Below are 144,179 nucleotides of genomic sequence, written 5' to 3' on the forward strand. Positions count from 1 at the left end.
TGCACATCCGGAGTCTGTGCTCCACAACGGGAGAGGCCACAACAGTGAGAGGCCTGCGTACTGCAAAAAAAAAAAAAAACAAAAAAAATTCTTGTCCACACAAACACTTGCACATGAAGGTTCATAGCAGATTATTCAATAGCCTAACACTGGAAACAACCCAAACATCCATCAAATGATGACTTGATAAATAAATGGTGGCCTATCCATACAATGGAATATTATTTGTCCATAAAAAGGAATTGAATATTGATATATACTACAGTATAGATGAATCCTTGAAAACATTATATTAAGTGAAAGAAGCCAGTCACAATATACAACATATTATATGATTCCATTTATATAAAATGTCCAGAATAGGTAAAACTGTAGAGACAGAAGGTAGATTAGTGTATGCCTAGGGCTGGGGTGATAGCAGGATTGAAGACTGATAATGAATGGGCACAGGGTTTTTTTAGGGGCTGATGAAAATGTTCCAAAATTGGTCATGGAAGTGGTTGCATCACTCAGTGAATATACAAAAAAACCACTGGATTGTACATTTTAAATGCGTGAATTGTAAAATATGTGAATTATATCTCAATAAAGCTGTTAACCAAAAGAAAAAAGAAGTCTCTGCCACATGTGCTCACTCACTTCCTATCCCAGAACTATTGAGTGAGGTTCTATAAGGAGCAGACCCTGAGAATCAGGCATGTGTTGAAAACTTCCGATGTCATCCTGATGCAACTGGCCAGCTGTCCAGTGTTTGGGAATCTCCACCAACCCCATGGTTCTGTCCAAAACTCAGGCTGAGCCACAGACCTTTTTTTTTTTTTATTGAAGTATAGTTGATTTACAGTACTGTGTTAGTTTCAGGTGTACAGCAAAGTGATTCTGTTACGCATAATATATATATACCTTTCCAATTATTTTCCACTATAGGTTATTACAAGACATTGAATATATAACATAGTTCCCTATGTTCTACAGTAAATCCTTGTGTTTATTTTATATATAGTAGTGTATATCTGTTAATCCCATACTCCTCCCCCAGTCCTTTCCCCTTTGGTAACCATAAATTTGTTTTCTATGTCTGTGAGTCTGTTTCTGTTTTGTAACTATGTTCATTTGTATCACTTTTTAGATTCCATGTGTAAGTGATATCATACAATATTTGTCTTTGTCTGACTTCACTCAGTATGATAATCTCTGGGTCCATCCATGTTCCTGCAGATGGCAATATTTCATTCTTTTTTTATGGCTGAGTAATAATATTCCATAGTGTCTGTATATACCACATCTTGTTTATCCATTCACCTGTTGATGGACACTTAGGTTGTTTCCATGTCTTGGCTATTGTAACTAGTGCTGCTTTGAATATTGGGGTCCATGTATCTTTTTGAATGAGAATTTTCACTTTTTCCAGATCTATGCCTGGGAGTGGGATTGCAGGAGCATATGGTAACTATTTTTAGTTTAAAGAACCTCCATACTGTTCTCCATAGTGGCTGCACCAGTTTACATTCCCACCAGCAGGGTAGGAGGGTTCCCTTTTCTCTAACCCTCTCCAGTATTTATCATTTGTGGACTTTTTGATGATGGCCATTCTGACCAGTGTGAGGTGATGCCTCATTGTAGTTTTTGTTTTTGTTTTCTGTGGTGAAGGAAAGTGCGGCGTTTATTGCAGGGCACAAAGTGAGGAGTCCAGACAGCTAGTGCTCGAAACATTGGGAACTCCTCAATGGGTTTCAGCAAAGCATTTTTTAAATTAATTTTTATTGGAGTATAGTTGCTTTACAATGTTGTGTTAGTGTCTGCTGTACAGTAAAGTGAATCAGCTATACGTATACATATATCTCCTCTTTTTAAGATTTCCTTCCCATTTAGGCCACTATAGAGCACTGAGTAGAGTTCCCTGTGCTATACACTAGGTTCTCATTAGTTATCTATTTTATACATAGTAGTGTATATATGTCAATCCTAATCTCCCAATTCATCCCACCCCCCCTTCCTCCCCTGGTATCCATATATCCATTCTCTATGTCTATGTCTCTCTTTCTGCTTGTAAATAAGATCATCTGTATCATTTTTCTAGATTCCACATATAAGCGATATTATACAATATTTGTTTTTCTCTTTCTGACTTCACTATGTATAACAGTCTCTAGGTCCATCCACATCTCTGCAAATTGCACAATTTCATTTCTTTTTATGGCTGAGTAATATTCCATTGCATATATGTACCACATCTTCTTTATCCATTCTTCTGTTAATGGATATTTAAGTTGCTTCCATGCCCTGGCTATTGTAAATAGTGCTGGAATGAACACTGGGGTGTATGTATCTTTTTGAATTATGGTTTTTTGCAGATATATGTCCAGGAGAGGGATTGCTGGGTCATATGGTAGTTCTATGTTTAGTTCTTTAAGGAACTCCATACTGTTCTCCATAGTGGCTGTATCAATTTACATTCCCACCAACAGTGCAAGAGGGTTCCCTTTTCTCCACATCCTCTCCAGCATTTATTATTTGTAGATTTTTTGATGATGGCCATTCTGACTGGTGTGAGGTGATACCCCACTGTAGTTTTGATTTGCATTTCTCTAATAGTGATGATGAACATCTTATGTGCCTCTTGGCCATCTGTATGTCTTCTTTGGAGAAATATCTATTTAGCTCTTCTACCTATTTTTTTTATTGGGTTGTTGGGGTTTTTTTGATACTGAGTTGTATAGCTGTTTGTGTATTTTGGATATTAACCCCTTGTCAGTTGCACTGCATCATCTGCAAATATTTTCTCCCATTGCGTAGGTTGTCTTCGCATTTTGATGATGGTTTCCTTTGCTGTGCAAAAGTTTTTAAGTTTGATTAAGTCCCACTTGTTTATTTTTGCTTGCCTTTATTTATTTATTCATTTAGCCTTAGGAGAGTGATCTAAGAAAATATCGCTACAATTTATGTCAGAGAATGTTTTGCCTATGTTTCCTTCTAGGAGTATTATCATGTCATGTTACATTTAAGTTAAAGTATTTTTAGTTTATTTTTGTATATGGTGTTGAGAGAATATTCTAACTTCTTTGATTTACGTGAGGCTTTCCAGCTTTCCCAATACCACTTCCTGAAGAGACTGTCTTTTCTCCATTGTAGATTCTTGGCTCCTTTGTCGAATATTAATTGGCCGTAGGTGTGTGGGTTTATTTCTCTAGGCTCTCTAGTCCATTCCATTGATCTATACATCTGTTTTTGTGCCAATACCATGCTGTTTTGATTACTGTAGCTTTGTAGTATTGTCTGAAGCCTGGGATGGTTATGCCTCCAGTTTTGTTCTTTTTCCTCAAGATTGCTTTGGCAATTCTGGGTCTTTTGTGGCTCCATATTAATTTTAGGGTTATTTTAGCTCTGTGAAAAATGTCAATGGTAATTTGATTGGGATCACATTAAATCTGTAGATTGTTTTGAGTAGTATAACCATTTAAGCAATATTAATTTTTTCCAATTCCAGTTCTTTCCATTTCTTTGAATCATCTTCAGTTTCCTTTCTTAATGTTTTATAGTTCTCAGCATATAGGTCTTTCACCTCCTAGGTATTTTCTTTCTTTGACAGTTTTAAATAGGATTATTTCTTTACACTAACAATAAAATATAAGAGAAAGTAAAGAAATGCAACAAATTTCTATATATTAATCTTGTATCTTGCTACCTTGCTGAATTTATTAGTTCTAGTAGCTTTTTTGTGGAGTCCTTAGAGTTTTCTATATAGAGTATCATGTCATGAGTGGGCACCCTTATCTTGTCCCAGAATTTAGCGGGAAGTCTTTCAGCTTTTCACCGTTAAGTATTATATTGACCATGGGTTTGTCATAAATTGTTTTTTATTATGTTGAGTGTGTTCCCTCTATACCCACTTTGGTGAGAGTTTTTATCATGAATGGATGTCAAATTCTATCAAATGCTTTTTCTGCAGCTATGAAGATGATCATGTGATTTTTGTCTTTTCTTTTGTTGATGTGGTGTATCATATTGATTGATTTGTGTATGTTGAACCCTGGATTTGTGTATCCTTGCAACCCTGGAATGAATCCAACTTGATCATGGTGTATGATCCTTTTTATGTGTTGTTGGATTAGGTTTGCTAATATTTTGTTGAGAATTTTTGCATCTGTATTCATCAAAGATATTGGCCTATAATTTTCTTTTTTTTGTAGTGTCTTTGTCTGGTTTTTGTATAAGGGTGATGATGGCTTCATAGAATGACTTTGGGAGTGTTCCCTCCTCTTCAATTTTTTGGAAGAGTTTGAGAAGGATAGGCGAATGTTCTTCTTTGTATGTTTGGTGGAATTGCCCAGCGAAGCCATCAAGTTCTGGACTTTTGTTTGCAGGAAGGTTTTTTTGGGTTATTTATTTATTTATTTATTTTATTACAGACTCTATTTCACTTCTAGAGACTAGTCTGTTCAAACTATCTGTTTCTTCTTGACTCAGTCTTGGCAGCCTATATGTTTCTAGAAACTTGTCCATTTCTTCTAGGATGTCCAATTTGTTGGCATATAACTGTTCATAGTATTTTCTTATGTTTTTTTTTTGCATTTCTGTGGTATCATGGTATCAATTTCTCCTCTTTCCGTACTTACTTTATTTGGGTCCTCTCTCTTTTCTTCTTGGTGAGCCTGGCTAGAGGTTTGTTGATCTTGTTTATCCTTTCAAAAAACCAGCTCTTAGTTTTATTAATTTTTTTTTCTATTTTTTAAATCTCTACTTTATTTCCTCTCTGATTTTTATTTCCTTCCTGCTGCTTACTTTAGGTTTTGTTTGTTCTTCTTTTCTAATTCTTTTAGGTGGTGGTTTAGATTGTTTATTTGAGATTTTTCTTGTTTTTTTGAGAAGTCTGTATTGCTATGAACTTCTCTCTTAGAGCTGCTTTTGTATTGTGTTTTCATCATCATTTGTCTTGAGATATCTTCTGATTTCCTCTTTGATTTCATGATTGACATATTGGTATTTTTTAGTAGCATGTTGTTTAGTCTCCATGTAATCATTTTTTTCTCTCTGTTTTTTTTTAGGCTATACTTTAATTCTTGTTTTAATTGAAGAATAGTTAATTTACAATGTTGTGTTAGTTTCAGGTGTACAGCAAGGTGATTCAGTTATACATATATACTTTTTCATATTCTTTTCCATTATAGGTTATTGCAAGATATTAAGTATAGTTCCCTGTGCTACACAGTAGGTCCTTGTTGTTTATCTATTTTATATATAGTAGTGTGTATATGTTAACCCCAAACTCCTAATTTATCTCTCCCCTCCCCTCATTCCCTTTGGTAACCATAAGTTTGTCTTCTATGCCTGTGAGTCTATTTCTATTTTGTAAATAAATTCATTTGAACTTTCTTGTTTTTCTTTCTGTAGTCGATTTCTAGTTTCATACCATTGTGGTCAGAAAGGATGCTTGAAATAATTTCTATCTTCTAAAATTTGTTGAGGTTTATTTTGTGTCTTAGTATGTGGTCTATCCTAGAGAATGTTCCATGTGCACTTCCATTCTGGGTTTTTTTTTGTTTTTTTGGATGTAGTGTCCTGTAGATATCAATTAAGTTCAACTGTTCTATTGTGTCATTTAGGATCTTTGTCTTACTGATTTTTCTGTTTGGAAGATCTGTCCATTGATGTCAGTGAGGTGTTAAAGTCTCCTTCTATTATTGTATTTCCATCAATTTCTCCTTTTATGTCTGTTAGTTTTTGTTTTATATGTTTAGGTGCTCCTATACTGGGTGCATATATGTTAATGAGTGTAATATCTTCCTGTATTGATCCCTTTATCATTATATAGCATCCTTCTTTTTAGTTTTTTTATGGACTTTTTAAAAAGTCTATTGTGTCTGATATGAGTATTGCTACCTCCACTTTCTTATTTCCATTTGCATAAAATATCTTTTTCCATCCCCTCACTTTCAACCTATGTGTGTCTCTCACCCTAAAGTGGGTCTCTTGTAGGCAGCATATTGTAGGTTCTTGGGGTTTTTTGTTTGGTTGTTTTTTTGTTTGTTTGTCTTTAATTAGTAAAAGTATATTATGCACATATGAAAAGGATAGCTTGCAAACCAGGAGCACTCAAACCAAAACATGGAATGGGGCTCAGGGGTATACTGTTATAAAGCAGCTTATGTAGTGAAAAAACATTACCATTTATTCTTCACAGTGGTTGGTTACAGTATTAGAATTTTCAGTGGTTAGGTCATATCAACCTAGGGAAACAGTCCAAGTTTTGCCACAATTTCCAGAGATACATGTAAGAAATGACCTAGGTCACATTAGCCTCCAAAAATAGGTTAAATTAAGCTTTATTTCTTTGACTAAATTGGTTTTGTCTGATCAGGGAATTTTCAAGGCTGGTCTCCCTTTCTTTGTTTTTTTGAATTGAAGTATTGTTAATTTACAACATTGTGTTAGTTTCAAGTGTATGGCAAAATGATTCCATGTATATATATATATATATTCTTTTGCAGATTCTTTTCCATTATAGGTTATTACAAGATATTGAATATAGTTCCCTATGCTACACAGTAAATCCTTGTTGTTTATTTTTTTTAAATACAGTAGTATGTATGTTAATCCCAAACTCCTAATTTATCTCCCCCTGGCTATCCTCCCCATAAATTTGTTTTCTATATCGTTGAGTCTATTTCTGTTTTGTAAATAAGTTCATTTGTATCATGTTTTTAGACTCCACATATAAGTGATATCATATGATATTTGTCTTTCTCTGCCTGACTTCACTTAATGATAATCTCTAGGTCCATCCATGTTCCTGCAAATGACAATATTTCATTCTTCTATATGGCTGAGTAATATTCCTTTGCGTGTGTGTGTGTGTATATATATATATATACACCACATCTTCTTTATGGACATTTAGGTTGCTTCCATGTCTTGGCTATTGTAAATAGTGCTGCTATGAACATTGGGGTTCATTTATCTTTTTGATAAATTAGAGTTTTCATCTTTTCCAGATATATGTCCAAAAGCAGGATTACAGGATCATATGGTAAGTCTATTTTTAGTTTTTTAAGGAACCTCCATACTGCTCTCCATAGTGGCTGCACCACTTCACATTCCCTTCAGGATTCCCTTTTCTCTACACCCTCTTCATCATTTATTATTTACTGTAAGTTCTTGTTCTGTTATCCAGTGTGCCATTCTATGTCTTTTAATTGGCGAACTTAGTCTATTGACATTTAAAATAATTTTAAGTATATATTTATTGCCATTTTGATCCTTGTTTTCTAGTTGATTTTGTAGTTCTTTTTTCCTTTCTTCTTTTTGTTTTTCATTTTGTGGTTTGATGGTTTTCTTTTGTATTATGCTTGAGTTCCTTTCTTTTTGGTTTTTGCAAATCTATGACAGGTTTTTGATTTGTGGTTACCTTGGTTTTCAAGTATGTTAAGCCATAATTATATCTACTTGCTTTTAGACTGATAGTCATGTAAGTTCAAACACATTCTAAGTGATCTACATTTTCTTATTCCCTTCCCCTACATTTTGTGATTTTGATGTTATATTTTACATCTTCATGTTTATCCTTTTGCTGTTCATTGTAGTTATAATCGTTTTCAGAAAAATTGTTTTTTAATCTATATACTGGCTTAGGTAAAGTGATCTTCAATCCTTTTATATATTTGCCTTTCCTGTTGTGATTTTTCCCTTTCCTATAGATTCTTGTTTCTCTTCTAGAAGCCCTTTTAATATTTCTTTTAGTTTAAGTTTAATATTGCTGTATTCTTTTAGTTTTTGTTTATCTGAGAAATTCCTTGTATTCTAAATGATAATCTTGCTGGGTAGGGTATCCTAGGTTGCAGGTTTTTTCCTTTCAGGACTTTGAATATATCTTGTTACTTCCTTCTGGCTTACAGAGTTTCTGTAGAGAAATCAGCTGATAGCCTTATGGGGGTTCCCTTGTAACTGACTTTGTTTTTATCTTGCTGCCCTTAGAAGTATCTCTTCAACTTTTGCCATTTTACTTACGTTATGATTTTTGTTTTGTTTTGTTTTTTGAGGTACGTGGGCCTCTCACTGTTGTGGCCTCCCCCGTTGCGGAGCACAGGCTCTGGATGCGCAGGCTCAGCAACCGTGGCTTACAGGTCCAGCCACTCCGTGGCATGTGGGATCTTCCCAGACCAGGGCACGAACCTGTATCCGCTGCATTGGCAGGTGGACTCTCAACCACTGCGCCACCAGGGAAGCCCTTACGTTATGTTTTGATGTGGGTCTGTGTGGGCTCATCTTGTTTGGGGCCCTCTGTGTTTCCTCTACCTGGATATCTGTTTCCTTCTTTAAGTTTGGGAAGTCTACAGCCATAATGTCTTCAAATGCATTTTTGATCCCCTTTTCTCTTTCTTCTCCTTCTGGAATCCCTGTTATGTGTAGGTTGGCATGCTTTATATTATCCCAGAGATCTCACATGTTGCTTTGATTTTTTTTTCACTTGTCTTTCTATCTGCTGTTCTGATTGGGTGACTTGATTGGTTCCTCTTTATAGTTTCTAGTTCACTGTTACAGTGATCTGCCTTTCTATTGATAGTCTTTCTTAATTCCTTTAACATTTTTATAACCTGCTTTTCGAACTCAGAGTCTAGTAGACTGGTGAGGTCTATTTCATTGTTTGTTTTTTCAGGGGATTTCTCTTGTTCTTTTAATTGGGAGTAGTTCCTCTGTTTTCTCATTTAACTTAAATTTCTCTGGCTCTATGAATTTAGGAGAAACAGTTATCTACTGTTAGCCTCTGTGAGTCTAATATTTTTGGTGCAAGGGCTGTTTTTGGTATGAATCCCTGCCACATCTTTCCTCAGAGTATACTGGCCATTGTCCCCTTGATAGGGGGTGTGTTTGGTGTTGTAGTGACCAGAGCTTGCACTGGATATTGGGCAGGGCTTCCTCTGCTCTGTGGCTGACACAGCCCTGTCAGGGGCAGGGTCTGCTCCCCCATTGTTGGAGTAGAAGCCCCCAGATCCAGCTGCAGTGTGAGGTAGGCAGGACTGGAGCACTCCCACTGGGAAAGGAGCCACTGTGTGTCCCCCTCCAGGGGCTGTCCACCAGGAGGTGCGACTCTGTGGCAAAACCCACCACCAGGTGTGCACGCCTACAAAATTTGCTGCTGCTGGCGCTGCCCCCAGACCTGCCCCCCCCCCACAGGAGTGCTGGTACTCAGCTCAGATGTCAGTCCCACCTCTGAAATCCACTGACGCCCCACCTGCTGTGGGAGTGCCTATAATTGGCTCCCAGGTTGCTCCCCTTCCAGCACATGCCCACTCAAAAAGCCTGAGGTGGCCCAAACCAAGCCCTGCCATGAGCATGCTGACAATGAGTCTCTGTTAGAGACCTGCACCCCACTCTTTGTGCACTGATAATGGCGCTTCTTTGGTGGACCCATGCTCTGTCCTGCTCATACCCACAGTGGAGGCCCAGACCACACTCCAGGCCCTTCAGGCTGTCCAGCACAGCCAAACAGAGTCCTCTCCCCAGGTCTGTTAGCTGAAACCCGAGTTTCAGCACCTAGCCACTGCAAAGGAGGTTTCCAGGGCGAGGGAAACTTTCCTCTTTCACCACTCCCTCCCAGGGGCTCAGGTCCTGTCCTGATTTCTTTCCTTTCTTTTTCTCTTTCCCCTTTTCATCCTACTCAGCTACGTGGGGATCTTTCTTGCAGCTTTGGTTGTATAACAGATCTTCTGCCAGGTTTCAGTTGGTATTCTGTGAGAACTGTTCCACATGTTAGATGTATTTTTGATGTGTTTGTGAGGGGAGGTGAGCTCCATGTTCTTCTACTCTGCCATCTTGATCTCTCCCTAACCTTTTCTGTTTTAAAATATATATTTTTTAATTTATTTTTATTGTTTATAAATATATATATATACACACACACACATATAGAGAGGGAGAGATAATTGACATATCACATTATATTAGTTTCAGGTATGCAACATAATGATTCAGTATTTGTATATATTGTGAAATGATCATAAGTCTAGTTAACATTTGTCAACACACATAGCTACAAATTTTTTTCCTTATGAAGATAACTTTTAAGACCTACTCTCTTAGCAACTTTCAGATATACAATACAGTATTATTAACTATAGTCACCATGCTGTACATTACACCCCCAGGATTTATTTATCTTATAACTAGTAGTTTGTACTTTTTAAACCCGTTCACCCATCTTGCCCACTCCCTATCCCCCTACCTCTGGCAACTACCAATCTGCTCTCTGTACCCCTGAGCTCAATTTTTTGTTTGTTTAGTTTGGTTTGGTTTTTTAAGATTCCACAAAATCTAAGTTGTGATTATTCACTGGGAATCTGATTGTGACTGGAAACCTCACTGTGGTTTTGATTTGCATTTCCCTGATGGTTATTGATGTTGAGCACCTTTTCATATACCTGTTGGCCATCTGTATGTCTTCTTTGGAAAAATGTCTATTCAGATCCTCTGCCCATTTAAAAAAGCAGATTTTTTGGTTTTTTGCTATTGAATTGTATGAGTTCTTTATATATTTTAGATGTTAACCCCTTATCAGAAACATGATTTGCAAATATTTTCTCCCATTTTTCAGGTTGCCTTTTCATTTTGTTGATGGTTTCCTTTGCTGTGCAGAAGCTTTTTAGTTTAATGTAGTCCCACTTGTTTTTGCTTTTGTTGCCTTTGACCTTTTTTGGAAAAAAAATCAACCCTTCCCATCAGAAGAGGAGTATAAGTTAATAAAGACAAGAGATAAAAACAGAGTTGTCATTTGTTTGTGTGTAGGAGTTGTTTGTGATGTTCAGGTGTCTAGTGACGGAACAGAAAGTTCCATAAATTATGAATTGGCATGCAATGCCCCCCTGTGGACTATTGCAACAAGAAGTCTCAGTGTTTACATTGCTTTCAGATATTTTAACCATATAACTCAACCTTTCCTGTTGGTATCATCTTGTCAGTTCACCTGTCTTAGAATATTAGAGACAGCGCACATCTTAGTCCTTGGAAATACAAGAAGAGAGAACACACCTTAAAAGGTGACATTCACAGAACTGGTGGAATTTCAAGAACAGATTTCCTCAAGGTCAGAGACATCTGGTCACATCTCATTCTCTCCTGTTGCCATCACAAAAGGATCCAGCTCCTTCAGGTTTTCCTCATCCCTTCATTGGCCATTTTCAGTTGGTGATAACAAATGTTGGTGAGAATGTGGAGAAAAGGGAACCCTTATAACTTCACTAATGGAAATGCCAATTGGTAAAGCCATTATAGAAAAACTGTGTGAAGGTTCCCCCTAAAACTAGAACTACCATATGATCCAGTAATCTCACTCCTGGGCCTATATCCAGGGGAAATGAAATTAGTTGGTGAAGCAGTACTACGTGCTCATGTTACTACAGCATCTTAACTCCTCTATTGGCAGATGAACCTCCTCTCCTTTTGCTGTCTCCCTTCTTACTAGATGGACCATGGCCCCACATGCTTCCTAACCATTCAGACAGGCCTGGGCTCCAGTTCTGGCGTGCCTGAGCATGTTGGCAGGTGCTTTTCCTGTATTAACTTAATCAACTATCAAAACAATCCTATGAGAGGGATGCGGTTATTATTACGGTCTTCAGACAAGGACACTGAGCCACCAAGAGCTTAGTTCAATTATCTGAGGGAAATTGGGTGTGAAAAACACAGGCCACAGTGCCCGCGTGCAGCTGGGTCACATTATCCTTTGCCTTATTCTCCAAGTTCTAGTCTGTTCTTTGCTGATTTAGTTTGATTCATCCTTGTTAAGTGTTTATGTCTTCTACTGACTCATTGTGTTAGCACTTTCAAGTAACACATTTGCATTTTTACAGGGACCTTCTAGCGATCAAACCATAAACTCAAAACCTGAACCCCTAAAGCTGGGATTTCAAGTGCTCCGGCTGATGTGTGGAAGGATAATTTTGGACAGAGGCTCTTTCCAGGTGGCTCTCAAAGTACCGTCTGGACACATAACATTAACTCCAATTTGCTGAAAGCCTTTCTGCTTGGCACTTTATATATTCTCTCTGTTTTAATCCTCCTGATAACCGGCAAAGGTATTATTATCCCCATTAAGAGCAGAGGAAACGAAGTAAGGCTCCGTGTCAGTGAGCAGAAGAGGTAAAATCCACATCCAAGGCTGTCTGACGCTTACCAGCATGCTGCTGCCCTACCCATCATGCAGCCTGTCAGAAGTTAGCTATTTCCCTCAGACGGTATGGAAAGACCTGAACAAACTTTTTGGCCAGCCCAATACCTGACAGTAGTTCTGAGCACTTTCTATCCTGTCCACAACTGTGCCCCACCCCCTAACAAACCATACTGCAAGTCTCTCAAGGAGACTGGATCCTATCCATCTGTGTTCCCTATGGAAACTCTGGTACACATAGTAGGTACACAATACATGTGTGTTGCAAGAACGGATGGCTGGTTAGATTGGCTGCTGCTTGTTTGCTGCAGAAACGGACTCAGCCTTCAGATGAAATACGTGAACCGTGCCCCAAATGCCTGCTGGCAGGTTACAGCCAACTTCCCTATGGCCGATGGCCGTCAGCATTCATGCCATCTAACTGTAGCAGGCAAAATTTGGCTTATCAAATACAGTTTTAACTTGGCTTTAGGCTGATTGTTTGTTAAAGGCCTAACATGATGTCCCTCCAGTCCTAGCTCTCTTGGCTCATGTCACCAGGTTAACCGGCCTTAGCCAAGAATCTTTCTGTTGCAAGTCACAAAACCCCAACCAGATTGTGTAACCTGGGGTTTTACTGGCTCTCACAGCTGGGAATGACTTGGGGAGGTTTGGAGAACTGGGGGGAGAGCTCCAAGCTCAGGGTCTGGGATGGAACAAGGGACGCCACTCTGGCAGGACCTGTCTCCCCTCCACTTGCCAGGTTTCATCTTGTGGGCAGATAAGCACCATAAGGCAGGGAAGACGGTCATCTGCAACCCAGAGCCTGCCTCTTGGTAGCTCACAAGCCCAAGACAAGAGAGAGCAATTCTCCTTCACCTTTGACTTGGGAAATCTGGGGAAAGGCTCCAGTCAGCCCAGCCTGTGCCGGGTGCCCGCCACTTGGACCAATTCATTGTCAGTCATTCAACAAATATAATGAGCAAAATGACACCGTGGTCATGAACCTCATAATCAGTAGGGGGAGACAAATGTAAATCAGTGGCCACAAGTGCAAGATGGCACTGTGGCAGGTGCGTTAAGAAAGAGGTGGTGTTATGAGAGTGTACGTGAGGACTGGACCTTGGAGGTCAGGGAAAGCTTCCCTAAGTAAACGATGTTTGAGCTAAGATCCAAAGGATGAGTGACCTAGGTGCAAGAGTTAGGGTAGAGGTATTTAGGGTGGAAGGAACAGCATGTACAAAGCAACATGTTAATACCAAGGCCTGGGGCTGCAAGAAGGCCTGAGTAGCTGGAACGAAAGTACCCTATGGAGAGTAGTTCCCGTGAGACAGGAGAAACGGGGAGGTAGCAGTCCACGGAGTGCCATGTGGGTGACGTTAAAAAAAATTTGTCTTTATCCTAAGGCCATGGGAAGCCAGGATAGAAATGGGGAATGGATGGGGTGACACAATCATGTTTGTCCTTTGAAAGAAGGACTCCAGCTGCAGTAGACTGGATGGAGGTGGCCGTGATGGATGTGGGAACATCTGTTAGGAAGCTATACAGTTGTTTGGGAGAGATAGTAACAGCTGGGATTAGGGCAACAGGAGAGATGGACAGGAAAGAAATGTAGGTGGTGAAATTGGAAGGCCTTGACAGCTTGGATATGGCAGGTAAGGGGGCAGTTGGTGTCAAGGATGACATACAGCTTTCCAGCTTGCTCAGTAATGTCCAAAGGTAGGCAGGTCCAAGACTGGCCTGGTGGGGTCATAACCTACCCCTGTAGACAGGATCAAACACAATGGCTTGTCAAACCCACTAGAGTCACCTGGAGTTGGAGGGACATTTCCTGAAGGACAGGGGGTACTATTACCAGGAAAAGAGGAATGGGAAAGCCGGCCGAAGAGACCCCAGCTGTAGCTACTACAGCCCACGGCAGAGACAACATGGAGGGTCCAGTCTCTCTGGGCTCCTTTAGACACTGGCAATCAATGTCATGCTTATTTTCTCCATTAATCACTAGTTTGCACTTGCCATCAGGCCAGATACCAAGGGACACAATCCGGCTGCTTCAGGGAGCCCCTGGGAGAGGTTTCCGATGGTCAAGTTCATTGTCACAGACACACACCTGTAGGGGGTGGTGTTACTCTTCTCACTCACTTCTCTGGTTCCTGAGGTCTCCAGCCAGGTGTCATTTAGATCCCAGTTTAAATCACAGGTTAAAAGGGCAGAGAGATTACTTCCAACCGTTTCAGCCAAACTGGGAAGTGGCAGAAAGAGCTAAAGCAGAGTTGCCAGGGACATTTAGTTCTGGTTTTGCATAAACACTTGCTCACATGTTCACATACTTGTTGGCATTCTTCAGCTCTTTCCCCATCATGGTGACACAGACTTTGGAATTAAAAATGCTCTTTTTTTATCCTAGGAATTTCTTTCAGTGATACCTGGAAGCCATTGGCAAATATGTTAGAATTACAAACCCAAATGATAAGACAGTGAGGAGATTAAAATAACAAGAACTGGTCTTTCAAGGTCCCCTAAGATACTCAGCAAAACCAGATGTATTAATGAGAAAGTAAAAGAAACCAGATTGCCCAGGATGTTTGTCTAAGAAAATGATAGTGTCCTTTTTCGTGTATCCAGTGACGAATGTGGATTTGCTGGGGTTCGCTAAGTCCTTGTGAAGGGACAGTGGTGGCTGCAGGCTTTATCGTGGAAAAGATGAGTGTAAGGTCAAATGCTCTATCTAGTATGTTGGTTTTTCGTTTAAGTGTTGCTCAAAAAAAATGCTTTGGGAGCAGTTCAAGTAGTCAAGAAGGGAAACAAAACTCAAGGAAAGAAAAGATACTGTGCCATAAAATAACAACAAACAGGAAAGTCCTGGGGATTTGTCACAAAGGTGTTAAACAGTAAATGAACCCAGTTGCCTTCTTCTCTAAGATGGTGGGAATATTGAGTAAAAGTATTGAGTAAATCGATAGCACTTCCAAGTTGGCGGTTTCCATACATCCTGTGCGACGGGTCTCTGCGCCCAAGCCCACTGTCAGGGTAGGCGGCCTTCTCCAGGGAGGTCATGTCTTCGCCTGTGGTAGCTCTGCTCAGTAATAGTAGCTACTGTCTGTGGAGAATTCACATGGACCAAGTGCTCCAAAAGCTCAGCATGGGTGATTTCCGTTACATCTTCACAAGGACCTGTGAGGTAGGCCTACACTCATCCCCATTTTAAAACGAGGCCATTGAGGCCTGCTGAGGAGACATAACTTACTGAAAGCCCTACAGCTGGTAAGTGATGGTGCTGGGATGTGAACCTGGAGGTCTGCTTCTAGAGTCTTCCAGCCTAAGACACTGTGATAAACTAGGCCCCCCATTCTTTCAGTTCTACCCTGCTGCTCCTTGATTTCTCATCCTTGCTGGGCGGAAGGTTGGGTGGGCAGGCACGATGGTACCAGAGACCAAATGAAAGGCAGATTTTACCTCTGTGCTTCAGCTCTGGGTTGGCCCTGGTGACCTCCCTGCTGTCCACATATGAGTGATTGGCAGCTCTGCCCAGTGTCGGCTTGTGCTACCAACAATTTCCCTACATGCTGAGAGGACACAGAGGGATTACCAAATGAGGCCAGAGGGACAGATTCCTGTAACCTTCCCAATATGCATCCTTCCCTTTCACCCCTGGAAACAGATTGCTAATTTTACTCTGGGTGGCAATGGGCGCAGCTGGAAAATCTAGATTTTCCTGCCTCACTTGCATGCAGCCAGGTGAATAAGTTTGAAGCAATGAGCTGTGAGCAGGACTGTTGTGAGGGTTTTCTGGGATTAAAGGAAGGTGACGCAACAGGGAGGTGAGTCCTTCTGCCTCTTCTTCCTTCCCGATGCCTTCGATGCAGCTGTGACACCTGACACGCCAACAGCTGGCTAAGACATGGCAGTCTTTACTCTATAGGTGGGCCGTGTGTCTCAAACTTTAATGTGTGTGTGAATCACCCTGGGTTTTGTTAAAGATGTGTACTCTAATTCAGTAGGTCTTGCGTATATTCCCTAGCACTTTTCACTGAGACAGCTTAGGAACAGAGACCCTCTTAATATATACAAGCATATACATAATATATACACCCAGGTCTTGGTTTATAAATGCTATTTTCCACTAAAAGAAACCAGGGCTCCTTAGAGAAAATGGCTCATTTTAGGGCTTGAGCAGGAAAAAGATAAGAAAAGCCTGGAATGTCTTATGGCCCAAAACAAGAAAGTGCTCAAAGCATAATGGGAACATGTCAAAAGGACACATAAGCCAGCTTAGACGGACTGCTACTAGTCACCTCATGGACAGTTGGCATGCAGTAATTAATAATGAGAGTAACAGATTATAACCTATTGAATAAAGGTTATAAATAAAGGACCATGACTCCGTACAGATATAAATGAATCAATGAATAAATGGAATGTTTGAGGAGAAACTGGGTATATACATAGTTTCAAAATATTCCTTACAAAATAGTTATTAATTACAAAGGGAAAAATAGCTACTTTACAGGGTCAGATACCAACTTAATCAAGTGTTCAAAATAAACATCATCAGTCATGGGACAAATGGAAACTGTGGTCCACCTGACAGAATGTGATGAGAAGAAAGCACCAGTTCCGTGACATTCCCACCAAAAAGGTGTATACTCTCAATCTCATAATGAGGAGACATCAGATAAACCCAAACTGAAGGATATGCTACAGAATAACTGGTCCATCATGCCCCACAGTGTCCAGGTCAGGAAGTTGAGAATAGACTGAAGATTGCCCCAAATCGAAGAAGACAAAAAGGCATGACAACTAAATGTAACACTTGCTTTTAAACTAGACCCTTTTGCTATAAAGGACATCACTGAAACAATTAGAGAAACTTACATGGGGTTCGAGGATGGTGATATTATGGTTCTGCAGGAAACTGTCCTAAATTTTTAAGAAAACAGGCACTGAAGTATTTAGGGTAAGGGGCATCCGGTTGGCAACTAACTCTCAAATGGTTAAGAAAAAAAAATTCTTTGTACTACATTTCCAACTTTTCTATAACTGTGATTGTTTCAAAGTATAAAACATTTAAATTTGATTTAAAAAACAATATGCTCAGCAGTATAGCATACATTTCCTTCTAGCTACTCCATTGCAGGGCATATTTTGATTTGGAGGTTTGACATGGACATGAGTGTTTTGATTTGGCCATGTCAATCTCTTGCTCAAAAATGTTAGAACCAGGGCTTCCCTGGTGGCGCAGTGGTTGAGAGTCCGCCTGCTGATGCAGGGAACACGAGTTCGTGCCCCGGTCCGGGAAGATCCCACATGCCGCGGAGCGTCTGGGCCCGTGAGCCATGGCCGCTGAGCCTGCGCGTCCGGAGCCTGTGCTCCGCAACGGGAGAGGCCACAACAGTGAGAGGCCCGTACTGGGGAAAAAAAAAAAAAAAAAAAGTTAGAACCATTCTTTTAGGGTGTAAGAGACATTTTCGAAGTTTTCCTTCATAACTCCCCATCCCCAACACTCCTCCACCCCTCCTCCACCCAGTTATGAAAGGCTTTTACTTTCTGCTTTATTTTGAATAGTTTTTAAGAGGAGCTATTACTTTTAGAATAAGCAGAAGGACAAAATAATACAGACACTTTTTAAAACACATGCTATGGGCAAAATGAGTGAATAGGATCAAAAGGTATAAATTTCCAGTTATAAAATAAGTAATGGGGATGTAATGTACAGCATAGTGACTACAGTTAATAACAGTATATTGTATATTTGAAAGGTGCTAAGCGAGGAGATCTTAAAAGTTCTCTCCACAAGAAAAATTATAACTACCTGTGGTGATGGATGTTAGCTAGACTTATTGTGATCAATTCATAGTACATACAAATGTTGAATCGTTGTACACTTGAAACTAATATGTTAACTACATCTCAATTTTTTAAATGCCGTAACTTATTGTCTTAGCCTCTAAGGTTTTGCCGCTTAGTGTCCCTCATCACCCTGCTCCAACGATCATACAGGAATTTAACAATATTAAGTATAATACCTTTACTGAGTACTGAGAGAGGACTTAAATAGCATGAAGCACATAAGAAAAAATTGATATACTGAACTTTATAAAAATTAAAACCTCTGATCATCAAAAGATACCACTAAAAGAAAGAATAGGCAAATCACAGAATGGGAAAAAATAATTGAGAGACACACACACACACACACACACACACACACACACACAAAGGACCTGTACTTAGAACATATACGGAAACTTCTACATCTCAGTAATAAGGAGGAAAATAAGCCCAATTTTTAAAACTTGGGCAAAAGACTTGAACAGATATTTCACAAAACAAGATGTACATACAAGTGGCCAATAAGCAAGGAAAAAGTGCCTAGTATCACTAGTGGTCAGTAGGTAAGAACCTTTAAATCAAGAGAGGCTTAAGAGATGTGTCAGAGACAAGTCAACCAAGACCAATAAATTGAACTTATTTAAATCCTGATTCAAACAGACAACCTGTTGCCAAAAAAAAAAAAAACAAAACTGAAACAGTTGGATAAATATGAACACTGACTAGATATTTTATGTATTAAAGAAATATTGTTAATTTCTTTTAGCTAGAATGATGGCATTGTGGTTATTTTAAGAATTTTCTTTTATAGATACCCTCTGAAATAATTACAGATAAAGTGATATGCTGTTAGAAGTTTGCTTCAAAATAATCTGGGGGCATGTGGGTTCAGGGAAAGGTAGATGAAACAAAATTGACCAAGTGTTAATAATTGTTGAAAGTAGGTGATGGGGGCTTCCCTGGTGGTGCAGTGGTTGACAGTTCGCCTGCCGATGCAGGGGACACTGGTTCGTGCCCCGGTCCGGGAAGATCCCACGTGCCGCGGAGCGGCTGGGCCCGTGAGCCATGGCCACTGAGCCTGCGCGTCCGGAGCCTGTGCTCCGCAACGGGAGAGGCCACAACAGTGAGAGGCCCGTATACTGCAAAAAAAAAAAAAAAAAAAAAAAAAAAAGTAGGTGATGGGAACATTGGATTTATTATATTTTCTTTATTTTTGTATACATGTACAAATTTCCAAAGTAAAAATTTAAAAGGTCAAAATGACAAAAATAAAAATTTAGAGAAGGGAAAGAGAAAAAAGGAAAAGTAAAATAGGATAACTGACTGTAGGTTGTTAATACTTAGGAATCACAGGATAGCCTTAAAAATTCAATTAAGGTAATCCATTACATCAATAGGCCAAAGAAGAAAAATCACATGATCACATCATTAGATGCGGAAAAAGCATTTGACAAAATCCAACACATATTCTTGATACAAAGCAAACTAGGAATAAAGGGGAACTACTTCAACTTGATAAAGATTATTTACAAAAACCCTATGGTTAACATATACTTACTGGTGAGACTCTCAAAGCTTTCCCACCAGGTACAAGGCAAGGATGTCCCACCACTGCTTTTCAACATTATACTGGAATTCCTTGCTAACACAAGAAAGACAAGAAAAGGAAATAAAAGGTATACAGACTGAAAAGGAAGACATAAAACTGTCTTTGGTTGTAGACGACATGACTGCCTATGTAGAAAAGAAAATTGACAAACTCCTGTAACTAATAAATAATTATAGCAAAGTTAAAGATACAAAGTTAACATACAAAAACCAATTACTGGGACTTCCCTGGTGGCACGGAGGTTAAGAATCCACCTGCCAATGCAGGGGGCCCACGTTTGATCCCTGGTGCAGGAAGATCTCACGTGCTGTGGAGCAACGAAGCCCATGTGCCACAGCTACTGAGCCCATGCACCACAACTACTGAAGCTCATGCACCTTAGAGCCCATGCTCTGCAACAAGAGGAGCCACTGCAATGAGAAGCCTGCACCGCAACAGAGTAGCCCCTGCTCGCCGCAACTAGAGAAAGCCCGTGCGCAGCAACGAAGACCCAATGCAGCCAAAAAAGAAAAAAAACAATTACTTTGCTGTACATCAATAATTAACAAGTGGAGTTTGAAATTAAAAACAGTACCATTTACATTAGAACAAAAAACTTAGGTATAAATCTAACAAAATATGTACAAAATGTATATGAGGAAAACTATAAAACTCTGAATTAAATCAGAGAACTAAATAATGGAAATTTCATGTTTATGGAAGGATGATATTGTCAATATCGTCAAAGGTGTCTGTTCTTCTCAACTTGGTTTATAGACTCAATGCAATCCCAATCAAATTCCCAGTGAGTAATTTTGGGAATAACAACAAAATGATTGTGAAGATATTTGGAGAGACCAAAGACCCAAAATAGTGAACCCAATATTGAAGGAGAAATGCAAAGTTGGAGGACTGATGCTATCTGACTTTAAGACTATGAAACTACAGTAATCGAGATAGTGTGGCACTGGTCAAAAGACAAATAGATCAATGGAACAGAATAGAGTACCCAGAAATAGACTCCCAGAAATATGGTCAGCTGTTCTTTGACAAAGAAGCAAAGGCAATAAAATGGAGCAAAATAGTCTCTTCAACAAATGGTGCTGGAACAGCTGAATACTTTCATGCAAAAGACAAAACAAAACAAAGCAAAAAGAACCTAGACACACAACTTACACCCTTCACAAAAATTAACTAAAAATGGATCACAGTCCTAAATGTAAAATGCAAAGCTATAAAACTTCTAGGAGATAACATAGGAGAAAACCTAGATGACTTTGGATACGGTGGTGCCTTTAATTTTTTTTTTAGTTCTTTGTTTTTCTTCTTTGGGTTGCATTGCACAGCTTGTGGGATCTTTGTTCCCCAACCAGGGACTGAACATGGGCCCCTGGCAGTGGAAGCACTGAGTCCTAACCAATGGACTGCCAGGGAATTCCCTGGTGGTGCCTTTTGAGATACGACACCAAAGACACAATCCATGTAAAATAACTGGTAAGCTGGACTTCATGAAAATTTAAAAATCTGCTCTGTGAAAGACACTGTCCAAAGAATGCGAAGACAGCCCACACACTGGGAGAAAATATTTACAAAAGACATACCTGATAAAGGACTGTTACCAAAATGTACAAATAACTCTTTAAACTCAACAATAAGAAAACAAATAGTCTGATTTAAAAATGGGCAAAGATCTTAACAGACACTTCACCTGAGAAGATATACAGATGACAAGTGATTATATGAAAAGATGCTTCACATGATATATAATTGGGGAAATGCAAAGTCAAACAATGAGATACCACTACACACCTATTAGAATGGCCAAAATCCAGAACACTGACACCACCAAATGCTGACGGAGATGTGGAGCAACAGGAGCTCTCATATATTATTGGGGATGTAAAATAGTTCGGTCATTTTGGAAGAGTTTGGTCATTTCTTACAAAATTAAACATATTCTTACCATATGATTCAGCAATCATGCTCATTGGTATTTACCCAAATGAGTTGTAAACTTATGTCCACACAAAAACCTGCACACGGATGCTTATAGCAGCTTTATTCACAATTGCCAAAACTTGTAACCAAGGTGTCCCTCAGTAGGTGAATGGATGAGTGAATTGTGGTACATCCAGACAATGGAATATGATTCAGTGATAAAAAGAAATGAGCTATCAAGCTGTGAAAAGATATGGAGGAAAGTTACATGCATGTTACTAAGTGAAAGAAGTCAATGTGAGAAGGTTACATACTGTATGATTCCAACTGTGTGACATTCTAGAAAAGGCAAAATTATGGAGGCAGTAACAAGATTAATGGTTGCCAGGGATGTGTGTGGGGGGGGGAGGGATGAACAGGCAGAGCACAGTGGATTTTTAGGGCAGTGAAAATTCTCTGTATGACATTATAATGATGGATATATGTCATTGTGCATTTGTCCAAACCCATTGAATATAAACCCAAGAACGTACCATGTGAATCCTAAGGTAAACTGTGGACTTCAGGTGATTATAATGTGTCCATATAGGTTTATCCTTGATTAAAAAGTGTACAATTCTGATCAGCAATGTTGGTAACAAGGGAGGCTGTGCATGTGTGAGGCCACAGCAATTTTGTTATAAACCTAAAACTGCTCAAAAACAAAAAGTCTTTAAAAAACAAAAAAGTAAATGAGGTAAAATATTAAATTTCAGTGAATATGAGTATGTGAAAATTCTCAATACTCTTCTTGCAACTTCTCTGTAAGTTTGGGATTATTTCAATGAAAAGTAAAAACTAAAAGTACGCCATCCTTCAAGTAGTTAGTTTCTCATTTTAGAAAGTAATAACCTGAGAAGAAAGAGTATTTGATGTTTGAACCATTGATTCAGCAAGTATTTACTGAATACCCACTATGTGTCAGGCACTAAAGCTAGAGAGAACACTAGGTAAGGACCCTCCCCTTAAGTGCCCTAGCAGAGAGGGAAATCCAGCTCTATTATCTACTTTTATCTATTTTGCTGAAGTCACCTTCATCCAGGATCTTAGCAGTAGGGTTGGATTTCAATGCAAATCCCTGAATCGTCATCATTGCTTTTGTTATTATCATCGTTGTTGCAGTCCACTTCTTCAAAGAGCAAAAGCCCTTCCCAACAGTTGAGAAAAGGGGAATAAAGAGAAAGGAAATTATATGTAGGTTTGTTTGAAAGTCATAACAGTAAATATACACTTCAAGACATCTCATTTTATTAAGACACTAATAGTACACATTTTAAGATTTGCTTTGATTTTGCAGCACCTTGAAGACATTTTTCCCTTTGTTTTGGGGATCACCATGTAAACAATGATTATATTGCAATGAACAATGAATTTATATTGTCTCTGGAGTTTGGGGCTTGTTCTAGAGCACTAAATCAAGTTGTAGTTTGCTGGTGGCCTTAGCAGAGTAATTGTCACTACAGTATATGATATCCCACTTGTTGGGTTTTCTGTAGTTCAAAGGCCTGGTCACAAGCTTGTTTTTTCGTAACAGCCAAAGACTGAAAACCCAAGTTTCCATCAACAATGGGATGAATAAATTATGGCATATTCATACAGTGGAATACTATACAGCAAAGTAAGCAAACTACTGCTACACACAATATGGATAAATCTCACAGACATAATGTTGGACAAAAGAAGCCAAGCACAAGAGTCCATTTTTTGTGAATTCCTTTCTATGAAGTTCAAAAGCAGCTAACACAAATATATGGTGAGAGAGGTAGGAAAAGTGTTTACTTTTGGAAAGGGTGGGGGGGTGAATATTAACCGAGTGGGGTTGCAGGGGACCCTCCTAGGGTATTGAAAGTATTCTGTTTCCTGGTGTGGGTGGTGATTACACGGTGATTATAAACATTGGCTAAAAATCATAAAGCTGTACTCTTTAGATTTTTGCAGCCAAATGAATATAAATACCTCAGTATAAAAAAACAGAATTCATGTAAAAATGAAATCTGGTTGTAGTAAAAACAAACAACAAAAACCCTCAAGGCAGGGCATGGGGTAATGTTCCCAAATTGTCATGTATCAAAGATGTTATTAGAAGGAAATACACCAAGGATACCTCGTTTACAGTATGCTAAAAGTCTCCTGGCTACACTCACACATGATAAATACACCATCTCTCCATAAATCCGCTGGTTTGTTTCTTCATAGGGAGAGCTGGGATGAGATCTATGTTTACACTCAAATGTCACAAAACATATATATTGGTCATCTGTACGTTTTTAAATTGAAATTTATTTGGCATATAACATTGTGTAAATTTAAGGTATACAATGTGTTAATTTAATACATTTATATATTATGATTGCCATTGTGGTGATAATTAGCACCCCTATCATATTACATAATTACCATTTCTTTTTAGGGATTGGAAACATTAAGTTCTAGCCTCTTAGCAAGTTTTATGATTATAATACATTATTGTTGACTACGTTTGCTACCCTGTGCATTAGATCTCTAGGACTTACTTACCTCTAGTTGCAAGTTTTTACCCTTAAACAATATCCGTCCTATCCCCCCAACCCCCAATCCCTGGTAACCATACCATTGGTGGCTACATGAGATTGGCTTTTTAAGAATATTATTTAATTTCATATTGATGTATAATTGGCATGTAACATTATATTAGTTCCAGATGGAGAACATAATCACTTGATATTTGTATCTATTTTGAAGTGATCATAAGTCTAGATAATATCCATCACCGCATATAGTTAAACATTTTTTCTTGTGATGAGAAATTTTAAGATCTACTCTCAGCAGTGTTCAAACATGCAATATAGTATTACTAACAATAGTCACCATGCTGTATATTACATCCTCAGAACTTATTTCTTTTATAACTGGAAGTTTGTACCTTTTGATCCCCTTCATCCATTTCACCCACTCCACACCTGACTCTGGCACCTGCCACATGTTCTCAGAATCTGTGAGCTCAGGTTTTTTATTTGCTTTTGTTTTTTAGATTCCACATATAAGGTGAGATCCTATGGTATTTGTCTCTGTCTGACTTATTTCACTTGGCATAATGCCCTCAGGGTCCATCCACGTTGTTGCAAATGGCAGGATTTCCTTCTTTTTTATGGCTGAATAATTTCCCATTTTATGTATGTGGGAAATTATATATATATATGCATATATATATTGAATATATACACATACACACAGTCAGACCTCCATATCTGCAGATTCCACATGCGTGAATTCCACTGAGACAGAAAAGAAGTTTTTTTTTAATTCTAGAAGGTTTCAAAAAGCAAAACTTGAATTTTCTGCATGCTGGTTGCTATTTACAAAGCATTTACATTGTGTTAGGTATTGTAAGTAATCTAGAGGTGATTTAAAGAATATGGGAGGATGTGCATGGGTTATAAGCAAATACTATGCCATTTTATATAAGGGGCTTGAGCATTGGAGCTTTTGGTATCTGGGGGGGGGGTCCAGAAACCAATCCCCCTCAGGTAAGAGGGATGACTGTACTACATTTTCTTTATCCATTCATCCATATCTCAGCTACTGTAAATAATGCTGCAGCGAGCATGGGGGTACGTGTATCTATTCAAGTTAGCATTTTCATTTATTTTGGATAAATAACCAGAAGTGGAATTGCTGGATCATATGGTAGTTGTATTTTTAATCTTTCAAGGAACTTCCATACTGTTTTCTGTGGTGGGAATGTAAATTGGTGCAGCCATTAACAGTGCACAAGTTTTCCCTTTTCTCTACATCCTTGCCAACACTTGTCATTTCTTGTTTTTTTGATAGTAGCCATTCTAACAGGAGTGAGGTGATATCTCATTGTGGTTTTGACTAGCATTTCCCTCATAATTGGTACCTGTTGGCCATCTATATGTCTGCTTTGGGTCTTTAAGATCCTCTGCCCAATAATTAATAGAATTGTTTATGTTTTTACTACTAAGTTGTATGAGTTCTTTATATATTTTGTGTATTAACCCCTTATCAGATATATGATTTGCAAATATTATCTCTCATTTTATAGGTTGCCTTTTCATTTTGTTAATTGTTTCCTTTGATGTACAGAAGGAAGACTAAAGTCAAGGAGCTTACCACCTGTTTTCCTTTAGGAGTTTTATGATTTCGGTCTTACATTTAAGTCTTTAACTCATTTTGTGTTAATTTGGGGGGTATGCTGTAAGACAGTGGTCCAGTTTTATTCTTTTGCATGGAGCTGTCCAGTTTTCTCAACACTATTTATTGAAGAGACTGTCCTTTCCCCCACTATATATTCTTGACTCCATTGTCCTAAATTAATTGGTCATATATGCATGAGTTTATTTCTGGGCTTTCAGTTCTGTTCTGTTGATCTCTGGTTTTGGCATAAAGAGAGACACATACTGTTTTGATTATAGACTTTGTGATATAGTTTGAAATCAGAGCACATGATGCCTCTAGCTTTGTTCTTCTTTCTCAATATTGCTTTGGCTATTTGGGGGGTGTGTGTGTGTGTGTGTGTGTGTGTGTGTGTGTGTGTTCATACAAATTTTTGAATTCTTTTTTTCTATTTCTGTGAAAAATGCCTTTAAAATTTTTTATAGGGATTGTGTTGAATCTGTAGGTTACTTTGGGTAGTATAGATATCTTAATGAACGTGGAATATCTTTCCATTTATTTGTGTCTTCTTCAGTTTCTTTCCTCAATGTCCTATAGTCTTCAGTATACAGGTTTTTCACCTCTATAGTTAAATTTATTCCTAGTTATTTTATTATTTTTGATGCAGTCGTAAATGGGACTATTTTCTTAATTTCTCTTATAGTTCGTTATTAGCAAATAGAATCTTGTATTAGTTCCAACAGGTATTCTGTGGTGTCTTTAAGTTTTTCTATATATAATATCATGTCATCTGCAAATAGTGACACTTTAACTTCTTCCTTTCCAATTTGGATGTCTTTTATTTCTTTTTCTTGCCTAATTGCTGCGGCTAGAACTTCCAATACTACACTGAACAAAAGTGGGGATAGTGGCATTCTATATTGTCCCTGACCTTAGAAGAAAAGCTTTCAGGTTTTCTCTGTTGAATATGATGTTAGTTGTAGGCTTGTCATTTATGACCTTCATTATGTTGAGGTATTTTTCCTCTATGCCCACTTTGTTGAGAGTTTTTATCATAAATAGATGTTGAATTTTGTCAAATGTTTTTCTGTATCTATTGAAATGATCATATAATTTTTATCCTTCATATTGTAAATGTGATGTATTACATTGATTATATTATGTTGAGTCACCCTTGCATGCCTGGAATAAAACCCATTTCATCATGGTGTATGATCCTTGTAATGTATTGTTGAAGTTGGTTTACTGATATTTTGTTGAAGATTATTGCATCTTTGTTCATCAGGGATATTGGCCTGTAATTATTTTTTCTTCTTGTGTCCTTGTCTTGTTTTGGTATCAGGGTAATGCTGGCTTTGTAAATGAGTTTTGAAGTGTTTCTTCTTCTCGTTTTGGAAGAGCCTGAGAAGGATTGCTGTTAGTTTTTCTTTAAATGTTTGTTATAATTCATAAGTTAACTCATGTGGTCCTGGACTTTTGGTTTTTGAGAGGTTTTTGATTAGTGATTCAATCTCCTTACTGGTAAGCAGTCTGTTTAGATTTCCTGCTTCTTCATTTAGTCTTGCTAAGTCATATGTCTCTAGGAATCTATCAATTTATTCTAGGTTATTTAAGTTGTTATATATATAATTGTTCATAGCAGTTTCATGATCCTTTGTATTTCTGTGGTATCAGCTGTAACATGTCCTCTTTCACTTCTGATTTTGAGTCTTCACTCTTTTTAACTTAGTGAGTCTAGCTAAAGGTTGTGAATTTTTTCTTTTAAAAAAATCAGCTCTTAGTTTCATTAATTTTTTCTATTTCCTTTATCATCTCTATTTTATTTTTTTTCTACTTCCTTGAGATATAAAGTTAGGTTGTTTATTTGAGATCTTTCTTGTTTCTTGATGTGTAAGCATCTATTGCTGTGAACTTCCCTCTTAGAAATGCTTTTGCTGCATCCCATAAGTTTTAGTTTGTTGTATTTCCATTTTCATTCATCTCAAGGTGTTTTTTTTTTTTTTTTTTTTTGCGCTATACGGGCCTCTCACTGTTGTGGCCTCTCCCGTTGCAGAGCACAGGCTCTGGATGCGCAGGCTCAGCAGCCATGGCTCACGGGCCCAGCCGCTCCACGGCATGTGGAATCTTTCCAGACCGGGGCACGAACCCATGTCCCCTGCATAGGCAGGCAGACTCTCAACCACTGTGCCACCAGGGAAGCCCCTCAAGGTAGTTTTTGATCTCTTTTGATTTCTTCTTTGACCTATTAGTTGTTCAGTAGCATGTTGTTTAATCTTCACATATTAGTGAATTTTCCAGTCTTTTTCTTGTAATTGATTTCTAGTTTCATGCCACTGTGGCTGAAAAAGATGCTTGGTATGATTTCAGTCTTCTTACATTTATTAAGACTTGTTTTCTAACCTAACATATATCTAACCCAGAGAATGTTGCATGTGCACTTGAGAAGAATGTGTATTCTGTTGCTTGTGGATAGAATGAATTCTGTAACAGTTATATCTGTTAAGTCCATCTGCTTTAATATGTTGTTTAAGGCAATGTGGGGTTTTTTTGTTTGTTTTTTTGCTGTACGCGGGCCTCTCACTGCTGCACCCTCTCCTGTTGCGGCCTCTCCTGTTGCGGAGTACAAGCTCTGGACGTGCAGGCTCAGTGGCCATGGCTCACGGGCCCAAGCCGCTCCGTGGCATGTGGGATCTTCCCGGACCAGGGCACAAACCCATGTCCCCTGCATCAGGAGGTGGACTCTCAACCATTGCGCCACCAGGGAAGCCCCGTTTTTTTGGTTTTTTTCTTTCTATCTGGATGATCTATCCATTGATGAGAGCAAGTTATTAAAATCTCCTACTATTATTATTATTATATCTATTTCTCCCTTCATGTCTGTCAGTAAATATAAAATATATGCTCCTATGTTGAGTGCATAAATATTTACAAATGTTATATCCTCTTGTTGGATTGATCCCTTTATCATTATGTAATTCCTTTTTTGTCTTTTATTACAGTCTTTGTCTTAAACTTTATTTTGTCTGATATAACTACCCCAGTTCTTTTGGTTCCCATTGCATAAAATATCTTTCTTCATCCCATCACTTTCAGTCTGTGTGTGTTCTTACTTCTGAAATGAGTCTCTTGAAGGCAGCATATATTGAGTCTTGGGTTTTTTGTTTGTTTTGTTTTTGTCTTTTTGTCCATTCAGCCACTCTGTTTTATGATTGGAGAATTCAATCCATTTACATTTAATTATTGATAGGTATGTACTTATTTCCATTTTGTTAATTGTGTGTGGCTGTTTTGTAGTGTTTCTGTTCCTTTCTTCTCTTGATTTCTTTTGTGATTTGATGATTTTTCTGTGGTGGTATGCTTAGATTCTCTTTTCTATTTTGTGTATTTACTATAAGTTTTTGCTTTGTGGCTACCGTGATGCTTATAAATAACAACTTACAACAGTCTATTTTAAGTTGATAACAACTTACGTTTGAACACATTCTGGAGGTCTACATTCTTTTTCTATGCCCCTCCCCCCCATCATTTTATGTTTTGATGTCACATTTTACATTTTTTATCTTGTGTTTCCCTTTAAAAAGTATTGTAGTTATAGTAATTTTCACTACTTTTGTATTTTAACCTTCATTGTAGCTTTATTAGTAACTAATCTACCACCTTTACAACATTAGATTTTCTGAATATTGCTGTATATTTACCTATACCAGTGAAATTTATACTTTCGTAGATGTTCCTGTTGCTCATTATCACCATTTTGTTTCACCTTAATGAAGTCCCTTTAACATTACTCGTAAGGCCAGTCTAGTAATGATAAATTCCTTTAGCTTTTGCTTTTGTGGAGCTGAGTAGAGTATTACTGGTTGGCAGTTTTTTTTCTTTCATACCTGAATATATTGTGCTACTCTTTTCTGGCCTGCAGTTTCTATTAAAATCTACTGATGGTCTTACGGGGGTTCCCTTGAATATAACAAGTTGTTTTTTTCTTGCTGCTTTTAAGAGTCTATCTTTGTTTAACCTTGATACTTTAATTATACTGCATCTTGGTGTTGCTCTCTTGGGTTCATCTTTTTTGGAACTCTCTGGGCTTCCTAGATTTAGATTTCTGTTTCCTTTTCCAGGAGTGGGAAGTTTTCAGCCATTATTTCTTCAAATAAGTTTTCTTCCCCCTTTTCTCTCCCCTTCTTCTGGGACCCCTATAATGTAAATACTGGTCTGATTGATATTGTCCCATAAGTCCCTTAAGCTATCTTAACTTTTTTCTTTTCTGCTTTGCTTGGGTAAGTTCCACTTTCCTGTCTTTGAGTTTATTGATTCTTTCTTCTTCAACTAGTCTGCTGTTGAACCCCTCTACCTCTAGTGTATTTTTCAGTCCAGTTATTATATTCTTCAGCCCCATGATTTCTATTTGATACTATCATGTTTTATTTTAATGATTTTTTCTTCAGCTAAGATAGCAAAAGATTTGATTTATTGTACATGTGTTATATTCAGCCACAACTGAGAACAGAACTAGTCCAGAATGTCACAGGTCCAGGGCATAGGACCAAAAGGGACAATTTTGATGTGAGCAAGGTGGGTCTCTCAAAGGTGGGAGAGGTGACCAGACTGGCCATAGATGTTCTAGATCCATTGAGACAAGTTCTAGACGGTAGGCATGCAGTCCAACAATTTGTACCAGCATTCCTGGCCTCTGGTTGCCCTTGTTTCTGCTCCTGTGGCTTCCATGGGTGTACAAGTTTACTTGGCCCTCTGTCTCATCTTTCTTCTTTTGCGCTTCAGCCTGCGCATTTGCTTCTTCCTCCACTTCACCCTAATGGTGTGGAGGTTTCTCAGAAGATGGCGCTAGGGCCAAGAGCTATATTTTTTATCTCTGTTGACATTCTCACTGTGTTCATCCATTCTTCTCCAGAATTTGGTGAACACTTTTATGACCATTATTTTGAACTTTTTATAAGATAAATCACTTATTCTTATTTCATTAATGGATTTTTCTGAGATTTTATCTTGTTCTTTCTTTTGGAACATATTCCTGTTTCTTCATTTTCCTTGACACTCTGTGTTAGTTTCTATGTATTAGATAAAACAGCCACCTCTTGTCTTGAGGAAGCAGTCTTGTGTAGGAGATGAGCCTTATCATTCAACCTTGCCCTATCTTTTATTTGTCTCTCAAACTTCTGTGATTGTCCAAGGAGCCTATTTTATTTTTCGTGGCTCCCAGTAGTTGAGGGTATGTCAAGACCTGTCAGTACTCCAAAGGGAAAGATCTCATTCAGTACCTAGATTCAGGCTGATTGAAATCTAGACCCCCAGGGAGCAGTTTTTAAAGTATGCAGATTTATACAGACCTGTGGAACTGCAAGCATAAGTCCTGCTGGCCATCAGATCCAGGTGATCTTGAGATGTCCCCTGGGTGGGAGTCACAAAAATTGAGGCAAGAGGTGAGTATACTATTGGGTTGGCCAAAAAGTTCATTTGGATTTTTCTGTAACATCTGATGGAAAAACCCAAACGAACTTTTTGACCAACCCAATAGTTCCTTTCAGGAGACACTGGTGACCTGGAGCAAGGTAAAGAGAATGGAAAATGTTATCCACTGGCCTCCATCCCTGGAGCTGAGCAGGCTCCTAGATGTGTCAAACCAGAAGCCTGCCCATCAGGTTGCAGCTCCAGAATAAGCAAACCGGTCTGTCTCACAGAAAGTGTGTGTGTTGGGGGAGTGTTTCAGTCCACTTGTCTGAACAGTGCCCTGGGTATGGTAGCCAGCCATGATCTGTGTCTCCATTTGTTTCAATCCCATGGGACTCAGGAACACAAGCCCTGCTGGCCATCAGAGCTAGGCAATCAAGTGGCATCCCCTAGGCAACAGCCACAAAAACCAGGGCACCAGATATGAGTACAGGCTCCTCTCCAGGGATATGGGCACTCTGGAGCATAGCAGAGGGAGAGCATGAAGATAGTGCCCACACTTGGGGTCTCTGGAGAGGAGTACAGTGGATCCTCACATGTGTGTTTAATTAGAAGCCTGCCCTTTAGGCCACAGCTATGAAGATAAGCCAATAGGCTTCTTTCACAGTAGGACTGGGTGCCTTAGTCTGTTGCTTCTTGTGCTCTGGGGGTGTTAGCCAGTTAAGAACACTTTCTCCATTGGTTACATGCCTATGGGACCTGCCAGTGTAAGCCTGATTGGTCACCAAAGCCAGTCAATCTCAAAGGTATCCCTGGTGGCAGCCACAAAAATCAGGGTTAGAGGAGGGTACAAGCTCCTTTCCCAGATACCAGCAAGCTGACATGAGGCAGAGGGAGAGAGCAGAGATAGCACCCACAAGCGTCCATTTCCAGAGGGTACCCCAGCAGGTCCCTAGATGTGCATTAGATCAGGTGCCTGCCCCTTAAGTCAGTGCTTTAAGGTAAGCAAATAAACCTTTATCACAGAACGTCTCAGTGCCTCTCAATTGGCTCCCTCTGTGCTGGTCCCTGCGGTGGGTGAGTCTGAGCACACAAGCCCTTCAGGAGTCATTTCTCAGTTCACTGTATCCTTGTATTTATTATGGATATGAGCCCCATTGGTTTTTCAAAGCTAGATGTTTGGGGGGCTCGTCTATAAAGTGCAGGTCTTAAAAGTTGAGGTGTCTGATACAGGGTTCAAACCCTTCATTCTTCAAAAAGCAGCTCCAGATTTTGGGTTTCCTCCCAATTCAGGGTTCTCTGTGCCAGGGGTGGGGTTTATGGTAACATTGTGTCTCAACCTCTCCTACATGCTTCAGTATGGGTTTTTTTCTCATTTGCCTGATGTGTAGGAGTTGCTCAGCCTAGTTTTGGGTAATTTCCCAGAGGAAATTGTTCCATTTGTAGCTGTAGATTTGGTATATCCATGGGATAAGGTGAATTCAGGGTCTTCCTACATTGCCATCTTGAACTGGAACCCTATGAGTTTGGCTTTTGTAGATTCTACATATGAGATCATATAGTATTTGTCTTTCTCTGTCTGACTTACCTCACTTAGCATAATGTCCTCAAGGCCCATATATGTGGTTACAAATTGCACGGTTTCCTTTTTTAAAAAAGGCTGAATAATATTCCATTGTATATATGCCACATTTTCTTTATCCATTCATCTGTTGATGGACATTTAGGTTGTTTCCATATCTTGACTATTGTGAATAAGGCTGTAATAAACATGGGAGTGCATATATCTTTTCAATAACCTGTTTTCATTTCCTTTGGGTATATACTCAGAAGTGGAATTGCTGGGTCATAGGGTTTTTGTCTTGAAAGGATGCTGTATTTTGTCAAGTGTTCTTTCTGTATCTATTGGGATGAACATGTGATTTTTATCTTTCATTCTTTTAATATGATGTATTACTTATTGTTTTACCTATGTTGAACCATTCTTGCCTCTCAGTGATAAATCCTACTTGCTCATCTTGTGTAATCCTTTTAATATGTTCTTGAATTCAGTTTGCTAAGTATTTTGTTGAGAATTTTTGCATCTATATTTATCAGGGATATTGATCTAGAGTTTTCTTGTAGTGTCCTTATCTGGCTTTGGTGTCAGGGTAATGTTGGCCTTGTAGAATGAGTTTGGAAGTATTCCCTCCTCTTCAATGTTTTGGAAGAGTTTGAAAAAGATTGGCATTAATTCTTTAAATGTTTGGTGGAATTTGCCATTGAAGCTGTCTAGTTCTGGGGTTTTCTGTGTTGGGAGGTTTTGATTACTGATTCAATCTCTTCACTCATTATTGGTCTGTTCAGATTTTCTATTTCTTCCTGATTCAGTCTTGGTAGGTTGTGTGTTTATAGAAATTTATCCATTTCTTCTAGGTTGTCTAACTTGCTGGCATATAATTTTTCATAGTAGACTCTTATGATCCTGTGTATTTCTGTAGCAATCAGTTGTGATGTCTCCTCTTTCATTTCTAATTTTATTTGAGTCTGCTCTCATGTTCTTATTCTAGCTGAAGATTTGATTTTGTTTATCTTTCGGAAAAACCAGCACTTAGTTGTGTTGATCCTTTCTATTTTTATCTGGTCTCTATTTCACTTATTACCACTCTGATATTATTATTTCCTTCCTTTTGTTTATTTCAGGCTTAATTTGTTCTTCTTCTGAAGTTGTTCCTTGTCAAGTTAGGTTGTTTATTGGAGATCTTTCTAATGTATTAATATATGCATTTATTGCTTTAAACCTTCCTCTCAGAACTATTGCAGCACAGGATTTGATATGCTGTGTTTTCATTTAAGATAATTTTTTATTTCCCTTTTGATTTCTTCAACTCATTGGTTATTCAGAAATATGTTGTTTACTTTTCACAGGTTGATTTTCCAGCTTTCCTCTTGTTTTTAGTTTACTGTTGTGATCACAAAAGTTAGATGATTTCGATCTTCTCAAGTTTATAAAGACTTGTTTTGTGGCCTAATATATGATCTATCCTGGAGAATGTTCCGTGTGCACTTATAACAAAATGTATTCTGCTGCTGTTGGATGAAATGTTCTATATGTCTGTTAATCAATTTGGTTGAAAGTATGGTTCCAGTGTTTTCTTAACATTTGTGGGGATGATCTATCAATTGCTGATGGTGGGGTATTGAAGTCCCCTGCTATTACTGTATTGTTGTCTATTTCTCCCTTCAGATCTGTTAGTATTTGCTTAATATATATAAGGTGCTCCAATGTTGGGTGCATATAGTTTTATGATTATTATATCTTCTTGATGTATTGACCACTTTATCATCATATAATGACCATTTTTGTCTCATTACTGGTTTTGGCTTAGTCTATTTTGTCTGATATGATTGCCCTTGCTTTCTTTTGGTCTCCACTTACGTGGAATATCTTTTTCCATCCCTTCAACTTTGAGCCTATGTGTCTTTAGGGCTGAGATGAGTCTCCTTCAGGTAGTGCATATATTTGGGTCTTTTTTTTTTTTTAATCCATCCAGCCATGTGGTCTTTTGATTGGTGAATTCAATGCATTTACATTTAGAGTGATTATTGATATGTAAGGACCTACTACTGCCATCTTATTGTTAGACTTCTGGTTGTTTTGTATCTCCATTGTTTATTTTTCCCTCCCTTTCTGCCTACCTTTGTCAGTTTTCCATGGTGGTATGCTCTGCCTCCTCTCCCCTGCTTTTGTTTCCTGAATCTACTCTAGATTTTTTGCTTTGTGTTTACCATAAGGCTTACTTAAAACATCTCATAGATAAAACAGTCCTTATGCTGATAGCAACGTATCTTCATATGTCTTCATATATGTCTTTATATATAAGGCTCTACCCTTTTGTTCCTCCCCTTTTATATTTCTGATGTTCTAATTTACCTCTTTTATGCTGTGTATTCATTAACAAATGATAGTAGCTATTTTTTAATACTCTTTTCCTTTAACCTTTATACTATAGTTAAATGGTTAACACACCATTCTAATATTTTCTATTTTTCACCTTTCCCAGAGTATTGTATACTTTCATGTTTTCATGTCTCTAATTAGCATGTTAATTTCAACTTAAAAAACTCCTTTGAGCATTTCTTGCAAGGCAGGTCTAGTGTTGGTGAATTCCCTCAGCTTTTGTCTGAGAGTATTTTTCCTTCATATCTGAAGGATAACTTTGCCTGATGTATTCTTGGCTGGTATTTTTTTAATCTTTCCACACTTTGAATATGTCATTTCACTCGCTCCTGGCCTGTAGAGTTTTTGCTGAGAAATCCACTGCTTGCCTAATGGGGGTTCCTTTGTAGGTTATTTTTCTCCTCCTTGTCTGCCTTTAAGATTCTATATCATTGATTTTTAACAGTTTCATTATGTGTGTTGGAGAAGGTCTTTTTGCATTGAAGTAATAGGCTATTCTATTAGCTTTATGGTATGTATGTCCAGGTTCTGGGAAGTTCTCAGCTTTTCCTTAAATAATGTCTTCTTATCTCTCTCTTCTCTTTCTGGTACACCAATTAATCTTGTCTTTCATATTGAATTCAATTAACTCTCATAAGATTTTTTCACTCTTTTTAGATCTTAGTTCTTTCCTCTTCTAACTGAATTATTTCTATATTCTTATTCTCCAAGTCACTTTTTCTCTTTTCCATCTGGTCTGTCCTGTTACTGATGCTCTCTATTGCATTCATCTATTTATTTAATTCTTCAGCTCCAGAATTTGGTTCATTTTCATAATTTAAATCTTTGTTAAAGAATTCCTTCCATAACTGAACTACTTTGCTGTACATCTGAAACTAACACAACATTGTAGATCAACTATACCCCAATATAAAATAAAAATTAATTTTACAAAAACCTCCTTCTATTCATTCTATTCCCTAGTTCATTGAATTATCTTATTCTTGTAGCTCAGTGAACTTCTTCATCAAAGCTATTTTGAATTCTTTAACAGTTAGATTGCAATCTACCATGCCTTGTGTTCAGTTGGTAGAGAATTATTTTTCTTTTTGTGACACCATACTTTATTCATGTTTGTAGGTACGAACTCCTGCTTTCACATTTGAAGCAGCAGTCACCTTAACTAAGGTTTTATGTCCTCTTTGGTTCTTACAGTTCAACAGGCTGGCTACTGGAATCCTTTCTTTTGTATTTCAGACTGTGGTTCTAAAGCTCAAGTTTGTGGCTTTCTCCCTTGCACCCCGAGCTTGACCTGTTATCTGGGCATCCTCTGTGTCTACTGGAGCTAGCTCTTGGGATGCATTCAGGAGTGTGCACAAGGAATTGGCAGTACAGTGGGGTGGGAATGAGTCTGGCACTTGAGGCAATGGTGATGCCCACAGCCTGGTGGGAGGACCCTTGAGTGGAATACTCCCAGAGGTTTGTTGGTGGACTTTCTGTTAAAGTCCTGAAGCAGACACCAGGAAATGCTCCTTTAATGCCCTTTGATATCCTTACCTTTCTCTTTCCTCTCCAGTCATGGATGTCTGTTCTCAGAAAACTTGGTGCTGCTGGACAGAGATGGGTTTCTCGAGCCACTCTGCTCAACTGTGGTCGTCAGACATTCATTCACCACTCTTGCTCTCCACCTACCTTCTACCTTCTCCATGGGCGAGGTCCCCACTTTCCACTTCCCCTACCTTACAGGTTGCCACTGCTGCCACCAAAAGCCCAGCCCCTTGCAGTGCACTCTTGGGGAAGGCAGCTGCCTGTGTGAGTACTTCCCTCTTCTCTGCATCCAAACTCATCTCTGTGTCTATGCTGTTCTGATGGTGTGCTGTAGTCTCCCAAGGCAGGCTGGACTTCCACCAATTCTCTCTCACCTGTGAATATCTGCCCAGTTTTGCGCTCTCCAGGCTTTTTTCCCCCATCATGGCAAGTGGTGGTGGGTAGGGCAGGTTCACCAAACCCCATGGATCCACAGCCGTTACTACGGGCCTGTTATTTTTGCACAGGTGGGCTGGTGTGCCCCTTGGTGTAATGTGCAGAGGCACTTCTGTTCTATTATGGAGGTCTAGTTAGTTGTTATTATAAAAGGAGAGAGAAAAGAATGACTAAGACTGCCATGATTCTGACATCACTTCAGTGATCTCTGAGACCAGGTGAAAACTAAGTTTAAGTGATGACCAAAAAAAAAAAAAATCTATCTTTACAAGTTGTTATCCATTAAAACAATTGGTAAAGAAAATACAAAGAATTCCTGTCAAAGTTTTTTCACCTTAAAGGATTAGCAAGAGAAATAAAAACTAAACCAAAACAAAATGAAAGTTAATAGCACAGACTCGAGTCAGAAAGCCTGGAGTTCTAGATTTGGCTTTGCCACTCACTGGCAGTACGTTACTTAAATAAACATACCTAATTTGTTGGAAATTTCTTCTTTAGCAGCAGCCAGTGGCATTTTATCTATTTGCTAATAACTGCTGAGAAAAGGTTGACATCTTCCTAATTGGCACGGAAGTACAATACAGGGTCAGAAGTTTATTCCACAAATTTTATAAAAACTCAGGATAATTTAAAGGTTTTGGTTAAGTCCATTTACAATTCCAAGGAAACCTAGAATGAGAATATGAACAAGCTCAGAAAAATGATCACAGGGTTGATAAAGGAAATGTCTGCTATTCCCAGGCAGTCCAACATGCTCAGAAGGAAAATATTCTGATTTAGAATTTTAGGCTCAGCTTGGTCAAAGACCTCTTTTTTAACTTTCTAAATAATGACTCTTTCCCTGTTTTTTGACTGCCCTAAACTGTGAAAACAAAAAAGCACCTTTATGTTTTGGCTTACTCCCATGTGCTTTGATATACCTGTATCATCCCATCTACCACGCCCAGGCTGAAGGTAGCCCGAGCATCTGAGATTTTACGGAACTTTACTTTTTCGTAGTTCATAGGCAGTTTACAGAGAACCTGAGAGCACGAACTGTAGGTCTGGATTCTAATCCTAGCTTCACTACAACTTACTGTGTGACTCTGGGCAAGTCACAAAACTGGAAGCTTTAGTTTCGTCATCTGTAGAATATGATTGAATCAAACTTATAGGATGGTAATAAGAATTAGATATAGTGCATGTAAAGAGTTCACTTGATAAGTGAACATGTAGCACATGCTCAAAATTCAAAAGCAAGCTTTTCAGTGTTTAAAGAAATTCCGATTTTCAAACAATGACCCACCCATCTTAAGAATACCTGCTCAAAAAAAAAAAAAAAAAAAAGAATCCCTGCTCTACAGAGGTGTCCATAACCGCCGTCTCTTACTGCACATGATCTCCATTCCTCAGACACTTATTTCGCGATTTTTGTTGCTGCCCATAATTATGGTACCACCAAATTATCATTGTATCATAATTGGTATTGTAAATAATCACCAACATTTGCAAATGATTACTTACAAAAAATGAGATTTAACAAGTTTAAAAATTGAAAGGATGTTTTTAGTATACAATTTAGTATCTGAGTCATTTTTTTACATCACTGTAACTTTTTATGCTATTACAAGAAAATGGTCAAAATGTCTTCAGTAGTTTGGGAAATATTAACTTTTTGGATGTCAGTCTGGCACGTTTACTTAGCAATTTGAAAATCAAAATAAAATATTCCAAGTACCACATTTTACTTGGGGCTGGGGGTACACAGAAACAGAACCCCATCACCAATCACAAATCTGCTCGTGTTTACCTTATCAACTTATTACTTATTTTGTGGATCTAAAAGAGATTCTTGATTTCCAATGTAAAGAGCCTTTTCTCTACAGAGGGAATGTTAGTTTAGGCTAATGAATAACCTGTTTCACGTTTTCTGGGGAATATGTCAGTAACGTCAGTAAATAAACTGCATGTTTCTCTGCCTTTGCAGATAAGACAATTCCCCCCGCCCCGCCCACAAACTTGCAATTGTGGACAGATAAAAAGGTAAATAAGGTAACATGTAAAATTTGAAAGTTACCTTCTTATTCTGCCACGTTTACACATAGTACTTGCAACCAGGTGGCTGAGAAGACACAGCAACATCCAAGATGTATCAAACTAACTAAAAAACCCTTCAATTTAACTAGATTGTCTAATTGAAGATATGTTATATTCACAGAAGAGAGTCAATGTGAAGCCTAGAAAAAGGGAGGCCAGAACTCATCAGTGTAGTACTGCTCTCCAGCAAAGCTGCATGCGTCAGACCATCACGGCTGGTCAGAGGTGGCCAGCTCTACCCACTTTGCTTCCAACTTGAACCAAACTTCTGATTTTGTTTCCATGAGAACTGGTCTTACAGGGAGAATGCACTTATAAAGCACAACTATCCAGGTCCTCCTCTTCAGTCATTTACTCACTGCAAATGAATAGGGACCATAGTTTTACGTCAAGGGTAAGAAAATTTCAAAGTACTCTCCAAAACGTCACTCATTCACTTGTGATCCATTAGTCTGATAGGAGAGAAGTAGTAAGTATAATCAAAGGTAGCATTCTGTAAAGTCACATTACGTTAGCTTGTTTTATCCATGCAAGTCTTACTGTACATGAATTGGAGAAAAGGAGACTCTAGGCTAAAAAAGCAGTTTCCAAATAGCCATTATATATCTACTACCCACAGAAAAACGTAATCAATTTAGTTTATCTCAGACCTTCCAATAGAAGCAGCCGTACATATGCCTTACATACGGTATAGTGTCAGCTGCCGCCTTCTGCTTCACCTCAAATCCTGCATGAAGTTAGGTGGTTTAAAATAACTTCTGTCGATGATGAGCCATACATTTAACAGACACTAGTCCTCATTAATTGTGGAGATTGTTTTGTGAAGTCTTGTTAACACTGAAATTAGTTAATATTGAATCACTGCTCCTAGGGGAAATAACAGGGTTAGATACCTGTGAGCCTGTCACACTTTCATCAACTCATACATAGCTTTATGTGTCATTTAAAACACACACACACACACACACACACACACACACACACACACACGAATGACCTTGAAAAGGATACTTGTTTATGAGAGCTGAAACAACAAGGCAGACTTTTTTGACCTCAGCTGGGAACATGTGCATTTCAGGTGACTCAAAATTTGATGCCCTGTGCATGTCTGCAAATGACTGAAATCTACTGTTTGCACAAGTAGACTTTTGGGGTTACAAGTAACTTTTAGTGAATTTGCAAATACAAATCATCAAATAATGAAGACTTTTTTTGATGTCAATTCCTGCAAGTAGATCACAGACAACTACTTGAGTTTTGCGGCCTCCTCTAAGAAAATAGACATTTCAAAAATAGAAATGAGTTATCTTCCTATCACACAAGAAATACCGAATTCCAGCTATCCAGTGTATAAAGCAAACTACTGTCTGTGCAAACCCTATCTGTAACTCTAGATTTGGAATGGTTTCCAACTGTGAGAACTTTAGCTTGAGGCATCTTAGAAGTTGCTTTAAAACCTACAGGCTTGAACCATTTTGTAGTCAAATTTTGAGAAACATAGTATATATTCCTCTGCCTTCCTAAACACTGAGGAACGCTTTCATGGTGACTCAAAGATTGTTTTCATCTCAGCAAACTGTCAGAATAGGACAACGGCCAGGCAAAATACAAAATCATCACTGTAATGCCTACTAGGCGCACTGATTTAAGCCATGGGCTAGGAGGTGGGGTTTGGGTATATCCGGTTCCAAATGAAGCCAAGGTGAAAAGCATTCCAGGTACAGAAGCATCATAATGCTTCAACATGCAGGGAGGGAGGGCTGCCATTGTCACAGCCAAGGTTTTATTTGGATTTATTTATTTGCTCCCAAAGGTGAGAGAGCTTAGAGTTGAGATCATTCTAGCATGGTGATGAGATAACCAGATATGCAACTTAGAAAGCTAACTCTGGCAGCAATATGTAGAGAATGGAATAGAGTTAAAACTAGGCCATTCTCTAAAGTGCATTGAAATGGCCAGGAATATCTGGTCTAATGCATGTATCCTGGGCCCCATTCCTGATCTTCTACATCTGTTCTCTAGATGTAGAAGCCCTGTATCTTCATTATTCACAAGTACTTTGGATGATAAGGTATTACATTGAGATAAGTCACAATCATCAAATTAAAGGACTTCTAAAAAGGCTTAAAAAAACGAATCCTAAACTTTGTACACTTAATACGTCTAGTCTTCAGTGTAATTTTTCTGTTATCTATACCCTATCCAACGAATACAGTAGTTGTTACTGTTTTATACCACATAAATGAGAGTTTAAGCTAGTTATCTGCCAGCCTAGAAACCTTAACATAGTCAGTCATATACTGGCATCATCTCAAAAAGACGTTTAGGTCATTTAACAAATAAAATATATGCCTCGATTCAAGAACTCACATGGAAATCTAAATTCATAAACTGCATTACAGACATTGTCTTATGCCTCTTTTTCATAAAATTAAGAAACCTCTGAAGTACTTTCTCATGAAAGAGGTTCTTACACCAATCCCAGCTTATCACCTATTTACCCAAGCCAATTAATTACAAAGAGAAATAAAATAGCATAACATCACTGTGCACTGTTTAAGGAATTTTTATTAAAGCAAGAATTTTATAATCCAAATTACGTTTCCTTGCTCAGTTATCAATTCTGTTATTTAAAACAGAAGTGACATTCTGAGATATGCCACAGTAAAGAATTACAAAATTAAAGAAAGGAATGCTTTAAATTTTTGTACTTTGCTGAAAATTCTTTTTCCCAGGGTCTATAAAACATTAATTTGTTTTTATATTTTACTATTTTTTTGGTTTTTTTTTTGTTGTTTTTAAATCAATAAGTAATCTAGGACTAGCATTATGTTGCTAGACCTGGCATTTGCTCGGTACATAAGGTTCAAAGTTTCCTTTCCTTTTTTTATTTATTTTATATTTTGCAATGTTTTTTTTCCATAATATTTAAGTTTTTCGATGTTTAGGTATTTTTCTTCGGTGAAGCACGAGTTTCTTTTCATGGTCCCTGATCATCTGTAAATGTGGGGGGGAAAAAGGTTATAATCATCAAATTTATGAGACAGAATTTAATGATTCCAACCACTAAAAAGAAAGGATCTTTACCTAAGTGACAGAGGTGCTAACTATAGCTATAATGGCAGTCATATTACAATATATAAATGTATCCAATTAACGTTACACACCTTAAATTTACACACTGTTGTATGTCAAATATTTTAACAAAACAAGAAAAATAACAGGACCAATACTGACACTTATGTAAAGCCCTTGGCCAAATTCAGCCTGTTTACAGGCTGCTTCTGTAAAGCTCCACTGGACCACAGCCATACCCACTGGTTTACATGTTGTCTGTGGCTGTTCTCACACTAACGGTGGAGCAGAGTAGCTTCAACACGTACCACGGCCCCCAAAGCCCCAACTATTTCCTATTTTACAGAAAAGCTTTGCCCATCCCTGGCTTTGGCTACACAGCTACAGCAGCCCATTTCCTGGGGCTAACGAAAGGCAACAGCAGAGGCCAAAAGGCAACTGTCATCACTGCCACCCAAGAAAATGTATTAAGCTATGAAAAGACCTCCAAGAATAGCTATACAGGGCCAATCCCTATTACAGCCATTTAATACAAATTACTATACAAAATGCTTGAAAGGGCTCTGATCTTAAAAATTCAAGTTAGTACCAGGGTAACAGGTAAAGTTCCCTTTAATTCCTCTGTATCTCTATTTCTCTTCGAAAAAGTTGCAATGCATTTGAATTAATGGTAAAATGAGTTTTTGCTATGTTTCAAAATATGCTCAAGCTGTTAAAATAAGAAACATAGGGGGCAGGCTCACTTTAAACAGTTGGAACCCCAGTGGCACTGTTAACTGCTTTCTGGGCAGCCTCTTTTGCTTGGTGGGCTTGTAGTACAGCTACAGCTTCATCAACCTGAAAAAAAGAGAAACTGGTTCTGAAAAATAATTAGACAATAATTTCAAATGGACAACAAACAAATGTCCAACAAAGGCAAATTCCTTTCCTCAGGTGAAAGTGGAAACAACCTTTATCGAAAAACATTCCAACTATATCCGTATCTTTTGGGTTCCATGCCACCACTGTTCTAGAATTATGAACCTCTTGCACTTCTTAACTCTCCCCACCAAAAAGCCCCCAAAGTTGAGAAATATCAGCAAACATCCCTTTCTCCAGTAAAGACGCAGCACAGTTAAGACAGCATGAACGCTGGAGTTACAGTGACTGGATCTGAAACCAAGCTCTGCCATTCACTAGCTGCTTTGTGAGCACTGGGCAAATTGCTTAACCTCTCTATGCTTCAGTTTCCCCGTGTATAAAATGGTGATAACAGCACCATAGGTTATTATTAGGATTTTCAATTAATATTTATAAAACTCTTAGAACTGTGCATGACTTGTATAAAGCACTTATAAATGTCCTAGAAAAATTAAGTTCCTACAAAACATCCTGGAATGTGTACTATAAGAAGCTACTAGATAAATGATAAAATTTAAATTACTTTAGAACGGAGAGACTCTGGAGACTCAAGCATATGAAGAAGTTCTGAATTATCAATCTCCAACAACATGCCAGTGATTTTACCAGCAAGAGTAGGGTGCATGGCTTGAATTAGAGGAAAGAGCCGTTCACCTAGGAACAAAAACATTCAAACACTCCAATCAAAAAAACAAAACATTTTTAAGGCATCTACCATATTAAAACTGGGGTTTAAGAATCTTTTGTACACAGCAAATAAGTGCTAACCCATAATCCACCACTTCAGTATCTTTCATGAGAAGATTGCTATAAAACGGATTAAGATCTACCACAAGGCAATTACTTCTTGGCAGCTGTCAGTTTGCCAAAAAAAAAAGATGAACTGAAGCTATGTTTACTATTAAAATGTTAAATCTGTACTCAGGCAAAATCAAAGTGGTTTACTCATTTGGTTCAAATTCCTTCTTCCAAAAATGTGGCAGGGTACATGGCAAGCAATGCCCTATTATGCTGTCCACCAAAAGCAACATTTTAATAGCTTTTCCAGGCAGACAAACTGTGCCATCATAACCATTCATGCCAATGCACATCCTGCCACCCTAGCTGTCATTTTTAGGTACAGAGGAGGTCTAAATGTCTTCCTATTTTCTAGTGTCTCTATAACTGACTAGGTGGGACAAAAGTACTTACCCAACATTTGCTTCTGTTCTTGAGGAGGGGCAGATGCCAACATGGAAGCAGTCAAAGGTTCCTGACCTTGTACATGAACAGCAGGCTAGAAAGAAAACGGGAAAATTCCTAAGTTTAAAAAGTACAGAAGTAATGGCAAATACAAATACAGCCATCATTGGAAATTAACTGGATAAAGACTGTAATCTAAACATAAATAGAAGCTGAGTGATTCGGAAATAGAGTCTAAGGTAGCTATACTAACAAACACCTAAGTGCTCAAGTATTGTAAGCACAGGGGATGTTGAATTTTCTTTTTTATCTGGAGTATTCTTTGGAATCATACTTCTATGATCAACAATGATTTTGGTCCTAGGGTCAAAAAGAAAAAGGTAAGCCAAATCTCACAAACTAAACTTATTTCACCCTTTCTTACAACTATGCCAGACAAAACTCTCACGTAAGTAATTCAGGATGAGGGACTGCTGAATGCTTATCTAGTTCCTAGAATATAGCACATAGAAGACATTTTTACGTACTATCAATTAGTGGCACCTCAACAAGATATTCTACATAGCTTAAGCTCTCATATATCATACAGTTGTCTTCAATGTCTTTGACTGAGATCAAGGACGGTCCTCTTTATAAAGAAATCACTAAATCCACACCTGCTGCATGGTAACTTGTGGCTGTGCGTTAAGATGTTGTTGAGGATTGCGAACTCCCGCAGCGTATTTATACTGTGGAACGGTGCGAACAGCAGGAGTAGCTGCAGCTGCAGCAGCTGCAGGACGTGGACCCATTGTCTGTGTTGATGTGTTAGCTAAAAAAAATAAAAAGATTTTCGTATTTATCTTGCTATTTAAAATTGGAGACCAACTTTTACAGGAAGGGTTAAGACTCACCAACACGCTGTGTCGACATGACTCGTGGAACCTGTGAAGAAGCTGGTCTCATAGTACTAAATGGTGGTCTAGGAGCGGCTGGGCGGATAGCACCGGGCATATTTTGGAATGCTATGTTTAAAGATACGAACACACATTAACTGGGAGAAACTCACCAAGTGTTCATGCCGCTTTTTCAGAGCTGAGGTTTGCACAAAAGGCTATAGATGACCAAACATAAACAAACCATTTTTAAAAGCTTAGGCTCCTATATGCCATTTCTCCAGACTTAATCATATCAGAGCATCAGTAAATAAAAAGTTTTCATTCATACAAGGACAAGTACTTATTAAAATATCTAAATATGATACATGAACCTGATTCTAAGTGTTCCTGCAATACAGCACTATTCCACAGGATAAGGCTGAAAATGCCTGGACCCTGGTCCTCATACATGGAACAAGATCTTTTAAAACTACTGCCTAACCAAATATGAAATTGAGTTGGATGCATTCCCAAACTTGTCATAAAGGAAAATCAAAACGGCATAGATATTGCTGTCTTAAGGAATGGTGAAACATTTTACAATGTTTTTTTAAAAACAAAATGCTAGGATCCCCAAAATGAACACCCATAAAAATAAACTATAAAAAGCAAGAGCTAATATACCATTGGGATATAACAGCTAATTCGCCTCATTTATGTTTTTAGTTCAAATACTTTGCAACCTTAAAAAAAAAAAAAAAGCTTACGATGAGGTCTGGCACCCTGAGCAGTCCAGCGAGGACTTGGTCTTAGTTGAGCAATTTGGCTAGGAGGATAGTATGCAGCACGGTTCTGAGTCTGTAGAAAGCAAGCAAATGTATCAGCTAAAGAAAAAAGCAAATAATGCAACTAGGTATGCACTCAAAACATTTAGCAGGTCCTCACACTCTAAGCATTTTTCAAATCCAATCATAATTAACATCTCTTCATCTTAGGGCTTTATTTATTTTTTAGTGGGGGCACAAAACATTAAAGATGACTGAAGAGGAAAACCTTCACGAGCTTTTTATTCTCTTCTAAAACCTACCTGTGGGATAGCTGCCATGAAGTAACCTGAAGGAGGTGCTGGCTGGTAGGGGTTGATTACAGGGTTGGGCACAGCTCTTACACTTGCCATTCTCTGCATATACTGGTTAGTGAGGTGAGCCTGGCGCTCTTCTTTGCGCTGAGCTAAAGCTACATACAATGGCTTGGTGGCCACAATTCTACCATTCATTTCTGTAACTGCTTTAGTGGCTTCTTCTGGGGAGGAGAAACACACAAATCCAAATCCTTTGCTGCGACCACCCTCCATCATAACCTATTAAAAGAAAGTGGAAGAAAACACATGATTAATGCAATGGTAGATGAGGCACAAAAAGCAGAGTATCAACTATAGCCACCGACTCACATTTAACTAAACCCTGTCAATGCTTTCATCATTTTTTCCCACAATTTTTCCCTTGACATCCAAATATTAAGGGTAAACTACATGCATGCATTATCCCAGCCAAGCAAAAGAAGTAAAGGGGTGGAGGTCCAATAGCAACTTTGTTAAAGTTTTAGATTTTCAATATTAAGGTTTAATTTCTAAATACAATCAAGGCCTACTAAATTTTAGCACCACTAAAAACATGCACAATTAAAATTTGACTATTTAGCAATTCGAGCTGACAAGATGCTTTCATTACTCGTTAGAGGGGAGGAAAAAACAGTTGAATATCATAGTATCCACATTTCAAAATTAAACTTTCACATTCAAGACCATAAGGGCCATAAATATTGGGGTATAAACAATATTCAGGAAGCTCACAATGACTCAAAATCTTTTAAACAAGCAACGAGGAGATGCGAAGAACTTCTCAGTAGCCTTGCAATATACATAAGCGTGCTATACAGCTACATTAAGCAGCATGCTGGTGGCACAGAACAAACAAAACAGCGATCAAACAGAGACCAATGATCTTACATAAATGCAGAATCAAAACAACAGAACAACTGGGCTCAAGGATACAGAGAACAGAATGGTAGTTGCCAGAGAGGTACGGGGGTGAAGGTAGCTAAAAAGTACCAACTCCCACGTATAAAGCAAGTCATGGGGTCGTATTGTACAGCATGGGGACTACAGATAATACTGTATTATACATCTGAAAGTTGCTGAGAGTAGATCTTTACAGTTACCATTACAAGAAAAAAAATGTTTTGTAATGAATGTTAACTAGACTTATTGTGATCACTTTGCAGTATATACAACTATCAAACAATTATGTTACATACTTGAGTATGCTTATGTCAATTGTATCTCAAAAAAGAGTCCAGAAACATACCCATGCAATTATGGGAACTTCTTATGTTAAAGCTTACATTTTAAAACAGTGGGGAAAAGACGGACTTTGGACTATCTAGTACGTGGTACAAAGGGATAATTTTGAATTAACTTACAGCTCTTACTCACATCACATTGAAAAACATCAAACTGCCAGATAAGATTCTGTATCTGAACATAAGATGCAAAAATACAGGGCAACTAAGGGCAACTAAGATGACACAAGACCCCCAAAGTCCTAAGTGGAAGACTTAGAGAAAATACTTGCAACATAAAACAAAGCGCTGACGTGAAATTTCCCCTAAATCAGTAAAGATAACCAACGCAGTATAAAAATATGCAAAGAATAGGCTAAACAAGTAAACACATAAAAAGTACATCTCATTTAAAAAGATGCATACCACTTTCTACTAAATTGACAAGACTAGTAGTAATTTAATTTGTTCAGCCTTTTGGGGACAATTCAGTTGTATGAATTTTAAATACACACACACCCACTAACCGGAAACTTCAATTCTTGAACTCCAGAAATACTGGTGTGTGTGCAAAAATATATGTATAAAGATGTTTATTAGAGTGGTGGGTCTAACAGTGTTGGCACGCAAAGCACACCAAATGACCAATAATACAGGCACAGTAGAATACGTTATGGTACATCTGTACCATGAATATTCAGCCCTTAGCAAAAAATGAGCAAATGCCTACAATAAATATGAACCTAGATCTGTTAAGTAAAAAGACAAGTTGCAGAATAGGTATACTATGATCCTGTTTTATAAAAACTGTTTATATGTATACAAAAAGTATACAAGCATGGAAAATTATCTGGAAAGGCCAACCAAACTCCTTTTGAAGACTGAAAATGAAAAATGGAGGGGTCACCTTTTTACACTTCTGTCTTGACCAATTTGTTTTTCGGCAAGCATTATCAAATTAACATAATGACCTCCTCTCCCAGAATTCCTGCGAAACCTTTTCACCTCCTTGCCAACAGCGATATGATCCACAAAGGACTTTTTGAAAAGGACTTAAAAAAGACCCTCCTTTGTAAAACATGCATGCTTCTTCATACATTCAAAACAAACTGACGCACAATATTCAATTTAAGTGATTTTCAGGGAACATACTGAGGATAAACAAACTCAGGAATAGATTCTCTCATACTCCAGGTTCTTTTACAAAAGCACAGGCTGAATGAAACAGAACACAACTACCTCACTTGCATTTTTATGTGTATTCCTCTACTATGCTCCTTAACATTCTCTCGTAGAAGTTCCCTTGGTCAATGGGGTTGCAGAATAGAAAGATCAGCCAGGAGGTCACTCCAGAGCACCCAGTTTTAACTTTTCCTCTACTCTTTTGAGAATCTGTTTAAAGTTTTACATACTCTTCCCACCCCTCAAGGTACATACATACAGAACTTTAAATACAGAAGGATTCTTGGGCCATGGACACCAGAAAAAACACCTAAAGCAGAGGTTCTTATATCAAAATTCCAGAATTTAAACTAGAATCTTACTGTTGTATTTCTTAATTTCTGATTTCAAGTAAAAGCAAACATGATCTCTACCTTTACTGTTAGGGGGCTTTAAGTTTGACTCCCCAGAGTGAATTCTGTAAGCAAGTATAGATTAGCTCAAATAGTAACTATTACAGTTCCCTAATAAATTGCTTTCTTTAACCAGTAAAATAACTAGTTTAACAGAGTACAGAACAGTGCATATCATGTGATGATAAACCACTATGGTCATCAAATGCAACCTTTCCAGCCACTTCAAATCTGAATATGTTGTTTTTTTTTTTTCCCCCAGTACGCGGGCCTCTCACTGTTGTGGCCTCTCCCGTTGCGGAGCACAGGCTCCGGACGCGCAGGTTCAGCGGCCATGGCTCACGGGCCCAGCTGCTCCGCGGCACGTGGGATCTTCCCGGACCGGGGCACGAACCCGCATCCCCTGCATCGGCAGGTGGACTCTCAACCACTGCGCCACCAGGGAAGCCCTGAATGTAAGTTTTTGAAGTAATGAAGCAAAGATATGATTTTCTGAAAACTGAAAGGCTGATTTTTTAGAGAAAAGCAAAAACTATTTGACCATTCATTTATAAAGAAAAACACTCCATATGAAATATAAAATTTATATACATATATCCATGGGCATGGATTTTCCCCAAATCTTAAAAAAAAAGTGCATTGGGCTTCCCTGGTAGTGCAGTGGTTGAGAGTCCACCTGCCGATGCAGGGGACGCGGGTTGGTGCCCTGGTCCGGGAAGATCCCACGTGCCGCGGAGCGGCTGGGCCCGTGAGCCATGGCCGCTGGGCCTGCACGTCCGGAGCCTGTGCTCCGCAACGGGAGAGGCCACAACAGTGAGAGGCCCGCGCACCGCAAAAAAAAAAAAGAAAAGAAAAGTGCATCATATGCTTTACCTTTGCACTAGTGATTGTACCGAACGGAGAAAACTCTTTCCGGAGACGTTCATCATCAATACCATCATCGAGATTTTTCACATAAAGGTTAACACCCTAAAATAAAGAAAAAAAAATTTAGAAAAAGGAAAAAGAAAACCATAGTGGTACTTAAGCATACTTCCTATTATCTTATCCCATATTTCCTCTCCTTTTCCCCTCTCAAACCCTCCAGTTACCTGTCAGTAACTGAAATGAACATAAAATAGGTTTCCTCATCCCTGTCTTATTTTTGCTCGTTCAGTTAAATAATGAACCTGGTATCTGGTGATCCTATCTTGCTTCATCTGTTCAAATTTGCGCTTAAGTTCCGTCTGTCTTTCCACTTTTTTCTGGGCTCGACCAACGTAAATTTGTTTTCCATTGAGCTCCTTTCCGTTCATCTCATCCACAGCCTTACAAAGACCACAAAATTTTAATTACTAACTTGCAATATATAAATTCATTTTTTAACAATAAAGAAAATTTGTTAGATTATAAAAGCTAAAGATGTACCCACCATAAAAACTAAACTTTGAGGTTTTAAGACAACAGAGGTTTTCAATTTATACCCTCAAAATATATAAAATGCAAGTAATTCAAAACAATATATGTGGAGATGAACATGTAGACTAGCCGTTGGTACGCACGTGTATTTCAATGCAAGAGCAACTCAACTTTATACCCCCACGTCTTACTATAAAATACAGAAAAACCCACACTGCCTTTGGTTAGTATATTTTAAGTCTTACTTTCTGTGCATCTTCATGCCTTTCAAAGCTTACAAATCCAAAACCTTTGGATTTTCCACTCTCATCAGTCATTACTTTCACACTTAAGGCAGGTCCTAAAAAAAATTTTTTTAATGATTCAAAGATATTCCATACAACATTTAGTTTATACATTTCAAGTTTTAATACACAAACAAAGCCATGAAAAAAATATAAAAATGGAGATTAAAAAAAACTCCAAGCCTCCAGAAATTTATTCCTCCTATAACCACCCTCTTCTCTCCCACCATGGGCACTAAATATTCTCTTAAAGACCCTTTATTTCTACTAAGAAGCTAAGTTAATACTCTATTCCCTGAAACACTCCTCCTTCCATTTAAGGAGATATGTTTTAGACAAATGTAAATGATGATGAAGTTTTATTCTTAGCATCAGTACAAAACAGATGCATTATTTTAAAACAATTTGTTTTTCTTTAAGAATTTTTAAGCCTTGGCCCACTTGATTTTCAACAAGGAGTAGAAGAGGAAACACGGGGTTTGACCTTTGACATAGCAGAAGCACCTGGAGGAGGTGGCATGTTTCTGAAGACACATATTCCCCCACCACTCCCTCAAATAAAACAGACTTAACCGAAGTGCTAAGTATTATCTCAGGTAGGTAGGGAAAAAAGATTACACATCACATCTGATTACAGAGAATCTGCAAGATGTATGGGCACTTATCAACTGTTTAGAGGGTTCAATGTGGCATGCCAGCTTGGCAATAGTAAAGTATTAGATGTCCTCACATTCTTTATGATTTGAGATGCTTTTAAAAAGGGACACCTATTTAAGTTAAACAAAAAGGAAAGCAAAGGTAAGGGGCAAGTAAATCACCTGCAAGGGTACAATTTAAAGTTCATTTTCTGATCAGCTACACAACTATCTAAAGTGAGACCGGTTACACACTTCATGGGAAAATCTGGATCTTTGTCTTTAGAAGTCATTATTTTAAATTGCTCAAACATGATGCTGAGACTGGCCAAATATCCCAAAGCTGGCCAGCTTTCCCGTCCCATAATTAAAGACTACACTCCAACCTAAGTTGGCTGTGTCTCATGCAATGCCTCTGATGAGATGGGATCTGCTAGTGCATAAATCCAGCACATTTCTTAACATAGCAAAAGCTTTTAAGATCTGTTCCAATTACACAGTCACACCTTACGGTGCTAATACAATGCTATTAACCTTTAAACTGGATAGAATTCTATTTATATGCTAAGTATAATGGACTATCAGTAGCTTAATCCAAGTAACTACAATATTTTAAAATATGTGAAGTCCCATTTACTTTTTTAGTACAAAGTATTAGCCAAAACTAACATTGAACAATTACTCAGAACTGAGTATAAAAATTTAATTCAGACACATTACCAAACTTGCCAAAGAGATCCTTAAGGCGCTCGTCATCCATGTCTTCTCCAAAATTCTTGATGTAAACATTGGTGAACTCTTTTGCCCTAGCTCCGAGTTCTGCTTCTCGTTCCTTACGAGACTTAAATCGTCCAACAAATCTAATAAAATAGATAAGAACTATAAAATTAGGTTCTATTTTATGAAGTTCAGGTTAATTAAGCCTGATGGTTGACTCTGTAATAGTTACTGATAATTTCAGAATCTCTAATAAAAAGCAAACTATAAAACAGAAATAGGGCCTTAAGTGAAATGTGAGAACAAACCTCTTAACTATAATCACGAAAAAGAACATTTTTCTTAATACACACTCCTCTCCCTTCCTTCTAGCTAACCTAGGGTTAAGAAGATTACGTCCAGCAATACAGACTAGTGGAGTATGCCTGCACCACGCCAGTGAAAAAACAGAAAAGCTTTTATCGTTGCTGTTTCAACATGGCTCTTGCACTTCGTTTGCAATCTCCTAAAATATAAATTTAAGCTACCGAATTCTGTACTCTAACATACAACAGCCTGGAACAAATTTCTTTGCAGCACTGTCAACAAAACGTGTTTTAAAAATTGAGGATTTCCCTAAAAGTAGTACATGTGTCATTAAACAATATAATATACATCAAAAAACCATCACCCAGGGGCTTCCCTGGTGGTGCAGTGGTTGAGAGTCTGCCTGCCAATGCAGGGGACACAGGTTCGAGCCCTGGTCTGAGAGGATCCCACATCCCGCGGAGCAACTAGGTCCGTGAGCCACAACTACTGAGCCTGCGCTTCTGGAGGTTGTGCTCCGCAACAAGAGAGGCCGTGATACTAAGAGGCCCCCGCCTGCCACACCTAGAGAAAGCCTTCCCACAGAAACAAAGACCCAACACAGCAAAAATAAATAAATTAATTAATAAACTCCTACCCCCAACATCTTCTTAAAAAGAAAAAAACAAAAAAAACCATCGCCCATAATCCCACCCAAATCATGACTGACTTTTCGTAGGCCTTTTTGTTCTCTGCGCTTAAGAACGTTAGTCCAGCACAATTCCTTTCCATAGGAGACACCTACATTTTATTCCTTTAGCCGCACCCCACACCTCCCCCCACCCATACGGTGCTGCTTCTCCATGCAATTAGTTTTATAAGTTCTCAGTGGGAACATGATATTCCATTGTGGACAACAAAACTTTCTTTTGTAAATAATGCCGCAACGTTATGAAACTTTGTTATTTGTTCTTAGGATAGAGTTGCAGAAATCATGGCAGCTCGAAAGGTATATAAATGATCTTAAGTTTATACCTACAAACTGCTTTCCAAAAAGGATTATATCATTTTATACTCAAAAAACAGCAATAAATCAAGTTCTTTGTTTAATCTAGACCTCCACCAGTGGTAGCCATTCTTTTTTTTCCCCTAAAGCACTGCTGACAGGCAAAAGATAGCTTCATCTCTGAATACTAATGATGCTGAACATTTTTCTCATTTAAAGATGTATTATTTTTAAGAATTAGCCCTTGTAAACATTGTTCCCATTGAGGAGTTGCTGGTTTTCTTAGACTTGTATGGGGTTCTTTACATACTACAGTCTTTCCTTAATCATGTAATTGATGGAACTCAAACAGTAACACCGTGTGCATGACTCCTCCATGTACAGACTGACCATCCCACTTGATGCAGATTTATGAGAACCGCACCTTAAGAGTGACGCAGTTGACCTGTAAGAACCAAACCCAATTTGCGTGCCATCACTGCAGTTTACATGAGCTCACAGCTCACTTACAATGTGACCTCACAGCTGAATTTGCCTAATTAAGCAAAATCCACTGGCATTGAAGATAAAATTGAGATTTGTAATGTCTTTAGGCTCACAAAATCTGTATTTTTACAACTTGTAGCAGAAAGTCTTATAGAGGTTTTATCAGTGTCATTATTTTAAAAGTTTGCAACTTTTAAGAACAAGTTTATTTCAGAAAAGATTAATCATGAAGACTTCTGGTTTAATTACAATTTATCTTTACATGGGGAAGGGAGCCAAAAGGTGTTGAAACAACAATTATGACAATCTTTAAACTCCATCAATAAACTGTGGGAGTAAAGCCAAGCAGAGAGTCACCCTGGGCTCTGAATTTAGACCACTGGGTTTGTATCGCAGTTTATGTCATACCAGCATGTAAATACAGGCAAGTTATTTTAGCTTCAGCTTTGAATGTAAAAGGGGCTAATTACTACCTTGGGAATTATGCTTAAGTTTCTGCCTGGATTTCTAGTTTTTCAACTAATATGCACTTATTTTTGAAAAAGCTTTATATTCCAGCATACCTATCTTCTGCTGTTTCTTTTCTGTTTGAATGCTGACCAGCTGTATTAAATTCACTGTTACTTGTATGTTACACTGAATGTGGAGAAAAGACAATTATAAAATCTACCAAGATGTGGTTTATTAATTTTCACTTTAGCTGTATCTCTTCTAAGAGCACAAATATATTACTTGTAAAATGCATGAATTGAACTATTAAAGCATTTGAAGAATGATTAACTAAATATTTATACTTACACTTTGCGATCATTTAGAAGCATCCCATTCATTTTTTCAATAGCTCTTTCAGCTGCTTCTTGTGTCTCAAAATGCACAAATCCATAACCCTTGGAACCATTTTCATCACAAACCACCTAGGGAAAAATATGTAATAATTTTTCATTACTTGCTATTGATTTAGCATTTTTCCAGTACTCAGAGATAACCTGTCAGCTACCTAACCTGGGCATTTGGGAAATAAAGATATCCATTAACAGAGAGCATGGTTGCTATCTTAAGGAATAAACTACAAGTAACTAAAACACTGTAAGTATGTTTACCTGTCATATTTTTGCTTACCTTACATGAAAGGATGTTACCAAAAGCAGAAAATGTATCATACAGTGCTTTATTATCAATGGATTTGTCCAAATTTTTAATGAATATGTTGCCCACTCCACTTTTGCGAAGTGATGGATCACGCTGAGACCACATAATGCGTACTGGCTTGCCCTTTATAACATCAAAATTCATGGTGTCCAAAGCACGCTCCGCTGCAGGAAGGACATTTTCAAAATAAATATTATTTCAAAACTTTTATAGCCCACTTAAAATTATATAAACTATTGTGGAGGGAACAGCAGAGCACATGGTCCCTCTTACCCCTTTAAACTTCAAGATGGCTGGATGACTGGTACCTCATACCAGTCTAGATTTAAACTGTACAACGCAAAAAGAGAAGACAAATATGAAAAAACCCCAGATTTCCCACGTTAATTTGTTAATGGATGACGTATCGTTAAGAACTAACTTATTTCTGCAACAACCTCTTCCTTTAATTGCCATGAAATTTAAAAGCACCTTTTTGTTCCTAGTCAACTGTAAAACCGAGATTCCCCTTCACAATCTGCTTAAAAGCAATATAAAGGACAGTAAGCAATTGTAGATTATCCACAAGCAGAACAGTTTATGGATTTTAAAGCATTTTAACTTCTCTATTACTTGTCAAAATTGTTTCTTGCTTATCACTGTCAGTACTGTACAAAAATTAGTCCATTTTCTAAAAAAATTCCTGACTTACTGGGGGGATTTCAGTGATTCATGGCACAATTCCTATGGCCATGTTTAAAAAAAAAAAAAAAAAGAAAGGCTTTATCCATTCAGAAAGACTTGAATCAGGCTTTCAAAACTAAAGTGAAGTTGGACGTACTTAGCTATGTAACACAAAACTTTTGAAATACCAAGTCTATGATAGTCACAATTCACTTTTAATGCTTTAATTACATATAAAACCAATTTTATCTTAGATCATTCATTTACTTAATAACTGATGATTAACCAATTATTTCTGAATAGTGCTAGAAAATTTCAAAATCTACCCTATGATTACATCTATGAAGGATCAAATTATGTGCACCCGTACCATTAAAGAAACACTTATACAGAAGTTTATCCTTTTTTTTTTTTTTTGTGGTACGTGGGCCTCTCACTGTTGTGGCCTCTCCCGTTGCGGAGCACAGGCTCCGGACGCGCAGGCTCAGTGGCCATGGCTCACGGGCCCACCCTCTCCGCAGCATGTGGGATCTTCCCGGACCGGGGCACGAACCCGTGTCCCCTGTATTGGCAGGTGGACTCTCAACCACTGCGCCACCAGGGAAGCCCTATACAGAAGTTTAGACTCTAAATGGAAAAATACATCCTTAAGTAGAAAAGACTAGTCCCTAAAGAGTGGGAACATACAGTCCATTTGAAGTCCTGAAACACCAATTTTCACAAATTCCATGCTAGTGTTAACTGTAAAATTAGTGAGAGGACAAATTTTCCAGCCACTTCTTTCTATAAATGAAAGTTTTAGTTTCTAGAAGATAGTGACAAACAACTGTCAGCTCATTTATCAATTGACCACGCCTACTCAGCTCCCCTCGTTTTTTAGCTGACTTTGCTTGAGCTTCTTTTGAATGAGTCACCTCTTCCTGTTAAATTGGAAACTGGTCACTTTCAGAAGCTATTCTACAAATACATCAATGTAGCAATAAATAAGGGGGAGAAATAAACGGAAACCACTGAAAATAATATTTGGAAAGACAATAATTTGTATATATAGAAATTAAATTAATGGAAGATGGAAAAATGTTACCTTCTTTTGAGTAGTTACAATACTGGTCTACTGCAATAGATGGGTAATACACAGTGAGTGTTCTGTAACCACGGTAACCTGAAGTTCAAATTTTCCAACCCCAAGACATTTTAAAAATTGTTTTTTTCGGATTTAAAATTGTTAGATTTAGAAAAGAATAACAGCCACTTTCAGAAGTTTACATTTCACGCTCTCTAGAATTTGTCCAAGTTTTCTCTAACAACTCTTCAGTTTGGGATTACCTGGCCCAAAATTATCTTCCCTGATCTTTCATTCAGCGATAAATCTTGCCCAGAGTTGGGAAGAACCGTTATGGAGTGACATTTGGAGCTACTGCCTACAGAGCAAAAGGGCAGAAAACCTGCAGTGCAGTTTTACAACTTCGGGCTTGCTGTCACTCAATAGCCTGCCTACCCAAAAATCTCAGCAGTAACTTTACCTAGTGAAAAGCTGATCACTAAATAACTCCAGATCTGTTAATGAAATAAAGTTTCAATTCCACCTTTAAGGCCTTTCCTACAAAAATAAAAATAAATTCTTTATATTTTGTAACACTTGACATATATTCAAGTAGCCAGGGGAAAAAAGGGCAAAAGTGGACCATAAAATCAAGTGAGAATGACTTCTGCAAGTCAATTCATCCAGATATAAAGAAAAATCCTGGCAAGTTATCAGGTCACATATCTGTTTGCCAAATTCTGGATTTTTTGCAAACTGTTTAACTTTACTTTAAAAATACAAGGTTAGCTGCATCTTTTTCCCCATAAATTTCAAGCTGACTCTAGTGCTCAATCATTCCCCATGATGTATGGATATTCTGGACTACTTTAAAAAAAAGGAAACCACCATTAGAATGCCACATAACAGTCCAGTCCAGACGACACTCACAAGTAACATTTTCCAGTCAAAATTGGTGACGGCATTTTTAAGTAAAATCCCTCAAAACCATAGAAACTATTTCAGAGGGAAAAAAATATTCCAAATAAATTACCAGTACTACGAAATTAACTCGATTAAAAAAATCACAACTACCTAAATAGCCTGAGAAAATGATGGCCTCCAAAAGGGTTCTCTTCCACATCCCCTCCCTCCTAACCGGCTGTTAAGAGTGAGAAATGTCTGAACTAGAGGAAAAACCCCAATGCACGTCTCATTGGTAGTTTATACTTCCAGAGCCATCAGTCACTGACAAGTTATTAAGAACGGAATCAGAAGCCTGATACCACCACCAGACCACCATATTAACTTTATTCTAAGTCCCCGAGGCTCCCCCAGGCGATTGGGCCAGTAGCCTGAACAGGCCTCGGGCCTGTGAGGTTACAGGGTTCAACACGTGGTATTTTTCGAGCAACGAAATGCACTTCCTGGGGCGTCCTGGGGCGCCGGCAAGAGCCTCGGGTGGTGGGAGCGCCTCCACCTATTACCGGAAAAGGGGGCTCGGCGCTCAACACCCCAAAATCCCGCAGCTACTGGCGGGAGCGTCGTTTTAGAACCCATTCTCACCCACCCTCCCGGCGCGTCATCACCCTAAAGTTTGAGAGCGGCTGAGGCCGAGAAAATGGTCGCAAAGGAGGAAGTGGCCCGGCGTACGAGGGGCGTGCGGCTGCCGGCAGCGCGGGTCCCTGCGGGCACGGGGAACCGGGGTACTGGCGCCCAAGCCTCGCCCCGCTGGCCCCGGGGAGGGCTGGTGACATGCCCTCCTGCCCCCTCCCCCCGGGCCGCCGGCCTAACCAGCCCGCCGCCGCCGCCTGATTCTCATGGCCGCCCGCCCGCCGTCGGGCCCGGCTCTCACCGTCTGCCGGCTGCTGGAAGTTCACATACGCGTAGCCCAAGGAGCGGCGGGTGATCATGTCCCTGCAGACCCGGATGGAGAGGATGGGCCCGGCCGGGCTGAACTTCTCATAGAGCATAGCCTCGGTCACGTCGGGGTGTAGGTCCCCCACGTAGAGCGAGGCCATGGGGTAGCTGGGGGCGCTGGGGTTCATCTCGGCACGGCTGCCCGCAGGGCCACAGGCCGCGACCTTTCCGTGAGAGGAGAAGAGCGAGTGCTGGGGTCGCGGGCCGGAGCCGGGGGGAGGGGAGCGGGGGCAAGCGCAGAGGGACAAAAATCAACCGGAATCGAAAACTACTCAACAGCCGCAGAACGGAGTCGATCCGCTGCCGCTGGCTGCTGACTGCTGGCTGCTGGCTGCTGGCTGCTGGCTGCTGGCTGCCGGCTGCCGGCTGGGGAGCGAGGGTGGCGGTGTCGGGTCCGGGCAGCGGGAAGGCCTCGGTCTCTTGGTTCCTCCTTGGAGCTGCTGCGGGGCCGCGGGCGGGCGGGTCGGTCTCGGTTGCTTCACCGGGTTATTTTATAAAACAGGAAGAAAAAAAAAATAAAAGTCTCCGGCGGGGGAGACGCGGATTTTTTGTAAATTTTTTTTTGGTTTTTTAAAAGATTTTTTAAGATTTTTTTGGATTTTTTTAATAATAAATGTGTGTTCCGAGGCCGGAGCACACACTCCGCACTCTCAGCACTAACCGCCGGGGAGAAGGGGAAGCACCGCCTCCTGCACCCTCTACTTATACCCCGCGCCGCACTCACCCTGCCCCCGCGCGTCTGACGCCAGGGCCCTACGCGAGCGTCAGCGCCGGAGGAGGAGGAGAAAAGGAGGCGAGGGGGAGGAGGGAAAAGAAAACAGGAGGAGGAAAGAGCAAAGAGGAAGGGAGAGGTGGCGGCGGCGGCCGCTGCGGGGGTGGGGGTGGGGCTGGGGCGGGGCTTATGCGCACGCGCCGCGGCCGGGGGGCGGGGCCCACGCGGTGTAGGGCCCGTGGGGGAAGGGAGGGCCGGCTCGCAGGCTGGTCTCCGAGGAGTCGGGTGGGAAGGCCCCTCCTCCCACACATCCCGCCCCACCTCCACCCGGGAGAAGCGTTAAACCGTCACCTAGGCGGTGGGCGGCGCGCGGGGCTTTCGGGTTTCTCCTCTCTAACCACCCCCCACGTGCACGGCCACCCGGGCCTCCGCGCGGCAGCCAGGCCTGCTCCATTCGCACCCGCCCCTGAGGGACGCTGGGCACGAGTGGACCGGCATGATCCCTTCCAGGCCCAGTTTCCGAAACGTGGGTGAAAGGAGCCAGGACTGACTCCCCAGTTCTCCTACCGGACCGCACTACGAGTCCCAGCGGGCAGCGCCGCCACGCGCCTCGGCCGCAGAAGCGGTGCCTGCTGGGAGCTGGAGTCCCCAACGGCCGCGGCGCTCGCTGACCCCAACTGGCCGCGGATCCTGGCCGCCCGCTCGGGGACCCCCAACCGTCCTGTCGCTGGACCCTGGTCGCCGCCCCGCGGTGCTTCCAATAGAGGAAGGGGGGATGGAGGGGCCCTCGTACTACCGGTCCTCTCGGTTCCGAGCCCTAGACTCTCCCCGGTCTCCCCACTGGGTGCTGTCGTTGGTCAAAGTGATTTTAATTGGGGGAAACTATCTTGGGGTCTTTGTTCGCTTCCCTTTTTAAAGTATCGTGATCGCTGTTCACTTAAGGTAATAGGTTGGAATCTGATTCGTGCTCTTTCTGCCAGAAATTTCTTTGAGGTAGAAAACAGGACTCCAGAAAAATAAATGTTTTTCTTTAAAGTATGAGTCTGTCACAGACATACTTGGCACCACAGACCTGCAACCAGGCAAAATTAGCAATAGTCTAAATGCGGTATTAAAAATGTTTAAAACAATTTTGTGGTTAGTTGGGGTCTTTAATGGGAATGGTAGCTGTAATGAATCAATAGTAAAAATACCAGTTAATAGGAATGACATTAAGTCAGCATACAAATCCCACTTTAACGTAGTAATGTACGTTACAGTTTTTAAAGCACTTGCATAAACATCCTATCATTTGTTCCCTACAGCAATCTTGTGTGGGAGGTGGAGCAAGTAGTAATAATTTTATTTTACTGTTAAGGGAATGGTCTCAAGTTAAATGATTGCCCAATTCATTCTTTTACTCAATAAATTTTAATGCATGTCAAATATATTGCCAGGTGTGGACTGGGTACTTTATTCTCATTTAATTCAAACTTAAACCTGCAGAATCCCACATAAGTGCTATTTGGTCCCTGTCTTGGTAGGAAGAGGATAATATTTTGGAAAACATGTTGCCTTGTGTGCTTTATTAGGCAAAAAAGCAAGACTGAGGGCTGTGCATTAGGAAGACACACCTATTACTAGATGACAAATCACCATTCAATCTGTTAGAACTCTGTGGTTAAAATCAATCCATTCATATGTTTATTGAGTACCTACCAAGTGTATCCATATGTAGGGAAAGTACATGACAGACACAAACTGCTGTCCTCAAGAGGCTGCTGATGAGCTCTCTGGTAATCATATAAGCATTACAGCGAGTACAATAAACATCCAATCCCAGTGTTTAATCTGGCTGTGACGATTTTCTATTAGATTCTAAATTTGTTTCCTTAAAAAGAAAAAGAGGATGGAAATTCCATTATTGGACTTTAAAAGAAAACCTGACTTCATTTTAGTGTTTTCATTAAATTGCTGAACAGAGACTATGAAAAAACAAAAAGGGATGAATAAAAGAAGAGGTGCACTCATTAAAAGAAATGTGAAAGGGGGTCACCTCCAATAACTTGGAAATTATACCAAGAGCTAAAACTACCAAAAACCATACATAATTACTAAGATTATATATACCTCTGGTAGAGAAAGATGAGGGTGCGGTTTCTGGTGAACCTCACTAAAACATCATTGTAAATAACAAAGTTGGGGAAAAGATGGTCTGCTTGGAGTCTAGAAAATTTTGTCAGAGAGCAGGAGTTTGGCAAGCACCCTCTAAGGTGGATTTGGGTACTCCAGCCACTAGAAAGACCTTACTCTCAGGTTTCACCAGAGGCTGGATTAAATCACTCTCAAAAGATGTCTCTTTATGATAATCCAGTTTGAACAAGCAACCTCCCAATTGATAAGTTCAGTTAATAGTTGAACCACCACGGCACCCTGACACAGGGAAGGATGCTCTAGATGGCAGACGAAAGTATTCTAGTCACTGAAAAGGTATATCAGCTCTTTGTAGATTAATAAATACTGTGGGAAGCAAGTTGGTCAGGATTTCTATGCAGCTGCGGTTCTTGACATTCAGTGGGTGTCACTCTCACATTTCAGGGAGGTACAGCTGAGTCTGAACAAGAGAGACTAGAAGCAAAGTCCACCCCTGGGGGGAGGGAGCTGGTAGAACCAGAAGTGGGAGTCGGAGCCCATCTCAGGAGGAAACAGGAATGGGATCTGGAACTGGAATCAAGAACGTGTTCCCTTGATCCATCATTCACCTCTTTCTCTTTCTCTTCCACCAGCTCCTTTCTCTCTGATTAGAAACCTGTTTTTTCTGATCAGAAGTCAAGACAAACTCCCTTAATGATATATTCCTCTCTATTTTACTCTTTTCACAGCCAAGATTTTATTTTCCACTTCTCGCCTCCCCTTAATTCCTCAACATGAACACGACACTGACATCTCATACCTCCACCTCCCCAATAACTGTCCTGTCAACAGGCATCAATGATCCCGCTTCTATTTGTCAAATCCAATGGACTTTCTTCAAGTCCATCTTGTTCAATATCTGAAGAATCTGACTGTTTCCCTCTTCCTTCTCTCTCTCTCTGTCTCTTTATTTTTAACACACTCTCTTGGCTTCTGGGCTGCAACTCTCCTGGTTCTGTCATGCTCTCAGACTATCCCTTGTCTCCTGTCACCTTCCCCGACCACCAGATCGGGCTGGGTACCCTTCCTCTGGCCTTTACCCACACCACCCCTCTGCCACTACATTTACCACATTATACTGAAGTGGTCTGTTATTGAGCTGTCTCCCCAAATAAGCTGTAAGCTCCAAAAGAGAGCCTAGGTCCTATTTGTCTGTATTCCTATCACAGAGCATGAAACCTGGCACACTGGAGGTGCTTTTTTCTTTTTTAACCTAACTTTAGGGAGAGGGCCAGCCAGGCTTGTAGCCTGACCACACAGAATAGGGGTCAATAGGGAGATCTCAACCTGAAGTTCACAAGGGCAGCTAGGGCTGTGTTCAAGTCCAGACCACGTGGACTGCTGCAGTGCACTACTTCCGAACTCCACCAGCTACCAGAGGGGGTATTTCCTAACATATTGGCTTGGCACTCATTTCCAGTGCTGGGCTTGGAGGTAGACTTTAGTACCCAGAGTCAGGCAAGCAGGGACAAACAGGGCTGCCGGATAAAAGGAGTTTCTGGACCTCCAAAGCTGAGGACACTATACCATGGCAATCCCATTAGTGTTCTGTCACCCTTCAGAGGCTATCAGACAGCCTAGCTGTCTGACTTTAACAGTGTGATCACCTCTGATAGAGCTAATTAAGGCTACAAGTAAAAGGCAGAAGATAGAATATGTGTGAATTCCCTTGGACTTGATTCACCACTCTCATTTTTCCCTCCCATCATTTCTTTTTGGTCTTAAAAGAATGTGCTATGTTTATCTGGTTTGCCTGTGTATTTCTAATTTTAGATTGCAAGCTGTGGGACAGAATAATGTCTTGATATGTGCAGCATCTCTGTGGGTGCCTAAGAATGTCTAATGACATCAACATCATTCAATTAACCTGTTTTTATCTTAGCAAATAAAATGTAAAGTTCTCCAGAGAACTTGTTCACTTGAAGCTCACTAGAGATTTATAAATAATTTTCAGGCTATATCCAGTGTATATTCAAAATATATCCAGAATAATTTATAACATTCCATGTAATGTACGACAACCTAAAGTTGACTGGTCTTATAAGATCTTAGGTAATCCTGAGATATACTTGAGCTGAATAATAAGGGAATATTATAGCCTCCGCCCAACTGAAGGGATATACTTTCTGTAGATCCTTGAAATAGAAAAATATTAATGTCCATGATAAGACCCAAATTATACAATGTTTAAGAATATTAGCTATCTGCTTCATTGGTTTAATGGTTGGTGAGGAAAACAACACCTACTCAAATTTGTAAATTGTCGTGCTCATGGTCAGAAAGATTTCCTATGAGTCCCACTCAAATTTTATGTTTTCTTCCATACACGTTACATATTTTCCTCCTACCAAAAGAACAAGGAAAGGGATTCATAAGAGAGTTTGAAATTGGTTCTGACATTGTGTGTCAGATGATGTAACCTTAGTTCTGAGAAAATGGCTGCCAAGTAAGAAGACATAGATCTTGAAACACAGACCCACTTAGAGTCATAAACATAGACTCATAAACAGAGAAACAATCTTGGGAGCAAAAGATAATTAATGGCTTTGCTGTGGAAGAGAATAAGAAACTCAAAGAAATCTCAGCACACTTAGGTTTCTTACAAGATGCTTGTCTAATGACATAGCCATCTGTGTTAAATCAGTGTGTATGTCATAATGATAAGAGGGATACTGCTACAATAGGTATATTACCACCTACCTAACAGGATTATTGTGAGACCTGAATAAGATACTATATGTAAACATAAGTTACGTAATGCACAGTGCTACCATTTACTGAGCAGCTCCTATTTCTGTGAATATAACCACACATCAATTTAGCAGATACTAAATTCAAATTCATGGCAGAAATATTACATAGAGTCATACACAAACAGACATACAGAAGATATAACTGTCACTGTCCTAAGCTTTAGCTCTGGAGGATAGAAAATTGCAATGGCTACATTAAGACAGTGTCAAATATTAGATGAATAACAACAGCAATAACAAAACTAACATCAATTTCTATCTAGGGTATGGATTATGTGGGGAGGGGGTCAACATGAGAACTTTGAAATGTATTCTACTCTAGGACCATGGTTCCTAAGGCACAAATAATCTAAGTACATAAGTTAAGGTATAAGGAATAACAAAAAGATATTTCAGGTAAATAGAAGAAATTTTATTAATACTAAGAGCTAATATTTATTGAGTACTTAAAACAACCCTATAAGATAGGAAACTACAGTACTGCCGGTGAGGAAACCAAGGCTTAAAGAAGTCAAATAACCATGATTCAATCACAGGCAGGGCAAGATCAAAGGATGAGATCTTTGATCTGGGAATTAAGGGGGCTAATACTTGGAATAATGAGAGGAAAGGGCGTTGGAAGGGTGGAGGAAATAACATCAGGAATGTCATGGAGGTGGGAAATAAACAAGTGTGTTGAGGGTATGAGGAAATCGTATGGCTGAAACATGACAGACAAACAGGGGTAAAGGTAAGTGAGAGTGTGAAAGAGCCGGGCAAGTGCAAGGAGAAATAGATTAGGGCTTTAATACTGGAAAAAATAGATTGGGGCATGGGATCTAATCTTGTGACCCTGTGTTTTATCAGAAGGTAATTCTGGTGGCAGTGTAATAGTATCGTTCGAAAGAGGAGAGACAGAGACCAATTAAGGTATTCTTAGAATGGTCCCACTTTGCTCTTCCTGGAAGTGAATTCAAAGAAAACAAGTTCTTACTGTCTAATGAAAAGAAGCACACAAGTTTTTTTTCAGGAAGACAAACTTTTTTCCTGTAATAAATCTTAAAAAGGAATTATTATGTAACTCTTTATATGAAGGATACCGAATTATAGAATTCATTCATTTGTTCACTACAAATCAAATATTCATTTAGGCCTACAGTATATGCTTGTTTAAGGGCCTGCATATAAAATATTAAAACCAGTGAAGTCTCTACCCTTGTGGAGCTTACTTTCTAGAAAACTGGGCAACTGTCTTAGTGATTTTACAAAAAAAAATGCAGGAACAATTTTCATGTGGGTGCTTTTCTGTTGTCAACTTTTAGTAATGGCTAGTTATAATCCAGAAAAAGTTCTTCTGTTGAGAGCTGCATTTGACATACAGCTTACTAAATCTATAGAAAATGATGGCCGTGTAGCCTTTAGGCAACATACTTCAGACATCAGTGGGCTTTTTAAAAAAGGTAGATTGAAGTCACTTTCCAACTGAGGTCTCTGGTACGTGACTAAAGGACACCTATTCTGGATTGGTGATTAAAAAGAGGTATAAATATTTACACGTATACTTAACTCATTCAATATATATTTACTGAGTGTTATATTAAGTACCTTGAAACACTGCAGATACAGAAATGGACAAGAGGATCTCTACCTTAAAGAATGTATAATGACATTAACACCATTTAATTCACCTCTGGTGTGGATGTTTATTTAATTTTAGTGAATGGATTGCAAAGTTCTCTAGAAAACTTGACTATTGGACTTCCTAGAGATTTGTAAATAATTTTCAAGGTATTGCTCTCTAGGATATATCTAATAAAACTTACAATACACTTTATTATGTAAGATAAATCAGGGTTTCATGAGGTATTTAAGTCTAACATTAAGAAGCGTATTTGATATGAATAAAGAGGGAATATAGCAACTCCCAACTGGAAAGGTAAATTTTCTGGAGACCTCTATAATGGTAAAATATTACATGAAGGAAATATAGTTGAGTGGGGTGACAGACATGATTGCCACCAATCACAATGCTGCACAGTAAGTGGTATAGTAGTAGGTGAGCACAGAGTATTCTGGGTACACAAGCAGGTGCACTGAACTTAGCTTTGGGCATTTGGGCCCGGGGGCATGACAGAAGCAATCAGGCTGAGTTTCTCTAATTTAATAACAGCCACCATTTACCAAGCTCCTTTACTCAATACACTGCTCAAGGGAGGAGCAAAGAGAGGCCTAGGGAAGGTCAGCACAGAGCTACCCTCTAGCCCACTAGTAATGCATTCAGTGATGGTACCACCTCCTCTGGGTTAGGCCCTGACAGAGCACTGCAGCTGCTCTCGTGAGTCAGTAGTGACCTACCCGCCAGATTAAATGTAGAAAATCAGTTCCGGTTCCGTATCACTAATGATTAGGCAGCTCCGTAACTGTGGTTCATTGGTTTATTTTGTTTTTTCTTCTAGGAAACCAACCAGGTATGATTAACTTCCTTTTAGAAATCTTCCTTTGAGCTCATTCAAAGGTTAAGCAAGAAAATCTGTTTATGCTAAATGATGGATAACTGCCTCCGTCCTCACAGGAGTATGTTGAATGACTGTAGTGACAAAATTATGTGTGTAGGTACCTGTCCAGTATGTCTCTGACTTGCAAAACTATAGCTGTATAGTTTGGATTTTAAGCCTACTTTTAATTGGTTAGAATTACTTCAGGTTTACCCAGTGATATCATTTCCTTTTCACTAATAATTTTGGAACATTGTCCATTTCTTTCCATATAAAAATCTATATGTAAGGTGAAACTAGCCTATCTGCCATTAACTATTGATGAGATAATTTGCGTTTGAAAAACAAAATCCTAGTTTCTCGAGAGGAAAAAGTGAGCTGAAAGCCACTTCATCCAAGAACTCAGGTGTCAGTTGTCTGCCTACTGATGCCCTCAGATGGACCAAGACAAAAGGACTAGAGCCTATACTTGTAAGTATAATATAAGCATGCAAAATGAAGACTTACTGAGTGGCAAAATAGTTGGTCTGGACATCCTTAGTGAGATGCATTCCAAGAGAAAAGCAAAGAAAAATTTGAATGTTATGTAGTAGTTTCACTGTTAGTACTACTATTTCTAAATATTACTGTATTATGCTTTTATCATCAAAGAAATGAGTGATTGTGGTAACTTTGTTAAGAATCCAACATTTTTATTGAGAGTGATAATTGAATGTTTCATTGAATTATAAAAAAAAGGAAATATAATTTGGATGAAGAATAAAAAATTGGGGTAGGCATACTGTAATGTGAGGACTAATTTGGAAATATTAATATAAACTAACATCATTTAATCAAATACATCCTTTCTAGCTCTGTTCAATGAAATGGCCAAGGAACAATATTACTCCATCATCACGAGGCTGACGCTATGCAATCCTAGTTTCTAAAAGTTGGGGTCTGATGCTATCTTTCACTTAAAGAAAACAACATGCCTAAGAAGAATGACTGATTCATGTCTGGGTCTGGGAAGGTACAGGTGAGTCTTAAAACATTTTATCGGTCCAGAAAGCAAGAAAGCTTTAAAAAATAATGGTGCTGGGTGGAAGAACACAGAAGCCAGTTTAAAGGGACACTCATTGGCTAACTTCTGTCAATTTGAGTATCAGAAGGAAAATGATGACTATGGTCAGTTACATTGTGTTAAAAAAAATAAATAAAATGTGTTAATTTGTGAAAAGCTGTGGTCGTAAATGACAGCAAAAATGAGAAGAGTTGACAAATTGTACTATAGAAGTTGAATATAATTGAGTCTCATTACTCACCCTTATCATGTTGGTACTGTTGACTCATTTATTGAATCAGTGCAGAATATCAAATTCAGTAAATATCAAGTATGTTAGTTTTACTTAATCTAAGTTTACATTTAGAAAAATAATTCTTAACTCTCAGGCCATTAACTGCCAGTGTTTATACTAGTGCAAACTGATTTGTTTGTAGTGACAAAATTATATCCTTGCCTGCCTTAGAAATCTAGTGGTGGGAGTTTTGATTATACCTCAAAGTACCAGTCCAGTGAGTCATCTTGGGGGAATTAGCACTGGAATATATTTAAGTTACTGTACTCCTGAGTCTCTATGTGTTAATCAGCTAAGTCTTGAGAGCTAGATCAGAACCCTGGTGGTATTTTGCATAAGTCTATATAGCAGGCTATCTGAAAGAACTTTCCATGATATGGAAATGTTCCATCGATGTATCTGTGCTATACAGCATGGTAGCCATTAGTCACATGCAGCTAATGGCTATTAAGCCCTTGGAATGTGGCTAGTGTGACCAAGGGACTGAATTTTAAATTTAACTTTGTTTAAATTAATTTACAGTTAAATAGACACATGGCTCACAACTACGGTATTGAAGAGCATAGGTCTAGATTTTAAACTTCCTCTTAATTATATAGAATAACTTTAGGCTTACTCAGCAATGCAAATTCCTTCTCATCAATTTTGAGACATTGCCCGTTTTTTCTTAAGATAAGGATCTTTTTTTGAGAAACTAACAGAATATTGTGACTCAACTATCCTTCGACTATACTATAAAAAATTTTTTTGGAAAAGGTAATATGTTTACATTATTTAAAACGTTAAAAAATATAAAAAGGTATACAGTAAGAATTCTCTCCCACCGTATTCCCCAGCTACCCAGGTCTCTTCACCATTGGTGTGACCAATGTTATCAGTGTCTTATGTATCCCAGAGATACTTTATGCATGTACAAAGAATGACAGCACACCTTTGTGTTGCACAAGGCTTTTTCTTCCTAACATAGTTTAGGGATATGTCATATTAGAGTATCAGCATTCTCCTTTGTTATGACTGCATAGCTTTAAGAATCTAATAAAGGATCCCTGAAGGTGACCTCTCTGCTGATGAGATAGCTTGCATCTGGAATGTGAAGAATCCTAATTTCACAAGACAGGTAAGGGTAACAGCAGGCAGAACCTATGACAGCTCCTACCCAGTGCACCCACCCATATGGAGGAGGCCCAAATTTTAAAATGCCTAGTACTTTTTCTTTTAAATGTACATTTTGAAGCAGATCATGCTAAGCTTTGTGAAATGGCCCAAGGTATTTATAAAACTATGATTTTAAAAAAAATAGTATAATTATAATTTCAATGATATGTAACCTCCATTAGTGGCTTTCTGTTGCATGTAGGATAAGATCCAAATTCCTCACCCAGACCCACTGGGCTTTGCATGATCTGGCTCCAGATTTCTTAATCACTAGGCTCCAGCCACATAGGCCTCTTAACACAGCCAGCCCTTTCCTGCCTCAGGGCCTTTGCACTCACTCTTCTCTCAGTCTGGCAGGCTCTTTCCTGGGCTCTTTCTGTGGCTCTCTACTTCATCCTCCAATCTCAGTTTAAATGTCACCTCCTTTTTGATGTCTTTCCTGAATGTGCCATCTATAGTGCTCCCTCACCCTGCCCCCTCACTACTACTTTCTTTGAAGCCTTTATTATAATCTATAATTAGCTTATTTACATGTTCTCTCCCTTCCATTGGAATGTAAGACCCCTGAGAACAGGAACTTGAACTGTCTTCACTAATATAACTCCAGGACCTAAAGCAGTGCTTGGTATACAGATGGGGTACAATTAATATTTAGTAAAACAAAAAATGTTGAATGAGCAAATATTGAACGCATTTCAAATATAGTGCCCAGAACTTGCGAGAATTTGGTCAAGTGCCATGCCTTTCAAATAGTCCTGCATAATTAATAAACACAGTAAATTACTCTAAAAAATACACTGTTTTTGTATGAGGTCTTTGATTCCATTAATATTTATCTGGAGTCCTATTTACCTCTTTTGTAAGTCAGAGATGTTCAGTATGCTTGAATCATTAAAGCTACTTGCATCTGCTATGATATGCCATCTATGAAGTGATGCTGCTTATGCCATAATGGTATGTGCTCTTCATCTTGTAATCTTTCTGAGTCACTAAGTCAACATGCACTGGTCATTATGTCAACATTTATTAGTACACGTGCTTACCTCGCATCATTACTGAAAAACATACATTTATATGGTGCTTTAAAGTCTGTAAAAAAGTCTGATATCAATTTACTTGAGCTTCAAAACCCCTTCTACCCTGTAAGGCATCTTATGGTCATTTCACTGGTGAGGTTACTAGAAACTCAGGAAAGATTAAATGTTGCTTAAAACAACATAACTGGTAAAAGATGAAGCTAGTGAATGAACTCAACTCTTCCAATTCCAACTTCCAAGTTCAAGTCCTTGTCTTTTTCAGCCACCCCACAGTGCTACTCCAACACTATACTTGAATAAAACTTGGTAGTTTACAAGCACTTCCACATAAACTATCTCATTTCATCTCTTTACAACCCTTGTGATTGACAAGGATGGTAAAATTCCTTCCCTCAAGAATTTATACAGTTTTTTTAAGGAAACAACACATGTGGAAAACACATTGTTACAGAGTTATGTAAACACATGGAAATTAATTATTGAAATGTATACAGATACCAAGGAGATTATGAACTGTATACAGCTAAATGAGATCTATTATAAAGCCTAGAAAGAGGTGAATCCTAACAGGATTCAGGAGAGGAAGAAACTAGGTTCAAGGCATCAGAAACGAGAGGGATCCCAGGCTTCCACACAGAGGCAATGGGCCAAGCAGAGATGTGCTTATGCGCACATTGTCGTGTAGAGAGCAAAGCCAGCAAGTTAGCCTGACAAAAATAGAGGGGCTCCATCAAGAAATAATGAAAGCTGAGAATGCTAAGATGAGGAGTACTTCTAGTTGACAGAAGACCTTAGATGTCAAGGGGAGCTTAGATTTTATTCAACAGACATTGGGGAGTTGGTAAAAGCTCATGCAGATAAAACATTAGAGGTGAAAACAAAGTTTGATGACTCTTCTGGCAGCGCTGCGTAGAACTAACGGCAGCAGAGGAGACTGACCCAAGGCTGGTACAGTAATCCTGGTGTAAGGCCACGTGGTCATAGACTGCAGCGGTGACTGAGAAAACGGGAAGGAAAGTGGACCTTGCAGAGGAAGGCCCATCAGGACTGGGTGATGGCTTTAGAGTGGGAGAGGAGAGAAAAGAGTGAAAATCGGCTATGAGGTTTCCAGCCCATTGATCTGGGCTTATTGTGGTGCGATAAACACGTTATTTTTACAGGGAAGCACTTGGCTGAGGCCAAGAGTAGAGAGCTAGGGATAAAGAAGAATGAGCTAAGTTTTTAAAATACAAAGTTGAAGGTGGTGCAGGATATTAAGTTGAAGACAACAGAGAAGCAAGTCTGGAAAGAAGGCGAGTTTATATTTTGTCATTTTTATTAACCTCTGTCTTTCTTTCCCAAACTGCACACTCGCCACCTACTCACACAGCCTCAAATGCTCCTTTCTCGGCAATTCACTATTGAGCAAAATTCACATTTATAGGTTTGTATATTTCCTTGTGAACTTTCTCTATGGTAGCATTAAAAAAATAGAAGAAAGGATTTTAAAAATGCATTAAGACTTTTCACCCTGAAACATTTATTAAGAAGTTACTTTGGTTTTTAAAATTAATATTACTTCCAAAATCAAAATTTGTGCATCAGCTTTTACATTAAGTATATCCATTTATTCTATTTATAAATCTGACAAACTGATGTCTGATCCACTTGGTTAATCATTTTAAACTGCATTTGTTCATTTAATAATTTGATTATGTTTTTCAAACACATCAATTTTCTGATAACACACCTTCCCAAGTTCTTAAGTAATTCTCATAAAATTAATAAATCAAACAAATACAGGGCTTCCCTGGTGGCACAGTGGTTAAGAATCCGCCTGCCAATGCAGGGGACACGGGTTCAAGCCCTGGTCTGGGAAGATCCCACATGCCGCGGAGCAATGAAGCCCGTGCGCCACAACTACTGAGCCTGCGTGCCACAACTACTGAGCTCATGAGCCACAACTACTGAGCCCACGTGCCTAGAGCCTGTGCTCTGCAATGAGAGAAGCCACCGCAATGAGAAGCCTGTGCACCACAACGACGAGCAGCCCGCCGCTTGCTGCAACTAGAGAAAGCCCGCGAGCAGCAACAAAGACCAAACACAGCCAAAAATAAATAAGTAAATAAATAAATAAAATTTTTTTAAAAGCCTGCTGCTTTTGGAATTTGCACTGGAATGGAGGTAGAAGAGGGAATCAATCTTTAAACTTCTCCCCATTCCCTTCACCTTGCCTCCCCTCCAAGGCCTTGGCCCCCTGTTTCTGACAATGACAGATAACGTTAGAGTTTCTGGTTTCTATTCGGCTGCTACAGAGAGGCCTCCATCAAGAACCTGGAAATAAGGTTGAGTTCTCAAACTATGAAATCCACACTTAAAGGATCAAAGCAAAACCGAAAGGATGGCCTTAGCTAACAAGCCTCTTCAGTAACTTCACTAATGAATTAATGACGGAGAGGAACACTCAGACCAGGGGGCAGGGGAAATAAAACAGGAATGACAAAGACTAGGATTGGCAGTGACTATCCTGGCTTCGGCCAGGGAAAAGGGAACATTAGTTAACAGACTTCTAATATTACAGTCCCATTGGCAAGCCCTTTCCTGATGTGGAGATAGAGGCATCAGATTTTTCAGCCTGATTCCGAGAGCTGTTTGATTCATCTAACTTCCATTGTTCTGATTCTCATTCACCTCTACAGGTAGGTCTTTCTGCAGGGAAAGAAGGCACTGGTCTCTGACGCTCCAGGGTTACCATCCTTAGGAAAGTTATAATTCTTATTATAATTAATTTTTGATATTCTGACTTTATCCATTTTTCAAGAAGTGAGTCTGCCACTAAGAGATGGATCCATTTTCAATATGCTGATGAAATCAGGATTCTGAATCTGCCAGGTAGAGTACCAGACCCGGGGCTGGTAAACTCGACGAGGGAAGAACTTAGGAGACTGAGTACTGGTCTTCCCAATTACTCCCTAAGACACATAGTCACAGGATAAATGACAGGGAGCCGCAAGCCACCTGAGGATTCAGAGGAGGGTTCTTGGACATCATAACATCTGAGTTGTATCTTGAAGGCTGAGTGAGAGTTTGCAGGTAAAGAGAGGTGGGCAGGGAGGTCCCAGCATAATCCAGGGCACAGAGAAGAGAATGAGAAAGTGTAAGTTGTGGGGTAGCTGGAGAAATAGAGGGGTCAAATCAAGGAGAGCCTCAAGTCTAATGGGCAGGAGGGAGTCATTCGAGTTCTTTAAGCAAGAGGATGACAGGGCAAATTTGGATTTATCACTCCTGCTCTAGGGGAATATGAATATGAAATCTATCAGTAGAATATCGTTTTAAGAAGCAGCTAGTCCAGAGGCAATTAAGAGGTCATAGCCCAGAAGAAAGATAGCTCTGAATTCTTACAGTGGAATTGAAACATTTCAGAGGCAAACACCCACAGGATTTAGTATTTGGACATTCAACGTCAAAAGGAAGAATCGGGGAGACAGGAGCCTAAGAGAATACCCAGGTTCTGGTTTGGGTGTCTGAGTGGATGGCAGTGCCAAGCACTCATATATGGAATAGAGGTGGGAGCATCCCAGGGTTTGTTTCATAGAATCTAGGGGGTGAGGGATTAAGTGGGGTGAAAATAATGAGGTTAGTTTTGAAAATGTTAATAGTGAGGTATCCGCGGGATCTCCAAGCAGAGATGCTCAGCATTTAGTAATATATAGTTTCTGGGTACTCAGAGAGGAGGTCAGTGCTAGACGTAAAGATGTGAAAGTTCTCCACAGAGGTGGTATTTAAAGCCTGAAACTGGATGAAGTTGCCCAAGCAAGACAAAGAAGGACTAGGGTCCAAGGGAAAAGCCTTGGGAGCAACTTTTAGTGGGTAGGCAGAAGAAGAACCCATGCAGAGGAACAAAAGCCCTGATACCAAAGAGGAGAAGCAGAATGGAAGAGTTTCAGGAGCCAAGGGAACCGTTTGGAGGGGCGGCAACTCCCAAGAGAGATCCAGGAACTAAGGATTTAAAAGTATCTCCTGGGGGGCTTCCCTGGTGGCGCAGTGGTTAAGAATCTGCCTGCCAATGCAGGGGACACGGGTTCGAGTCCTGATCCGGGAAGATCCCACATGTCGCGGAGCAACTAAGCCCGTGTGCCGTAACTACTGAGCCTGAGCTCTAGAGCCCGTGAGCCACAACCACTGAGCCTGTGAGCCACAACTACTGAAGCCCACGCCCCTAGAGCTCGTGCTCCGCAACAAGAGAAGCCACCGCAATGAGAAGCCCGTGCACAGCAACGAAGAGTAGCCCCTGCTCGCTGCAACTAGAGAAAGCCTGCGGGCAGCAGCAAAGACCCAACAAAAGGGAGTCTTCAGTAGCCCCAGGGGTGTGGCAGGAGTGAATGGAAGTGGAGGAGGGGAAGACAGTGAGCGTGGATCGTTTGTTCATAGGCTGGCTGAGCTTCTTAATCCTGAGATGCTGGTGTAGACCACAGTCATTTTGTTGGGCCCCCTTTCCTTTCTGCTTTCCCTCTTGCCTAAGAGTCAAGTGATTGGGAACAAGAACCCTAAAGTAAAGGAAGAACCCCTGAGGCCAATACTGGTAGAGGATTCAGGGGTGTTCTCTTTCCCCAAAATCACTCCACTTAACCTTCTCCATCGTTTGCTTCCCTCCACTGGTGGATAATGGATTGCAGTCTCCCATGCCAACAGAGACCCCTCTCATGGGGGGAGCAGCAACCCACTGGGCTCCGCAGAAGTGATTACAGCTCTCAGGGACCCAACATGGCAGGAAGGAGAGAAAGACATCTGTCAACCCTCAGAAACAGCATGCTTTCCTGAGCCCCTTTCCCTTTAGTTAGTGCCCCTGCTCTGATTTCCTCATACCTTACCCAGCCCCTCAATTTCCAGTGTCTAGAGAGCCACCATATTATGGAGTATCAGATTCCCAGTTCCCATGGGACCCAGGCTCTTTCTGGAGGAGAAACTGAGGATGTGACTTGGGACTTATTTAACGTGCATTCCTCTAACTTCCGGGGGAAGGGGGAGCCCTAGGATGTCCTTCCCTCCCAGGTCAAACTTGAACTCAGTTAAAATGGTGTGTATGACCCTTCTGAAGGAAGGCTGGTCTTTCGCCTGGAATCTCTTAAAAGCAGGGAAGAATGAGGAGGAATTGGGCCCCTTCTCTTCATCACTGTTTGGTCCTTCTTGCCCTATTCCAGGCCTCAGCCGGATCCAAAGGCTTCCTCATTTACCATCAACATGGAAGCCAGGCCTGTAAGGAGGAGGGAGGCCTACTTAGCCTTGAGCAGACCCTGGCAGTTCTGTCCCAGCCAGAGTGATCTGACCAGTCACCTGGGCTCTTCTTTAAGTTTATTAAAACTTTTCATTAAAAAAACAAAAAAAGCTTGTTAGAAGAGAGGCAAAAGAGTAGGAGTTAGTGGAGGGCACAAGATTCACTGATGGACCTTTTGTCTTAGCATAAAAGACTTGAGGAAGCTTGAGAACAGAGCCAATGGGCAAGAGACACTCAAGATATAGGAGAGAAAAAGTTAATGATGGAAGAAGATGTTGGAGGAGACAGGATGAGGGATGCAATGGGATCACCTGTGGAGGATCTGACTCCAAACGGGAAGATAGAGACTCATCCTTGGAGACCAGCAGCTGCTGATGCTACACAGAGTCAGATGGGGCCAGTCACGTAAGACACTCTTGGGTGAGGTCATCTAAATTTTCAGTGGATCCTAAGTTTTTTAACAGACCAGGGAATGTCTACCTGGTGAGAGCCCATTTGCACGTATCATTTCATTTCATCCTCACAACAGCTCTATGAGGTAGATACTGTTCTGATTTTACACTAGAGGAAAGAACCTCAGGGAAGTTAAGCAACACGGCCCAGGTCACACAGTTCACAGGAAGCAGACGCGGGCTCTGAATCCAGGCCTGTCTAGCACATGTTCTTTGTGTAACTCCACATTGCACCACGCTGCTTAGGGCAGATGAGAGGGCACTGTGCTGTCCCAGAAGGCCAGCGAACCTTTTCATCTCGGAAATCACTACATGGGTGTTATCTGCCTAGGTGTGGAGCTTGTCCTAGATTCCAGACTTCCTAGTTTGTCTGGAAATCTGTTCAACTACAGTAAACAGCGTAGGCCCACCTGGGACCTTGAAGAATCAGGTGATAGCCTGGTAAGAATTTGAATTAAAAGTCTGCAAACAGCAGATGCAAACCATTATATACAGAATGGATAAACAACAAGGACCTACTGTACAGCACAGGGAACTATATTTAATATCTTGTAATAAACCGTAATGGAAAAGAATATGAAAAAGAATATATATGTGTGTGTATATATATATATATAAAACTGAATAACTTTGCTGTACACCAGAAACTAACATAACATTGTAAATCAACTATACTTCAATAAAATACATTTAAAAAAGAAAAAAAGAATCAGCGGACTTCCCTGGTGGCACAGTGGTTAAGAATCTGCCTGCCAATGCAGGGGACACGGGTTCGAGCCCTGGTCTGGGAAGATCCCACATGCCGCGGAGCAACTAAACCTGTGCGCCACAACTACTGAGCCTGCTCTCTAGAGCCCGTGAGCCACAACCATTGAGCCTGTGAGCCACAACTACTGAAGCCCACGCCCCTAGAGCCCGTGCTCCACAACAAGAGAAGCCACCACAATGAGAAGCCCGCACACCACAAAGAAGAGTAGCCCCCGCTCGCCGCAACTAGAGAAAGCCCGCACGCGGCAACGAAGACCCACCGCAGCCAAAAAAATTAAAAATAATAATAATTAATAAATAAATTACATAGTTATTTAAAAAAAAGAGAATCGGCAAACAGTATCCTGATTCTGTGTCTGATATTCATTACATAGTGTCTTTGTGATCATCAAAAATGTAGGAAGGGCTGGAGAAAATATTTGCAGTCCCTAAGTTTCTTAACCGGTAACCTTATCTAAATCCTGTGAATTAAGTAACCATCTATCAGATGGTCAAAGTGGTTGCATCTAGGACAAGGGACCTAGGAGAACGCCCAGGGCCTATGTACATATATTACTGAATCAAATACGTTCAAAATCATCCCTCTATAGGACAGCATAAGCTGACTTATCAAATGCCAAGTAGTCAGGTAACTTCCCAAAGGCAGGCCTTTTGCTGCACTAGTTCTCCCTGAGCACAGTTACCACGAGAGGAGCCAGATGCCACGTGGGTCCCTGTGCTCCACTGCCCACAGCGTGCAAGGCAAGCTACTTTAGATGAAGATAGTCATACAAGGCCTCTCTGAAGTTTAAGCTGAGACCTGAATGAGAAGGAAGAAGTGGACTTTGGGGGCAGAGGGAATGGCAAAGGCAAGCTCTGCTAAGCTGAGAAACATAAAGAACAATGTGGTCAGAGTGAAGTGAGCAAGGGGAAGAGGTGGGGAAGAGGTGTAGAAGAGGAGATTGGAGAGATAGGCTCTAGCTGGGGTGGGGAGCCTGGATTTTATTGTAAGGGTAATGGGGAGCTATTGAAGGTTCTAGGCAGAGGACATACATGATCCTATTTATGAGTCAAAAGCTCTCTTTGGCTATGATGTGGAGAAGAGATTACACACGGCAGAGAATGGAATCAGAGAAGTCAGGAGGTAATTACAGAATAATTCAGGTGATAGGCTTGAACCAAGGTGGAGATAAAGGTGGAAGAGGAGAAATGATGAGATTCTGAATATGTTTTGGAGACAGAGTCAACCCAGCTTCCTGATAAGTTAGGTGCAGGAGATAAGAGAAAGGAATCAGGGATCATTTTGAGGTTTGGAACAGGGCAACTATGAACTCTTCCTTATTTCCTACTGCTAATACATAGCTTAAGAAAAAACTTAACATTTTAAATTATAAAAGCAATATACATTTCTGTAGAATATACAAGAAATAAAATTAAGAAATAGAAAAATTCATCGGCCTATAATTCATAGGTAACTACTATTCATCTTTTGGTTCATTTACTTCTAATCTTTTCTCGTTTTTATAAGGAAAACACTTTCCAGGTAATAAAATTATACATATTAATTAGAAACAATACAGAAAAAAGTAAACATAGAAATTAAAATCACCCAAGTATAACCAGAATTAATATTTTTATGAATGATATACGCATATGTATTCAACTAATTTTGAACATTCTCAACACATGGCTTGTATTTTGCTTTTTTAAAAAAAATTTGCCATGGGGACTTCCCTGGCAGTCCAGTGGTTAAGACTTTGCCTTCCAATGCAGGGGGTGCGGGTTCAATCCCTGGTTGGGGAGCTAAGACCCCACACGCCTTGCGGCCAAAAAAACCCAAAACATAAAACAGAAGCAATATGGTAACAAATTCAAAAAAGACTTCAAAAAAAAATTTGCCATGAACTTTAACTCATTATCATAATTGTTTTAAAATATTATTTTATTGGTTTGTAGGCACTTATCCCTGATCCCTATGAAACTGTCGCAACAGCTCTGCCTTACGAAAGGTCCCAGGTTGCTACATTTTGGAATTTTGCCTTCACATTAACCTCTGCCCCCCACTGCCCCAATCCCCCAAGTTAGAATCTTATAGTTGCCCAGAGGTCCCTAAGCTGCGGCAGGGTCTTCTCAGTGACTTGTCTCAGCCCCCTCACGCCACCACCTACCATCACTGCCACCAAGAAGCAGCGCCCTTGCTGGTGGCCTGCCTGGCAACATCTTTTGCAACACGAAAGGAAAACATACCTGAATGTATTTCAGGTGAATCACTGCATGACTCCCCCGCCCCCCACCGCCGCCCCCGCTCTCCCCGGGGGTAACCTATTTTCCAGGAATGAATTCCAGGTGGCTAGTTTCGAGGCCCTCCCTCCCCAAACTCCTGGGACCATCTGCTATGGCACAGGCAGAGTCACCAGGTATAGCCACTTGGATCGTCACCCCTCCCTCCAAGAGGACATGTGTGTTTTCTCCCTGGTCTCAAGCCTGGCTCTGAGCTGCTTTCTGAACTGCTCTCACATCTACCCTGCTTCTAAGCCTGCCCTCCCTGTGTGAATCTCCCCACCTTCAATCAGGCAGGAGACGATAAGGCTGGTATCACTTGCTCATTTGGAGGAGGTAGATAAGAAAGCCCAGTGCCACCTGGAGAGAGGTACTCAGAGCCTGCTTCTTGATTGATTGATTGAAAGATACACCCTTTTCATTTACATCCCTATAGTTAGTTTCTTACCATAGGCAGATAGTGCCATAGTTATTATCCCAAAGAGAATTTGGTTTATTTCTAAACCATAGATGAATCTGAGTTTTATCATCATCAGAGTCTGAGCAACTGCCACAAGTAAACATACTTCAACTGCATAAATCTGAACTGATGCAGAGTGGAAAGCTGAAGGATAATAATGCTTTATATTTGTAGCACACGATGCATGTTTCCACGCTCTCCCAAATGATCACTTTGGCTTGTTACAACAACTTGTTGAGACAGGCAGAGTTGATATGTGTATTTCCACTTTATAGGCTTAGTTCATCAAACATTTACTGATTCCTTTTTATATACCTGGCCCTATGCTGGGTACCGGTGATACTGAGAGGAAGATAATACAGTTTCTATCCTCAAATTGCTCACAATCTGGCCGGAGACACAGATATAGCAAGTAACTAAAGTATGTGTGGTGAGCGTTATGCATTTTGTAGGAACAAAATGTTATAGGTGCCAAGAGGAAAGAGTAAAGCAGGGAGTGGGGAGAAGCAAACGTCACCGAGTGCCTATTAAGTGCCCGGTATTGGGCTAGGGCCTTGCTACTCAAAGTGTGGCCCACGGACCACCAGCAGCTACATCCCCTGGGTGCTTGTTCAAAATGCAGAATCTCAGGCCCTACTCCAGACCCACCGATTCAGAATCTGCATTTTAACAAGATGTTCAGGACATTAAAGGTTGAAGAGCACTGGGCTAGGTGATTTACAGATTTTATTTAATTCACAGCCCAGCGAGGTAGTTGTTATTAGCCCTGTATTACCTATGATAGGAGATGGAGTTACAGAATTCTGCCTAAGTCTCACAGCTATGTCATGGAGCTGGAATTTGAACTAGGCCTACCCTGTGATGTTTCTTACTCTCTAGGGGTTTCAGAAAGGCCTCACGGACAAGATGATGTTTGTGCTGGACCTGGAAGGACCTCACTGGGAGGAGGGAGGGCCTTCCAGTCAAAATGCCCCTTGAGTGAATGCTTGGTATGGCAATGGAATAGGGCCTGTAGTGGGGAGTGTGGGAACTAAGGTGAGCAAAGAAGATTGGAATCGAATTATCCGGGGCCTTGAATGCCACCCTAAGGAACTTGAATCTATCCCATGAGTAGGTTTTGCAACCTGCTGTGGAACTGTGATTGTGGAGAGACTGCTTGTGTCAGAAGCCCAGCCTCGCCACTCACTAGTTCTATAACTTCAGGCAGGGTCGCTGGTGGGGTCCTCTGAGATGTACCTGGGAGTGAAAAATGGCTATTAGAAATCAAGGCCTGGGATGAAGAGGGAAGAAACAGGGTTGGGCAGAGGAGGAAATCGAAGAGTGGCCCAAAAAAGTCTCGGCCAACCTGACAGGGAGCTAAGAAAGATGGCCAATCCAAGTTGTCCTGTATCAGGCCGAAACGGCCAGGGCTTTATCCCTCACCTCGCCCAGGCACCAGATGCCCAGGCAGGGCATGACCTCAGGTGATGGGGATCTCTATGGCTGGGGCAGACCCTGAAGGAGGAAGCTGTCTGCTGACAGCTAGGCAGCATGTCCTCCTCCCTGGAGGGGCTCTGAGAAGGGCACCCTCGGAGTCTGCCACAAACAGTTTCCTTACTTCTGTGTCTCTGTCCCTTCACTGGCAAAATAGAAATATTAGTAGTCGATCCCCCACGGGGCAATTATATGCCTGGTGTATAATTCCAGGGATGCTAGTTATTATTATTATCTGCCTTGACAAGATATTCACTGTCTACTTTCTCCCTTGCAGCACTTGGAGTTTGAAAATCTCTCACTGTGGCCTGAGGAATAAGAGGATCCTGCCCAATTCCCAGTTTGCCTAGATTTCTGCCCCTTTCTCACAATGTTCCAGGTCTCATCATTTGTCAGGATATCCTGGTTGAGGTAACCTGTGCTAGGCAAAAGTCAAGATTTGAGACATTTAAAACGGGAATGCCAAGTCAGATCAGTGCTTTGAAAATATCACGTAAGTTGAATCATAAAGGATGGACTACAGGGTGCATTTTGGGGGTATAGGCTAAGCTTCTGTACCATAGAGACTCAAAATAAGACCCAAACAGAAGAGTTTCCTTCTTTCTTATATAACAGTCTAACAATGAGTGGTCAAGGGCCACAAAAATGGCACTATTCCATGAGGCCACTTGGGGACTGAGATTCCTTTTAACCTTGTTTCTCTACTATCCCCCAAGACAGTGGTTCTTAAAGTGTAGTCCCTGGGCCAGCAGCGTCAGAATCACCTGGGAACTTTATTAGAAATGCATATGGTGGACTTACCTGGTGGCGCAGGGGTTAAGAATCCACCTGCCAATGCAGGGGACACGGGTTCGAGCCCTGGTCCGGGAATATCCCACAGGCCGCAGAGCAACTAGGCCTGTGCATCACAACTACTGAGACTGCACTCTAGAGCCCGCGAGCCACAACTACGGAGCCCGCGTGCCACAACTACTGAAGCCTGTGCGCCTAGAGCCCGTGCTCCGCAACAAGAGAAGCCACTGCAGTGAGAAGGCCGCGCACCGCAACGAAGAGTAGCCCCCGCTCACGGCAACTAGAGAAAGCCCGTGGGCAGCAACAAAGACCCAACACAGCCAAAAATAAATAAATAAGTTAATTAATTACAAAAAAAAAAGGAAATGCATATGGTGGGGCCCGGCAATCTGTGTTTTAGCAAGCCCTCCGGGTGATTCTGAGGCACACCCAGGTTTGAGAAACACTCACCTAAGATTTTTTTCCTCATCTATCAGGTCAAAACTGTGGGATGAGCCTGCAGAAAAGTGGAAAAAAAAGCAAAAAGAGGGCAAACTATTTCCTTTTCAAAGAAAGTGCCTGGAAGGTGAATGCATAACTTCCTCTGACATCCTATTGGCTGATACCTAGTCATGTGTCCATGTGGCCACCTAACTATGAGGGACCTTGGGAAATGTAGGCTCTAACTGGGCAGTCTGTGTCCAGCTAAAACTTGCAGTTCTGTACTAAAAGAAACATCAGGGAATGAATTCTGGCAGAAAATTAGTAGTCTCCATCACTACTGCAACAGGACAGGCAAAAAGGTGAGGGGAACTACTCCTATTAAAGTAGTGGTTAGGGCTTCCCTGGTGGCGCAGTGGTTGAGAGTCTGCCTGCCGATGCAGGGGACACGGGTTCGTGCCCCGGTCCGGGAAGATCCCACATGCCACGGAGCGGCTGGGTCCGTGAGCCATGGCCGCTGAGCCTGTGCATCCAGAGCCTGTGCTCTGCAACGGGAGAGGCCACAACAGTGAGAGGCCCGCGTACCACAAAGAAAAAAAAAAAAGTAGTGGTTATGTATTGGAGAGGAAGGGATGTATTTGGGAAGTAGGTTCTGTTTTGATCCTATGGTGAGGGAGAGGAAGGAGGAGTGACAACTCCTGCGTTTCTAGGTGGGTAGGTGGTGATGGCGTTGCCTGGGGTAGAGATTCTAGGGGAAGAGAAAAGAAAGGAGAATATGAAATTTGACATTAGACATAATGAATTTGAGCTGACCGAGGAATGTCCAGGTAGAAATATGCAGATCTGTAGGCAGCTGGAAACACTTGTTCAAGGACCCTGAGAAAGGTTGGTGCTAGCGGTAGAGACTGGCAAATGCCATGGTGATGGGAGCTTGGGCGTGAACTGGATTGCCCAGCGTGTGACACAGGAAGGGGCACTAAGGCGGGGGGACACTGATATTCAAGGTGAGTGCCGGAAGACAGGCTCATGAAGAGTGGTCACTGTGATACTGGGGCCAAGACAAGGGGATTAGAGAACTCAGTGGAGGAAGGAAGGCACCTTAAGGTCAGGGTGGTACCAGTGTCCAATGCTGCAGTGGTGACATGGGACAAATCCTCAGAAGTGGTCTTTGGTGGCAGATCAGAAAAGCTGCGACTCAGACAGCTTAGGAGACATGCCGAAGGTTCCACAGCTAGTAGGCCGCAGAGCCAGCCAGCATGTCTTCTGGCTCTAGCCTTCCCCTTACAAGGTGTTGAGGCAGCCATTGCTGCCCTCCTCCTAACACTATCTATGCAGGAGGCCTTAGCATTCTCCCGACACTGAGCTGGGGTATAGAAGCCGACTTCTGGTTTGTGGCTCTCTAGCCGTCTGTAGGACTGGTTTCCAAAACTGTCACGGTTCTTTCTGCCTCCCATTGGCTTGCACTGACCCACCCCGAGTCTAATTGTGACACCAGGCTGGGCTCTATGGGCTTCCCTTTCCTCCTAAGCATTCCACACTCATGTCGCCTTTGTCCTTGTGTCATGCCTCACCCTGCATCCCAGCTTCAGAGCAATGTGAAACAGCTGTCACACCCTTACCTACCATGCTCTGTCAGCCCAGTGCGAAACAGGAGCTTGATAGCTAAAAAGGAGGACTCAAGTTCAAGTCCACTGCACAGCGGATCCTACCTTCCATGCATTTTCAATTGCAAACGTCTTGACTTGCTGAAAGTGCTGGACACCTCTGTCAAGGACAAACCCCACCAATGTGACCTTATTCACTGCAGGTTGATCATGAACTTGGCACCATGCAAGGTTGCTTATCTCCAAAGTGTTCAATTTTTTTATCCTATGTTCCTAAGTGTTTGATAATTGTGTATCAGGGTACTTTCAAGGCAGCTGAAGTCTATGGCAGCTTTCAGCATCCTGCTTCTGGTGAATGTTACTGCCTGTTGGAAGGACTTTGCAGCTACAGGCAGACTCCCACCATCCACCGATGGGCTCATTATCAATCCATAGTTGTGTGCTGACTGCAAAGTGGTCCCAGGTTTTTGCATATATTGTGAGATCACTATGGGAACACAGTCATTATGGTACAGCAGTTCCTGTCTTGAGTACTTTAGATAGCTTTCTTTTATGGTTTTCTTTCCTATTGATATGAAAGAGATTCTTGATAACCAAAGATAAATATATCCACAAATTTCAGGTTCCTTGTTTCATATATGAGCATGACTTCGAAATTGAATAAGCCCAGATCTGTGACGCAACTGTGTATTCTCGTAGCAGGTGAGTCACACAGGACTCCATCAACTCTGACATGTTGGATGACCTTGAGAATTCAGTGATTTCCTATGACGTAGAACAAACCAGGTTAGTAGCTGCCAGCAGAAACCAGGCATAAATACTGCTAGTAACTACTACTACTGGTTCTAAAATATATACCTTATCAGTTCATACTTCACTTTTTGCTCTTACCACCAAAGTCCAAGCTATCATGACACAGTCACTAACCTGGGCTGTTAACCTGTCTCTCTGCTTTCATTCTGACCCCCTCCATCCGTTTTCCACAATGAAGCTGGAGTCATCTTGTATGTAAAATGTATTATGTCACTCGTCTGCTTAAAACTCACCTGCGTTCCATCTCATCTCAGAATAAAGTCCAAGATTAACACCACAGTCTATGAGGCCCTATGTGATTTGACTGCTGCCTGACTCTCCCATCTCATATCATACCACTCTCTTCCCCTTTGTGATAATCTGTCTACATTGTCTCTCCTCCACCTCGTAATGATCTATCCACACTGGCTTTCCTGTTTCTTGCCCATAGGACCACCATGTACAGACGTGCAGGTTGTGCACTGCATAACTCTGGGAGGGGCATTCGGTAGGCTGCAGGGTGCATGATGGACCCGGAAATGCACAGCATGGTGGTCCAGCTCGCACACACCAAGATTTCAGCATTTGCTGGTCATTTTGCCCGGTACATCCATCAGGTTCTTTGAACAGCTGGCTCCTTCTTGCCATCCATTCAACAAATATTCCACAAAGCACTAATCTCTACCAGGCAGAACTGGTTACATAATTTGCAGGGCCCAGTGCAAAATGAAAATCAGGACCTCTTATTCCAAAATTATTCAGAATTTCAAGATGGTAACAGTAGAGCATTAAACCAAGCAGAGGCCCTTCTGAGTATGGGGCCCTCTGTGACCACACAGGTCTCGCCCCCATGAAGTTGGCACTGGCCTCGGTCTCAGTTTAAATGTCACTTTCCCGGGGGCCCCTTCCCAACCACCCAAGCCAAAGGAGCCTTCTGATACGGTACAAAGGCGAGCAAAGGACTCCCTTTCCTTTCCAGGTAAAATCACAGCATTTTGAATTACTGATGAAACAAGAATCCTGGGTTCCACTTGCACTGTGTTTTTAGGTTGAACATCCAATCAACCTAAAAGGTTTTGTGTTTCACTTTAATGAAGGTTTGGACGAGTTCTCATTTTTCTATAAATCGGCCCTGAAGGAGCTGACGGGCCTCATAGGCCAAGGAGAACTTTGCTGTACAAAGATCAAAAAGGACCCATTATAACATTAAAAATTTGTAAAGGATACTATGATTGGATTATTTTTCTAATAGAAAACAACAATGCACATTTTATGGAGCTAATGATTTCATGTGTAGTAATAATCTCAACGGTATTTTAAGGTTTAATAGAAATTGCACAGTTACTAATTGGCTAGCATATATTTCCCCCTGCCTTTGGAAATTAAAGTTTTTGCTTTTGACGAAATAAAAATTATTTAAGTACAATTTCATCCTTGAAAAGGCAAAATTTTGTTGTTTTGTAGCACTGTGATATTTCTTATATAACATATGGTTAGTTCAAAATATACATTGCTATCATTCATAAGACATTTATAAATAATGGATTATAAAGTTCCACATATGGTATTTGACTCCGAAAAAAAGGATGCATAGAACAGTTTCTTTATAAGATCTTCTCATCTTGTTATGGTTTCTCTCCTACTCCTGGGAATCTAATACTCTCAGCCTAATAACAGGAGAAGCAAAAAGTTCAAGGCTCTGTGACAGTGAGATAAGGCAAGAACATGTAATTTTCAGAGAGACTGCCATTCCTGCCACCATCCTCTGGCTAGGCAATGCCATCTGGGGGTTTCAGATACGGTTTTCTGTAGTGGATTACCCTTGGGTTACTGCCAGGAGCAAAGCAGTTGTAAAAATGCAACTTCCTAAAAGCGTTCGCAACCAAGGGAGAAAACAAGTTTCTGCCCCAGTTTTTGCTAATTTTGTAAGCAACCATAAAAAAAAAAAGAGAGAGAGAGAGAGAGAGAAAAAAAACCTAAGAACAATATGCATTTACATTTGTGTAAGACAAAGAATGAAAGTAAAAGTAACCATGCATAAGGTACCTCACTCAAGAAGTCTAGTCCTAGACTGAATTATGAAGGAAAGAAACCCTGACTTCTGCCTTCTTGCCCCATTTGCTCTCAGAAAAGTAGCTGATAAACTAACTTATACTAAGGTGTAAATGACTAATAAATGTTCATGGATTATCTTTCGCAGGAGTATTTGCTTTAGAGCAGGGCAAAAAGAGTCTTTGCCCAAGAGCTGAAAGTTTTAGTGGTAGAATTTCAGCAGAGCCCAAAACTCATCCACAAATTGTTCCATCTTAAGAGAAGAGAGAGTTGTCTGTACTTACTAGTCTTTTTTATCTTCTCTCATTTCTCTCTCTCTCTCTCTCTCAACTTTTTGTTTTTGTTTTGGAATAATTTCAGGTTTGCAGAAAAGTTGCAAAGATAATACAGAGAGTTCCCATGTATCTCTCACCCAGTTACTCCCAATGTTAACATTTTATATTACTATGGTACGTTTGTCAAAATAAAGAAACTAACATTAGAACATTCTTATTCGCTGCACTCCAGACTTTGTTAGGGTTTCATCAGTTTTTCTCTTTGCTCCAATCCAGGACACCACACTGCATGTAGCCCATTCTTTTTTACTCCCAATCTAATCTTTTATCTCCAGAATTCCACATGTAAGTCTGGTTACGTTACTTCTTTATTCAAACACCCTGATGGCTTCCTTCTCACTCAAAGCAGAATCCAAAGCCATTACCAAGACTACAAGGCACTACATGATCTGCTCCCTCCTCCAACTCTCTGTCTTAACTGCCCACCAGCTCTCTCTCATTTATCCCATTCCAGCCACCCTTGCCTCCCCTTCCTTCGACCTACCAAGCGTGTTTTGCCTCAGGGGCTTCTACTCGCTATGGCCTCTACTTGGAATGTTTTGCCCCTGGGTATCTTCCTGGCTTGTCAGGAAGGGATGTAAGGTTGAATGAGCAGGGTGGGGTGACCAACTCTTCCAGGTTTGCCAGGGACTATCCTGATTTTAAAACTGAAAAGCTGGGCTTCCCTGGTGGTTCAGTGGTTAAGAATCCGCCTGCCAATGTAGGGGACACTGGTTCGAGCCCTGGTCCAGTTAGATCCCACGTGCCGCTAAGCCTGTGTGCCACAATTACTGAAGCCCGCGTGCCTAGACCCCGTGCTCCGCAACAAGAGAAGCCACCGCAATGAGAAGCCTGCGCACCCCAATGATGAGAAGCCCCCGCTCTCGGCAACTAGAGAAAGCCCGCGTGCCACAACGAAGACCCAATGCAGGGTAGGGTCAAAGCTATTTGTGAAGACAAATAGCTTTTTTTGGTAAGGTGTACAAAAATTTTTTTTAAAAACCCTGAAAAGCCATGTACCCTGGGAACCCCCTCAGTTCCTGGCAAACTAGGACAGCTGGTCACCTAGCAGGTTTGTGTAGGGGATTTGCTAACATTTAATATGGAGGCTAGAGAAGACGTCATGGACAAGGGGACATTTGGGCGAAGGCTTGATGGAGGCGAGGGACTGAGTTTGCCATTCCTTATTGTTGTATGGTTCCTGGGGCCTGTCTACAGATCCCACTGAGCACAGATAAAGAAAACCCCAACGGTTGTCAAAAAATACATTAAAAATTTTTTTTCTTAAATGATACAAATGAACTTATTTTATTACAATATTTATTACTTATTTACAAAAATTTGTGGCTACCAAAGGAGAAGGGGGGGGGGAGGGATAAATTAGGAGTTTGGGATTAACAGATATAAACACCACTATATACAAAATAGATAAACAACAAGAACCTACTGTATAGCACAGGGAACTATCTTCAATATCTTGTAATAACCTATAATAGAAAAGAATCTGAAAAAGAATATATATCACATGTATATCATATATATATATATAACTGAATCACTTTGCCATACACCAGAAACTAACACAATATTGTAAATCAGCTATGCTTCCATTTAAAAACAAAAAGAAAGGGGCTTCCCTGGTGGCGCAGTGGTTGAGAGTCCGCCTGCTGATGCAGGGGAAACGGGTTCGTGCCCCGGTCCGGGAAGATCCCACATGCCGCAGAGCGGCTGGGCCCGTGAGCCATGGCCGCCGGGCCTGCGCGTCCGGAGCCTATGCTCCGCAACGGGAGAGGCCACAACAGTGAGAGGCCCGCGTACAGCAAAAAAAAAAAAAAAATGTTTTTTCCTTCCATTTTTCTTGAGATATAATTGACAAATGGCACCGTACAGTGTAAGGTGTACAGCATATGATTTGACTTACATACATCATGAAATGATGGTACAAAATTCCAGGTATAAGGTAAATAATTACTAGGGATGTAATGTACAACATAATATAATGAACACCGCTGTATCTTATATATGAAATTCGTTAACAGAATAAATCCTAAGGGTTCTCATCACAAGGAAAAATATTCTTTTTCTTTTATTTTGTATCTATAGGAACGATGGATGTTCATTGAACGTATTGTAATCATTTAAAATGTTGTTTTTAATAATTGCGCTCTCAGATTTTATAAGATCTACAATGAGTAGCCAAGGAGGCTTTGGGGCCCAGCAAATATGGAATCTTGGCTCTGCTATGTGACGTTGAACAAGTTATTTCATTTCTCAAAGCCTGATTTTTCTCACTTGTGAAATGAGGGTTATAAAAACCTCAAGGGTTGTTGTAAAGATTAAAAGAGTTAATATGTATAAGGTGCTTTTAACCATTCTGGCAGATAAACACTCAATTACAATCCATTATTGTTGTTCTTTTCTCCCCATGTTTTCTGTGGGGCATCGATACTCAACGTAAGTGCTGTTGTGTGCAGGACACAGGGATATAATCAAGGGCTATGGAAAAGGAGTTAGGGAGAAAGAAGGCCATAAAGCAGGGGATCACAAAAGATGAGTTAATTCAGGTACTTATTTTTAAATGATTTTTGAGATAATTGCAAAAATTTACATGCAGGTATAAGGAATAGTTTAGAGACATCGGATATACCCTTCACTCAGCTTCCCTCAGCAGTAACATCTCACATTACTATAGCACAATATCACAACCAGGAAATGCATAGTAGGTACTTCGCATTCTGTTACTGAAACTAAGACCGTCATCTTCATGGAATTGAACAACCAGTGCTTCCTCCTTGAGGGTGGAGAGCCGGGGGCCGAGGAGTGTAGGCCCATGGTCCTTATCACGTCAATGATGGACCATGGCAGTGGGCGCGTCACCTTGCTCTCTGCTCCAATCCACTGTAAACCACAGCCTGTGCTTCTGATAGGATCACTTCTTAGCAGTGTTCTCTTTGGCCTTAAGCACAGTCAAACTTACGGCGTACTGAATGTTTATTATGGCCGCAGGCTCTGTGCTAAATATTTTTCATGCATTATCTCCATCTTTACAACAGCCCTAGGTGATAATATTGTCCCCATTTCATAGATGATGAAACTGAGGTCTCGTAATGGTTAAGCAGCTTGCCCAGGTCATGTGTCTAGGAAGTAGGAGAGTTGGGATTAAAATGCAGACCACCTGATTCCAAAGCTATTCTCACCAACCCACACGCTCCTCACATTCACGGCAGAGTACAGAGGAAGGGGACGGGATTGCCAGGTGTTCTCTTGCCTTCCTCAGTGAATTCACAATTGAGTTGGGGTGGGGCAGAATAGAAAAACATAAGTGATAGCACAAGGCAGTATATGTAAAGCACTGATCCAGGGTGATCTAGGCACCCAGGGGCAGGGCAGCTGGGAAAGGCCTTCTGAAGGAAGTGAGGGGAAATGGGCTGGGCCTTGTGAAGACGCCTTGTCTGGCAGAGCTCACACTGTTATGACAGTCATGTTTGGTTTCACCCCACCTTCCCCTGTCTCCCTGCTGACCTTAACCAAATGGACCTGTGGTAGACTTACTTCAGAATACATAATAATCCTAATAGCTGGCGCGCACAGTGTGCTCGCATTGGGCTAGTCACTGTTTTAAGTGCCTTATGTATGGGAACTCATTTAATCTTCACACGAACCCAGAGCATAGGTACTATTATTAGCCCCATTTTACAGACAAGGCTATTGAGGCACAGAGAGGTCAAGTAACTTGCCCAAGGTCACCCAGTTAGTAAGTGAAAGCCAGGATCTGAACCCAGGCGGTTTGGGTCTAGACTCCCCGCTTTGGAGTCTACTCCCGCCCTCTACTTTGCAAGTCCTTTGTACACATCGCTATAAAATCTCACCCAGTCAAAACTCAAGTGAAATAGCACGACAGCCATCACCCAAAGGGGAGCAAGCACTTTCTGAGCAACAAACTTCTGTGACTGGCCCTGGGCCCAGTGATTCACATTTCATTTTCACTACAGTCCTGCAAGGTTTGTATACACGAGGAAATTAAGCTTCAGAGATATTAAGTAACGTGCTCAAAGGCTGAGATTCCCACCCGAAACCTATGTCCTCCTCTGTATGCAGCTCATGTTTCACATCCCTCTTTCTCTGAGGCCTTCCTCTTCCCATCACCCAGCAGCCACGCATCAGGCCCTGCTCCGCGCTGGCCACACGCATTCTGCACCTATTTAGAAATTTGCACACGTGGCCTTAATGGTTTTCTCAGCAATACTCCTCTCCAGGCAAGAGTGGCCCAAGTGTCAGGAGACACGGGGCCCGCTTTGTAGGCCTTATAACATCCTAAGATTCCAGATCTGGAAAGTACCCAGAGATGATCAGACCCACTACTCCCCCCAGGGAGGGTCTCCTTCTACAGTGATCCCTGATCATTTATTCATTTTCAGCCCACTACGTGCCAAGCATGTCCTGAGTGATGGGGATACGGCAACAGGACAGGCAAATCCCTCATCTGCAGGAAGTTCCATTCCGGTTGGGGGAGACTGCCAAGAGACATGATTAAAAAGTAGAATATATAGGATGTTGCTATATGGTACGGAGAGAAAATTTTTAAATAAAAATTAAAGTATGGAAGGGGAAGGTAAAGAATGGGGTGAGTGAGTGTGTGTGTGTGTGTGTGTGTGTGTGTGTGTGTGTGTGTGTGTGTGACGGACAGACAGACAGAGAGGCAGAGAGAAAGAAAAAGAGTGAGCTTGGGTTGGCCAGGGGTAACCTCTCTGAGGAGGATTTCTCCCTCAAAGTCCGTCAGCCACTATTTGCTTGAATACGTCAGCTACAGAAAAGTCATCCCCTAAAAGGCACTCGTTCCGCTTTAAGCAAGCTCTGCTTGTTCTGCAGTTTATCATGTCTTCTCCCAGTGACTTCTGTTCTTCATCCTGAGTTCTGCCTTCAGTAGCTGTACCCAGCAAGCCTAACGCCCTCTCCCAGGGCAGACCACCCTCCACCTGTTGGAGGACATCTGTTTCCATTCAGTAGTTCCCCATAACCCTAGCAGCCTCCGTTCTTTCAGCTGGTTCCTGAATGACATGGTTTCAATACCTATCACCCTGGTGGCTGCCCTCCTTTGAATGCCCTTTATCTCAAGAACAGAACATTTCCCTCTATGGTGAGTTGATCAGTGCAGAATATTCTAGGTTACTGCTCCCTGGATATAGACCCAGTACTACACAAAAACCAAATGAAACATGTTTTTAAGCTTTATGCTAATCAGAGTTCAGTCTCCACTGGGGGAAGCCAGTCTAGAATCGTCAGAACCTGGAAGCTAGGAGGCCAGTAGAGGGGAAGCCTCATTCAGAGTTAACTCTTATTTTATACACAATCCAAAGAAACCTCATTGTCTGGTCTTCTAGCCCATAAACACTTAGAAGGAATAACTTGAAGGAAAACATGCATTTTGAAAGGCAAGCTCATTGTAAGAGCCAGGAATGGCATCTGATAACTCCACAGGTGAAGAGTAGACAAGACTGTAAAAAGCTGCCCAAAAAGGTCAAGAAGAAGAACATGGAGACATTTGCCCAACATTCTACAAAAGTTTGTGGGAGGTTCATTGCACCATTCACAGCTTAGTGAACAAATGTCTCCACTCTTGGTGTTGATCCTGTGGCAGCATCGAACCAGTGAAGTTGTTCCTAAAGGCAGAGAGGGATGCAATGTCTTTAATACATTTTCTATATTTTTAAGGAATTAAAATTTTAAATTACTTTTATGGTAAAATTTTTCTGATTTGGAGAATCTCACTCACTAGCAGGGTCTGAAAAATAAGGATTTCTGTATTAATAGCCTCTTGAAATCCAAGTTCCCTCTGAGAGTGACTCCAGCAACTTCAGAGCTTATAAATACCCTAAATGTACCCTTCAGTCCTTTAGCCTTCAATCTAGGAGTTGAAAGAAGGGATATTTTTCTCAGTATCACTGAGCTCTAAAATAGGAACTTAAGAGAAAACAACTATAGTGGCCACGTTTGAGAGAAAGAGGCAGAGATGGAGAGGGTCTGGCTTTACTTCGGAGCAGCCCCGGTTTGGGCCCGTTATATAGATACACAAAAAAGAAGTTGATCAGTGCAAAATGGAACTGTCAAGATTGTTAAGTGATAGCTAATAATCAGGGTTCAAAAGTTGCATGGGGAAGGGGAGATGAAGGAGAGGGAGGAAAGAAAATATTCCCCAGACAGTCCTGCTTTTGTTTATCTCCCTTTCAGCCCAAATGATGCTGCCTTTGCCTCCTGATGTATGTTAGGAGACACAGCTCTCAACTTACACATTGATCTTGGATCTCACCGAAATGTGGGCCCAGTTTCTGTGGTATAGGAGAATCATTACTTGAAAGGTTTCAGACTTTGCTGATCCCATGAAATGAGATGCTGAGTTTTAGTATCATTCTCATTATTGTATCATTAATATCATTCTAGAGTCTCAAAAGCTGGAAAACCCAGACACCTGCTTATTGCAAGATGCTGGCTACTCTATAGCCAATGTAAATTCCCCGTGTTTTCCCCTTAGTATTTATCATACCAACTTGACTTTCCAAGTACTTAATTTGTATTTGTAAGCTATTTTCTTTTTTTATTCCATGAATGGAGTTAACAACTGGACTGTAGTAGGAGAAAAGGACTTCTGTTTTGTTTAGAATTGGCAAGTAGGTGTCATTTTGCAAGTCAGTTCTGGTAGATTTGATGGAAAAGCCATGTTCTGAAGAATATTGAAACTGCTTCCAAGTTCAGGAGGGAAGAGTTCAGAGATCCATTAGCAATGTCTGCTCCAACACAGGACTGGGAGTATAGCATGCCTGTCGAATATTTGTTATCGGTGGCTTAGTTCAACAAATACTGAACGTCAAGTAGTGTGCAAAGTGCAGGATTTTGTTTGTTTTACATTGTTTTTGTTTTAAATAAGGAAGACATTGTTCCTTTATTTAATGTAATAAATGGTGGACACATGACCAAACAACTAAACTCCAGTGTGGAATACGCAGTAATGAAAGCATATCGAGGTCCAGAGGGTCAGAGAGGAAGAAGTGGGATGACGTATCCAGGAAGTGGTCTAGAAGAAGGCCTGACATCAGCAATTTCAGAAAGCCGGACGGCCTCAGCTTTGGTCTGAATTCATCCCTTCTTACCTCAACCACTAACAAATGGCAGAGCACCAGTACATGACCAGTTTCTGGGCAGATTTCCCGTAGGGATTTTAATAAATAGCTCATATAACTCTTCTCTCTGTCATCCACAGCCTCATCTCATTCTCAGGAAATCCTGGCTGGATGCCCCAAGTGTATAGCGTACCGCCCTGTGGACATCTGAAGGGGCCAAGGCAGGACTGCATAGAGAGCACTCTAATGGGCTCAGGCTTTCAAAGCACACATGCTAACAATGACAGAAATGGCCCAGAACCAAGGACAATTTTTTTTTCTCAAGGACAATTTTTTTTTAAATGCATACGCTTTATGAGTAGTGTCAGGAAGGTCAAAAATCCAGAGTAATCCAAGGTTTATGAAAAGTGCTAAACAAAAGGGCTATTTATAAGTTTGTTTGGACCAAAGCCACCAAGTAAGACTAATTTTGGAGGAGAGATGGATAATGCTAACATATACAAGAACATGATAAGAAAAAAATCATAATTACAAAATTATTTTCCATCATTTTCCTCTGTATAAGGTGTTTCACACAGGTGGTGCATCAAACTCACCTAGACTGTTTGTAAAAATGTATATTCCCGGGCCCCATTTCAGACCTACTAAGCCTAAATCTCTGGAAGCAGGTTGGAGATGTGCGTTTCTAACAGCTCTCCCTCCTCCAAGTGATTCACATGTACTCTAAAGGTTTAAAACCACTACCCTTAAGGACAGAATGACAAGGGCTATAAGGCAATGAAATCCAAGATAAATGAGAAGGTGGAGAGAGTCCCGGCTGCTTCAAATGTGTTTAATTCTGCAACTCCTATGAAATACATCCAGGATAATAAAATAACCTGCAGATGCGATTATACAAACATCAACATCAGTCTTTAAGAAATCTTGGGAATGGCACGATCCCTAGAAGGTGGAGACAGGCAAATATTGGTTGCCATTACATGGTAAAAGGGGAAATTCAATAAGATACAAAATTGTCAGCTGTATATGGATTCCCAGTGTTCCTAAACACTTAAAAGTAGAGTGTTGATCATTAACAGTCAGCCTGGAGTCATCACAAATAAATCTATACATGTCTTTTATTTTAAGCTGCAACAAACCCTTGTTGAAAATAGTCATTACAAATTATAAATAAAAACTGCATACTAAACTGATCTCATTTTTTTGATAAGTCTGTTAGAACAGCAGAATTATGAAGTTAGTTTATGCTGAGTTTTTCTTAGGCATTTGACAAAGTGTCTCATGATATGTATTGAACAAGATGGAGAAATCTGAGAAGATTGATAGGACTGACCATTAATATTTATTGAGAGCCTACTTTATGAACTAAGCCTGCTAAGTGTTTTGTGAGTACTAATTAACTTAAACATCTACCCATTCCTATAAAGTAAAAAGAATTGTCCCATTTTACAGATGAGGAAACTAAGCAGAGATTCATCAGGTAACTTGCCTAGGGTCATATAGCAAGGATACGGTGGGGCTAGGGTTGAAAGGTCAACTCTGAGATCAAAGCTTGGGTGCCTACCAACTGCACTATCTCTCAGATGCATGGAGTTGCAGCTGGGTAAAATGCTATGTCCAGAAAGAGTCAATCTGTGGTTCATGCCAACCTGAGGGCATCACTAATGACTGCCATGGCTCTACAAAGTTGTCCCAGGACTGCTCAATATTTTTATTAGTGACTTGGATAAAAATATAGAGGTTCGGCTTATCAAATTTACACACGGCGTAAGGCTAGAGGGAGGGATAGCTAAAACTGTAAATAAGAGAATAATGATCCAGAATGATCTTGGCAGATGAGAACAACAGACCAGAGCCAAAAAGACAGAATTTTTAAAGGACCATGGTAAAATCCTATACTCTGATTACAAAAGAAAGTATGATCAGGAACACCCAGCTTAAGTGCGTAAGATAAAACCTAGGAAATTAATTAGATCTATTGATACAGTCAGTCTCCTATAGGTTCGTTCAAAGTGATAAATATGCAATGACAACAAAATGACCTCATGTACTTTGTCTAACCGGCTCCCTGACCCACACCCCTCCCAAGCTGAAACTACCATATTTCATCTAATTTGAGAGGCCATTGATTGCAAGGTGCACCAGTGGCTTCGTACCACTGAGAAAGGAGGAGGGAATGCCATCAATTAAACTAGGACACAATGCTTTCATATTACTTAGCATTTTATTTTATAATGATTGAAGGAACTTTTTAAGCTTTACTAGCTCTTTGAGGAGGATGCAGTGGCTGTGGCACCTCCTGACCTTCAGCTGTTAGATCGTGTGCAGGAACAGTTAGTGAGGAAGTTTTTAAGGATACTGGAAAGACACGCTCGGAGCCAAAGAGAGGGATTCATAGAATCGGAGTCTCATTAACCAGCTGCAATGGAAACGAAACCCCTGCAGAAGGTGTGAGCATCTTTATTAGAGGCACAAAGGAAAAGAACATCAAAGTGAAAGGCCTTGGTGTCCCACTAAGACCCTGAGAATTACTACAAGAAAAATTCCTTGTGCTGAAGGTCCTAGGACTTGGGATTGCTTTCAGAAGAGAGTCCAGGGAATTCCTGGGTGGTCCAATGGTTAGGACTCTATGCTTTCACTGCTGAGGGCCCGGGTTCAATCCCTAGTAGGGGAACTAAGATCCCACAACCCACTCAGCCAAAAACAAGCAAACAAACAAAAGATGAGAGTCCAGAGTGATCATTGATTTGCACAGCTCTTCTGAGATTGTTCAACAGATTACTTCAATCAATACAGAGCCAGGAGTATAGGTTGAAGTCACCATTGCTGGTGTTTAAATTAGCTATTTTAATTAATTGCTAAAAGAAGTTTAATAGACATAGATTTTATCACATCAATTGTGCACAATATGAAAGGAACACATAAGAGAAATAAATAGGTTAAAGTATTCCCCAGACTTCTCATTCAGAGTTCAGTCTTCGAAGTCCAGTCACTTCAGAGTTGGGTATATATGTCCTGTTTTCCCAAACACAATCATCCTCTGTGCCAGCAGGGGTGTCAGTTATGCAGGATTTCTTTAAACAGTTCTTTGGGGCTTTCCCTGGTGGCACAGTGGTTAAGAATCGCCTGCCAATGCAGGGGACGTGGGTTCGATCTCTGATCCAGGAAGATCCCACATCCCATGGAGCAACTAAGCCCATGTGCCACAACTACTGAGCCCACGTGCCACAACTACTGAAGCCTGTGCGCCTACAGCCCGTGCTCCGCAACAAGAGAAGCCACAGCAATGAGAAGCCTGCGCACCGCAACGAAGACCCCCGCTCTCCGCGACTAGAGAAAGCCTGGGAACATAAACGAAGAGCCAACACAGCCCAAAATAAATAAAAATTTTTTTAAAAAAAAGGTCTTTGGAGGATTTTTTTTTCCGAGCCAATGACTCCAGCACCTACCCCCAAGTTTTAATACAGCTGCTTTCTTGATTCTTTTCAGAAGATGTCAACAGAAGAGTCCAGAAAACAACCAAGATTATATTCCTTCCTGAAATGGTCCTTAAATGGTTTGTTGAATGAAAAGTTGATGAGTTGCAGTTGTCCATTTGTACCATTAGAAATATAAAGCAGGTTGGCACAAATGCAGGTGGCCACTGCTACATATTGTCTGTCACCTGGCCAACAAAAATTATAAGACACCACTGATCAGAAGAGGCATCCTAATCTCAGAGATGTTAAATGTGAAAAGATGTGTATCTAAGAATCAATCGCATCCAATAATTATGTTCTACTTGCAGGCTGAACCCAATCCAAACTTTGGAATCTATGCTGTTCAATGACAAAGGAGGTTCAAGAGACTCTTACATTCAAAGATTTAATAGTCACAGTTCTGTTTACTGGGTGTAATGTAATCGAATCATCCATAATTGTGCTGGGAGAAGTATTTGAATCCTCAGCTTCCAGTTTGGGGCAGGAGTCAGTTGCCCAGCTGGAGAATGACTTTGGCTAATTGACATCTAGTGGCCCCACCTCAATGCATCTTCCTGGTTCTTTAAGTCTCATGGAATGGTTAGCTGTCATCACACACTCATCAACTACTTTTCCTAAAATAGCAGTCATGAAGTTGGGGATTTCCAAACAACATAGAACGCTAATTTTATAAATATTATAGAGAAGAGCATAAAAATTGAACTCAGGCTAGGTTGAGTTCAATTATGACACTCACTAAATGTAAGATCTTGGCTGAGTTTGCATTTCTAAGCTTCAATGTCCTTATTAGTAAAATAGAGGTTGCCATAATTCTGATTATTAAATAAGATAATGTATGTAAAATGCTGAATACCATGTCTGGCACACAGTAAATGAACAATAAATGGTGCAACAAAACAAAGTGCAGATGGATCAAAAATTTTAATGTAGGGCTTCCCTGGTGGCACAGTGGTTGAGAGTTCACCTGCCGATGCAGGGGACACGGGTTCGTGCCCCAGTCCAGGAAGATCCCACATGCTGCGGAGCAGCTGGGGCCATGAGTCATGGCCGCTGAGCCTGTGCGTCCAGAGCCTGTGCTCCGCAACGGGAGAGGCCACAACAGTGAGAGGCCCGCGTACAGCCAAAAAAAAAAAAAAATTAAATGTAAAAAGTGAAATAATAAAAATAGTTGAACATGACATGGGAGATTATTTTTATAATAACAGAATGGAGGTCTTCCCTGGTGGCGCGGTGGTTGAGAGTCCACCTGCCGATGCAGGGGACACGGGTTCGTGCCCCGGTCCGGGAGGATCCCACATGCTGTGGAGCAGCTAGGCCCGTGAGCCATGGCCATTGAGCCTGCATGTCCGGAGCCTGTGCTCCACAACAGTGAGAGGCCTGCATACCGCAAAAACAAACAAACAAAACCAAAACAACAAAAAAAATGTGCTGAGACTAGATATCAATTGCAGGAAAAAAATTGTGAAAAATACAAACACATGGAGGCTAAACAATACACTACTGAATAATCAAGAGATTGCAGAGGAAATCAAAAACTACTGAGAAACAAATGACAATGAAAACACGATGACCCAAAACCTATGGGATGCAGCAAAACCAGTTCTAAGAGGGAAGCTTATAGTAATACAATCCTAGCTCAAGAAACAAAAGGGCTTCCCTGGTGGCGCAGTGGTTGGGAATCTGCCTGCCAATGCAGGGGACACAGGTTTGAGCCCTGCTCCAGGACGATCCCACATGGCATGGAGCAACTAAGCCCATGTGCCACAACTACCGAGCCTGTGCTCTAGATCCCATGAGCCAAACTAATGAAGCCTGTGTGCTTAGAGCCTGGGCTCTGCAACAAGAGAAGCCACTGCAATGAGAAGCCCGTGCACCACAATGAAGAGTAGCCGCTGCTCACCATAGCTAGAGAAACCCTGCACACAGCAACGAAGACCCAATGCGGCAAAAAAAATAAATAATAATTAATTAATTAAATTTTAAAAATCAAAAAGAAACAAAAAAAGTCTCAAATAAACAACCTAACCTTACACCTAAAGCAATTAGAGAAAGAACAAAAAGAACCCAAAGTTAGCAGAAGGAAAGAAATCATAAAGACCAGATCAGAGATAAATGAAAAAGAAATGAAGGAAACAATAGCAAAGATCAATAAAACTAAAAGCTGGTTCTTTGAGAAGATAAACAAAATTGATAAACCATTAGCCAGACTCAAGAAAAAATAGGGAGAAGACACAGATTAACAGAACTAGAAATGAAAAAGGACAGGTAATAACTGACAATGCAGAAATACAAAGGATCATGAGAGATTACTACAAGCAACTATATGCCAATAAAATTGACAACCTGGAAGAAACGGACAAATTCTTACAAAAGCACAACCTTCCGAGACTGAACCAGGACGAAATAGAAAACATAAACAGACCAATCACAAGCACTGAAATTGAAACTGTGATTAAAAATCTTCCAACAAACAAGAGCCCAGGACCAGATGGCTTTACAGGCAAATTCTATCAAACATTTAGAGAAGAGCTAACACCAATCCTTCTCAAACTCTTCAAAAATATAGCAGAGAGAGGAACACTCCAAAACTCATTCTACAAGACCACCATCACCCTGATACCAAAACCAGACAAAGATGTTACAAAAAAAGAAAACCACAGGCCAGTATCACTGATGAACATAGATGCAAAAATCCTCAACAAAATACTAGCAAACAGAATCCAACAGCACATTAAAAGGATCATACAACATGATCAAGTGGGGTTTATCCCAAGAATGCAAGGATTCTTCAATATACGTAAATCAATCAGTGTGATAAACCATATTAATAAATTGAAGGATAAAAACCATATGATAATCTCAATAGATGCAGAAAAAGCCTTTGACAAAATTCAACACCCATTTATGATAAAAACTTTCCAGAAAGTAGGCATAGAGGGAACGTACCTCAATATAATAAAGGCCATATAAGATGAATACACAGCCAACATCGTTCTCAATGGTGAAAAACTGAAACCATTTCCTCTAAGATCAGGAACAAGACAAGGTTGCTCACTCTCATCACTATTATTCAACATAGTTTGGGAAGTTTTAGCCTGAACAATCAGAGAAGAAAAAGAAATAAAAGGAATCCAAATCAGAAAGCAAGAAGTAAAACTGTCACTGTTTGCAGGTGACATGATACTATACATAGAGAATCCTAAAGATGCTACCAGAAAACTACTGGAGCTTATCAATGAATTTGGTAGAATAGCAGGATACAAAATTAATGCACAGAAATCTCTTGCATTCCCATACACTAATGATGAAAAATCTGAAAGAGAAATTAAGGAAACACTCCCATGTACCACTGCAACAAAATGAATAAAATACCTAGGAATAAACCTACCTAAGGAGACAAAAGACCTGTATGCAGAAAATGATAAGACACTGATGAAAGAAGTTAAAGATGATACAAACAGATGGAGAGATATACCATGTTCTTGGATTGGAAGAATCAACATTGTGAAAAAGACTCTACTACCCAAAGCAGTCTACACATTCAATGCAATCCCCATCAAACTACCAATGGCATTTTTCACAGAACTAGAAAAAAAATTATACAATTTGTATGGAAACACAAAAGACCCCGAATAGCCAAAGCAATCTTGAGAAAGAAAAATGGAGCTGGAGGAATCAGGCTCCCTGACTTCAGACTATACTACAAAGCTACAGTAATCAAGACAGTATGGTACTGGCACAAAAACAGAAATATAGATCAGTGGAACAGCATGGAAAGCCCAGAGATAAACCCATGCACCTTTGATCACCTTATCTTTGAAAAATACGGCAAGAATATACAATGGAGAAGACAGTCTCTCCAATAATTGGTGCTGGGAAAACTGGACAGCTACATGTAAAAGAATGAAATTAGAACACTCCCTAACACCATACACAAAAATAAACTCAAAATGGATTAAAGACCTAAATGTAAGGCCAGACACTATAAAAAATATTAGAGGAAAACATAGGCAGAACACTCTGACATAAATCACAGCAAGATCCTTTTGACCCACCTCCTAGAGAAATGGATGTAAAAACAAAAATAAACAGATGGGACCTAATGAAACTTAAAAGATTTTGTACAGTAAAGGAAACCATAAGCAAAACGAAAAGACAGCCCTCAGGATGGGAGAAAATATTTGCAAATGAAGCAACTGACAAAGGATTAATCTCCAAAATATACAAGCAGCTCATGCAGCTCAATATCAAAAAAACAAACAACCCAATCCAAAAATGGGCAGAAGACCTAAATAGACATTTCTCCAAAGAAGATATACAGATTGCCAACAAACACATGAAAGAATGCTCAACATCACTAATCATTAGAGGAATGCAAATCAAAACTACAATGAGGTATCACCTCACACCAGTCAGAAGGGCCATCATCAAAAACTTTACAAACAATAAATGCTGGAGAGGGTGTGGAGAAAAGGGAACCCTCTTGCACGGTTGGTGGGAATGGAAATTGATACAGCCACTATGGAGAACAGTGTGGAGGTTCCTTAAACAACTAAAAATAGGACTACCATATGACCCAGCAACCCCTCTACTGGGCATATACCCTGAGAAAACCATAATTCAAAAAGAGTCATGTACCACAATGTTCATTGCAGCACCATTTACAATAGCCAGGACAGGGAAGCAACCTAAGTGTCCATCGACAGATGAATGGATAAAGAAGATGTGGCACATATTTACAAGGGAATATTACTCAGCCATAAAAAGGAATGATATTGGGTCATTTGTAGAGGTGTGGATGGACCTAGAGACAGTCATACAGAGTGAAGTAAGTCAGAAAGAGAAAAACAAATACCGTAGGCTAACATACATATATGGAATCTGAAAAGAAAGAAAATGGTTCCGAAGAACCTAGTGGCAGGACAGGAATAGAGACGCAGACGTAGAGAATGGACTTGAGTACACGGGGAGGGGGAAGGGTAAGCTGAGACGGAGGGAGAGAGTGGCATTGACATACATACACTACCAAATGTATAATAGATAGCTAGTGGGAAGCAGCCGCATAGCACAGGGAGATCAGCTCGGTGCTGTTGTCCACCTCGAGGGGTGGGATAGGGAGGGTGGAAGGGAGATGCAAGAGGGAGGGGATATGGGGATATATGTATATGTATAGCTGATTCACTGTGTTATACAGCAGCAACTAACACAACAATGTAAAGCAATTATACTGCAATAAAGATGCTTAAAAAAAATAAAATATGTGCTTACTTTTTCATATGTTAACTCGCTTACAGTAGATCATGTTGGTTTCTAGTTTCTAAGTGTGCAGTTCAGCCAAGCCTAGGAAGATGAGCAAAGGACTTCCATTTCCAGGAATAAGGCAAGATGGGGATCAGACCAACCTCCTACTAGAAACCACAAAAAAACACTGACTAAAAAAAATTTTTTTATAACTTCTTAAAAGCATCAAAGCTCTGGCAAGATATTAAGAAGTTAAAACCCCAAATCAAAGGGATACAAGGTCTCTGAAAGTTAAGTGGCAGTCTGAAGCTGTTTTTGAACTAAGAACATTTGCCATTTGGGGCAAACTTGAACTTTGGTTCTGTGGGCTTCTCAGGACAAGGGCAAAGCCAAAGCCCAGCATCTGCTCCTCCCCTCACTAATAAGGGTAAAACCCTCAGGGCAAGGGTGAAACAAAAGTAAAGGATCCTCCTCCCTCAGGTCCTTATGATGAGCAGAGCAAGACAGGTAGTAAATGCAGGGAACTGCTCTGAGAAGTTATAACTGCAAGTTAGTACTTCCACAGCTTCCAAATCCATATCAATTTGATGATGAAAAAAATAAATAAATGAACATAAACAAAGAAAAAAAGAAACCATAATACCATAAAACCCTCTTAAGTTGTGACTTTACTTTAAAGTGATTTAAAGTGTCCCTGTGTGCCTAGCAGATGCAAATGAAAGTTCTATCTGGAGAAAATTAGTGTCAACCTAGTCTTCAAAGAATCCCTCCAAATAAAATTTCAAGGACAACAGTGTACAGTCAAAAATAACTAAGCCTACAAGGACATAAGCCATCAGGAATGAGAACTAAAAGAAAGAGACCTTCAAAGACTTCAGATTTTGAAATCACTAGACAATCTATAAAAGCAATTATGCTTACTCAATTCAAAGAAAAAGTAGAAAACATATGTACAGAAAAGGAAATGATAAAAAGTGATTTAGCAGATTTAAAAAGAACCAAATAGAATGTCTCAAAATAAAATAACCCAAATTTAAAACTCAACAGTCATGTTTAAGCAGCTTAGATATAACTGAAGATAAAATTAGAGAAGTGAAATATAGATCAGGAGAAATTATTCAGAGTACAGTGTAGAGAAACAATAATATGGCAAATGTAAAAGAGAGGTTAAGAGGCAAGAAAACAGAGTGAAATGTGTAGTATTCATTTAATCAGACCTTCAGAAGAAGAGAGAAGTGCTTGGATAAAGATAATATTTGAAGAGATAATGGCTAAGAATTTTTCTAAACTGATCAAAGATATCAATCCATAGATACAAGAATAATAAGTAGAAAAAATAAAAAGAAATTTATACCCAGACTCATCATGGTGAAACTTTAACAAACCAAAGACAAATAAGATGCTAAAATTAACCAGAGAAAAGGATGATCTTCAAAGGAGTGGCAACTAAACAATAGCTGAATTCTCAATAGTAACAAAGGAAGTAACAAAGGAAGCCAAAAGCCAGTGGAATGAAACCATCAATGGTTTATATACTTATGTACATATATAAACCTGTGGTTTATAAACTTAAATAACTGGCAACCTAGAATTCTACACCCAGCAAAAGTCTTTCAAGAATGAGGTCATAATAAAGTTATTTTTAGACAGATCAAAGCTGAGAGAGTTTGCCACCAGCACACTCTGATTTAAGACCTTTCCTTTAGGTAAAATAAAAGTGATCTCACAAGGAAGACCTGAGATAGAAGACAAAAGAAAGCAAAGAAAATGATAAATATATGGATACATCTAAGTGAATATTAACTGTATAAAACAACAGTTATAAAGTCTTTAAGAGCAAAACTTACAACAATAATAACAAGATAGAGCTAAAATATTTGAGAACAAAACATGTCAGGAAGTGTAAATGGAATTAAAATATTTTAAGGTCTTTGAATTATGTGGGAGAAAGTAAAGGCATTGATTAATTTCAGACTTTAAGTTTAGGATGCATATTAAGTTCTAGAATAATCCTTAAAAAATAGACTATATAATTTTCATACCACTAGAAGGAAAAGAATGGGGTCATTAAAAAATTTCTTTGGGGAGACGCAAGAGGGAAGAGATATGGGAACATATGTATATGTATAACTGATTCACTTTGTTATAAAGCAGAAACTAACACACCATTGTAAAGCAATTATACCCCAATAAAGATGTTAAAAAAAAAAAATTTCTTTGAACAACCCCAGAAGGCAGGAAAGGAAAGAAAAGGCAATACATAATACATGGGACAAATATAAATGAGATGGTAGTTTTAAACTCTAATATATAAATAATTACATTAAATGGATTATATGAGCAAAAGAATATGTACCATATGATTCCATATAAATGAAGTTCAAGAATAGACATTACTAAAGGAAATTATTTAGAGGTTGTGATAAACTGGTAAATGTCTCCCAAAGATGTCTACATCCTAATCCCTGGAACCTGTAAATATGTTACCTTATAAGGTAAAAAGAACTTTGCAAATGTTATTAAGAATCTTGAGATAGGGAGATTATTCTGGATTATCCAGTTGAGCCCAATGCAAACACAAGGCTACCTTTTGAGAGGGAGGTAGGAGAGTCAGAGTCATAGAGACAAGAGAACAAAAGCAAAGGGAAGAGAGGACAGAAGATGCCATGCTGCTGGCTTTGAAGATGCAGGAAAGGGGCAGCCTCTAGAACTGAACAAGGCAAGATAACAGATTCCATCCCAGCCTCTAGAAGGAACACAGCCCTGCACAGCCATTTTAGACTTCTGATCTCTAGAATGGTAAGATAATTTTAAGCCACAAAGTTTGTGGTAGTTTGTTATAGCAGCAATAGGAAACTTGAAATATATATTTGTATGTCTCTATCTATATCTATCTATGTGGCAAAGCAACAAATAAAAGCAAGGAAATGATTATCACAGAAGTCAGGATGGTGATTTCTCCAGTGCTCAGGGAGAGAGACAAGGCAGGCAGGGTTCTGAGGCCCTGACAATTCTATTTCTTGACATGTGTAGAGATTAAACATGTAATAATTACTCTTAAACCATGCATATATTTTATGTACTTTTTTGTAATAGCAAATATTTTATAATAATAAAAACTATAAAATGTAAAAATAAAGATCAGGAATCCTGGAATTTAAGTGGGATTCAGAGAATATTTAATTAATGAGTAATGAGTTTCTAATAATTGAGAAACAGATTATCCAATCTGTAGAATCTCCCTGCTCTTACAGTGTTCCCTTACAGCCTGCTGACATTTGACCTCTCCTCTGCTCATCAATACCCTCGCATAGTTGAGCAAGGAAAGAATCTGGAGGAACAAAAGCCATCTGTGGACTCTCATTTATTAATATGTGGACTTAGGCAAGTTACTTAAACTCTCTGTTTCTTAATCTATAAAAATGGCGGTAGTAGTAGTATCTTCCTCTATAAAGTTGTTATAGGAAATAAATGAGATAAAGCACTTAGCACGATACCTATCTAAAAATTCCACCTCTTTTTTATTTCATTTATCCACCCCCCAACCCCGCAAATAATGTTTATGGAGCACTTGCCTTGTCCCAAGCCCCTTGCTAGGTCTTAGGGATGCAAAGCCAAATAATCCATGGGCCCATCTTCAAAGAGTTCTTAGTGTAGTAGAGGAAACAGGTGAAAAATATGTAATTGTAATGCAAAGGGCTAGCAGTACAGTGAGGGTATAAACAACGTGCTGAGGTGTTGCATGAGGGGTCACTAAGTGGGCATGTGGTAGAGTAAGGAAGGGGGCTAAGCAGAGAAGCCTGCCCACAGGTGACCCTTAAATGAGGTCTTGAAGGACGAGTAGGAATTCACCAGCTGGAGATAAAGGAGGGATATGTCTGTAAAGGGATGAGTATAGGCAAGCCTGGAAGGAGATAATGGACAGGCGAAATGGCAAGTTGTGGGGTATTGAGGAGGGAGATGAAGTTGGGAGTGATCAGCTGTGGTCATACATCGAAAGGTCACATTTCTCATGTAAAAGAGTTTAGCCCTTCTTCTCTAAGCAGTGGATAGCTGTGGTGAGGAGGGGTTACGATGATCTGAGCCACATTTTAGAAATATCACTCTGTCTCTGTGCAGGTGGGTGGGAAAGATCCTGAAGACTACTACCTACCTAGTTCAAGTGAGAGGGCTTGAACTAAGGCAGTGTTCTTGGAATGGACAGAGATTCAAGAGACATTTAGGAGGCAGAACTAAGTGGACTTGGTAACCTGTTGATTCAGAGCGTTGATTCAGAGCTAGTTATCAGATTTCTAGCTTGTGCTAATGATGATGGTGGATAATAACACCATTAATCAAGTTTGAGGAGACCAATAGAGCAGGTAGTGTGGTGAAGATAATAGGTACTTAATTTTTTTTAATTGAAGTATAGTTGATCTACAATGTTGTCTTAATTTCCACTTTATTTTAGATTTACTGAGTTTGAGGTGCCTGTGGGATATTTAGGTGGAGATATCTAGTAGGGAGTTAGAAATTTGGCTCTGAAACAGAGGAGAGAAATGAAATGTGGCCATGGAGATATGGAAGCCATAAACGTTTATAAAATGGAGGTTGAAGCCGGAGGAGTGTGTGGGATGGTCCAGTGATCGATATGTTTGTTGAATCTACTTGAAAAGAATGAGTAGTGTGCTCACCTAAATGCTTTTTCCCTAGCATATATTTTGGGTCTCAATTAACAATGTTTTCATAAAATATCTTTCTTTACCCAAGATCATGTTGATCTCTCCTTAGAGTGACTACTTATGACTTGAGTTCATGTTACAGCTTTAATTTAGAATGTTGGAGTTTACCAAAGTCATTTAAGAATGATAGACATGGGGCTTCCCTGGTGGCGCAGTGGTTGAGAGTCCGCCTGCCGATGTAGGGGACACGGGTTCGTGCCCCGGTCCGGGAAGATCCCACATGCCGCGGAGCAGATGGGCCTGTGAGCCATGGCTGCTGAGCCTGCACGTCCGGAGCCTGTGCTCCGCAACGGGAGAGGACACAACAGTGAGAGGCCCGCGTACCGCAGAAAAAAAAAAAAAAAAAAAAGAATGATAGACGTGGAAAATTCTATTAGACTATCCTGACGGGCAAATCTTGTACCTGAATACTAATTATGTAAAAAGTTTGAACAAAATATTTAATGTAATAGGAAGAGCTCTGAGGAAGTGTCAAGATACGTATGCTTCTCAGAAAATCAGTAAGCGACTTATTTTAAAAATTAACCATTAATAAAAAATTCCTTAAGTTTAAAAACTTTTTAAACTGTGGTCACGCCACACCATGGTCACTGGGCCTGAGATGAGTGACTCAGTCCCTAGATCATTCTTTCCTCTTTACACCACCCTTCCTTTCAATGGAATCCAATTTGCTAAAGTTTCAGGATAGAAATGAACTAAACTTCAGCTGTCTAAATGAGAGGTTTTCATTTATTTATGAATTTAATGCATATCTGTGACACTCGGAGCTAGATAGAACAAAAGGCCAAGTGTGATTAAGATTCTTCCTTTCCCTCATTCTGTCTCAGGCTTCTTGGCAGAATGAATTATCAGAGTCCCACAAGGACAGACGCAGTGGATAGGACAATGACAAGAGTCTGATCTTGAGTAGGGCTGGCAGATTTAGCAAGTAAAAATAAGAGGCTGCCCAGTTACATTTGAATTTCAGACAAATAATGAGTACTTTTTTTAGTGTAAGTATGTCCCGAGTATTGCATGGGACATACTTATGCTAAAAAATGTATTCATTGCCTATCTACAATTGAAATTTAACTGGGAGTTGTGTATTTTATCTGGAAACCCAAATCTTGAAGTCAAGGCCAAAGACTTTCAAGCACTTAGACATGAGGGAGGCAGTTAGCCCCACTAGAGGTAGCTGATGTTTCACAAAATTGCAAACTCCAAAACGAGGACCTGCTACTCTTTGTGCAACAGTGAAGGAGCTGTCATGCTATGGCACTACCATCCCCACCAAATTGTAGTATACCATGAAACTGATCTTTCAGGAGATTGACATGGATGGTGGTGGAGGCGGTGGGACTTATGGACCTGGAGGATCCATCTCTGTATGTTCTAAAGCAGCTGTATCTTCTGTGTCTTTAATAGTGCAGACTGATTTTGCCAGAACAGAACCAGAATTCATTATATAATCGGTGATTACAAAACCAAAGCTAAAGTGTGGAACAATGAAATCTCCATTACAGAAAACCATAAAAAAGAAGTATTCTGCAAGACAGTGTCTCAGCCTGATGTCCAAGCCCAGGACTCTGCACATAATCCTCATTTAACAAAAGGCTGAGCATGAAGTCTCACCAGGCAGCGGGAGCCTTGTCACAAAACCGGGGCTAAGTGAAACGGGCAATGAAACGCCAGTCATGTGTCAGCATCTTGGCAGAGTTTGGCCACATGTTCAGAAGCAGCAAGATGTTATGATAACACGAACTCTAAGAGCGACTTTCAAGTTCAGCTACAGTGGTCACAGAAATGCCAAAACTAGGCTGAGGGCCTAGGTATGAAATTATCACCACAGGTGGCTCAGGGGTCCTCTGTTGGAAGTGGTAGGAGCAATGGCAGCTCCAGTGGGAGGAGGGTTATGAGTGATTGCCCAAACCTGGAGAGGAACACAGTTTAATTAATCAACAGTGTTAGGGTATATGCAAACATATCCGTAAAGCTGTACCTAGAGCCATGGCCAAAATTCCTCACAGCACCACTGGGAATCATGTGGTTGATTTCAGTTTTGATCTGTTATGCTAAACAGAAATGCTCTTACAGGACATGTGAGCCTAATGTTTTTTAAAAAATTCATCTTTCAGTCTTAACATTGTATTAGAATAAAAAATGAATGCTGAAAACCACGTCATAGTGGGGTTAAGAATGTGGTTAATTATAAAAAACAAATGTGGCTGCCATGGTCAAAAATCACATGGAACAATTACATAGTAGTTCTATTTTCTAAAACTTTAGTGAAGGAGGAAGCTAATGGTATCTGTGTCCACTATGGGCTGGGGCTTTATAAGAGCGTTTAATCATCTCATCTAATTCTTTGAATTTTCTTAGCATTTTTGATCGTGGTAAGATATACATAAACGTAAAATTTACCACCGTAACCATTTCCCAGTGTGCAGTTCAGTGGCATTAAGTACATTCATATTGTTGTTGCAACTATCACTGCCATTCAGCTCCAGAAATTTTTCATCATCTCAAGAGAAACTCTGTACCCATTAAACAACAGCTCCTCATTCGCCCACTGCCCCCTTCCTGGTAACCACTAATCTACTTCCTGTTGCTGTGAGTTTGCTTATTTCAGGCACCTCATATAAGTGGAATCATATTTGTCCTACTGTATCTGGCTTATTTCACTTAGCATACTGTTTTCAAGGTCCACCCTTGTTGTAGCATATATTGTCTCATCTAATTCTTATAACCTGGAAAGTAGGATTTATTATTATCCTAATGAAATGACCCTGCCCCAAGCATGCATACTCTGTCTCTGGAGTTAAGGTTGAATGGTCTATTCTGCTGGGATTGCCCTATTGACACCATAAAGTATGCCCACACCCTGGGGGTCAAGGGCCCAAGTCCTTAGAACCGTCCTGGAGGAGGGAGTGGTGGTGCAGTAGGAGGTGTCTCTAAGTTCCTTCAACCTCCAAGGAGGGAAGAAATGGGCTTGGGTGAGGAATAGAGCTGCCTGGTGATTTCCCGGGGACAGAGCCAATTTGCTGAAAGTAGCATTTAGAGGCCCTGAGCCCTAACATGATTCTAGTGCCTCATCTTCCCTCCCAATATGTAATTCACAATAGAACTAATACTAAACCATTTAGCAATGTGAGGAAGTCTTAACAACAGTCCCATTACTTTATGCTTTAAAAAATAAATGTTTATTTTGATATAATTTTATACTTACAGAAAAGTTGCACAAACAGTAGAGTTCCCCCCTATGCTTCACTTAGCTTTTCCTAATGTTAACATTTAGCAGAGGGCGGAGTCAAGATGGCCTACTAGGAGGACGCGGAATTCGAGTCTCCTCAAAAGTAGTGCACCTACCAGGCACCAGTGGGGGACCACGGACACCTAAGGGGACGGGACGAACTGCCAGCAAACTGGCTTGTGAGATCTTGGTGCCCAGGCCAGAGGTCGGGCCCAAGCTCCTGTGATGGGAGCTCCGAGTCCAAACTGCTGGACTAACAGAGAACCTCGGACCCCAGGGAATATTAATCGGAGTGAGGCCTCCCAGAGGTCCTCACCTTGGCACCAAGACCTGGCTCTATCCAACGGCCTGCAAACTCCAGTGCTGGACAACTCAGGGCAAACAACCAGTAAGGCAGGAATATAGCATCACCCATCAAAAAGAGAAAAAAAAAAAAAAATGAAACAACAAAAAAATATGTTACAGATGAAGGAGCAAGGCAATAACCTACAAGGCCAAAAAAATGAAGATGAAATAGGCAACTTACCTGTAAAATAATCCAGAGTTATGATAGTAAAGATGACCCAAAATCTCAGAAACAGAATGGAGAAAATACAAGAAACATTTAACAAGGATCTAGAGGAACTAAAGAGCAAACAAACAGTGAAGAACAACACAATTACTGATATTAAAAATACTTCAGAAGGAAACAATAGCAGAATAACTGAGGCAGAAGAATGGATAAGTGAGCTGGAAGACAAAATGGTGGAAATAACTGCCAAAGAGTAGAATAAAGAAAAAAAACAAAGAAAAGCATTGAGGACAGTAACAGAGACCTCTGGGACAACATTCAATGCACCAACATTCGAATTATAGGGGTCCCAGAATAAGAAGAGAAAAAGAAAGGGGCTGAGAAAATATTTGAAGAGAATATAGTCAGAAATATCCGTACACATGGGAAAGGAAATACTCAATCAAGTCCAGAAAGCACAGAGAGTACCATACAGGATAAACCAAAAGAGAAACACGCCAAGACACATATTAATCAAACTATCAAAAATTAAATACAAAGAAAAAATATTAAAAGCAGCAAGGGAAAAGCAACAAATAACATACAAGGGAATCCCCATAAGGGTAACAGCTGGTTTTTCAGCAGAAACTCCACAAGCCAGAAGGGAGTGGCAGGACATATTTAAAGTGATGAAAGGGAAAAATCTACAACCACGATAACTCTATCCAGCAAGGATCTCATTCAGATTTGATGGAAAAATTAAAACCTTTACAGATAAGCAAAAGTTAAGAGAATTCAGCACCACCAAACCAGCTTTACAACAAATGCTAAAGGAATTTGTCTAGGCAGGAAACACAAGAGAAGGAAAATACCCACAAAAACAAAAATAAAACAATTAAGAAAATGGTAATAGGAACATACATATCAATAATAACCTTAAATGTAAATGGATTAAATGTCCCAACCAAAAGACATAGACTGGCTGAATGGATACAAAAATAAAACCTGTACATATGCTGTCTACAAGAGACCCACTTTAGACCTAGGGGTACATACAGACTGAAAGTGAGGGGATGGAAAAAGATATTCCATACAAATGGAAATCAAAAGAAAGGTGGAGGAGCAATTCTCATATCACACAAAATAGACTTTAAAACAAAGACTATTACATGAGAAAAAGAAGGACACTACATAATGATAAAGGGATCAATCCAAGAAGAAGCTATAACAATTGTAAATATTTATGCACCCAGCATAGGAGCACATAAGGCAATGCTAACATAAGGCAAATGCTAACAGCCATAAAAGGGGAAATCGACAGTAACACAATCATAATAGGGGACTTTAACAGCCCACTTTCACCCATGGACAGATCATCCAAAATGAAAATAAATAAGGAAACACAAGCTTTAAATGATACATTAAACAAGATGGACTTAATTGATATTTATAGGACATTCCATCCAAAAACAACAGAATACACTTTCTTCTCAAGTGTTCATGGAACATTCTCCAGGATAGAACATATCTTGGGTCACAAATCAAGCCTTGGTAAATTTAAGAAAATTGAAATCACATCAAATATCTTTTCTGACCACAATGCTATGAGACTAGATATCAATTACAGGAAAAAAATCTGTAAAAAATATGAATACATGGAGGTTAAATAATACAATACTTAATAACCAAGAGATCACAGAGGAAATCAAAGAGGAAATCAAAAAATACCTAGAAACAAATGACAATGAACACACAACAACCCAAAACCTATGGGATGCAGCAAAAGCAGTTCTAAGAGGGAAGTTGATAGCAATACAATCCTACCTTAAGAAACAAGAAACATCTCAAAAAAACAACCTAACCTTACACCTAAAGCAATTAGAGAAAGAAGAACAAAAAGAAAAACAAACCCAAAGTTAGCAGAAGGAAAGAAATCATAAAGATCAGATCAGAAATAATTGAAAAAGAAATGAAGAAAACAGTAGCAAAGATCAATAAAACTAAAAGCTGGTTCTTTGAGAGGATAAAAAAAATTGATAAACCATTAGCCAGACTCATCCAGAAAAAAAGGGAGAAGATTCAAATCAACAGAATTAGAAATGAAAAAGGAGTAGTAACAACTGACATTGCAGAAATACAAAGGATCATGTGAGATTACTACAAGCAACTCTATGCCAATAAAATGGACAACCTGGAAGAAACGGACAAATTCTTACAAAAGCACAACCTTCCAAGACTGAACCAGTAAGGAAGAGAAAATATAAACAGACCAACCACAAGTACTGAAATTGAAACTGTGATTTAAAATCTTCCAACAAACAAAAGCCCAGGACCAGATGGCTTCACAGGCCAATTCTACAAAACATTTAGAGAAGAGCTAACACCAATCCTTCTCAAACTCTTCCAAAATATAACAGAGGGAGGAACACTCCCAAACTCATTCTACGAGGCCACCATCACCCTGATACCAAAACCAGACAAAGATTTCACAGAAAAGGAAAACTACAGACCAATATCCCTGATGAACATAGGTGCAAAAAATCCTCAACAAAATACTAGCAAACAGAATCCAACAACATATTAAAAGGATCATACACCATGATCAAGTGGGTTTTATCCCAAGAACGCAAGGATTCTTCAATATATGTAAATCAATCGGTGTGATAAACCATATTAAGAAATTGAAGGATAAAAACCATATGATAATCTCAATAGATGCAGAAAAAGCTTTTGACAAAATTCAACACCCATTTATGATAAAAACTCTCCAGAAAGTAGGCATAGAGGGAACATACCTCAATATAATAAAGGCCATATATGACAAACGCACAGCCCATATTGTTCTCAATGGTGAAAAACTGAAACCATTTCTTTTAAGATCAGGAACAAGACGAGGTTGCCCACTCTCACCACTATTATTCAACATAGTTTTGGAAGTTTTAGCCACAGCAATCAGAGAAGAAAAAGAAATCCAAATCAGAAAAGAAGAGGTAAAGCTGTCACTGTTTGCAGATGACATGATACTATATATAGAGAATCCTAGAGATGCTACCAGAAAACTACTAGAGCTAATCAATGAATTTGGTAGAATAGCAGGATACAAAATTAATGCACAGAAATCTCTTGCATTCCTATACACTAATGATGAAAAATCTGGAAGAGAAATTAAGGAAACACTCCCATGTACCACTGCAACAAAACGAATAAAATACCTAGGAATAAACCTACCTAAGGAGACAAAAGACCTGTATGCAGAAAACTACAAGATGATGATGAAACAAATTAAAGACAATACAAACAGATGGAGAGATATACCATGTTCTTCGTTTGGAAGAATCAACAGTGTGAAAATGACTCTACTACCCAAAGCAATCTACACATTCAATGCAATCCTTATCAAAGTGCCAATGGCATTTTTCAAAGAACTAGAACAAAAAACTTTTACAATTTGTATGGAAACACAAAAGACCCCGAATAGCCAAAGCAATCTTGAGAAAGAAAAACGGAACTGGAGGAATCTACAAAGCTATAGTAATCAAGACAGTATGGTACTGGCACAAAAACAGAAATACAGATAAATGGAATAGCATAGAAAGCCCAGAGGTAAACCCATGCACCTTTGGTCACCTTATCTTTGATAAAGGAGGCAAGAATATACAGTGGATTAAAGAGAGCCTCTTCAATACATGGTGCTGGGAAAATTGGACAACTACATGTAAAAGAATGAAATTAGAACACTTCCCAACACCATACACAAAAATAAACTCAAAATGGATTAAAGACCTAAATGTAAGGCCAGACACTATAAAAAAAAATTAGAGGAAAACATAGGCAGAACACTCTATGACTTAAATCACAGCAAGATCCTTTTTGACCCAACTCCTAGAGAAATGGAAATAAAAACAAAAATAAACAAATGGGACCTAATGAAACTTAAAAGCTTTTTCACAGCAAAGGAAACCATAAGCAAGACTAAAAGACAGCCCTCAGAATGAGAGAAAATATTTGCAAATGAAGCAACTGACAAAGGATTAATCTCCAAAATATACAAGCAGCTCATGCAGCTCAATATCAAAAAAACAAACAACCCAATCCAAAAATGGGCAGAAGACCTAAATAGACATTTTTCCAAAGAAGATATACAGATTGCCAACAAACACATGAAAGAATGCTCAACATTGCTAATCATTAGAGAAGTGAAAATCAAAACTACAATGAGGTATCACCTCCCATCAGTCAGAATGGCCATCATGAAAAAATCTACAAACAATAAATGCTGGAGAGGGTGTGGAGAAAAGGGAACCCTCTTGCACTGTTGGTGGGAATATAAATCAATACAGCCACTGTGGAGAACAGTATGGAGGTTCCTTAAACAACTAAAAATAGAACTACCATATGACCCAGCAATCCCTCTATTGAGCATATACCCTGAGAAAACCATAATTCAAAAAGAGTCATGTACCACAATGTTCATTGCAGCACTATTTACAATTGCCAGGACATGGAAGCAACCTAAGTGTCCATCGACAGATGAACGGATAAAGATGTGGCACATATATACAATGGAATATTACTCAGCCATAAGAAGGAATGAAATTGGGTCATTTGTACAGGCATGGATGGACCTAGAGACCCTCATACAGAGTGAAGTAAATCAGAAAGAGAAAAACTAATATCGTATATTAACGTATATATGTGGAACCTAGAAAAATGGTACAGATGAACTGGTTTGCAGGGCAGAAATAGAGACGCAGATGTAGAGAATAAACGTATGGACACCAAGGGAGGAAACTGGTGGTGGGGTAGTGATGGTGGGATGAATTGGAAGATTGGGATTGACTTGTATACACTGATGTGTATAAAATAGATAACTAATAAGAACCTGCTCTATAAAAAATAAATAAAATAAAATTCAAAAGAAGAAAAGAACATTTAGCAGAACCACAGTACAAGGATCAAAATTCAGAAGTCAGGACTTCTCTGGTGGCACAGTGGATAGGACTCTGAGTTCCCAATGCAGGGGGTCCGGGTTTGATCCCTGGTCGGGGAACTAGATCCCACATGCATGCCACAACTAAAAGTTTGCATGCCACAACTAAGGAGCCAGCAAGCCGCAACTAAGGAGCCTGCCTGCCTCAATTAAGACCCTGGTGTAACCAAATAAATAAATAAATATATTTTTTAAAATTTCAGAAGTCAACACAAGTGCAGTACTATTAACTAAACTACTGCCTTTGTTCAGATTCCACCAGTTTTTCTACTCATGTCCTTTTTCTGTTCCCATCTCCAATCCAGGATCCCACACTATATTTAGTTGTCACATCTAGTTGGCTCTTCCATGGCAGTTCTTCTGTCTTTCCTTGTCTATCGTGACTTTGACACTTTGGAAGAGTACTGGTCAATTATTTTGTAGAATTGTCTTTAACTTGTGATTGTTCAGTGTTTTCTCATGATTAAGTTGAAATCATGCATTTTTGGTAAGAATACAGTTCTCATTGCAAGATCTTCAGAGGGTACACATGTAGATATGTCTTAATACTGGCTATCTTAGCCTCAATTGCTTGGTTAGGGTGGTGTCTGCTGCTGCATTTCTCCACTGTAAGGTTACTATTTTTCTCTCTCTCTCTTTTTTTTTTTTTTTTGGCCACACCATGCGGCATGCGGGATCTTAGTTCCGCGACCAGGGATCAAACCTGCGTCCCTTGCATTGGAAGCGCGGAGCCTTAACCACTGGACCACCAGGGTCCACTATTTTCTCTTTGTAAATAATAGGTATGATGGGAGACACACTTTGAGACTATGCAAATATCCTGTTTCTCCTCAAACTTTTGCCTGCTAATTCTAGCATCCATCAGTGGACCTTGCACGTAGCAGTTATTACTGTGGTGTTCTAATTGTGATTTTCTATTTTCTTCACTCTTTCTACATTTATTAAGTGGAATTCTTTTGTAAGGAAGAGCTGTCCTTTCTCCTACATTTATTTATTTGTTTAGCTATTTATTTATACCAGGATGGACTCATGGATATTTATTTTATACGTTCATGGTTTAAGAAATTAATCAAATGTCAAATTATTTCTAAAAATTCCCTCTTCTCACTCCCATGTTCATTTTCCATCCCTTCCTCTTGTGCCCCAGACTTGTTGGTACCCTAACTCCTGGCTGTTGAGCTGTTGCTCTGAAAAGATGAGAGTGAGTTCGTGGACAGCGGCCGTTCAAAGGATGGTCCGGGAAGCCTCTTCATTCTGGGCTTGGGGGCAGGTACTGTGAAGGTGTGTTCTCAATGCTGCTGTGACTCACTGGAATGAGGGGCTGAACCCCTGAGATCCAGGGTGGGGAAGGTGGGGGTCCTCACCTCCAGCCATGATGGGCAGGAAAGAGGAAAGGAGTGCTTAGGAAAGCCAATATGTCGATAATGTCTTATACCTGGTATTTCTCAAGTCCTATGGCTCAGGTCTGAAGAAAATATGATTACGTAGGTCAAAGTCTCTAACCGTAGAAAACCAGGCATTGGCTGGGGATAATCTCAAGGCCACCTCCGTAATGAATATCTGTTTACTCTTTGTGTTAGTTCTGATTTGGGCATGCGAGGACAAGGTGATTATTTGGGTTAAAGGTCTCCTTCATGAAAGGATTCACTTTGAATGGCAGAAAACACCCCCCTCTTCTTCCAAGTACACTTGATAATTATTCCTTTTTTTAAGGGGTCATACTGGGACTTGGTAATACAGCCAAAATTGGATTCAGGAGGTGAATTGACCATCCATGTGTTCACAGATCACCTTGCAGTTTCCAACCTGACCTTGTGTATGTCTGTTCTACCGAGTCAGAGGTCCCCAAAGGAGCAGGGGAGATTGTCTTGTTAGGAAGAAGAACCCAGGCTCACCTCTCACCACTGCAGGATTAGAACTCTTCATAGACAGACTGCCCCCTCTGCGTGGTCTCTTAGCCTCACTTCTGCAGGAAATATAAGGATTTTCCCCCAGGGGAGTAATTTAGGGCAAGGCAGACCCGTACTCTGTAGTAACCTTGGTTTTCTTGTCACCCAGTATAATGGTTTGTGCGTATGTCTGTCTGTCTGTCCCTTGCTGAGCCTCTTCTATGTACCAGGCCCCATGCAGAATGCTTTTCTGTCATAACGAAACTTTCAGAAGTACTGTTAGGCCACTTTACACGTGAAGAAACTGAGACCCAGCAGTTCCCATCATTAGGGAGGATGGGGCTAGGACTGAGGTCTCTCTAGTTTCAAGGTCGAGCCTCCTTCCAACAGGCCACACCACCTTTAGGAGGGAGTATGTCCAGTTTCAGCCCTTCTTTCATACCCTGCCCTTGTGATCGTCAAACGTTGTGCGCTCGGAACCTTTTTCTTGGCTTTAGGCTTTGGGGCTCATCTCCACAGCGCCAGGAACATGTGCATAGCCTTCGGGGGAGGTTCTTTTTCCAAAAAGTGCAGGGCTTCCAGTGATAGGGCTGGTGGAAGGGGAGTCAGTGCCTCCGCGTTTGATGTTTCCCCTCGGTGAATTCCACAGTGACAGGGACAGGAGCAGATCACTCCTCATTCAAATATTTTGTAATAAAAAATTCTACTCTGGACTTCTTGAGTATTTACAAAGTGCCAGACATTGTTACAAGCACCTCATACACATTATTTCCCTTAGTACTTCCAATATCCCCAAGGAACAGGTCCCCAGTCCCTTATTCAGATTCCACACAGATCCCCTGGTATGCTTCAGAATTCAGAATCTTTCATATTTGTGAGAGACAAATCTCACAAATGTGCATATACTGGACTATTCCTAACACCTCCGTAACACCCATCCATCCTCATACACATTGATGTTTCTGCAGCAAACGTATGGATAACCATGCTGAATGGGATAAATAAAAACTATATAAAGTCTCACATTAGTTCAGTTCAGGTTTTGCCATCAAATGAATTTCCTGCAAACTTTAAAAAATCTGTTTTTCAGAGCCCTTTGGATTTTAGAATTGCTAAAAAGGGATATGGATCTGGAATATTATTCTTCCCATTATACAGGTGAGAAAACTGAGGTTTAGATCTATGAAGAGCCTATCCAAGGTCATACCATAAGTGACAGGGCCAGCATTTGAACTGTCTGTGCTCAGCCCATCGCACATTTTAACCTCTGCTTGATTCCAAACCTTCACGTGGCAGGAAATAAAGTACTCAGACCTGCCCTACTTGGCTTCCACTTGAGAAACTAGTTACGGCTGACGTTCAAATTCATTTTCACTGGGAATGATAAGTAGATTTTCTTATAAATTGATAGGCTAGAGAGCATCTGGGAACACCTTCTCAAAGAGATTAGTGAAACAAAACTCCAGGCATGTCTGGGGAGGGGAGGAGAAGGGTGTGTGACTTTCCCTTTCTCCCTAAGGAAATACCTTGTCCTTTCTGTTTTTTCCAATTTCGTGTGCTTTCTTCTTTAGTTCCCCTTCTGCTCTGATTAATGGACTACCGACCTCGGCTTTCCGTTCACATGGGCTCCAGGAGTTGTTGGCATTTCCCATTGCTGCCTCCCCACTGCTGCTGGGGAGCCTTTTCCTCTTTCCTTAAGTCGCGTCTCTCTTTACCACGTCATTGGCCCCATCGGTCAAGGTTCTCCCCAATCCCCTTGTCTGCTGACGCGAACCCGGTCGCATAACCAACCGTTAACTAAATAGCAGAGAAATAGGATGATTTCATATAAACATCCTCAGAGTCATTCTAGAACTTAAGGGTTTGACATTCTTACTGTTTCAGGGGATGGAGAGGACAGAAGTGAGATGTATGTGTGTGTCTGTGTGCCTGCGTACATGTGTGTGCGTGTGTGTGTTATTGCTGCTTTGCCAAAGCTCCTGCCTCCTCCAAGTCACCAAGAATGTGAGTACCCAGCCAGCTACTTAGCAAGACACCAGCTTCCAGGGAGCAGAGGAGAAAAGCAGAGAGACACTGACTTTTTGGCACTTAAATCTCTGCATTTCAGCTGGACTTGACCTCATTAAGTTATCGTCATGGGCCATCCCCTCTGGATAATGAGGAGAGATTGTGGTGAATTTACACACAGTTGGTTAACTTCATCTTTATATTTTTTCGAGTAAATATATTGTCCTTTGGAGATGTTTGAAGCATGTCCAAACTTTGGTGGGGCACAGTAATTGCTAGTATTTATTCAGGTTATTTGGTGGAGTCTGACATGGGCAAAGGAAAACTAAATAGAAAACGGATCTGCCCCTTTTAAAATTTTATTTTTCCACACTGATCCCTCTTCTTGTGAAATCCTGTTTACCCCTGATGATCTTATGAAAGATACTCTTTTGTTCTTCAACGTAGAAAACAAGCCACGGAAAGTAACGGGAACGATACTGATTTTTATTAAGGGCTGATGAATACTTGGGTCAAATCTCTTAATTACAGAGATCAGAGGAGAATTATACATTTTCACTCAAGTTCTTCTTTTCTTCAAAAGAATAGACCTCAGTGAAAACAAGTATTTCCTAACCCAGTAAAGAACTCTTTGACAATCTATTTTACGAGCTAATTTACTTCTGTGTTGAAATCATGCATGGTGCGGTGAGACTTGCCCTCTCTGTGTTTTTTTACAACTCAAGCCAGTGAACTAAATACCAGGAAAGATTTTCACGGGCACAGTTTCTTCTGACAATGAAGCAGCCCCTCATTGCTTTGTTTACATTCTGTGGTCACTACATATTCCCAGACTCACAGTTCCCATCAAAGCCTCTCTTCTCTCACCTTTGATTCCAGCTCATGTTTTCTGCCCTCGACGTTGCAGACTTTTGGTGACACGTGGTTTTATATTCAGCTTCTTTACTTTCTTATTCTATACACTGTCCCTCTGTGACTATTCAATGCTATGACTTGCTTGCTCACCTAGAAGCTGGAGACCCTGATGTGCATCCATCCCTGTTAAGCTCTAGAGCTCAGAACTCAATGTCATCCTCTTGGATTCTCTGTTGGGATATTCTACAAGCACCTCAAACTCAACATGCCCCAAAGTGTACTTGTCATTCACAGCTGCCCTTCTTCCCTCCATTATCACCTCCCCCACACACTCCTCAAACATGTTCTTTCTTTAGTCTTCAAGCTCAATGGATGGTCTCATCATTTATCCATCTCCTAAGCCAGAGTCATTCTCAGGTCATCCTCCATGACTCTGTCATCCTTCAAATCCGATCAACTCTTCTTCCCAACCACGTTCTTCAGTCACTCTACTTTCCAACCAGCTTTGGGGGCCATTCCCTTTCTCCATCCCACTGCCATTGTCTTGGTGTAGACCCTCCTCTTTCCTAACCTGCACTCCAAAACCACTAGACACTAATTCCTACAGCCCTGGGTTAGCTTCACTCCCATCCATCCTAACCGTCACCTCAAACCAGCCTTCACACTGTGCTCTCCACTGGAGCTAATTTTCTCAAACACAAATCTGATTTTGTTTTCACTTCCTTAAAGCTCGTCAAGTGTTCCTCTTCATTTTCAAAATAAAGTCCTACCTCCTTAGCACCATATTCCAAGCCTCCCATGTTCTGGCCTCATTGTCTGCCTCTTCTCTTGCCATACCTTGCCTTGTATGTTTAGATAATTGGATACTTTTCACGGATCCTTGAACACAGCAAGTGGCTTTAAAACTTTGGGTCTCTGTATGTGAAATTCCCTCTACCTAGACTTCCCTTTCCCCTCCTCCACCTAGAAGACACCTACAAGGTCATTCAACAAACATCAGCGGGGGTCTACTCTGTACCTGAAGACTGTTGCCAGGCAGTGAAGACAGAAAGAAGGCATGGTTCTTTTTCTAACCATCCAGTTGAAATATCACTTCTTGAAACTTCCTTTAAACATCCCCTCAGCAGCCACACCACCCCTGCATAGTAGACCAATTCTTCCTTTTGCTTTGTGTATCATTTTTCATTGCATGTACATGATACCATTTTTGTTTGTCTGCCTGGGCTCAGAACCAATGCCCATAACATCGGGGAGAGGAAGTGAATAGTTTAAAGAATACACGGGCACTGACATCTGTGTGGTAGGCAGTATTCTAAAATGGTCTCCCAAGATTCCTGACCCTTGGCAAATTCTGTGATGCTGATACAACTTAAGATAAGGTCCTGGAAACAAAATCTTAACGTTGCAAAAATATTAGTATTCTTAGAGAGTACTCCAAAGGAGGTGTTTGTTAATAAGATATTCTCTCCTGACCACTCTCCTGAGCCAGTAACTATCTCTTACCACAATCAAGTATTAATATCCAGAGGTTTGTGTTGAGGGTTCATAGTATTAGTGCAGTGTTTTGCCAGCTGTTAATGCAAAAAATTTTTTGATCGAATGATAAAGACAAATTGGGAATTCTTACTTTAGTTATTCAATCAAACATCTTCAAATTCCTAGTAATAGGAGGGATATTATGACCTAAGAGTAAAAATAAAGGGAGTACTTATATATAACAGGTGATGAGATTTTGTTTTATTTATGTATCGCTCTGAAATGATATGGAAGACTCAGTCACTGATGGAGGTAAAAGAGAATCCTGCTGTAACTGTTGCTGCCATAGTTTGTACTCACACAACATATTTAATTATAAGTATGATCGTAAATATTGACTTGTCATTGGTACATTTGGCAACTGTCTTTAGACTAAGATCCCAGAGGGATCCTTGCTTATTATCCAGGGATCTAATAGAATGTTAATTCTCCGAGCTATGTTTCAACATCAAGAGATGTCTCTGGCTAATCTTGCCTCTTAACAAGAGGAAATAGGAGAGGGACTTCCCTGGTGGCGCAGTGATTAAGAATCCGACCACCAATGCAGGTGACATGGGTTCAATCCTTGGTTCGGGAAGATCCCACATGCCTCAGAGCAACTAAACCTGTATGCCACAACTACTGAAGCCCACGCACTCTAGGGGCCGTGCTCTGCAACAAGAGGAGCCACTGCAATGAGAAGCCCGTGCACCACAACGAAGACTATCCCCAACTTGCTGCAACTAGAGAAAGCCCGCACTCAGCAACGAAGACCCAACGCAGCCAAAAAATAAATAAATAAAAATAAAATGGCAACAGATACATTTTAAAAAAAGGAAATTGAAGAAACGTTTCTAGCAGGAGCAAACCTTGGGTGGAGGGAGATGAGAAATCCCATATGATACGCAGCGCTAGCTCTATCCTGAGCCATAAGTCTTACATTAAACTTTTTTCTTCCAGTTTTATTGAGATATAATTGACAAACAGTACTGTATAACTTTAAGGTGTATAGCATAATGATTTGACTTCCATACATCATGAAATGATTACTACAATAAGTTTAGTGAACATTCATCATCTCATATAGATACAAAATTAAGGAAATAAAAAATTATAGTTTTGGGACTTCCCTGGTGGCACAGTGGTTAAGAATCCACCTGCCTATGACAAGCCCACAGCAAACATCATCCTCAATGGTGAAAAACTGAAAGCATTTCCACTAAAATCAGGAACAAGACAAGGTTGCCCACTCTCACCACTCTTATTCAACATAGTTTTGGAAGTTTTAGCCACAGCAATCAGAGAAGAAAAGGAAATAAAAGGAATCCAAATTGGAAAAGAAGAAGTAAAGCTGTCACTGTTTGCAGATGACATGATACTATACATAGAGAATCCTAAAGATGCTACCAGAAAACTACTAGAGCTAATCAATGAATTTGGTAAAGTAGCAGGATACAAAATTAATGCACAGAAATCTCTGGCATTCCTATATACTAATGATGAAAAATCTGAAAGTGAAATCAAGAAAACACTCCCATTTACCATTGCAACAAAAAGAATAAAATATCTAGGAATAAACCTACCTAAGGATACGAAAGACCTGTATGCAGAAAATTATAAGACACTGATGAAAGAAATTAAAGATGATACAAATAGATGGAGAGATATACCATGTTCTTGGATGGGAAGAATCAACATTGTGAAAATGACTCTACTACCCAAAGCAATCTACAGATTCAATGCAATCCCTATCAAACTACCACTGGCATTTTTCACAGAACTAGAACAAAAAATTTTGCAATTTGTATGGAAACACAAAAGACCCCGAATAGCCAAAGCAATCTTTAGAACGAAAAAAGGAGCTGGAGGAATAAGGCTCCCTGACTTCAGACTATATTACAAAGCAACAGTAATCAAGACAGTATGGTACTGGCACAAAAACAGAAAGATAGATCAGTGGAACAGGATAGAAAGCCCAGAGATAAACCCACGCACATATGGACACCTTATCTTTGATAAAGGAGGCAGGAATGTACAGTGGAGAAAGGACAGCCTCTTCAATAAATGGTGCTGGGAAAACTGGACAGGTACATGTAAAAGTATGAGATTAGATCACTCCCTAACACCATACACAAAAATAAGCTCAAAATGGATTAAAGACCTAAATGTAAGGCCAGAAACTATCAAACTCTTAGAAGAAAACATAGGAAGAACACTCTATGACATAAATCACAGCAAGATCCTTTCTGACCCACCTCCTAGAGTAATGGAAATAAAAACAAAAATAAACAAATGGGACCTAATGAAACTTCAAAGCTTTTGCACAGCAAAGGAAACCATAACCAAGACCAAAAGACAACCCTCAGAATGGGAGAAAACATTTGCAAATGAAGCAACTGACAAAGGATTAATCTCCAAAATTTACAAGCAGCTCATGCAGCTCAATAATAAAAATACAAACAACCCCATCCAAAAATGGGCAGAAGACCTAAATAGACATTTCTCCAAAGAAGATATACAGAATGCCAACAAACACATGAAAGAATGCTCAACATCATTAATCATTAGAGAAATGCAAATCAAAACTACAATGAGATATCATCTCACACCAGTCAGAATGGCCATCATCAAAAAATCAAGAAACAATAAATGCTGGAGAGGGTGTGGAGAAAAGGGGACACTCTTGCACTGCTGGTGGGAATGTGAATTGGTTCAGCCACTGTGGAGAACAGTATGGAGGTTCCTTAAAAAACTACAAATAGAATTACCATATGACCCAGCAATCCCACTACTTGGCATATACCCTGAGAAAACCAAAATTCAAAGAGAGTCATGTACCAAAATGTTCATTGCAGCTCTATTTACAATAGCCAGGACATGGAAACAACCTAAGCGCCCATCATCGGATGAATGGATAAAGAAGATGTGGCACATATACACAATGGAATATTACTCAGCCTTAAAAAGAAATGAAATTGAGCTATTTGTAATGAGATGGATAGACCTAGAATCTGTCATACAGAGTGAAGTAAGTCAGAAAGAAAAAGACAAATACCGTATGCTAACACATATATATGGAATTTAAGGGAAAAAAATGTCATGAAGAACCTAGGGGTAAGATAGGAATAAAGACGCAGACCTACTGGAGAACGGACTTAAGGATATGGGGAGGGGGAAGGGTGAGTTTTGACAGGGCGAGAGAGAGTCATGGACATATACACACTAACAAACGTAGTAAGGTAGATAGCTGGGGGGAAGCAGCCGCAAGGCACAGGGATATTAGCTCGGTGCTTTGTGACAGCCTGGAAGGGTGGGAAGGGGAGAGTGGGAGGGAGGGAGACGCAAGAGGGAAGACATATGGGAACATATGTATATGTATAGCTGATTCACTTTGTTGTGAATCAGAAACTAACACACCATTGTAAAGCAATTATACCCCAATAAAGATGTTTAAAAAAAAAAAAAAAAAGAATCCACCTGCCAATGCCGGGGACATGGGTTCGATCCCTGGTCTGGGAAGATCCCACATGCCGTGGAGCAACTAAGCCCGTGCACCACAACTACTGAGCCTGCACTCTAGAGTCCACGAGCCACAACTACTGAGCCCACGTACCACAACTACTGAAGCCTGTGCGCCTAGAGCCCATGCTCCGCAACAAGAGAAGCCACAGCAATGAGAAGACTCCGCACCACAATGAAGAGTAGCTCCCACTCGCCACAACTAGAGAAAGCCCATGTGCAGCAGCAGCTAAGAGCCAATGCAGCCAAAAAATAAAGAAATTTATAAAAAAGAAAAAGTTTTCCTTGTGATGAAGACTCAGGATTTACTCTTAACGATTCTTATATAAAATGTACAGTAGTGTTAATTATATTTATCATGTTATACAATATATCATTGGTATTTATTTATCTTATAATGGGAAGTTTGTACCTTTGGACTGTCTTCATCCAGTTCCCCCTATCCAAACCTCCTGCCTCTGATAACCACAAATATGATCCTTTTTCTATGAGTCTGTTTGTTTCTTTGTTTTTGAAGTATAATTGACTTACAACACTATGTTACTTCCTGGTACACAACATAGTGATTTGATATTTCTATGCATTTCAAAATTATCACCATGATAAATCTAGTTACGATACGTCACCAAAAAAAGATATTACATAATTATTGACTATATTCCCCACACTGTACATTTCATACCTGTGACTCATTTATTTTGCAACTGGAAGTTTGTAGCTCTTAATTCCCCTCACCTATTTCTTCCCTCCCCCTTCTCTCCTCCCTTTTGGCAACCACCTGTTTGTTCTCTGTATCTATAACTCTGTTTACGTTTTGTTTTGTTTGTTCATTTGTTTTGCTTTTTAGATTCCACATATAAGTGAAATCATATAGGATTTCTCTGTCTGATTTATTTTACTTAGAATAATTCCCTCTAGGTCTATCCATGTTGTTGCAAGTGACAAGACTTAATTCTCCTTTATGGCTGAGTAATATTCCATTTTATGTATATATCATATCTTCTTCATTCATTCATCTCTGGATGGGCACTTAGATTGCTTCCACATCTTGGCCATCATAAATAATGCTGCTATGAACCTAAGGGTGTATGTATCTTTTCTAAATAGAGATTTAATTTTCTTCAGATAAATACCCAGGAGTGGAACTTCTAGATTATACGGTACTTCTATTTTCAAGTTTTTGAGGAATCGCCATACTCTTTTCCATAATGGCTGCACCAATTTATATTCCCACCTATAGCATACAAGGGTTCTGTTTTCTCCACATCCTCGCCAACACATGTTATTTTTTGTCTTTTTGATAATATCCACTTTGACATATTTGAAGTGATATCTCATTGTGGTTATTTGTTTATTTGGTTGCGCTGGGTCTTAGTTGCAGCAGGTGGACTCCTTAGCTGTGGTTTGTGGGCTCCTTAGTAGTGGCTTGCTGGTTCCTTAGTTGTGGCACACGGGCTCCTTAGTCGTGGTATGCAAACTCTTCGTTGTGGCATGCATGTGAATCTAGTTCCCTAGCCAGGGATCGAACCCGGGCCCCCTTCATTGGGAGTGCGGAGTCTTAACCACTGCACCACCAGGGTAGTTCCTCATTGTGGTTTTGATTTGCGTTTCCCTGATGATTAGTAATGAGTAATGTTGAGCATCTTTTAATGTGCCTGTTGGCCATCCATACGTCTTCCTTGGAAAAATGTCTATCCAGATCTTCTGCTCATTTTTAATCAGGTTTTTTTTTTGATGTTGAGTTGTATGAGTTATTTGTATATTTTGAAAATTAACCCCTTGTCAGATATATAATTTGCAAGTATCTTACCCCATTTAGTAGGTGATGTTTTTGTTTTGTTGAGAGTTTCCTCCACCATGTGAAAGTTTTTAGTTTGTTGTAGTCCTATTTGTTGATTTTTGCTTTTATTTCTCTTGCCTGAGGAGAAATATCCAAAAAATATTACCACGATTGATGTCAAAGAGTATACTGCCTACATTTTCTTCTAGAAGTTTTATGGTTTCAAATCTTACATTTAAGTCTTTAATTCATTTTGAATTTATTTTTGTACAAGAGAACAGTCTAGTTTGATTCTTTTGCATGTAGCTGTCCAGTTTTCCCAATACCATTTATTGAAAAGGCTGTATTTTTCCCACTGTATATTCTTGCCTCCTTTGTGGTATATTAATTGCCCATATAAATGTGGGTTTATTTCTGGTCTCTCTATTCCATTCCATTGATCTATGTGTCTGCTTTTGTGCCAGTACCATACTGTTTTTATTACTGTAGTTTTTAGTATAGTTTGAAATCAAGGCATGTGTTACCACCAGTTTAGTTCTTTCTTAAGGTTGTTTTGGCTATTTGGAGTCTTTTGTGTTTCCATAAGTTATCAGAATTATTAGTTCTAGTTCTGTGAAAAATACCATTGGTATTTTGATGGGATTGCATTGAATCTTTAGATTACTTTGGGTAGCATGGTTATTTTAATAATATTAATTCTTCCAATCCATGAACATGATATATCTTTTCATCTGTTTGTGTCATCTTCAATTTCTTTTAACAGTGTCTTACAGTTTTTCGAAAACAGGTGTTTTACCTTCTTCATTAGATTTATTCCTAGATAGTTCATTCTTTTTGGTGCAATTGTAAACGGGACTGTTTTCTTAATTTCTTCTTCTGGTAGTTTGTTGTTAGTGTATAGAAATGCAACAGATTTCTGTATATGAATTTTGTCTCCTGCAACTCTCAAATTCATTGATGAGTTTTAGTAGTTTGTTGGTGACATCTTTAGGATTTTCTATGAATAGCATCATGTCATCTGCAAACAGTGACAGTTTTACTTCTTCCTTTCCAATTTGGATTCCTTTTTTTCGTTTTCTTCTCCGATTACTGTGCTAGGACTTCCAAATTTATGTTGACTAAAAGTGGCAACATCCTTGTCTTTTTCCTGATCTTAGAGGAAATGCTTTCAGCTTTTCACCATTGAGTACGATGTTAGCTTTGGCTCGTCATTTATGGCCTTTATAATGTGGAGCGTTTTCATCATAAATGGATGTTGAATTTTGTCAAAAGTTTTTTCTGCATCTATTGAGAGAATCATATGATTTTTATTTTCCAGTTTGTTAATGTAGTGTATCACATTGATTGATTTGTGGGTATTGAAACATCCTTGCATCCCTGGGATAAATCCCACTTTATCATTGTGTATGATCCTTTATGTATTGTTAAATTCTCTTTGTAATATTTTGTTGAGGATTTTTGCATCTCTGTTCATCAGTGATACTGGTCTGTAATTTTCTTTTTTTGTGTTATATTTGTCTGGTTTTGGTGTCAGGGTGATGCTGGCCTTGTAGAATGAGTTTGGAAGCATCCCTTCCTCTGCAATTTTTTGGAATAATTTGAGAAGGATAAGTGTCAATTCTTCTCTAAATGTTTGGTGGAATTTACCTGCAAAGCCATCTGATACTGGACTTCTGTTCGTTGGGAGTTGTTCTTTTTTATAACTGATTCAATTTCATTACTAGTAATTGTTCATATTTGCTATTTCTTCCTGGTTCAGTCTTGGGAGATTGTACATTTCTAGGAATTTGTCCATTTCTTCTAGGTTGTCCATTTTATTGGCAGACAATTGTTCACAGGGATCTCATTACATCCTTTGAATTTCTGTGGTGTTGGTTGTGACTTTTTCTTTTACATTTCTGATTTTATTTTATTGGGTCCTCTCTTTTTTTCTTGATGAATCTGGTAAAGATTTGTCCATTTTGTTTAACTATTCAAAGAACCAGCTCTTAGTTTCATTGGTCTTTTCTATTTTTTTTCTATCACATTTATTTATGCTCTGATCTTCACAATTTCTTTCCTTCTATTAATTTTGGATTTTATTTGTTTTTCTCTTACTGTTTCCTTTAGGTGTACGGTTAGGTTTTTTATTTGAGATTTTTCTTGTTTCCTGAGGTAGGCTTGTATCACTATAAACTTCATTCTTAGAAATGCTTTTGCTGTGTCCCCTAGGTTTTGGATCATTATGTTTTCATTTTCATTTGTCTCCAGGTATTTTTTGTTTCCTCTTTGATTTCTTCAGTGATCCATCGGTTATTTAGTAGCATATTGTTTAGCCTCCACGTGTTTGTGTTTTCTGCAGTGTTTTCCCCCTGTGGTTGAATCCTAGCCTCAAAGTGTTATGGTCAGAAAAGTTGCTTTATATGATTTCAGTTTCTTAAATTTACTGAGAATTATTCTGTGGCCTAGCATGTGATCTATCCTAAAGAATGTTCCATGTGCACTTGAGAACAGTGTGTACTCTGCTGCTTTTGGTTGGAATGTTTTATATTTATAAAGCTATTCTGGCTTTCATTTCCATTTGCATGGAATATCTTTGTCCATCCCCTCACTTTCAGTCCATGTGTCTTTAGATCTAAAGTGGGTCTCTTTTAGGTAGCTTATATATGGGTCTTGTTTTTGTATCTATTCAGTCATTCTAGGTCTTTTGATTGGAGTATTTAGGCCACTTAATTTTAAAGTAACTATTGATGGGAATGTACTTATTACTATTTTGTTAATTGTTTTGGGGTTATTTTTGTAGTTCTTCCTTGTTCCTTTCTTCTTTTGTTCTCTTCCCTTGTGATTTGATGACAGTCTTAACTGTTATGTTTGGATTCTTCAAACTTTTTTCTGTGTGTATCTATTACAGATTTTTGGTTTGTGGTTAGTATGAGGTTTATATATAGCAATTTATATGTGTGTGTGTGTATGTAATATATATATATATATATAAAATTGTAAATTGCTGATCTCAATTTTGAATGCATTTTAACAACCTTGAAGTTTTACTCTTCCTCTCCCCTTTTACTGTTTTTAACATCATATTTTACATCTTTTTATTTTGTTCCTGTCTTAACTACTTATTGTGGAGATAGATGATTTTACTACTTTAGTCTTTCAACCTTCCTACTAGCTTTATATATGGTTGATTTACTTCCTTTACTGTATATTTGCCTTTACCAATGAGATTTTTCCTTTCATAATTTTTATATTTCTAATTTCTTTTCTGCTTGGAGAAGTCCCTTTAACATTTCTTGTAAAGCTGGTTTGGTGGTGCTGAACTCTTTTAGATTTTGCTTGTCTGTAAAACTCTCTCTCTCCATCAAATGTGAATGAAAACCTTGCTGGGTAGAGTATTCTTTTGTTGTAGGCTTTTCCCTTTTATCACTTTAAACATATTGTGACACTCCCTTGTGGCCTGCAGAGTTTCTGCTGAAAAACATCTGATAGGCTTATGGGCATTCCCTTGTACATGACTTGTGGCTTTTTCTCTTGCTGCTTTTAAGATGCTCTATTTATCTTTAACTTTTGTCATTTTAATTACAATGTGTCTTGGTGTGGCCCTCTTTGGGTTGATTCTCTTTGGGACTCTCTATGTTTCCTGGACCTGGATGTCTGTTTCCTTTCCCAGGTTAAGAAAGTTTTCAGCTATTATATCTTCTAATATGTTCTCTGCCTCCTTGTCTCTCTCTTCTCCTTCTGAGACCTCTATAATGGGAATGTTGATGTACCCTTGATGTTGCCCCTGAGGTCTCTTAAACTGTCCTCCTTTCTTTTTATTTCTTTTTTCTATTCAGCTTCAGTGATTTCCATTCCTATTTTCCAGTTCACTGATCCATTCCTTTGTATCATCTATTGTTGTTTTTCTAGTGTATTTTTATTGTTTGTTTTTGTTTTTTTTTTGCGGTACGCGGGCCTCTCACTGCTGTGGCCTCTCCCGTTGCGGAGCACAGGCTCTGGACGCGCAGGCTCAGCGGCCACGGCTCACGGGCCCAGCCGCTCTGAGGCATGTGGGATCCTCCCGGACCGGGGCACGAACCCCTGTCCCCTGCATCGGCAGGTGGACTCCCAACCACTGTGCCATCAGGGAAGCCCTCTAGTGTATTTTTAGTTCAGTTATTGTATTCTTCATTTGTTTTTGTTTGTTCCTTATATTTTCTAACTCTTTTTGTTAAAAACTACTAACCTCTCAATCTGTTCATCTATTCTTCTCCCAAGTCCTTTGAGCATCTTTATGATCATTACCTTGAACTCTTTATCAGGTAGATTGCTTATCTCCACTTCACTTAAGTCTTCTTCTGGGGTCTTATCTTGTTCCTTTGTTTTGGAACATTTTCCTCTGTAACCTCATTTTGCCTGATTTGCTGTTTTTATTTCTATGTATTTGGAAGGTTAGTTACATTTCTCGACCTTGGAGAAGAGGCCTTTTGTAGGAGAAGTCCTATGCATCCCAGCAGTGCATTCCTGTCTGGTCATCAGAGTTATATGCTCTAGGGGTGCCCCCTATGTGGACTATATGGGTCCTTCTGTTGTAGGGGGTTGACTACTGTGGCTGGTCTGGTAGACATGGCTGGCCCCCAGTCTGGTTGGTTGCCAGACCCTGCTGTGTGTGGAGGCTGCCAGCCACAGGTGGGTGGGGCTGGGTCACGAAGTGGCTGGCTACAAAGTGCTGGGGGGTCCCGGGGCTAGTGCTGGCATATTGGCGGGTGGAGCTATGTTCTGGGGTGGATGGTTGTGGGGCCAGGGGTCCCAGATCTAGTGTCAGCCTGTTGTTAGGTGGGGCCAGTTCCTGACATGGCTGGCTGAAGTGTCCAGTGTGTCCCAAAGCTACTGTCATCCCACTCCTGAGTGGGCTGGATCATGCAGCAGCTGGCTGAGGGGTCCAAAGTGTCTTGGAGCTGGTGATGGCCTGCTGGTGGGTGGGATGGATCAGGGCCCAGGGGATCCCAGAGCTGGTTCCCAACCACTGATAGATGAGGCTGTGTCCTGGGATCTCTGGGGCCAGGGCCTGGGGTTTGAGAGCAGGTGTCGGTCTGCTGGTGGGTGAGGCCAGGTCCTGGGCTTTCTGGTGGCTGGCACGGTGTCCCAGGGCAGCTGGGGACTCAGCAGGTCTTAAGGCAGCTGGCCTGCTGGTGAGTGGGGCTCTGTCCGCACCTGGCTAGCTGCTTGGCCTGAAATGTTCCAGTACTGTGCTGACAAGCTGGTGGATGGGGCCATGTCCTAGAGTTAATAAGCTAGATGGAGGATTCCAAAATGGTGCTTGCTAGTACCAGAGTCCTCCTGGTAGAATAAGTTCCCCAAATGGCTACTGCCAGTCTCTATGTCCCTAGGGTGAGCTCCAATTGCCTCCTGTTTCTCTGGAAGGATCTCCAAGATCAGAAGGTGGGTCTGATCCAGGCTCCTTTCAAATTATGGCTTTTTCTCTGGGTCTCAGAGCGTGTGAGATTTTGCATGCACCCTTTAAGAGTGGAGTTTCTATTGTCCATAGTCCTCTGGCTCTCCTGAAAGTAAGCCCCACTGGTGTTCAAAGCTAAACATTCTGGGTGTTTGTCTTCCTGGTATAGGACCACCAGGCTGGGGAGCCTGCTGTGGGGCTTGGACCATTGGATCCTTAGGAGAACCTGTGCAATTATAACTATCCTCCCATTTGTGGGTTACCTACTTGTCTCCACCCCTACTATTCATCTTGTTGTGGTTCCTTCTTTGTACCTTTAGTTGTAGGAAATCTATTCTGCTAGTTTTCAGGTCTTTGTTGTCAATCATTTTTCTGTAAATAGTTGTAATGTTGGTGTGTCTGTGGGAGGAGGTGAGCTGAGGGTCTTCCTACTCTACCATCTTGGCCACTCCCTCCATGTTAAACTTTTCAGTTCAGAGCAGAAGACTGTGTTCCCCATGAAGCCTCAGATAACCATACTATTTGAGCAACAGTTTGTGAAGAATGAGGTCCAGGAAGAGTGACTAGTTAACTTGTGTGTGTATGTGTTTTGTTTCTGTGATTCTGGGTGGGTAGGAATGTAGGTTAAGGGGTTAAACAACTCCTGCTCACCCACACCTGCTCCCAGCAGACTGTTGGCTGTCCTAGGGTAGAGCAGGGGCAACAGAGGGTTTGGGGATGATTATTAGTGTCCTGAGGGAGGAAAAAGCCCCATGTCACTTAAAATGGCTTAACCTTACCTTCCAAGAGAGGAGAGGAACTGGTGGGCCTAGGCAGGGAATAGAGAGAGAGGTGTCAGTGATCATCAAGGGAGGGAAAGGAGGGGATAAATGTTCCAGGTTCCTAAAGATTTATGGACCTCAGATAGGCTGTGAACCCCACTCCTTCATGGGGGTGACCACAGCCAGTACAGCCCAGGAAGCTGTAGCTCCTTCATTGCCTACTGTTCCAAACACTGGGGTCAGAAACAAGACTCAGACAAAACACCAGGTCCTCGGAGATCCTTGCTTCATGAAAAGTGCTCCTTTCTCCCTCACGAAGAGGTGCAGTGTAGAGTAGAAAAGCCCCTGTCCTGGGCTCTGGGAACTGAGTCACTTGTAGAGCGCTTTGAGTTACAAAGAACCTTCCTCTGCCCGGTATCACTGAGTTAGCACCACAGCCCCTGAGACAGAATTGTTATTCTTACCGTGATTATTGTGCAGTAGAGGAGGAAACAGAGCCTCGTGAAGTTAAGGGGCTTTCCCAGGATGACACAGCCAGCAACTGGTAAAGATGACTCCTAGCGCAGGTCTCTGTAGCTTGACCTTCTTTTAATCCTGTGCTCCGTCCATCTGATGTTCTAGGGTAAGAGAAGCCAGAGTAGGAATCATGCCCATTCCCGGGCAGGGACTGCAAGACCCTCCTTGACACCACGCTTTCCTGGGCCACATTACAAGTCCGTTCAGGCAGCGGCACTTGGGCTTGTCCTCTGCCTGATTCTCTAGTTTAGAGGGTTCTGTGGGGTCATGGACTATAGTCTAGGGGAAGCTTTAAACACCCTCAGCTGTGCACGGTGAGGGACGGCATCTGGTGGAGATGGATGTAGTAGTATGTGTAGTGGATGGGAGGCACTTAGTGGGAGCGTCAGCAGGGGTGCCTTCCTGCCCAGGTGGGTGTGTGGAGGAAGCCCCTCCCCTGCTCCTCTCAGGAGGCAGGAAAGCCCAGGTCAAGAGCCTGAACTGTACAGCCTGACAGGCCTGGGCCAAGCCCCACCTCTACAATTATTAGTTATATGACCTTGAGCAAGTTATTTATTTTTTCTGTCTCTGGTTCCTCAACAGTAAAAATGGGGAAAATAACTGCACCTCCCTTGTGTTGTTAAGAGGATTACATGAGATAAAGAATGCAAAGCACTTAGCACAGTGCCAGACCCACTGAAAGAATGCTTTAATGACATACAACACACACGATGGAATGCTCACTCATTCATTCATTCGGCAAGAATTTATTAAATGCCCATTCTATGTATAGCAAGCAGTATGCCAAAAACTCAGTCCCTGGGGCTTTACCAAACTGGTCTCTTTAGAATCTAATCACACAAAAGATCCTGTATTCATAAGTATTACAGTATGAGCTGGTTTTATAAACATGGAAAATGGTTTTTGACGCTTAAGTTATTTCTGCCCTTTATTCCTCCTTTATTTCCAACATGAGAACATAGCTGGAAGCAGATGGGATTTGGAGTGAGGGAGACCATGTACCAGTCACGAATACCTGAGCAATCGTCTCCCTCCTCTAACTCTCACCTTCTCATCTGCAAAATGGAGAGAATCATACCTTCCCCATAGGATTGTTGAAAGGAGAAAATGAAACAATGGATCAGGTAAAGCACCTGATTTAGGGCAGGTGCTCATATACGTATTAGTTGTCTTTCTACTTTTCAAAACATAAAGATGGAACTTCTGGTTTCTGGTCTGGTACGTAAGAAGCTTGAAAGTCACCACTCCATCCTAGCAACAAGTAAAAAGCTGAACACACTGAAAAATTAGCAACTCCTCTTAGATCCATAATAGAAGTGAGGTCACAGGGCAAATCACTGGCCCCCAAATTGGAGAGAGCATGACAGGCAAATCCAGAGAATCACCACTTACCAAGGCAAAAGCCTCCATGGGAACCAAGGAATCAGGGAAACCTGAACTGTAATTGATGAATTGCTGGAGGCTCAGTGCGGACAGATTAAAAATTCCAGGCCGAGGCTTCCCTGGTGGCGCAGTGGTTGAGAGTCCGCCTGCCGATGCAGGGGACGTGGGTTCGTGCCCCGGCCCGGGAGGATCCCACGTGCCGCGGAGCGGCTGGGCCCGTGAGCCATGGCCGCTAAGCCTGCGCGTCCGGAGCCTGTGCTCCGCAACGGGAGAGGCTACGACAGGGAGAGGCCCGTGTACCGCAAAAAACAAAACAAAACAAAAAAACCCTCCACGGTGGTCCAGTCATCAGAGCACCCCAACACTTTTGTGAGTTTTGCTTCCTGGAGCTCCACCAGATCCTCACAGTGAATACTGGAGAAAAATTCTCTCATGCTTCTGGCCGGGGAAGTGGAAAAGAAGCCATTTTGAAATATTTAAGAGCGTTCTGTTCTTAACAAGGTCTACTCTCAAGAGAAACTATTTAGCCAGATCCTCACCTGCTGGGGTTTTATCAGACCCTAACTGATTTCAGCTGTCTGTAGCCTTCCACATAGGTGAAGGGAAATACCAAGCTCCAACCCCCTCCAGCCACCCTGTCCCACCTAAAATGAGGGGACTGCTGAGAAGCGCTTGTGAAGTTCACAGTTCAGAGGCACAGGCTCACTAAAAGATCCAGCCCTAATCCTAGGACTATAGAATGCTTCCCCTAACCCCGCAACTCACCACTTCACCAAAGGCCTATTTACAGCAGTGCCTTTTAGCCAGTACATCATGTCTGGCTCTCAAGAAAAAATTAAAAGGCGTAGTAAAAGACAAAAACACAGTTTGAAGAATCAGAGCAAGCATCAGACCAGACTCAGTTATGGCAGAGATGTTGGAATTATCAGACTGGGAATTTAAAACAACTATGATTAATTTGTTATGGGCTCTAATGGACAAAGTGGTCAGCATGCAAGAATAGATGGGCAATGTAAGCAGGAGATGGAATTCTAAGGAAGAATAAGAAAGGAACGCTAGAAATCTAAAACACTGTAACAGGAAACAAAACAAAACAAAAGCACAAGAGAAATGAAGAATGCCTTTGATGGGCTTATTAATAGACATGGCTGAGGAAAGAATATTTCAGCTTGAGGATACGGCAATAGAAATCTCCAGGGCTTCCCTGGTGGCGCAGTGGTTGAGAGTCCGCCTGTCGATGCAGGGGACACGGGTTCGTGCCCCGGTCCGGGAAGATCCCACATGCCGCGGAGCGGCTGGGCCCGTGAGCCACGGCCACTGAGCCTGCGCGTCCGGAGCCTGTGCTCTGCAACGGGAGAGGCCACAGCAGTGAGAGGCCCGCCTACCACAAAAAAAAAAAAAAAAAAGAAATCTCCAAAACTGAAAAGCAAACAGAAACACACACACACACACACACAAAACAGAACAGAATATCTGAGAACTATGAAACAACTACAAAAATATAACATATGTGCAATGGGAATACCAGAAGGGGAAGAAAGAGAGGAAGGGACTGAAGAAATATTTGAAACAATAGTGACTGAGAATTTCTCCCAAATTAATGTTAGACACCAACCACAGATCCAAGAAGCTCAGAGAATACCAAGCAGAATAAATAGCAAAAAAAAAAGAGCTACACCCAAGCGTATAATTTTCTAACTAGAGAAAATCAAAGATTAAAAAATCCTGAAAAAAGTGGGAGGGAAAAATTCTTAACCTATAGTAGAGCAAATATAAGAATTATTCTGACTTCTCAGAGACCATGCAAACAAGAAGAGAATGGAGTGAAATATTTAAAGTGTTGAGAGAAAAAAAAAAGACTCCACCAACCTACAATTCTGTACCCTGTGAAATTAACCCTCAATAATGAAGGAGAAATAGTTTCTCAGATAAACAAAAATTGATTGAGGGAATTGTTGCCAGTGGATCTGCCTTGCAAGAAATGTTAAGTTCTTTAGAGAGAAGGAAAATGATGTAGGTTAGAAACTTAGATCTACATAAAGGAAGAGCATAGGAGAAGGAATAAGTGAAGGTCAAACAAAAACTTTTTTTTATTCTTAACTGATACAACAGATAATAGTTTGTTCATAATCATATAGCCACAATGTATCTGAATGTGGGTGAATGGATCGATAAACTCTGGTACATTCAGACAGGGGAATATTATTCAGTGCTAAAAAGAAATGAGCTATCAAGACAAGAAAAGACATGGAGGACTCATAGATGTGTATCACTAAGTGAAAGAAACCAATGTGAAAAGTTACATACTGTATGATTCCAATTATATGACACTCTGGAAAAAGCAAAATTATGGCGACAGTAAAAGCTCAGTGGTTGCCAAGGGCTTGGGGTAGAGGGATGGATGAATGGGAAAAGCACATAGGACTTTTAGGACAGTGAAACTACTCTGTATGATATTATCATGGTGGATACATGTCATTATATATTCGTCCAAACCATAGATTGTACAACACCAAGAATGAACCCCAATGGAAGCTATGGACTTTGGGTGATTATGATGTGTCAATGTAGGTTCATCAATTGTAACAAATGTACTGTTACCCAAAAAAGTGGGTTTGCCTATTGGTGGGTGTTGATCCAAAAGATGCAGTCAAGCCAAAGATTGGGAGAAGGATTTATTACTTGCAGCAAGTAGGGAGAACACCGGGGATCTTTCCCAAAGCAGTGTCTCCGTGAACAGCAAAATTGGGAAAGTTTTAAGCTGAGGGTACATGTATATTCATGAAAGGGCTTGAGCAAATGAGAATTCAGCATAGAATTGGGGCAAAGGTCAACAGAGTCCAAGCTTTAGTTGAAGTCAAAGGGCCAGAAAAAATCAACATCATCAGGCCTTAGGTTCCAGTCTAGCTGGAGGCTGAGGCTTCAGGCAAATCTTTACCATTGAAAGAGAACTGGGGAGCTTCCCTGATGGCGCAGTGGTTGAGAGTCTGCCTGCCGATGCAGGGGACACGGGTTTATGCCCCGGTCCGCGAGGATCCCATGATAATGGTCATTTGTCCCTGCATTCTTTTGTTCCCTTAAGACCATTAATTACTGAGACCTGTTCAGGGACATGCACTGAGACCGGGCTTAGATCACAAAATGTCTTAGGCCAAAATGGCTTCTGTCCAGAAAGCCATGCCTGGTTCTCTTTCTCTGGGAACCCCCTACCCTATCTGCTCACAGTACCACTCTGGTGGAGGATGCTGGTAATGGAGGAGGTTATGAGTCTACGGGACCACGATGTGTATGGGAAATTTCTATACCTTCTGCTCCGTTTTGCTGTACCCTAAAACTGCTGTAAAAAATAAGGTATATTTTAAAAAATGGGAAAAAAATAAAACATTTTGATGAGATTAAGATGTGTTAGCCCATGGCTGTTCTTCAGTCCACTAAAGAGGACTCCGGCCAGGTCTGCCCAGTTCCCCATCTTCCCTGAGGCCTTGCCAAAGGCAGTGGGGCTTTTATGATGGAGATTTCAGAGAGGAAGTGGAAAGGGTGATAAGAGGTTGAGAGTCCAGAAGGCTGTTAGAGCTGCTGGAGTGTTTTGGGAGGAGAACTACGGGCCACTCAGGAGCAGCGGTGCTGGTGGGGACAGTGGCCACCTGTCCCCTTTCATGGCATCTGAGAAATCTGGGTACAAATGAACTTATTTATAAAACAGAAACAGACTCACAGACATAGAAAACAAACTTATTGTTACCAAATTGGAAAGGGGGTGGGGGAGGGATAAATTAGGGGGTTGGTGTTAGCAGATATACACTACTATATACCAAATAGATAAACAAGGACCTACTGTATAGCACAGGGAACTATATTCAATATCTTGTAATACCCTATAATGGAAAAGAATCTGAAAAAGAATATATATAACTGAATCACCGCGCTGTACACCTGAAACTAACACAACATTGTAAATCTACAACACTTCAACTAAAAAAGAAAGAAAGAAAAGGATCTGAGGAATTTTGAAATTACCTACTTTTTCATGGTCTATTTTTTCACTTTTGTTTCTGGCTATTATCTGATCCCAGAATCAGTTCAGAGCAGAGCATCCTGGGTCATGGCTGCATATACACTTATATCTACCTCCCCCTGGCTCTGGTGGGAAATACTAAGACAGGTTTCTACCTTTTCTTGGTACCATCCCTGTTACTAGATATGAGTAAAGAACATATTGAAAAACCATTTGGAAATGCAGGCTTCAAGTTCTCTGGGTTCTCCTTACACAGGTAGCTTCCAGACCTGTTGATTAACCTGTGACCCATCCTTTACTTTTTTCTCTCCCTCTTCATCTCCTACTACCAGATCCTGACAGCGGCCTCCCAATGCATCTTGTAGCCTCCACTCTGTTGCCAGCCCATCCTACACACAGCTCCTGGACTAGTCTTCCTAGAGCACAGTTGGTAAACTTTCCCTAAAAAGCCAGATGATTATAAATACTTTAGGCTTTGAGGGTTACTGGGCCTCTGTTACGACGGCTCAGTTCTGCCGTGGCAGAGCAAATGCAGCCATATTCTGGGATAACTTGTGAAGCAGCAATAGTGACCAGAAGATTTTTTATTCAGGTTCTCGAGAAAGAAGACTTCGGCTGGTTGATTTTGTTCTTCAGGTTACCAGCCAGCCTGTCGCCTGCATTTGGGTTAGGTGCCCTCACCTGGGGCTGGGGACCCTGGTCATGAGAAACAGACATGGGGGCTTAAAAGAGGCTCTGGATAAACACGTGTGGCCTGTGCCCCTTAACTGGCTCCAACTCACCTTCCAAGCTTTTCCCATTGATGCTCTCAGCCAAGCACAGCTTCTCCTGCTTCCTTCACTCTGTGGATTCTCCTCCTTTGCCTTCTGCCCTAAATTTCTTGCTCCGACCCCTACCTCCACCCACTTCCAGAAGCTGCCCAGCTCTCAAGGCCCAGCTGAAATGACTCTTTTCCCCAGCTGGAAGCCATTGTGTTCTCTCTTCTGAGCACCCATATCACGCTTTATTTCTATCTCTTTTTTTTTATGGTACGCGGGCCTCTCACTGCCGCGGTCCCTCCCGCCGCGGAGCACAGGCTCCGGACGCGCAGGCCCAGCGGCCACTGCTCACGGGCCCAGCCGCTCCGCGGCACGTGGGACCCTCCCAGACCGGGGCACGAACCCAAGCCCCCCGCATCGGCGGGCGGACTCCCAACCACTGCGCCACCAGGGAAGCCCTATTTCTATCTTTTAAGACACTTTCTGTTTCTTACACTTTCGTCACTCCTAGTGTAAGTTGTCTGAAAGCAGGACCCAGGTCTGATTCATATGTGTATCCTACAGTTTGCGCCGAAAATCTGACTTAAAAAATCATAGATTCTCAGGAACGGGTGCTCAGAGAATGAGTGGATGAACCAATGTAACTGTGATGGAGGGCCCATTTTATCACCTGAGAAGCATGGGTAGGAGACCATTTAGCAGGAATCATGGAATATAATAATACAACAGTTGTTGAATACTGTGTTCCAAGCATTGCACTAAGACGGTTTACATGGATTTTTCTCCTTTAGTTCTCACGAAAACTTGGTAAGGTCTGGTTGAAGCCCTGTACGTGCCCAGCCTCAAGACGGAAGAAAGAGCCCGGAGTCAGCGACAGAGACATCAGTGGTTTAATGGATAGGGGATCTTACATGTCTGAAGCAAGGTCCTGGAGCGACATCTCACCGCCTGCAGCAGAAGGCAGGCAGACCACGGAAGTAGTCTTTGCTCCCCGGGGAGAGGCAGAGGCTACCAGTTATACGGGGAATTGACGTCAGTTGGCTCCTGGGTTACCAGGGAAACCAGCACAGGGGCAAGCCCCTCACAGCCCGTTTGAGAAGCTACCATAGTAGAGAAGTTCTGGTGGTCCAGTGGTTAAGAATCGCCTTCCAATACAGGGGACGCAGGTTCAATTCCTGGTTGGGGAACTAAGACCCCACATGCCGCGGGGCAACTAAGCCCGCACGCTCTGGAGCCTGCGCGCCACAACTAGAGAGGAGCCCGCGCACGGCAGTGAAGATCCCGCCGTGCCGCAACTAACACCCGCCGCAGCCAAATAAATAGATAAATATTTAAAAATAAATAAATAAAGATTAGAACAATCACTATAGCTGGGGCTGGAGGCTCTATGATTAAGAGGGCAGGTCAGTCCAGTCAGTTATGTGAGTAGCTGTAGGTGAAGCAGGCACTGGTTGAGCAGGAGATGTACAGAGAGCAAGAGAGCAGCCATCTTGGGTGGCCTGATCAGACAGGTCGATACAATGATTAAACTCACTTACAGATGGGTTTAATAAGGCCCTGAATGGTTAAGACCTTGCTCAAGGACATCCAGCTAGTGGCAGAGCTGGGACGCAAACCCAGGCAGCCTGACTCTAAGACCCAAGCTCCAAACTACCTCACAATGCTGTCTGGGAAGTTCACTCGGGATTTACCAGGGATGTGGGGATACACCATCATGCTGTCATTCCTACAGGACGTTGACTCTTCAGTGCAGTGTCCCCTGTTATTCCGGGCAGGCATGGAATGACTTGGGAAATCTAGCTTTGGGCCTTCAAGGGCATCGGAGTCCAGGATAATTCCCGGTCATGTAGCACCGACATTCATTTCCCAAGGCATTAGAGGCTCTTGGCAGGCAAAGTAGGTGCAGTGAGGCCCAAATGAAAGGAGAGAGGCAGAAGGCCAGGCAGGAAATGAATCTATGCTCTGCGGAATCTCTCCCCATGGCCTTCCTTTCGCCGACTTGTCACGGACTTACCATCCTTTACCAGGCTACTTCACAGTATGTTTCTGAAAAGTTTAAATGCTTTTTTTTCATTCCATCATTGCATAACAGTCGAACCACTACTGTGTACCAGGCAGTTAAACCAATGAATTTAATCACCTAGGTCAACAAAAATAATGAGGAAATAAGAGGTTTGAGGGAGTGAGAGGGAGAAAGCGAGTTCTGATACGTTTCTTACGCTCATGCCAATAATTAAATCTTTTCCTAAGAAGTGCCTTCCTTAGTTCGGCATTGCAGGTGAAAGCAGAAGAGAAACCTCACCATTTTACTTGGCTAAAGCTGAACATCTGGCTACCCCATACACCAATGTGTCCCATATATGTCTACCAAAGTGTCCTGTGATAACTGACGGAGGTCACACACCCCATTCCAGTGTTTATTCCTGAACCAGCCCCTCTGCCACGCCCCAGCCATCTCTTATTTGCTAGTAGGATATTCACATTACTGAAAGCCTGGCCCCGCCAACGCTTTTGCCCCTGCCCCTTCCCAAATTAGTGTGATTCCCTGACCCATCCTTTCAGAAGATGCCACAGTCCCCGTGCCCAATGCCTCCCATCTTAGTCTAGTAGAACTAAAGGCTCAGGAACCCCCTTGTTTGCCCTTCTGCTGGCCACCACTATGTTTATAACAGAGACACGCGTCATCCTAGAGCTCACTTAGTGGGGGTCACCTAGGCTAAATGTTTACACTTATTTATGTATTTTTATAGTTATATTCCGATTTGGCAAGAAGATGCCTGCACACCATTTCAGTATAAATTAGATTTTGGACAAGTCTCCTAGAGCAGCCAGAAACACCCTAACCTAACAACTGGGCAGTCACGTTGAGAAGCAGGGCTCCAGGATGAAAAACAACCTTTGTTGAAAGCCCATGAACGGCGGCTATTTGGTCCTTGGGAGGACCGAATCTCAGCTTTCCTAAATGCATGTCCTACCAAAGAATCCTGCCAAGCTTTCCCTGGATCATTATATGGCCCATTTATTGTTGTAAACGGGTATATGACACTGTGATCCTATTCCAGACTCTATTTATAGCCACCTCATACTGAATAGCTAAGGGATAATTATACTGTCTTGCCCTTTCGAAGAACCTTTCAGCAAAAGATTTCAGAGAATTTTATCAAACAATACCACTTCCTCTTCCTCCCATTTGACAGGTAGATTAGCTGAGGCTTGGTGAAGCCAGAAGCACGTAGTCAAAATGTGAGTCAGAGGGCTTCCCTGGTGGCGCAGTGGTTGAGAGTCCGCCTGCCGATGCAGGGGACACAGGTTCGTGCCCCGGTCCAGGAAGATCCCGCATGCTGCGGAGCGGCTGGGCCCGTGAGCCATGGCCGCTGAGCCTGCGCGTCTGGAGCCTGTGCTCCGCAACGAGAGAGGCCACAGCAGCAAGAGGCCCGCGTACCGCAAAAAAAAAAAAAAAAAAAAAAAAAAAATGTGAGTCAGAGATGGAGCAGGCTGCACCTGGTTACACTCTCTTGTTCACATATGCTTACTCCCTACCGTCACAGACTTCCTGGGAAGGGGTAGATTCTTTATGACTTATCTGGTGAGTAAGCATCGCTATGAGCTTTCAAAAGTTTTCCCAGGTCAGAGGAGGTTGTGTCTCTGAGAAGTAAGTAAGAAGAAAAGGGCCCCCTTGGTCAACACCGGTT

At 40.5% G+C, this 144,179-nt stretch overlaps 1 protein-coding gene and 1 pseudogene across 5 annotated transcripts; one reads left to right on the forward strand and one right to left on the reverse strand.

Annotated features, from left to right (window-relative positions):
- Positions 1–41,586: 41,586 nt before the first annotated feature.
- PABPC1 (poly(A) binding protein cytoplasmic 1) lies at positions 41,587–59,853 on the reverse strand. 5 transcript variants are annotated; one of them, XM_032609743.1, is made up of 16 exons: positions 59,808–59,853; positions 58,464–59,004; positions 54,895–55,088; positions 54,574–54,689; positions 52,002–52,141; positions 50,608–50,702; positions 50,134–50,271; positions 49,838–49,933; positions 46,138–46,410; positions 45,818–45,908; positions 45,087–45,197; positions 44,850–45,004; positions 44,203–44,287; positions 43,535–43,665; positions 42,855–42,948; positions 41,587–42,033 (listed from the first exon to the last, which is right to left on the reverse strand). In XM_032609743.1, exons 2-15 carry the CDS (start codon positions 58,654–58,656, stop codon positions 42,856–42,858), a joined length of 1,911 nt encoding a protein of 636 aa, XP_032465634.1. In that variant the 5' UTR covers positions 58,657–59,004; positions 59,808–59,853; the 3' UTR covers positions 41,587–42,033; position 42,855. The 5 variants fall into 5 exon arrangements, with proteins under 5 accessions (XP_032465634.1, XP_032465637.1, XP_032465633.1 ...); XM_032609746.1 differs by lacking the exon at positions 59,808–59,853 and having other exon boundaries at positions 52,011–52,141; positions 58,464–59,216; XM_032609742.1 differs by lacking the exon at positions 59,808–59,853 and having other exon boundaries at positions 58,464–59,216.
- A 24,441-nt stretch (positions 59,854–84,294) lies between these two features.
- On the forward strand, positions 84,295–96,760 carry LOC116742236 (annotated as a pseudogene).
- The last annotated feature ends 47,419 nt before the right edge of the window (positions 96,761–144,179 follow it).

This window comes from Phocoena sinus, chromosome 17, assembly GCF_008692025.1.
Source record: "Phocoena sinus isolate mPhoSin1 chromosome 17, mPhoSin1.pri, whole genome shotgun sequence".
NCBI classification, from domain to species: domain Eukaryota; kingdom Metazoa; phylum Chordata; class Mammalia; order Artiodactyla; family Phocoenidae; genus Phocoena; species Phocoena sinus.

Coding starts and splice junctions, on each gene's coding strand:
- PABPC1 (XM_032609743.1), bottom strand. CDS start 58,656: ATGAACCCCAGCGCCCCCAGCTACCCCATGGCCTCGCTCTACGTGGGG. Junction 52,142..54,573: donor CTTCTAAATGATCGCAAAGT/GTAAGTATAAAT, acceptor CTATTTTATTAG/ATTTGTTGGACGATTTAAGT. Junction 49,934..50,133: donor ATAGGATCACCAGATACCAG/GTTCATTATTTA, acceptor TCTTTATTTTAG/GGTGTTAACCTTTATGTGAA.